This window comes from Eurosta solidaginis, chromosome 1, assembly GCF_040869045.1.
Source record: "Eurosta solidaginis isolate ZX-2024a chromosome 1, ASM4086904v1, whole genome shotgun sequence".
In the NCBI taxonomy this organism is placed as follows: Eukaryota; Metazoa; Arthropoda; class Insecta; order Diptera; family Tephritidae; genus Eurosta; species Eurosta solidaginis.
In genome coordinates, this window is record NC_090319.1 from 169829387 (window position 1) to 169973565 (window position 144179).

Consider the following 144179-nt stretch of genomic DNA (forward strand, 5'->3'; position numbering starts at 1 on the left):
TTCTGCCCACCTGTTCGGAACTGAAATTTCTATGAAGCGCGCACACACTTCTGGCTTATGGGAATCCTGGCAAATAGGACATCTCGACGATCGCTGCGGCTCGGTGGCATGTAAAACGGTACCGCTCTTTGACTCCTTCGGTTTATTTTCAGCGCAAGCAGTGCAGATAACATTAGCCAGCTTAGACAACCAATCGCAAAAATGCTTTACATGCGAAGCTAGCCCACCCGATACGCTTGCTAACGGGCAACTTCGATACCAGGTCATCAAGTAGTGTAGGGTTAGCCAAGTGCAACTCACCTACATGGGCAGATTGCAAAAATACACAAATATTACTAACCTTAGTTGCGAACGGGATGATTTTTGACATGGCGTGCTCCGAAATGGGTGCTATTTCCCTCACCTTTGACAACTGGCTACGAATCAGTTGTTCAGGACGACCAAACCTAAATTTCAAAAGCTCCAAAATGTTGCCTACGTTGTTGGGGTGTATTAGGAGTTATCTGACAGCTTCGTGTGCGTCTCCCTTTAGGCTTTTCTGCAAACGTTGATTATTCTCGAAGTTGCTATACCCATACATTGCAGTGGATTCTGTGAAAGCCGTGTAAAATATTGGTCAATCTTCGGGCTTCCCACAGAAATCCGGCAGAGGCTGCATCTTCCTTGGGAAGGTGAACAATGGCATGGTTGTAGAACCCATATTTGTCATATTTGGAACCGAATTTTTAATGGAGCTAATAGAGCGTGTGTCAGTCGGCTGTATAATTGGCTGATACATATTATTCATCATCACAACGGTCGGTGTATTAGCAGCGGCGGTACTTGTGACATAGAGTGGCGGAGAGTAACGGGCTTCGTCTAATTGTGGCAATTGTGAGTTGGGCGAACGTGTTATCGGCGCCTGTGTTGTTTGTGGCCCCGCTGGCTGCGAGACTGATACCCTGGCTACGGTATTGTGAGCATTTGATGTGCTTGGCATATTCGAATTTTGCCCTTCACTACGCGCTTGATTCTCCCTTATTACCGTCTGTGCTGCTGTCAAACTGTTCTCCAACATGGCAATTCGCTTTTGTAGAGCTGCGACCACATTATCTTGACGTGCGGCGGCATTGGCTGATGAAGATCGTGCGGTGACTCCGGCGGCACTACGAGCGACTGACGAATCGTAGGTGGCAACTGGTGTTTCGGTGACCTGGCTGGCCCTTGATACGGCCGTTGGTTGTGAATTTGTTTCAATAGCTGGCAAATTGGCTGATGTGGGACGGCGAGGTAAGTTGCCCATGAAATATAAAAACAAAGAAACAAAACAACAAATAACAAAGTTATGTCAAAAATTTAAATAAATTAAATTAAAATGGTGCAAATCCAATCTGCAGCTGAAATTGTATGGCATCGGCAATGGTTGTGCAAATCCAGTCTGCTGCTAAAAATTGTATGGACTGGCAATAGAATATAAAAGTATGTCGCATATGCAAAGGCTGTGAAATAAAAATATAGGCTGCAAAAGTTGCGTGCGAAATAAGATATGTGATGCGAAATAAAGATGTCACCGATTAAGCGGTACGAATTTAACTTGCTTTGGCAGTCTTAGCAGTTTATTTCTATAAAGAATGTTACAATAAATACATATGACAAATCCAACATAACTGTTCGGCCGGGGTGCGTGTGCTCCTGGAGGTAGGTGGGCGCACCGGGGTAGATCTCAGTGGGAATAGGTGTATGGAATAGAAAATAAGCAAATAGACGAGATTTCTCGTTATAATATATGTGGTTTATTGTATAACTATATGAATTAGTTGGTTACAATATTACCTGAATTTATTGTGATCAGAACGGCAGAGATCGTTGGCGGCAGATGCGTGCTGTACGGCTGTTGAAATCCAAGAGGCCGGTTGTATAGCAAGCTACAACCGTTGACCCGCAAAATCCTCCGTTTTGGAGGGGAAAGGCACCCACACATCAACCCCGGCATGCATATTCATGAGTGCTGACAAAAAACACACATACACGTACATGTACATGCATGCACATGCATGTGGCGGTGATGGTGTGGGTGGTTAAAAATTAATTCGAGTATCGATTCGCAGGGTTGCATTGGGGGGATCGCAGACAAATGCGGAAAGGCATCCTGCCTAAACATGCCGGCCCCCCTTGCGATACGCAACATCGTTTTTCGCCAATGACCTCCGCTGAAACGAGAAAAATGAATATAAGACTTACACACTAAACTTAATCTAAATGAGGAGTTCGTCTGACGACGCAAAATGGCCGGGAATCCTTTCCGACTTGCTTCGCATGCCACCTGAGCTAAGATGGAAAAATTAGCGGTTATGAACAGTTATATGTGAATATTTCTTGCCATGGAATTCTACATAAATATAGAAATTCAGAATGTAATATGTGTATAGTCGATGGCCAGTAAGGCTGGACGAAGAGGCCGAGGTCTCCGTTCCAGAGTGGCACCATTTTGTTATTCTTTAGTTTTTGTCGTTCCGGATGGAGAGGCCGAGGTCTCCATTCCAGATTTGCGGTTTTTTGTTGGTTGGACGAAGAGGCAAAGGTCTCCGTTCCAGACTCGAGGGTTTTGAGGTTTTTCTAGGCTGGACGAAGAGGCCGAGGTCTCCGTTCCAGCGTATAACGTGTCGTGTCGCTCTCAGGTCGACTGTGGCATTTTATGGATGTGCCAGGGCGAGTGGCCGTGAGGTTGGTTGGGTGAAGCGGAGGTGTTCTATTACAGGCGTATGTTAGGATAGATAAACAAAGCGCATATGCGAAGCATATTATTAAATACAATTTTTACCAAGCAGATATGCGTTATTTACGTTCACTTGACATAAGTTTGCAGATTGGCGATGCGTTCTCCGCGACGCGTTCTATCTGCACGTACCATTATGCTAGATGCACCATGCAACCCTGTCGTGTATTTTTAGGTCAGCTGATAGCTGGTATGGTGAGTTTGTGGCGTGCGAATATATATATATATATACATATATGTATTTGCTTGCCCTTGAAAAAAAACTAAGTCACTGGGGCAGTAGCATACTAAGCCAGTAGAAAAAGTTGACTTTTTTCCAATTTCGGGACTTTGTCGTGTCGGGATTCTTTACTTTCGGGACTCGGATTGTTTTTGTACCGAGCCCTTATAATGACTGTTTGTGATGTTTGTTGTTGAAAAAACAACAAGTCCTGCCCCCCAGCCAGAAAACAGTGCCCAAAAAACGGAAAGGGTAAAAAAACAACAAAAAAAATTTCTTTGCAAAAAAATGTTAAATTTTTTGTGCAAGGAGAGGTTTGTTTTTGTTTTGTTTTCCTTTTTTTTGAATTCCTTTGTTGTGTATGACTGGTTGGTACTGCATTAGATGCCGCTATTCGACAAAAACACGTCAGTACCGATTCTGATGCTTTGCGGTTTTAGGTACTGCTTTGGTGTAGTTATCGGTATCCGCTTTTTTTTCTTTCTTAATATGACAGCACTAATGAAACTCTCGGTGTTGTGCCATGGGTTGCCATCTCGTGGAAAATTATGGTGTTTATGGATTATACACGCAAAAGGTATGGTGATGTGTACTTATAAGGGTTTATGGCAGCCCTGATTCTTTTTGCTATAGCCACGGAACCGGGATTTTAAGGACCCGTTACTGGAAGGTTGTGGTGAGTACATGCCTTCTGCTCCATTGTCACTATCTAAGCAAAAGCCAACGTAGAACGACGTAAGTACGAGATAATTATAAGGTATTTTAGTATTTGTCCTAATGCTTCTTTTCCTTTTTTTTCTTTTTATTTTTCGTTTCAGATGGAATCGATGCAATTACTCATAGTAAGTTTGGAGACTGGGGATGAGGAGCCCGTGTGTGCGCCCGCACCATCTCTACCGTTTCGTGTTTGGTAGCCCACTTAAATGGGCATATGAGATTACTTCCGTTTCGGTGCTGGGATTGCCCGAAGCGGTATGCCTCGTCCGCGTCACTGTCACGGCACCGGACTCGGATGCATTAGGCGATTTAGATGTGCGAGGAGATTTTGACATTTTTGTTTGCATTTGATCTGGTTTTTTTTTTTTCATGAAGTGGATTTACGTTATTAGGTTAAAAAAAAATAAAGTTTAAAAAATAATGTCGATCTTGTTTTTTTTTTGTAGAAGAACCATTGGGGGTCGAGTTAGCGAGCGTGGCAACTCTTTTCGTTTCTCGTTCCAATGTCAACAGGTATATATATGTGATGATGGTGGTGAATTTGGAAAAACGGTATGTGAAGTGTGAAAATTTGTGACATATCCATTGAAAAACGCACGCGGTAAGTATGTCGTAGGTTATGTTTTATTTTAATTTTCGTTGTTGAATTTTATTTCATTCCATTAAGAAATTGTATTTCTTTTCTTTTCAGGTCACGATGATGTGAAGAATTTCGATTCTATCATGATAACTTTTCATTTACATAGTGCTATATTGGATTTTGAAGGGTTTGAGTATTTAGAGGCTGGCTAGTGGCGCTAGATTTTGATCATTCACGTATTTTTTGATCACGCATTGCTTCGTGATGTATTTTTCTGAAAACCCAATTTAAAATACTGAAAATGGCTTATATGAGCTACCAAGTGCCTAATGCAATTAAAACGAAAATTAAAAAAACTCTGCGCGAAGAACGTGGTTGATGTAGAGTTGAATTTTCCAAAATTCTACCATTGCTCGAGGACGTTTGCTTCTTTAGCGGTCGGGGATGGGTGCTAACTCCCATTCTAATATATAACTTTGTTGAGTGTCTGTGTCATTACTAGGAAACTTGTGCTATAGGTAGGGTACCATCGAATCCGTCTACGCCCCGATGAACTGTATCAAAAGTCCACGCGCCTATTATCTGCGTTTGCAGTGTATTGCAAAATAAGCGCTCGTTTCATTGCATTTTTTTAAACTAATGTTTCGCGCCAAATGGACAGCGTATTCGAAACATATTTAGGCGCAGACGGTGTTATATTCCCGTGCTGTTGCTGGAGCAGTTATTGAACCAGGTGATATTCCTAAATCAAATGCACAGTTTATGTTACTGGCAAACGTTACAACGCTATCCAGGAGCTCGTTGCACACAAATATTTCCTGCTCAAATGTACGAAAGAAGTATATAAGCTAAAATTCTCCCATTTGGGTTCAAACTTTTCGGTAAAATAACCAACTCATCGCCCTTTAGTTTGTAGCGCTTCGGAGAGTCCGGTGATTGTTTAATGAAAGACTCCAAACTATCATAAATGGGTTTCAAAGCATCTGAGTTGTTTTGGATTTGCAGCGATGTGATCTTTTGTAGCATAAATCATGTATCGTGCATATTGTAGTCCACTTGCAAATTTGTATATTCAATAACTTGCACCAGCAGCACACCTTTCCCAAGTAGCGACAATTGCATGGTACACATCCCGGTTGAGACTCATGCGAGGCGCCTTGTAGAACTATAGCAACAGAACGATTTGAAGGTCTTAGTTCATGTCCTGTGGAGCGTGTAAGCCATGTAAGAAAAACTTAATCAGTAAACGCGGTATTGCTTCAATCATAATTGCCTTCTCTTCATCCCACAAATGAGTCTAATCGCTTTCCAAGCAATTCGATATCATCTCTTCTGGAACGGAATTTATTTGCTTATGTTGCGAACAAACTGGCACAATAAAGATTTCGTTGAGTACCTATGTCTACAGAGCGATGTCCAATTTTTTTTTTTTTACAAACGTATAACCGATCCAATCTCCAAAGTTGAAGTTAAGCCCATTATCACATTGGAAACTCGAATACGTATTATCACATTGACAATGCATGCGTGGAGCCATTGTGGTTGGACGGAATATCCGCCATTTATGACACCTGCATCTACAGATGCAGCTGTTGCATTTTCCGGGAACAGATCAGAAGTCTTCGCAAAGAAATGTTCAACCAACGCATTGGTGCGGTGCTGAACTACCATATAGTTGTCGCTATAGAACTTATGAAATTAATTTCGATGCTACATTTCATTAGCGTAATGATCATAATCATATGTCGCGTAAGTTTTCATCAAATGGATCCATCACTGGCGATGTCTCCTTTTTTGATCACGCCTCAGCTTCGAAGTTCTAGCGAGAACCTCACACCTCTAGCGTTTCATGTTTACAAATTCAAAGAAAAACAATCACGCTATTTATGAAAGTACAATCGGTATAAATGCTATAAGACAGTCTGGTGCTTACCTAACAGGTAAATATAAGCATAAAAAGTGATTAATCACTCGACATTCTGTGTCGAACGTGTAGGCAAGAACTAAATGGAGACTACGTCGGATGCTGTCAGCAGAAACCCAAAGCAAAGTTGGCAATCCAACTTTGACCCCATTAAGGCATGTGGATCTTTACATATTGACGACTTGTTATCCAGCTCAATGCCGTATATCGAAGTGAGCTACCCCCAACGAAGATGTCAGAAATGTTTCAGCAGTTACAATGTATTCGTAGGTTTCAAGAGATGTGTTTACGTGAGGCTTCAAGTATTAATGATTCTTTAATGACATTGTGTACTTGGTTCGAATATTTGCGAGAAAGTCAACAGGCACCTTTTCATAGTGCTCCTAAGAAAAATACCCTATCGTGACTCGACCCATGTTTAAAAAATCATTTCGATGGTGAAGGGCAGGTACCGATGATTACGTGTATTAATCCGCGAGCAGAAAATTATCATGAAAACATGCAAGTGTTGAAGCCCGCTGAAATGAAACAAGAGGTACAGATTGCACGTTCCACACCCATTCAACCTGATCTTGGCCTAAAACCGAGTCGAAGAAAGGCAAATAAGTTATAAGAAAATTGCTGTGAACAATCTACAACGAAGTATTATAATAAATTGTGCCTGGAGATCACTAAAATCGTTAAAAAATTAGATCGATCACGGCATACCCGAACCTGTTCCCAATGTGTTTTTTGTTGAGGGGACACATCTGATTGATTTGGAAACGTTCGACTTATCCACACGAATCACCGATGACTATCTGTGCGCCAAATCGTGGACGCTGCATTATACGGTCTGATTGAGAAATCTCTATAGCTTTTTGGTGTTAAACTTGAATGTGGTTCCCTTTTTTTTGTTTTACAGGGATACCACCGATATCGTACCACTACGCGGCATACCTTGTGGACTTACTTGATCGTAGTACATTACCGTATTCTCCACCCCCGAGAAGAAGCAAATTATTAAATGGCACGCTCATCACGAAGGGGGGGGGGGGGGGGGAGGAATCAGATTTTACCTGTCTCGGTGAGTACTTGACTTTGATTTAATAAATTTACTTTACTCTATTTTCCTTAAGTTCGAAATTTTGAATTTGTCAATACGTTTGTAATTATGAGTAGCCCCTATCTAGCAGATTTCTTAATCCGATTCATCATTTAAGAGCTGTGGCCCACTCAGCGTTTAGGTAATTAACTTTGAATTTGGATTAACGGAACTTATATTTGAAAGTTGACTAATTAATGAGTTATACAATTTAACAACAGGGATAGCCAGATATGAACGCTTGTAATGTTCAAAAAATTTAACATATGTAGTTTTCCAATCACATGGTGGAATCATATTTGCATCTAAGGTGGTTAATTTAGGTGATGGAAGTTTTGAATCATTTTCACTTCAGCTTTCTGAATCTTTTCTGGCTATCTTTGTTGATTGAATAATGAGTTTTATGCCAAAGTTCACACAGAGGCTTAATAAAATAATTACCCAAGTGTTCTACACTACATTAAAGCCCTAATCGAACTCAATCTTCCATACAAAGTACAAATTCGTAATTATATCATTATTGCTGTATTGAATGCCTAATCGAGTGAGAATTCCAGTCGGTTTTGCTTGGTGCTTTCGCATTCAACTTAGCAAATGACAATAAGGATATTATAGGAAAATAGAAGACCACGAAAAAACTCAAAATTTAATTTCCCTGCATTTCCTGTAAAGGAAAATACCTTCTTTTCGAAATAGGCACGTAAGGTGCAACCTCTATGGGTAGTTGCGCATGAATGTTATTTTGATTGTATTTATGGTTAAGAAGGAAACTGTTGCTTTCCATTTTTAACTACCTTTTTTCTCCTTTTAATAGTTATTGCAAGATTTTGGGTGATGGGATGAATTTTGAAAAATTCTGTCGGTCTCATGCCTTTGGCGGAGGGCGTAGGTGTTCTGTGATCCTCGCTGGGGGTGAGCGAGTGATTTTGGGTTGATTTGATGGCCTCGCTCTGGGAGAGCGAGTGAATTGTGGGATTTTCTGGGGTCCTCGCTCTGGGGAGTGAGTGAATTTGGGTGTTTTCTGGTGTCCTTGCTCTGGGTGAGCTAGTGAATTGTGGGGATTTTCTGGTGTCCTCGCTCTGGGTGTGCGAGTGACTTTGTGGGGTTTTCTGTTCAGGGAGCCCCGGTTAGTAATGTTGAATCACATAGAAAAAAAAATGTTTTTTTTGTTTGCGAGCTTTTGGTAAGCTCTCCCGCGTCCTCGTGTGTCTCGCTCCCTTTCCCCATTGCCCACCAGTAGTCAGGTGTAGGATTCCCTCCGGTAGACTCGACACGAGACCGGGAGTAGAGAACAAAAAAAAGAAGATGTAGGATCGCCCTCCGGTAGACTCGCACCATCACGAGACCGGGGGTTGATTATAATTCGGGCCTCGGGAGAGACACAAGCCTAGGGATAGCAGGGCATCACGGCGCGTGGTTGAACGCGTCTTTATGTCCCGCGCTCCCTTTCCCCATTGCCATCGCGTAGTACGTTTTGAATTCCCCACCGGTAGATTCGCACCATCATGAGACCGGGGGGTTGATCATAATATATGGCTCGGGAGAAACGCAGGCTTAGGGATAGAGAGACACGAAGACGCTGGTTCCTTAATTTGCTTTCTATGCTATCACCAACCGTGGGCCTCTGATTTTAGGTAGCTGGGGGAAAGAGTTTTGGTTTTTAGGGTTTTGTAAGGCGGACTTTGGCCCCTTATATTTAATCCTCCTTGTCGTAGGACGGAAGGAGTACCAATTTCGTAATTGGTCTAGTGGTTTGCCCCTTGTTTGTATGAACGTCAACAACACGCACACGGTTATCAGAGCCTGGGTGTGTGTTGACGATTCTCCCCATTCTCCACTCGTTGGTTTGGAGGTTGTCCTCTTTGATAACAACTAGGTCTCCGGGTTTTAGATTAGGTTGTGGATGTTTCCACTTGTATCGTTTCTGGATCTCGGTGAGATATTCGGTTTTCCATCGCTTGCAGAAAGTATGATGGAGGGCTTTGAGTTTCCGCCACCGATTGATCATCGAGGCAGAGCTCTCACTCGCATCCGGCTCTGGCGGAGCCAGTAGATGGCTGCCAGTGAGGAAATGTCCTGGGGTGAGCGGCTCTAGGTCCGTCGGGTCATTGGACGCCGGGCTGAGCGGCCGCGAGTTCAGGCATGCCTCGATGCGGCACAAGAGGGTATGGAATTCCTCGAAGGTGAATTTGTGTGGTGAGGCTATCTTTTTGAAATGGCTTTTGAAGCTTTTCACTCCAGCCTTCCACAGCCCTCCCATATGGGGAGCGCCCGCAGGGATGAAATGCCAAGTGAGTGATTGGTGGCTGTACTTCGAGACAGCATTGTCTCGGGCTTGTAAAATGAAAGTTTTGAATTGCGATCGTAGGGATCGTGAAGCTCCGACAAAGTTTGTACCGTTGTCGGAGTAGACGTTTTTGGGACATCCGCGTCTAGATATAAAACGGGCAAAAGCCGCAAGAAATGATGGGGTGCTGAGGTCAGTAGTGGCCTCCAGATGAATCGCTCGTGTGGAAAAACACACGAAAAGGCAGACATAGCCTTTGGATAGTTGACACCCTCTGCCGCGGTAACTTTTAATGTCGAAGGGTCCGGCGAAGTCGACTCCAGTATTCGTGAATGCACGGCTGAATGTCGTGCGTTCACGAGGGAGAATACCCATAAGTTGGGTCTGAGCACGCTTTCGGTGTATCGTGCAAACTTTGCAATTATGAATGGTTGCCCTAATCATGGTTTTGATGTTAGGTATCCAGTATTGGGTGCGTATCAGACGCAACATGAGTTGATTTTCCCCATGCAGACTTTGTTGATGAAACATTAGGACTGTAAGACGGGATAACCTGCAGTTGTATGGGAGGAGGATTGGGTGGCGTTCATTAAAATCTAAGTCCTTTGACGCCCCGAGTCGCCCTCCTACCCGAATGATGCCATCTTGGTCTAAGTAGGGATTAAGTGAGAGTATTGCACTTTTCCCTCCAATTGGTTTTCCGGCCTTTAGATCATTATATTCGGAACTATAATGTTGTTTCTGATAGATTTTAATTAAGAGTTGGGTTACTGAGAAGCCCTAGGTAGGTCTGAAAAGCGTTGGAGAACATCGGTAGTATTTACTGTTGTTGTTGCGCAGGTCTTCGCCCTCTTTTCCTCTACGGAGGTGATGTAGTCACGTTCTTGTGCTGGCCATTGGGAAGTGTCATCTTGCAGCCAAGAAGGTCCCTACCACCACAACGGATTGTTGACCAATTCAGACGCAGGTAATCCTCTGCTACCTAAATCTGCTGGGTTAGATTCTGAGTTTACATGCAGCCAGTTCTTATTTCCGACCATGTCGATGATCTTGGTGATCCGATGTGCGACGAAAGTGGACCAGGAACACGGCGGTTTCCTTATCCATGCGAGGACGATAGTTGAATCCGTCCAAAGGTGCACTTTCACTGGTCCCAACTTGAGGTTCCTGAAAATTGATTCGGTGATTTCCGCTAACAGCACGGCTCCGCAAAGCTCCAATCGTGGAAGAGAAAGAGTTTTCACTGGGGCTACTCGGGTTTTGGCTAGAAGTAGGTTTGTGCAGACATTATCATCCGTTTTGACACGCATGTAAATGACTGCTGCATAAGCCTTCTCGGATGCGTCACAAAATCCATGGATCTCGATGTCGGTTCCTGGAGAAAAGTTGACCCATCTAAGTATCCTGATTTTATCGATTTCATGGTATTGGTCGGTGAAGGTTTTCCATCGTTCCAGCGTACTGGTAGATACTGGTTCGTCCCAAGCGGTGCCTTCCAACCAAATACTCTGCATGAGTATTTTTGCCACAATGACCATTGGTGCCAGCCATCCCAAGGGATCGAAAAGTTTGGCGATTGCTGATAGTATCGCTCTCTTCGTAATGTTTTCCGGGTTGTCCAGCGTCCCTGCTTTAAAATAAAATAAATCGGAGAGGGCATTCCATCGAATGCCTAACGCTTTAACTGAACTGGTATCTTCGAATGCCAGGAAGTTTTCATTGAGCAGGTCTGCTTTGGGGATGTCCCTTAGAATGTCCTCTGAATTGGATGTCCATTTGCGAAGTGGAAAGCCCGCTGAGTGTAGGACTTGACGAATTTCATCTCTGGCTTTAATAGTCGATGTGATCGTATGTCCACCCGCTAACACGTCATCTACATACATGTATTCTCGTAGTATGTTAGCCGCTGTAGGGTGTGAGTTTGACACGTCGTCTGCCAGTTGTAGGAGCGTTCTTATCGCGAGATATGGAGCGCAATTCACTCCGAAGGTAACCGTCTTTAATTCATAACGGCTAATAGGGTCATTCGGGGACGTGCGATGCACAATACGTTGAAATTTGGTGTGATTATCGTTCACCCAAATTTGACGATTCATCTTTTCGATGTCGCTATTGAAGACAAAACGGTATAGTCTCCATCGTAATATAAGGATGGGTAGATCGGCTTGTAGAACTGGGCCCGGGAGGAGAATATCGTTTAAGCTATTACCGTTGGCCATAGGGCTCGAGGCGTTAAATACTACCTTGGTGGTTGTACTTTCTGCTTTTACAACGGCGTGGTGGGGCAGGAAGTAATGATCCGAATCGTCGGATGGGATATTCTTTTTCAATTTTCTCATATGTCCGAGCGTTTCATATTCTGACAACACTCGAACATATTCCTTACCTAAGTCTGGGTTTTTTATTAGCCGCCCTTCATTCCGGAAAAATTGAGAGCATGCTCGCTTCAGGGATGGTCCTAAATTAATATTATTAGGGTAATCCTGCCTGAATAGTAGTGACACGGTGTATCTTCCATCTTCATCACGTTTCGTTATTTCTTTAAATAGTTTTTTCGCAATACCTCTCCTCTTCGTTTAATATTTTATGTTTGGGTACATTTTCTACCTCCCAGAAATCTTTGAGTTGGTTGTCTAACGCAACCTCGTTGTAGAAAGACATAATGCTCTTCGTTGGATTCGGTGATTCGACACGACCGGTTAGTATCCAACCGAACACTGTCTCTTGGGCTAAAAGTGTGTTTAGCACATTCTTTTTTATACCGCTCATTATAATTTGGGGATATATGTCTCCGCCAAGTATGAGGTCTACGTCTTCATTGACGTAGAACCTCTTGTCTGCCAAAACCAAGTCTGGGAATGCCTGCATAGTCATTGCGTTGATATGGCAGGATGGAAGATTCCCAGTGAGTTTCGCTAGAACTAGTACGGGTGTAGTCAGGCTGAAGCAGGGATCCACTGGTGAACGTAATTCGATGTTGGATGCTTCTTTCACCTGAGCTGATACCGCATTTGTGATGCCTGAAACATGGGCATGCATTTTCCTCGCTGGCAAATTGATTCTGCGTTTCAGTCTTTCAGTTATAAAGGAACATTCAGACCCAGAATCAATTAATGCCCGCGCGGAGAAGTCGGTACCATTATGGTGAATGTGTACGCGAGCAGTTCCTAATAACACGCCTGTGCTGGAATTGGCATGGCAGGATTTGACATTCTGATTCACAGAGGAAGGTTGTTGTCCCAATTCCTGTCTTTTCCTTGCCTGTGCCGAAGTTGATGGGGCATTATCCGCATCTTTGAAGGGATTTCGCACCGCCGGTTGCTGAAGTGTGTCCGCATGCAGGAGCGTGTGGTGACGAGAGTGGCATTTGGAACAGTTGTACGAACTGGTGCACCTCGTCACTGTGTGTCCTGGGGATAAACAATTCAGGCAGCCATTTGTGGATTTGACGAATTTAATCCTTTCTACCGGGTTTAAGTCGCAAAAACGTGAACAGTTGCGTAATCTGTGATCCGTAGATTTGCACATTTTACATATTGATTTTGTTGTTTGCTTGGTTACTTTGGTTTGAAAGGCCCCAAGTCTTTTTGTAGGGTTTTCCGTCGACTGGCGCGACGTGTTTGACTTTTGCACTTTAGAAGTGGCATTCCCTGTAAAACCAGACACGGTTTCAAGTGTCTGGAAACGATTTGACAAGAATTTGTCCATATACTCCCACTTGGATATATCCGTCTAGTGGTCAATGCTCTGCTCCCATAGAGCCAACGTATTTTCAGGTAATTTTGTCGAACATAAATAGGTAATAATCGCATCCCAATTTGAAACATCGATCTGATGTGTTTTTAAAGATGCCAAGCAATTATTTAAGTCGCGCTGTAAGGTTTTGATAGAGCTGCCGCACTCGCTATCTATCTTTTTTAGATTAAACAAAATTTGTAGTTGTGAGTTTACGAGAAGCCGCTTATTCTCGTATCTCTCACATAGGTTTTTCCAGGCTGTTTCGAAGCCTTCATTTGTCAGGGGACATTTCTTGACGATGTCCTTTGCCTCACCTTGAGTTTTCTGATTGAGGTGGAACAACTTTTCTACCGGGTTTAGGCGACTGTTGTTTTTGTATATGGCCGTGAACAGGTCACGAAACGTTGGCCAAGATAGGTAGTCGCCCTTGAACACCTCAGTATCACAAGTTGGCAGGCGGATACTGTGTTCGCGCGCGCGTTCTCCCTCAGGTTTGACTGCCCTATCTTTTTCCTCCTTAAATTTGGCTTGAAGTTCAGCCATGTTCGACATGCATCTCAGGAATACGGCATATGCCGCTTTATGCTTGATCTTGACCGCTGCAATTTTCTTTGCGTCGAGCGTGTCAGAGCCAAGTAACTCCTCTAGGGCGTTCTCTGCTTTGTCCCACTTAGCTTGCAACTCTCTTTGCTGTATTGCAAGAGTGTGTACAGTGTGCAGAGCCGCATTGATATCATTAAAATCGGCCTCGAATTCGATTATTCGATCGGCCAATCTAATGTAGGAGTCCATGTTCATGGTTGAAAAGTGGAAAGCGAATTAATCAAGGGATATAAAACTTGAAAACCTGAGCGAATCACCCAACGAACAACTATTAAAATTACGCAGAATTGATTATTACTTTTAATTTGTTTATTTTTGTCTGACTTTGCAGATTATTTGTGCCGTAAAACAGGGAGCAGGGGGAAGCAACACCAATGTGTTTTGTGTAAATAAAGGGGGCCACTCGCCACTTCCAAGTTAAATTGTATTGTATAATAAGTGCGCGCGCTGGTATGAACTCGACGAAAAGTGTAAAAACGTGTAATAAATCTTGTGCGAAAATTTATTAAGAAACTAGTGAAATTAAAGTGATGCAAAAAGAAAATTTAAATAGAATGGCGTGAAATTTTATGTGAAAGTGAGGTTATGTGTACCTCTTCCTTGCGCTGTGTCCGGAGAGCCTTACCGCTGGTGGGGGGACAGGCCAGATAGTCACAAGGAATTAAAAGCGTTAATGTTACGCGTTTGGACTTCTCCTTCTTTTCGTCACTAATTTTTTACACTTTTCGCACTTAATACCAAATCACTACGCGTGTGGCACTGAGAATATTTATTTTTTACTCGGTTTTACTTATTTTTTATAACCAAAAAAATTGTGGCAAGAAATATTGCACTTACTTTGAACTTTTTTGGTGATTCTTATACTGTCGCTGATGTGGCAAGATGGCTTGATCTCTCAGTGTTTTGCACGCTGGTATGAAATAATAGACTTTTTGTGGTTGTGGCAAAAATTCTCCGGCTAAATTTTATGTTAGGAATTCTGAAGTGTGTGCGGTCAGCTATGGTATCTTGTGATGTGGACTGTATATAGGTACTGTATTCCAAATTCCTGGTGAAGATGGACCAAATATTCGGCCGGGGTGCGTGTGCTCCTGGAGGTAGGTGGGCGCACCGGGGTCGATCTCAGTGGGAATAGGTGTATGGAATAGAAAATAACAAATAGACGAGATTTCTCGTTATAATATATGTGGTTTATTGTATAACTATATGAATTAGTTGGTTACAATATTACCTGAATTTATTGTGATCAGAACGGCAGAGATCGTTGGCGGCAGATGCGTGCTGTACGGCTGTTGAAATCCAAGAGGCCGGTTGTATAGCAAGCTACAACCGTTGACCCGCAAATCCTCCGTTTTGGAGGGGAAAGGCACCCACACATCAACCCCGGCATGCATATTCATAAGTGCTGACAAAAAACACACATACACGTACATGTACATGCATGCACATGCATGTGGCGGTGATGGTGTGGGTGGTTAAAAATTAATTCGAGTATCGAGTATCGATTCGCAGGGTTGCATTGGGGGGATCGCAGACAAATGCGGAAAAAGTTAGGCATCCTGCCTAAACAATAACTCTTTATCAATTCACGAAATATTAAGTAGAAAATGAGTTATTTCCCCCAAAACCTGTTGGCATTACAAATTTATTATCACTACTAATATACTGCTACTTATATAATAGGTACTTTTCTACTACAATTTTCGTTGAATGGGATTGAATTATACCCCGTTTTTCTCACTTCGTAAAAGCAACCCCTCCAGGTTTTTATACTCAGCTGAGCAGAGCTCAGAGAGTATATTAATTTTGTTCGCATAACGGTAATCCTTAACGGCATAAACTAATATAGATAGATATTCCATATATCAAAATGATCTGAGCGAAAAAAGAAATTCATTTAGCCATGTCCGTCCGTCCGTCCTTTCATAAACACGAAAACTTGAGTAAATTTAGGAGTATCTTGATAACATTTGGTTTGTAGGTTCCTGGGCAGTATTTAAAATGAACGAAATCGGACCATAACCACGCCCATTTTTTCGATATCGAAAATTTCTAAAAACCGAAAAAGTGCTATAATTCATTACCAAATACGGCTAAAGCGATGAAACTTGCTAGGTAGGTTGGACTAATGACGCAGAATAGAAAATTAGTACAATTTTGGACAATGGGCCCACGCCTACGTTTTGCATGCTGTAATTTGGCAGTCGTTGAAGATATCATGATGAAATCTGGCAGGACCGTTACTCATATTACTATATGTGTGCTAAATAACAATTAGCAAAATCGGATTACGAACACGCCCACTTTAAAAAAAAATATTTTTAAGTCAAATTTTAACAAATCTTTACAGTATATAAGTAAATTATGTCAACAACCAACTCCAGTAATGATATGGTGCAACAAAATACAAAAATAAAAGAAAATTTCAAAATGGGCGTGGCTCCGCCCTTTTTCATTTAATTTGTCTAGAATACTTTTAATGCCATATGTCGAAGAAAAATTTACCAATCCTTGTGAAATTTGGTAGGGGCATAGATTCTATGACGATAACTGTTTTCTGTGAAAAAGGGCGAAATCGGTTGAAGCCACGCCCAGTTTTTATACACAGTCGACAGCCTGTCCTTCCGCTCTGCCGTTAACACGATAACGTGAGCAAAAATCGATATACCTTTACTAAACTTAGTTCACGTACTTATCTGAGCTCACCTTATCTTGGTATAAAAAATGGCCGAAATCCGACTATGACCACGCCCACTTTTTCGATATCGAAAATTACGAAATATTAAAAAAATGCAGAATTATGGATTCGAAATATGAAAAAAAGGATGAAACATGGTAATTGGATTGGTTTATTGACGCAAAACATAACTTTGGATAAAAACTTTGTAAAATGGGTGTCACAATTACCATATTAAGTAGAAGAAAATTAAAAAGTTCTGCAGGGCGAAATCAAAAGCCCTTGGAATCTTGGCAGGAATACTGTTCGTGGTATTGCATATATAAATAAATTAGCGGTGCCCAACAGATGATATTCTGGGTCACCCTGGTCCACATTATGGTCGATATCTCGAAAACGTCTTCACATATACAACTAAGCGGACCACTCCCTTTTAAAACCCTTATTAGTACCTTTAATTTGATACCCATATCGTACAAACACGTTATAGAGTCACCCTGGTCCACCTTTATGACGGTATCTCGAAAAGGCGTCCACCTATAGAACTAAGGCCCACTCCCTTTTAAATAATCATTAACACCTTTCATTTGATACCCATATAGTACAAACGTATTCTAGAGTCACCCATGGTCTACTTTTATGTCGATATCTCAAAAAGGCGACCACCTATAGAACTAAGAATCACTCCATTTTAAAATAATCATTACCACCTTTCATTTGATACCCATATCGTACAAACACATTCTAGAGTCACCCCTGGTTCACCTTTATGGCGATATCTCGAAAAGGCGTCCACCTATAGGGCTAAGACCAATCCCTTTTAAAATACTCATTAACACCTTTCATTTGATACCCATATCGTACAAACGCATTCTAGAGTCACCCCTGGTCCACCTTTATGGCGATATCTCGAAAAGGCGTCCACCTTTAGAACTAACGCCCACTCCCTTTTAAAATACCCATTAACACCTTTCATTTGATACCCATATAGTACAAACGTATTCTAGAGTCACCCATGGTCTACTTTTATGTCGATATCTCAAAAAGGCTTCCACCTATAGAACTAAGGATCACTCCATTTTAAAATACTCATTACCACCTCTCATTTGATACCCATATCGTACAAACAAATTCTAGAGACACCCCTGGTCCACCTTTATGGCGATATATCGAAAAGGCGTCCACCTTTAGAACTAACGCCCACTCCCTTTTAAAATACCCATTAACATCTTTCATTTGATTCACACCTGGATTGTGACGGGTTGAGCTGGGATTTAAAGCGGCACCCTATCCTGTCCCACCAGTCTGGGGAGCGGCTTCTGGAACCGCTCCATCCATTGCGGCGGAGGCAGGAGGGGTGTCCAGGTTGAATGGACAAAAGGCCCCAACACCCCCAACCAAACTGTGTATGTTTGCACCTGACCCTAGTGGCCCCAACAAGTCTCAGAGGTGGGCCCCTAAGACCCCCTTGCATTGCGGTTGGGAGCACTAGGGACAGGTATGAGAGTGTGTTAAATTTTCTTTTGTACCAAAAAAAATATTTTTTTTTGCCTATATGCCAGTGTCTTCTAATGATGGGATGTCAGCATTCCCTTTAACACCTAAATACACAAGTAGTTTTGCGAAACCTATACTGTTTTTTATTGATTATATAACACGTATATTTCAATAACCACTTCTTTCCAACTTTTTGAATTTTTTTTTATTCGATACTATTATCGACTTAATACTAAATTGAACTTCCGCGAAAAGTTTTATATATATATATATATATATATATATATATATATATATATATATATATATATATATATATGTCTGTAAGGTGCGTTGTTTGATGACATCCCTCTTTTTCCTCAATACAAATGTTTGTTTGGACCCAGAGACCCTGGAACTGAGTTCCTTTTCGATATATGTTTTATATTTTAGAAGATATATGAGAATAAATGAGAGATGGTCACTTTGGTGACTTCAAAAAGTATATATATAAAAATAAAATATGTAACATGGTCATTTTGATGACTCTATATATAAATATATATAGTCATGATAATGACCATGTTACATATTTTATTTTTATATATATATTTCCTATGTGAAATGGTCATTTTAATAACAATATTTACCATATATAGCGCCACGAAAATGACCATCTAACATATACTTTTTTTATATATACATTTATCATACAACATGGTCATTTTGATCGCTATCGTCAGTGTCACGATAATGACCATTTCCAATATGTTTTCATATATATATACTAATATGGGGCCCCTAGTATTAACATTTTTCGATCTTCGCTAGCTAACGAACATTGAAAATCGAATTAAAAATTGGTTTATTAAGTCTAATCTCTGTCGAAATTTTCGTTGTGTATCTAATTTTGAATCGAATGGAAATTTGTTGTCGCCGCTGTATCGTATTAGAAGAAAATTGTTTGAAATGTAAGTTTTTTGTGTTTATCTACTTTTTTGCTACCTAATAGTAATTTCAAACTATTTGTATTAATCGTATGTAGTGTAGGATGCTTTATTTTTATTAAAATTAATATTCACACAAAAATTATTTAAAAGAAAGTGTTATATTTTCATGATGCAAAATTGAATAATAACGAAAATTTTTGAAAATAGTAAAATCAATATTGAAAATTAAAATATTGTAAAACATATTAAAATTACAAAGTTCAAAGTAACATAATAACAAAGTTAAATAAAAATAATTTAGTCAATATAATTTAAGAACCCTGCATATAAGCGCAAGGTCGTGAATACAAAACAACTGCTTGGAAGCTGATTTCGTAAATTGGACAAAATCCGTTTATAACAAAACGAACATGCAGAAAGGATCAGGTGGAAAAAATTCCGAATGCATTCTCGTAGCCGATGCTCAGTTCAGACAATCCCTAGCGCAAAATCTGAGAATTGTTGCCAATTTCAAAATGAATAGACAGCGGTTTATACTTCTGGCTAGTTCCAGTACTTAAGCTATTTTCTTCATAATAAATAATTTTGCTTTTATTTTATGTGACAAATGATGGGAATGTGCTTTTTGAACGGTTGAATTTATCGAATAATTGAACAATGACACTAGTCTGGAGCCACAAATCACAAGCACAAGATTGCGCATTGCGCATGTAAACAAAAGATCAGCTGTTTTTTATGAGCAATTTTTACGTCATTTTTCTTTAGTTCTTGATTTTTTCTCTCTTTCTTTCATTCGCTCAAGCAGTCACTTGTGACGTAGATGCGCAGTATGAAGCAATTTTGAACTCGTGAATGCGCAATCTTGTGTGTGTTATTTGTGGTCTTGATCGAATGAGTGTCATAATACCCAATGAAAATTCGTTCGATCAGCTCTTTCGACCACAGTCGAAGATCGAATTTGTCTCATGATAGGGGCCTGGGTCTTTTCAAAGTGTCCAATCATTGTGGTTAAATGCGTGGATCGAGATGAAACCTTTTTGCAAAAAACTTTTTCTTAAGGTTCGGCCAAATGCTGACAACCCTGCAAAAATCGCGAGTACTCCATGCATGCATGTATGGAGTACTCGCTATGGACCAAGCGAGTGCTCCAAAATTAACCACAATTCATACAAAAAATATGGTCCAATTAACATTGTGATGTCCTAGGACCGGACCATATACTCCAGCTCCGCATTACATCAGAGTAATCCATGGAGTACCCACAGTCCAATAAACATGTGTAGTGATTACAATCGTTAAAAACGAGCAATGATCGGCTTACAACATGTTCGTGTAGAAACATGTGTTGGTCCATCGCTGCAGGGATTTTTGCAGGGAATGTTTCTTTTTAATATAGCAAACTCAAATTTAGTTCAATTTGTATGACTAAAACTATTTATATTTGGTTGAAGAATGCATGCATTTTTTTTTCGTCTAAGATTGTATGAGCCGTTATCAGTCGCGGTTTAAATGGCCAGCTGATTGGTAAAAAAATAATCCCGGGAAAGATATTAAATTCCGAAGAATCGGAAGGAGCGTTCAAACAATGCAAGTATAAATACTTTTCCAAAGGAACGAAGCTGTCGCAGTTGCAACATTTTCGAGTTAAAAACAAAACAAAATTTTACTCCAGCTTCTAAAATAAGTTTCTGGGATTTGAAAGTTTGACTTAATGCTTCCAAGTCCATGGTCTGAATGGACTCGTTTCAACTGCAAAGAGAGCTTTACACGATATATGCTTTCATCTGTGGATGTCAGTTTATCGCTGCATATTTCTGTCAAAGTAACTGGGGAGGGAGCATTCATATTCAGTTGTCAAATTCTACATAAAATTTAGGTGACTCAATCGCGCTTCATGCTTCCACCTTGTACAATTGGGCTTCATGCTTCCACCTAATATAATTTCACCATGAGTATCGAACAAAAGTATCGAAAACATTTAACGCTTCTATATGTTCACAAATAAAATTTCCAGATTGCGCATTGACGTGTTCAAAATTGTTTCGTCCTGCGCATATACGTCACAGTTGCCTACCTAAGCGAATGAAAAGGACATAGAAAAAAACAAGAGCTAAAGGAAAATGACGTAATAATTGTCCATAAAAAACAACTGAACTAATGTTTACGTGCGCATTGCGCCACCTTCTATAATTCCATCATGCTATATTTTTGCCATATACCTAAAGGCCCAACCACAATCGACTTTTGCGTTGTTTTGGCGGTGGCGTTACTTTAATGTACCGCACGTTGCAAGTTTGTCTGCCACAATGAACGCGAAACGAAAACTCAAATTTTGATTTTTTGACATTGAAAACAATAAAATACTTCGATTTTGGAAGTCTTCCGGGGTCGTTCCAAAATTTGAACGAATCCGCTCCATTAATCTCCCGTCTAGGTCGATGTAAAATTTCGGCGACTGCTCACGCTGTTTAGTTTAACCACGAAATATTTAAAACTTTACAATTTATTTAATAATTTGGCAAAACTTTAAACAACGTGACATCAGGACGGACAAGGCGACAGCTGTTTAGATTATACCTTGTAAATCTCTTCAAATCCTTTTCTCCCGGGAGTGGGATTCGAACCCGCACTCCTACGATAGTTGAAATGGCTACAAACACATTCCGCTACGTCATGCCTTAGTTGTTGTAAAGTTTTTCCCAATTGCCTTCTTTTGCACTTTAAATTTAATACCATACAATTATTTAGTGCCTCTCACAATTTTTACTGTTTACAATATTCTTTTCCATACTTCCAAAATGCACTCTCGGTCTAGGGAGCATTCATAATCAGTTGTCAAATTCTCCATAAACTTTGGGTGACTCAATCGCGCTTCATGCTTCCACCTTGTATAATTGGGTTTCATGCTTCCACCTTGTATAATTTCACCATTAGTGTCGAACAAAAGTATCGAAAACATTTAACGCTTCTATATCTTCACTAATATCTTCCCAGATCGCGCATTCAAAAGTTCAAAATTGCTTCTCCTGCGCATCGACGTCGCAGTTGCCTTCTTAAACGAATGAGAGATAGAAAAACTAGAGCTATAGGAAAATGACGTAATAATTGCCCATAGAAAACAACTCAACTAATGTTTACATGCGCAATGCGCTACCTTCTAATATTCCATCATGCTATATTTTTGCCATATACCTAAAGGCCCAACCACAATCGACTATTGCGTTGTTTTGGCGGTGGCGTTACTTTGATGTAACAAATGTTGCAAGTTTGTCTGCCACAATAAACGCAAAACGAAAACTCAAATTTTAATTTTTTGTCATTGAAAACAATAAAATACTTTGATTTTGGAAGTCTTTCGGGGTCCTTCCAGGGTCTTCATAGGATGAATTTGGGGAGACTTCCGGGTCTGTCGCTGGTCTTTTCGGGATGAGTTTGGGGATTCTCTAAGGGTTCTTCCGGGATCTTTTCGGCATAGTTTTGGGGAGTCTTCCGGGCTCCTTCTGGGATCTCTTGGGGATAATTTTGGGAATTGTTCCGCGATTTTCCGAGGTCTTTTCGATAAGATTTTATAGAATCTTCCGGGGTCCTCGTCAGGCATGCTTAACCAACGAAACGATATCATTTCGTTACGATAATCAACGTTAATAAACGAAACGAAGTCATTTCGTTTCGTTTATTAACGTTAAGATCGTCAAATTAACGAAATGATTTCGTTTCGTTTTCTGCCATATCAAAACGAAATCAAATCGTTTATGTTGATTATTAATTTCAAACTATGCTGGCAAAGCTGATTGATGGCGGAGTGATTAAAGGTGAAAGCATTAGCCAAGCTGATTGCAACTTTTCTCATGAATTTTGACAGTACGAACATTTCTCAGAGTATTTTTGACATTACCACCAACGAATTACACAAACAAATTACATAGAGTTTGTGTGTGTATGTGCGCTCGTTGTTGCCACCTTACGGCTTCACCATGGCTATAGCATTGCCAGCACAATTCAAACATAAAGTATCACGTTTTCGTTAACTTTTTTAACGTTAACGAAAGCTTTTCGTTTCGGTTAAAAACGAGATACAATTTATCTTGATAATTTCTTTATCGATAATATTTCGAAGTGTTTCAACGGAAACGGTGGAAATTTTTTGATAAACGATTAGCTTAACGTTAAGGTGCATCCCTGGTCCTCGTCATGATTTTGGGGATACTTGCTGGTCTTTTCGGGATGAATTTGGGGAGTCTTCAGGGGTCCTTCCAGGATATCTTCGGGATAATTTTGGGGTCTTCCGGGCTTTTCCGAGGTTTTTTCGGAATGGTTTTGGGGAGTCTTCTGGGGCATTTTGGGGAGTCTACCATGTTTCTTACGGGGTCTATTGGGGAGCCTTCCACGGTCTTTTCAGGATGATTTTAATGTGACTTCCGGATCCTTCCCAGGTCCTTTCGGGATGAGTTTGGGTAGCCATCAGGGTTATTTCCGGGATCTCTTGGGGAGGCTTCCGGGTCTTTCCGGAATCCGGCATGATTTTGGGGAGTCATCAGGGGTCTTTTGGGGAGTCTTCTGCCGTTCTCCCGGTGTCTTTACGTGGTCTTACGGAGTTGAATTTGGGTACTCTTCCTGGTCCTTACGAGGTTTTTGATGAGTGTTGGGGACCCTTCTGGAGTCTTTTACGGATGATTTTGGGGAGTCATTCGGGGTCCTTTCGGGATGATTTTGGGGAGTCTTCAGAAGTCCTTTCGGGATCCTTCCTGGACAATTTTGGGGAGTCATTCGGGGTCTTTTCGGCATGACTTTGGGGAGTCTTCCGGGGCGTTTTGGAAAGTTTTTCGTGGTCTTTTTGCGATGATTTTGGAACCTGTGTCTAATTCGGAGCTTCAGATACCATCAACCAAAAATGACTTGTTTTTATAAAATTCTGTCTTTATTTGCCAGTATATTAGTATACAAATTAAGTGAATTAATGAGCACTTGGCGTGATGAAACAAACATTTTTGCAGCAGTTTTTTTGCTTTAACAAAATAATTCAATACTACGAAAAAACGTGCAACACAGATATACAGATTTTTTATCTGATATCTGTCTTAAAGATGTTCTTCAATTTGGAAGCAAAATTGGTAAAAGCGTGCTCTTACCACAAATTAAAAATTATAGAGCAAACAAGATAATAATGCGAAAAGTTTTTATCAGTATAAAAATTCATAAAAATACAAATGTATTATACATACACTGTTGTGCAAAACAAAAGCAAGAAATTTCTTGCAAATATATAATTGGTTGTATTTCTCATGCTAATCTATTTAAGGAAGCGGTTTTGCTAAAATATGATGTAGTCATTTACAGGTCAACTATTTATAAAACATTCACTGACTTAAATAATTTACATGTAGTGATCTTAGCGGCCAAAACCCATTGGTCGATTTCGCGCTAAATAGGCTTTAACTGGGAACATTACTTTTTTATAGCCCGATAGGGGTTTTAAGGGGATTCAAGGCTTTTAAATAGGTCAACGAATAATACAATATAAGCCCGTTGATTCCTAGATGATAATTTATTAGCTTTGAGTGTTACTTCAGGTCGTTTCCGTATTGAACAATTTTGCTTTGCCGCATACTCAACTGCGTCTGCACGATTAGTTTTCGTTTAGAACTTAATTTTATTTTTTCTTTTCTTGTTAAAGCTTATTTTTTCCTTCCAGGGTCTTCATAGGATGATTTTGGGGAGACTTCCGGGTCTTTCCCTAGTCTTTTCGGGATGAGTTTGGGGATTCTCTAAGGGTTCTACCGGGATCTTTTCGGCATGGTTTTGGGGAGTCTTCCGGGCTCCCTCTGGGATCTCTTGGGGATAGTTTTGGGAACTGTTCCGCGCTTTTCCGAGGTTTTTTCGATATGATTTTATAGAATCTTCCGGAGTCCTCGGCATGATTTTGGGGATACTTGCTGTTCCTTCGCAGGTCTTTTCGGGATGAATTTGGGGTCTTCAGGGCCCTTCCAGGATATCTTCGGGATAATTTTGGGGTCTTCCGGGCTTTTCCGAGGTTTTTTCGGAATGGTTTTGGGGAGTCTTCTGGGTTTATTCCGCGGCATTTTTGGAAGTCTACCATGTTTCTTACGGGGCCTTTTGGGAAGTCTTGCACGGTCTTTTCAGGATGATTTTCATGTGACTTCTGGGTCCTTCCCAGGTCCTTTCGGGATGAGTTTGGGGAGTCATCAGGGTTATTTCCGGGATCTCTTGGGGAGGCTTCCGGGTCTTTCCGGAACCTTTCGGCATGATTTTGGGGAGTCAACAGGGGTCCTTCCGGGGTCTTTTGTGGAGTCTTCTGCCCTTCTCCCGGTGTCTTTACGTGGTCTTACGGGATTGAATTTGACGACTCTTCCTGGTCCTTCCGATGTTTTTGGAGATGAGTGTTGGGGACTCTTCCGGAGTCTTTTGCGGATGATTTTGGGGTCATTCGGGGTCCTTTCGGGATGATTTTGGGTAGTCTTCAGAAGTCCTTTCGGGATCCTTACTGGATAATTTTGGGGAGTCATTCGGGGTCTTTCCGACATGATTTTGGGGAGTCTTCCGGGGCATTTTGGAAAGTTTTTCGGGGCCTTTTTGCGATGATTTTGAACCTGTGTCTAATTGGGAGCTTCAGATCCACCAAAAAAGACTTGTTTTTATAAAATTCTGTTTTTATTTGCCAGTATATTAGTATACAAATTAAGTTAATTAATGAGCACTTGGCGTGATGAAACAAACATTTTTGCAGTAGTTTCTTTGCTTTAACAAAATAAACTAAAATAATTCAATACTACGAAAAAAGGTGCAACACAGATATACAGATTTTTTATATGATATCTGTCTTAAAGATGTTCTTCAATTTGGAAGCAAATTGGTAAAAGCGTGCTCTTACCACAAATTAAAAATTATAGAGCAAACAAGATAATAATGCGAAAATTTTTATCAGTATAAAAATTCAAAAAAAAAAAAAAAAACAAATGTATTATACATACACTGTTGTGCAAAACAAAAGCAACAAATTTCTTGCAAATATATAATTGGTTGTCTTTCTCATGCTAATCTATTTAAGGAAACGGTTTTGCTAAAATATGATATAGTCATTTACAGGTGAACTATTTATAAAACATTAACTGACCTAAAGAATTTACATGTAGTGATCTTAGCGGCCAAACCCCATTGGTCCTTAATAGCAGAGAGTAACGATTTCGCGCTAAATAAGATTTATCTGGGAACATTACCTTTTTTATAGCCCGATAGGGGTTTTATGGGGATTCAAGGCTTTTAAATAGGTCAACGAATAATAGAATATAAGCCCGTTGATTCCTTGATAATAATTTATTAGCTTTGAGTGTTACTTCAGGTCGTTTCCGTATTGAACAATTTTCCTTTGCCGCATACTCAACTGCGTCTGCACGATTAGTTTTCGTTTAGAACTTAATTTTATAATAAGGTAGAAGAACAAGTTCCTTTCATAATTTGATTACATTCGTTCGAACGGACCACAATGAACCAACGCGACTTTCTTAACAGCGTTGATCTAAGAACCATTCGAAATTCTCTTTACTTATTACTTTTTGGACTTAAATTTTGTAGGCCCTTCATGAAAGTGAGAGTTGAGAAACTAACCATTTCGAACCAATATAATCAAATTAGGAACTTGTGAGAGACCCATCTTCAAAAATAGTTTATTTCACTCCCCAATTTTATTATAAAATTAAGTTTTAAACGAAAACTAATCGTGCAGACGTAGTTGAATATGCGGCAGAGAGAAATTGTTCAATACGGAAACGACCTGAAGTAATACTCAAAGCTAATAAATTATCATTTAGGAATCAACGGGCCTATATTCGTTGACCTAGTTAAAAGCCTTGAATCCGCTAGAAACCCCTATTGGTCCATAAAAAATAAATATTCCCAGTTAAAGCTTATTTAGCGCGAAATCGTTACTCTCTGCTATTAAGGACCAATGGGGAGTGGCCGCCCAGTTGCACCTTTAGGTCGGAGGTGTAATAATGTAGTCAAAAAGAAAGATCCTGTTTCAAAAAGGAGTTCGTTGCTTTTGTTTTGCACAGTTCCATACTAGGCAAACTTCACATTTTTGTTGTTCTGCTTACATGTAACTGCTCTAAGTCAGTAAATATTTTATAAATAGTTGACCTGTCGATAACTACATCATATCTAAAAAACAAACCGTTTTCTTAAATAGATTAGCATGAGAAACACAACCAATTATATATTTGAAGGAAATTTGTTGCTTTTGTTTTGCACAACAGTGTATGTACATATTCTTATTCATCTCATTTTAATGAACTTATACACAAGGCATACATTTATAGCTTTTAATATCCAAAAAATAAAATTAAAATTGTCAGTATCTTTTTGTAAAAGTGGCAAACAGTTAATATATTTGTACACCCGCCACTGTTATACTAAATAAATATACATGTCTAATATACGCTTTTAAACAAACTATACAAAGCATATACATTTAAGTAAATCAAATTGTGGAATACAAAACGGTTCAATAGGTATAAACATACCATTACTATAACATATAAAAAAATTTCCTGAATAGTATGCAAAGTAGATGCATACATTTAATGAACACTTCAAACTGTGAAATGAAAAAAAAAGAAGCTTACATTTCTTCTCTTAGATGAAATCAACTAAATATTTAATACATTTTGTTTGTGCATACAAAGAAAGGCCGCGATTCAAAATTTGACGACAAGAAGTCGCCAAATAAATTGTTTCACGAAAAAAGAAATTCTCGTTTTTCTTCCTAGTAAATATAGATTCTACACCTTTTTCAGGTGTAGTTCAGAAAGTTGCAATTGAAGTTTAGAAAATTTCAGTTGAAGTTCAAAAACTTTCAACCCATACGCTTAAAAAAATAAAACTAAAAAAGAGAAGAAAAGACAAGACAAGACAAGAAAAGAAAAGAAAAGAAGAGAAAAGAAAAGAAAAGAAAAGAAAAGGAGAGAAAAGAAAATAAAAGAAAAGAAAAGAAAAGAAGAGAAAAGGAAAGAAAAGAAAAGAAAAGAAAAGAAAAAAAAAGAAAAGAGAAGAAGAGAAAATAAAAGAGAAGAAAAGAAGAGAAAATAAAAGAAAAGAAAAGAAAAGAAAAGGAGAAAAGAAAAGAAAAGGAAAGAAAAGGAAAGGAGAGAAAAGAAAAGAAAAGAGAAAAGAAAATAAAAGAGAAGGAAAGGAGAGAAAAGAAAAGAAAAGAAAAGAGAAGAGAAAAGAAAAGAGAAGAAAAGAAAAGAAGAGAAAATAAAAGAAAAGAAAAGAAAAGGAGAAAAGAAAAGAAAAGGAAAGGAGAGAAAAGAAAAAAGAAGAGAAAAGAAAAGAAGAGAAAATAAAAGAAAAGAAAAGAAAAAAAGAAAAGAAAAGAAAAGAAAAGAAAATAAAAGAAAAGAAAAGAAGAGAAAAGAAAAGGAAAGAAAAGGAAAGGACAGAAAAGAAAAGAAAAGAGAAAAGAAAATAAAAGAAAAGAAAAGAGAAGGAAAGGAGAGAAAAGAAGAGAAAAGAAAAGAAAAGAGAAGAGAAAAGAAAAGAGAAGAAAAGAAAAGAAGAGAAAATAAAAGAAAAGAAAAGAAAAGAGAAGAAAAGAAAAGAAAAGAAGAGAAAAGAAAAGAAAAGAGAAGAAGAGAAAAGAAAAGAGAAGAAAAGAAAATAAAAGAGAAGAAAAGAAAAGAAAAGAAAAGAAAAGAAAAGAAAAGGAAAGAAAAGAAAAGAAAAGGAGAAAAGAAAAGAAAAGGAAAGAAAAGGAAAGGAGAGAAAAGAAAAGAAAAGAAGAGAAAAGAAAAGAAAAGAAAAGAAAAGAAGAGAAAAGAAAAGAAAAGAAAAGAAAAGAAAAGAAAAGAAAAGAAGAGAAAAGAAAAGAAGAGAAAAGAAAAGAAAAGAAAAGAAAAGAAAAGAAAAGAAAAGAAAAGAAAAGAAAAGAAAAGAAAAAAAAGAAAAGAAAAGAAAAGAAAAGAAGAGAAAAGAAAAGAAAAGAAAAGAAGAGAAAAGAGAAAAGAAAAGAAGAGAAAAGAAAAGGAAAGGAAAGAAGTCATTTGCTGGTATTTTCGAGATGAATTTTGGAGTCTTCCGTTTGCAGGTCTTTTGGGGAGTCTTCCAAAGTCATGTGCGTATTCTTCCGGGATGATTTTGGGAACCCCAAAACTTCACGATCTCCCGAAAATACCCCGGAATGCAAAATCTCTAAAAATGTCGGCAGTGGAGTTAGGCACCTTTGATATGTATATAAGCATGTAAATATTTTCCGTAGAATAACTCCGCTCTCCGCGCGTTTTAGGATAACTTATCGATAAAAGACATAAGAGAATTAAATAATAATTTCATGAACCCAACAGGTTTTTTGTAGCTTTAGTACAAGGCAGTATAAAACATGTTTCGGATTAAATGAACTTAATTAGTTTATTCTATGTATTAAAAAGAGCTAAGTGCATTTAAATTAAATTTTTTATTTCTCACAGAATTTTCCTACAAGCAACCCGTATTGAAAGTTTCTGAACTACAATTGAATTTTCTGAACTTCAAATGAAAATTTCTGAACTTCAATTTTAAATTCTGAACTTCAATTGTAATTTTCTGAACTACAAATGGAAATTCCGAACTTCAATTGTAATTTTCTGAACTTCAAATTGAAAATACTGAACTTTAATTGTAATTTTCTGAACTTCAATTGAAAATTCTGAACTTCAATTGCAATTTTGTGAACTTCAATTGAAAAATCTGAACTTCAATTGTAATTTTCTGAACATCAATTGCAACTTTCTGAAGTACACTTGAAAAAGGTGGAGTCTTGTTTCGTCGTCAAAATCGTTTGCCGTCTTTTTTCGTCGACAAAATTTTTTACTGTCTTTTTTCATATGCACGCGCGATTTGTACATGTATACAATCGGTTATATACCAAACTGTGATATAACATTTCAAATATTTGAAATTTTTTTTCCAGGAATGGTTTGTGGATAGTATGCAAATGCAAACTGTATATACATTTAATGAACAATTCAAACCGTGGATTATAAAAAAAACCATATTTGCATTTATTTGCTTAGAGCAAATCAACTAAATTAATAAATTTGTACATGAAGTCTGTTGCACATCAAATTGTGATATAACGGTATTTTAAAAACTTGAAGTGTTCCCCCCAGTGCTTGCTGGATAGTATGCAAATTAAATGCACACTACATACTTTTAATAAATATTTCAAACGGTGGAATACAAAACAAACTAACAGTTGCATTTCTTTGCTTAAAGCAAATCAACTACTGTTATTCCAAATAAAATATACATGCCGAATATACGCTTTTAAACAAACTACAAGGCATGTAAGGAATTCAAATGGTGGCATACAAAACGGTTTAGTAGGTACCAAGCTACCCTTATTATAACAATTAAGAACTATATCGCTCATTTACTTCAATAGTGTCACAACTCAAAAAAAATTATTTTCGAGTTAATAACGTAAAATCGTACTTAATATCAAGGTCGATGGTATATAAAAAATTCTTTGCGATCCGTGCAAAATTGAGCACGTCAGATCAAATCAAAACCGGCCTTTACATACACAACATATGGCAGTTGAAATCTTTGGATGGCTCTCCTGAACAATTGTGTTTTTTGAGTTATGGCACTATTGAAGTAAATGAGTGATATGTTGAATGAACACTTTGATGCAAAAGATTATAAAGATAATATGATGCAGTATCATTACTTTCTTGGTATGTTCCTCAAAAGTGAATTAATTAAATTGATATAAAATACTTTTCTTAACTTATGCTTAATTCTACTTTAGAAAAATTAACTTCTGTTAAAAAATATTGCCAGAATTATTCACGCTTAAGGACATATTTTTTCTTTTCGTTGGATGCCCATGTTCGAAGTTGGTTCACGGTACGTATACAGGTTGGGTTATCAATTAAAAATTTCTTCAAATCTGTAGTATTCGGCAGTCGGTTTTTTTTGATAGTCTCGCCAAATGCATCGAAGGCCGCTTTTCTTTCTTCGGCTGTCCACCTGAGTTTCCTTTTTATATCCTCATTTTCATCGTTTTTCTTCACAGGCTTTCGCTTGACAAAGCGCGTTGTAATGGTACTAGTTTTTCTTGGACTGCTTTCATCGGAAGAGCTCTCCTCTGAAGATGAATATATAACTCGGTTTTTCTTGATTCGGGAAGCAGCATTCGAAGCAGATATACAAGAAATTCGAGAAGTTGATGGAGTCTCATCATCGATTACTTCATTCTCCACAGATACCTCTTCTTGAGGCTTTGAAGTACTGTCGTTTTCATTAACATTGTTTCTAAAATCCTCGTCACCCTGTGCTTTAATAAGTACGTTGGCTACCCCAAGGACGTCTCTCGACACTACAGATCTTCTATAGTGTGACCGATGAATTGCCTCCCCGTGGCCCATAAAATTTGCAATATCAGTAATTTTGTTTTCATCCATGTTTTCTTCAGCACAGCTTGTGGCAACGTGCTTCCTCAAATAGGTTCCACGTAACCTTTCGGGGTGTTCTGCGCCACATTCATCAGCGAACTGGCGCATCAGCTGACAAGCCCGCAGATATTTGAACCTTCCGTCGGTAAATCCGGGAATACCAAAAATGTAAGGGTTTTTTGCTGGAATTTTTGTAGAGGTTCTATGCAACAAAATCAAATTGATTGATTTTTCCATGTCGGGATCAAGCAGAACCGGGATATCACGTCCCAATTTTCCTGTTATTATAAATCTTGAAAAATGTTGTGCTAAATTTTTATCTGCTGCGGACAATTTCTCATACATCTCAGTATTTTCGGTTTCTGATATTCTTTCCCTGGACTTTAAGTCTGCAATCAACGCTCTTTCAATTTCACCCGCCCGACGACGATTAAAGGTCTGAATTGAAATCAAGGTATATTGAAGAAGACTGAGCCAGCTCTGATAAGTGTACTGTTCTTGTAATAATTCGTAAGAACTAATCATTTTATTTTTAACATAAATAGTTAGTTTTTTAATGTCGCTGGTTGTGGGCAATGGTTTTATGTGTTGACGATGTTTTTCGGATTGATCCTCACGTGCGACCCTATTTATGACTTGGCTGTATTGAATTTTGTGGAGAAATAGATATTTGTCCACAATTTTTTCTTTTTCTTCGTCTGTGTTTTCCACATAATATAGTTTAAGTAAGTCACCGACTGCTTTAATGTAGGTGCCAATAGAAGTGGCCAGTGAGGGAGCCTGATGTACACCAGTGAGTGGATCGAAGCCCGATATTTTTCTTACAGCCTCTACCATAGTTCTATAGAGTCGCGGATGATAGATTGATTTAAAATCTGTGATATCTTTGTCAATGTCTCGCATTGTTGCAAGAAGGCGACCGAACCCTTTCGGATCATTTCTTCTTGCTGCTGTTTATAGTATTTTTCACAAAGACAATTTCCAAATTCAATCAATAGGTCATCATACCTAACCAATCTTACAATATCATCTTCTCTCAAAACTGCCATTACTTTGACAAGTCTTTGATTGGCCTTACTATGCAACCGTCCTTCAATACGCCTGGAAAGAACAGTGTTGGAACGTACTCCTTTCGCCGAAGCGCCCATACAACTTTGGCAATGCCTTCTAATACTACTAAGCGAAAAAACTCCTTTGCAGTGGTGACAGGTTTTATAAAGAGCTGCGGATCTATTTTTTTTAGGTCGTCGAGATACAAGCAGCTCCCCTGTTTTATTGTAAATTCTGTTTGTGTTATATAAATAATTTCCTTTCAAGCGTATAGTTTCAATAATTTTCTTTCTTTCCTCGTTACCTAAAGAAATAAAGAAATAAAGAAAACAATTAATGAAAAAGCTATATCTTATTTCTCGCCGCGCCAGGAACAGATTTCCATGACCAATCTCCTCGCGTTGGTAGTTGGCCATATAGGTATATTATGAAAGCACGTACTAATTTCTATAAGAATACTGAGTGTACAGTTTTCTAGCCTGCCAAACAATATTAAAGCGCAAAACTCGATTCTCCGAAAAACTGCATTGATATTTGACAATTTTTCAAGTTCCTGGACATGTAAAAAATTAATGCAATTTTATGGAAAATGAGAAATGTAAGGCGTTAAAACTATGTATTCAGAAATTTCCTAGATATTAGAATCGCTGAACCCACTTATGACTCCGCAGGCTACCCAATAAAATTTTCATACTGCAATTCTATCAACCATATGGGGAACTATCAGCCGTGAGGAAATGGTTAACGAAATTTGCATCTGGTTTGAGAACTATGTGTATCTCTAAAGCTGCGAAACTATCGGTGGCACTTTAATATATTTGATTTTCTTCACTATCAGTGTAAGGTTTTGAGTGCCTGTTTCAAGCTAAAAGTACACACGACCATTTGAGTACATATTGTTAAACGAGCGAGTGCAAGAGTAGGTTAATCAAGTTTAAGGCGAGCTCATACAAATTTACCGACTTTTTATTTATATTTTATATTATTTATATTTATCTTAAATTTTAAGGGAAAACAAGTAAGGAAGCCTAAGTTCAGGTCGAACCGAACCCACTAGTGAGTTTCGGTAAGCAGTTATTTTATATTGTTTAGGCCAGAGGCCTAAATATATCTCCCCCCCCCTCGTAACATAACTTTCTTTGTTTTATTTTCTTCGTTACTACCACCCGCATATTCTTGTGATATACACACAGGCATGTGTGAGTGGTAGTACGTATGTGTCTTAGACGTTTACCGCTGTGAGCCCGTGGTACAGCAACTTTGTTGCCGGGAAACCCAACGAAGTGGCTGTATCGTGGGTTCATCGGCTCATGTGGAAAAGAGTCTCGTCCTCTTTTAATCCAGCAGCCAGCAAAGGAACACGTAATCGCCCGTTCACGTAAGTTCAACTTTTCAAAATTATTTTCACATATATATCATTTTCCACAACATTTGTTAAACCTTTTCTTAACACTTGTTGTATTTATATAAATAAAAGCACTTTGTGAATTCTTTTATTAATACGAAATCCTTTTGGTGTTTTTATTTTCTTCCTTTTTTTTTCGCCTTAACCTAATCTTTAACAAATACGTGGGTGCGCGCCGTTGCCACCACGCATTTGTTCATGGTCCTTACCGCGCCGGTAAAGAGAACCAGTCACACAATTACAGTCCACTCAACTCTCTAGGCATTAAAGCAAGGAAGTGATAATACACAGGAAAAACCAAAAATTTCAACAGCAAATAATACAACTTTCTTGGTGATACCAGCGATTTATATCCAATATACAACAACTGATAAATTTTGGTGGTACATTTTGGTGGTACATTTTGGAAACATCCAACAACAAAATTTAATTCACATTCGAGTACTCCGGATCAACGAATTAATAAAGGTACGTGGTTGAAAGTATTCCGTGCTAGGTAGGGTTTTCCTTTTCACTTTTAATAAAATTTCACAAAATAAAATTACAAATTACAAAGTGACTTTTTTATATGTAATAGTGCAAGTGATTTTGTTTTTTTTCCGTGAAGTGAGAAGTCTCATCTTGTGCAAAAATTTGAAAAAAGGCGCTTAACGCAGTTATTCAAAGTTTGTGCAACACGCCTTGTGACTATCCGGAACTATCCCCCACCAGCGGTAAGATTTTCCGGACACAGCTCAAGGTAGCACAACACTGCTCTAAAAGGTTAACATAACCTCAAACACCGATTTGCGTCACTTTTCGATTTTCACCTTTGCAGGATTTATCTGAAAAAATTAATTTAATCCACTGCACAAAAATTCGATTTGTTAAGGTTGCTTATTCAGAAACCTGTAAATTTATTTTAGGCGCACATTTAATTAAATAAAATTTTCTCCCACATAAAAATCACTTGCACTTATTTACACGGGCAATACGTTTGCAATTTAGTTTGGTGCTATAGTACAAAGTGCACTTGGTTACATACACATATATTGTTGTTGTTGTTTGGGTGGCCAAAAGGCTTATTTCCTGTTCAATTTTTTAAAAAATTGAATTATTTTTATTTTTCACTTGCGGCAATACACAAATCAGTTTTTGACTGATCTAATTTTTGTCATACAAAAGATCACAGCCCTTGGTTAAATTACCAAAAAGTCCATAACGAACGTTCATACATTTCTTTATTTTTTCACTAACACCACTTTCTTCACTAGCCATTACTTATTGGCTTACACAAGTCATTGACACATCTGCATTAGAGCATTCTTTGAATAATTACGTGGGTGCGCGCCGTTGCCACCACGAAAATTGCACATTCTTTAAATTAATTCCTAGCTTTCTCGCAAGCTTCGAGGCCACTTCCTCGAGAGATCTCTCTCAAACACAGTCCTTCGTTTCAGTTCATTTTCACTCAATACTCTCTGCAAAGGCAATTAATCAATTAATACTTCAATAAATTTTCATATAATGGATACCTATACACGCCAAGCAGATGTAGTGACGGAGTATGAAAATGACTTCAACGACATGTCACCTTCACAACACAGTAAACACTCCCTAATATACCAAAGGGATGAGTTAAAAACTCTGTGGGAAGCTACGAAGGTGACATACGAAAAGCTCTTAGGTTCATCAGAGCTTGATTCAAAGGACTTATCGGCTATCAAGAAGAAGCATAAAATGTGCTATTTCAGCTTCCTAAAGTGTCAGGCGGCAATAGCTGAGCTTTTGGAAAATTTTGAAAAGAAAGATAAGAAAGTAGATGTCTCAGATAATATGGAATATCACATGCGCCTGCCAGCATGTGATACGGATATTTTCAAAGGTGACTATATTTCATGGCCGTCTTTTAGGGACATGTTCACTGCCATATATATTAATAATAGTAAACTCCATGCAGTGCAAAAACTATACTATTTAAGGCAAAAAACTCAAGGGGAGGCCAAAGAGATAGTGGAACGGTGTTCCTTAACAACAGACGGTTTCGATACAGCGTGGAAAAATTTATGTGACCGATACGAAAACAAACGTATCTTGGTCAATGCCCAATTAAAAATTCTTTTTAGTTTAAAAGCAGTTGAGAGCGAATGCGGTAGCTCCATTAAAAAACTGCAACGTGAAATAAACAATTGTATCTCAGCGCTTCAATGTCACAAGATTGACATATCAAACTGGGATGCAATTCTAACATATTTGTGCTCCACAAAACTGCCAGAAACCACACTGGCTCTATGGGAACAAACCATAGAAAATAAAACAGAAATTTCAAATGGGCAGATATGGATAAATTCTTATCCAGCAGATTCCAAACGTTGGAAACTGTGGTAGATATAAGAGGGGATACGGTTTCAAAACCCTCTAAGCCACATGCTTCTCGTTCCTCGGCAGATACATCGTCGAAACGATTAGGGTCCTACCAGGCAAGTGCAACAACAGCCAAACCTACGTGTAAGATGTGCAAAAGTCCTGCACATCGAATTTCAAAGTGTGAAAAGTTCTTACGTTTAACACCCAATAAACGGTTTGAACAAATTAAGAGCAGCCGTGGGTGTATAAACTGCCTTTCTGCTGGCCATTCGGTGACAAGGTGCACCAGCCAAATGAACTGTGCCACATGTCATTTAAGACATCATACGCTGCTTCATATTTCGAATCAGCCAAAACCAACAAATACTTCCGACACTATCGGAGCATCTACCTCACGGGAAGTTCAAATACGACGCAATGCTGAAAGAGAAAACGCTCCGATTAATAATGTGAACTCATGTTTCGCAAACACAAATAAAGGGGTATTACTAGGGACAGCTCAGGTCAAGATTCATTTTAATGGTGTTGACTATTCGGCGAGAGCCCTAATAGACTCGGGATCTGAATGTTCATTCATTACCGAGAAACTAAAGCGCAGAATTAATCTGCCATCCAAACACCTGCATGCCCAAGTTTCGGGCATCAATAATACAATGTCTGCACAAGTAAAAGAAGCGTGCAACATACAACTGCGGTCACCAACCGACCCATTAATCGAGATCAATACGATCATGCTGGTTTTACCACAACTGACAGGGAATCTTCCAACTTGCCGAATAAATGCAATGACTAGGCAAGCATTCCCTGACTTAGTACTGGCTGACAAAAGATTCTTTGTCAATGAGCCAGTCGACTTAATTCTGGGCGGAGACATATACCCCCAAATTATGCTAGGCGGTATCAGGAAGGACGTGCTAAACACATTAATAGCACAGGAAACGGTGTTCGGCTGGATTTTGACAGGCCGGACAGATGCGGTTGATACAAATAAGACCCTAGTTTCATATTTCAATGAGGTCACTTTAGATAAACAATTGGCGGCTTTTTGGGAGATAGAGGAAATTCCAAAGAAAAGGAGCATCAATAACGATGACACTTACTGCGAGGAGCTATACAAATCCACAACAGTTCGGAACAACGATGGCAAATACGTAGTCTCCTTACCCTTTAGGAAAGAGTTTAACTTAGGCCCCTCATTAAGAAGTGCGTGCTCTCAATTCTATCGCAACGAGACACGACTTGCGAAAAACCCAGTCCTTCAAACGGAATACAATAGAGTTGTATCCGAATATGAAACTTTAGGGCACATGAAACAAATAGGCAATATTTCGCCAGACTCAAATGACTGTTACTTCCTACCTCACCATGCTGTTATAAAGGAGGGAAGTACAACGACAAAAGTCAGAGTCGTATTTAATGCATCTTGTCCTACCTTACTTACTTACTTAATTGGCGCTTAACCGTCTAAACGGTTATGGCCGTCCAACAAGGCGCGCCAGTCGCTCCTTCGCTCCGCCAACCGGCGCCAATTGGTCACACCAAGGGAGTTTAAATCGTTTTCCACCTGGTCCTTCCAACGGAGTGGGGGCCGCCCTCTACCTCTGCTTCCATAGGCGGGTTCCGATAGAAACACTTTCTTGGCCGGAGCATCATCTTTCATTCGCATAACATGGCCTAGCCAGCGCAGCCGCTGCGTTTTAATTCGCTGGACTATGTTGATGTCTGCGTATAGCTCGTACAGCTCATCATTAAATCTTCTTCGGTACTCGCCATCGCCAACGCGTAGAGGTCCATAAATCTTTCGAAGAACTTTTCTCTCGAACACTCCCAAAGCCGCTTCATCTGCTGTTGTCATGGTCCATGCTTCTGCCCCATATAGCAGGACGGGTACGATAAGTGACTTGTAGAGTATGATTTTCGTTCGCCGAGAGAGGACTTTACTTTTCAATTGCCTACCTAGTCCAAAGTAGCATTTATTGGCAAGATTGATTCTTCGCTGGATTTCAGTGCTGATGTTGTTGCTAATGTTGATGCTGGTTCCCAAATAAACGAAGTCTTTTACTATTTCGAAATTATGGCTGCCAACAGTAGCGTGGTTGCCAAAGCGCATATGCGCTGACTCTTTGCTCGATGACAGCAGGTACTTCGTTTTGTCCTCATTCACCATCAAACCCATCTTTACCGCTTCTTTTTCCAGCTTGGAGTAAGCAGAACTTACAGCGCGGGTGTTTAGGCCGATGATATCAATGTCATCAGCATATGCCAGTAATTGCACGCTTTTATAGTATATTGTTCCAGTGCGGTTAAGTTCTGCAGCTAGTATAATTTTCTCCAGCATCAAATTAAAGAAATCGCACGATAGGGGGTCACCCTGTCTGAAACCTCGTTTAGTTTCGAACGGCTCGGAGAGGTCCTTCCCAATTCTGACTGAGCTGATGGTGTTGCTCAACGTCATTTTGCACAGCCGTATAAGTTTTGCGGGGAAACCAAATTCAGACATAGCGGCATATAGGCAGCTCCTTTTCGTGCTGTCGAAGGCGGCTTTAAAGTCGACAAAGAGGTGATGTGTGTCGATTCTCTTTTCACGGGTTTTTTCCAAGATTTGGCGCATTGTGAAAATCTGGTCGATGGTAGATTTACCAGGTCTGAAGCCGCACTGATAAGGTCCAATCAGCCGGTTCACGGTGGGCTTCAATCTTTCGCACAATACACTTGAAAGGACCTTATATGCGATATTAAGAAGATCTTGTCCTACCACTAATGGCAAAAGTCTAAATGATGCCTTATATCCAGGTCCGATTCTTCAATCCGACCTGACTGTTCTTATACTACGTTGGTGGCTGTTCAAATACGTATTTAACAGCGACATAGAGAAAATGTATCGCCAAATATGGGTCAATGAAGACCAAACAAAATATCAGCGAATCATATTTCGCAAATGCCCCAAAAACCCAATTAACATTTATGAATTGAAAACGGTAACCTTTGGGGTTAATTGTGCTCCGTATCTTGCGATTCGAACGCTGCACCAACTAGCTGATGACGTGGAGGCATCGCATCCAATGGCAGCAGATATACTGCGAAATTGCATGTACGTTGATGACGTACTCGCCGGTGGACACAGCATCGAAATTGCAATCAAGGCAAGGGACGAAATATCATTGGCATTGCAATCGGCAGGTTTCCCATTGCGAAAATGGACGTCCAACTGCAAGAAAATCCTACAGGGTATACCGAAGCAACACCTATTAAGTGAGGATTTTCTTGAGTTTGAAGACACCAGCATGGTAAAAGCACTCGGTATCAGGTGGAACGCCCATTTCGACTACTTTTACTTCACAGCGAAACCCTTTGACAATAACCACGCCGTAACAAAAAGGTCAATACTTTCTGCGATCGCAAAACTTTTCGACCCTCTTGGCTGGCTGGCACCAGTCGTAATTGTAGCCAAAATAATAATGCAAAATATTTGGTTGGAAGGGACAGGCTGGGATGAAGATGTGTCTGAAACTACTCTACATCGGTGGCAATCGTTCATGACGGACTACGAAAAGATCAACGATATACGCATACCGCGATGGGTTCACTACACATTGAAGGACAATGTCGAAATACATGGATTCAGCGATGCCTCGGAAAAAGCATATGCCGCCACTGTTTTCCTGAGGGTACAAACAAAGGATCAAGTCTTCACCAACCTGTTGATGGCCAAAACGAGAGTAGCCCCGGTCAAAACCATATCATTGCCACGACTGGAACTCTGCGGCGCAGTCCTACTTGCAGAAATTATAGAGTCGGCCATAGAAAATATGCAACTTTCAAACATTAAAGTAACCCTTTGGACAGATTCGACTATAGTACTGGCGTGGATCCGAAAACCACCATGTTCGTGGTCAACGTTTGTGGCACATAGAATAACGAAAATCATCGATAAAGTAGGAGACAAAGTATGGCGGCACGTAGACTCCGCGTCAAATCCTGCAGATTTGGCGAGCAGAGGCCTCTACGCTTCGGACCTAATCAACAATTCTTTGTGGTGGCAGGGACCTTCTTGGTTACAAGAAGACAACGAAAATTGGCCAACACAAGAAGAAGATTACAATACGAATATGGAGGAAAAGAGGGTGAAAGTTCATACAACTTTGGTGAAAAATAACTTTGACATTCTGGATAGGTTTTCCGATTTACCAAGGGCTTTGCGGGTTATATCCTATATTCTTCGGTTTTTCCAGAATACGCACCCAAAAACTAAAGCCTCCGTGAAAAGGGATTCTCATGCGATCGCTCCTGACGAAATAGAAAAAACAACGCGAAGATTGATAACAATATGCCAGAGGCAACATTATCAAGAAGAGTACGCAAACTTGAAGTCAGGAAATCTAATAAATGGGAAGAGTGAGATTCTACCCCTGAACCCATATATAGATGAAGAAGGCATCATTCGAACTGGGGGGCGGACTGGGGCATCGAAAGACATGTCCCATAATGAAAGTCATCCCATTATTCTTCCTTATACTTGCAGGTTATCCAGACTTATCGTCCAATCCTCTCATGAGACCACCCTGCATGGAGGGAACCAGCTGATGCTACGTCATATCCGCACTCAGTACTGGATCCCACGCGTTAAAGTCATGGTAAGGTCGGTTATCCACAACTGTAAAGTCTGCACTATTTACAGGAAGCGGACACAAACGCAACTTATGGGGATCCTTCCGAAAGAGCGCACCACCTTTACTAGGGCCTTCACTAACACTGGGGTAGATTTCGCGGGACCATTCGATATAAAATCCTACAGAGGGAGGGGATGTCGAATTTCGAAAGGATACGTCTGCCTGTTTGTCTGCTTTTCGACGAAAGCCATCCATCTAGAAGCGACAAACGACCTTAGTTCCGGGTCCTTCCTAGCTGCCTTCGCCAGATTCGTATCCAGACGGGGCTGTCCAAAAAACGTTTACTCCGACAATGGTACTAACTTTGTCGGAGCTTCTCGATCTTTACGATCCGAGTTTAAAGCATTTCTGCGTGAAGCAAGGGACGGAACGTTGACTAAATATAGCCATCACATTATAGAATGGCATTTTATACCGCCAAGCGCTCCTCACATGGGAGGTTTGTGGGAAGCGGGGGTAAAAAGTTTTAAGACCCACTTTAAAAAGCTCGCGTCCGATCATAAATATACTCTCGAAGAGTTTACAACCCTCTTATGTCGAATTGAGGCCTGCCTCAACTCGAGACCTCTAAGTCCCTCATCCAACGACCCTTCCGACCTGGAGCCGCTTACTCCAGGCCATTTCCTCGTAGGCGGGCATCTTTTAGCTCCACCTGAACTCGACTGTAGTGAAAACCCTGCCTCCATTGTAAACCGATGGCAAAAGATGAAAGCCCTTCATCAAACCTTTTGCAAAAGATGGAAATCGGAATATCTCACCGAGATCCAGAAAAGGTATAAATGGAAACATCCACAATCCAACGTAAAACCCGGGGACCTAGTCGTCATAAAAGAGGACAGCCTACAACCAAACGAGTGGAGAATGGGGAGAGTCGTCAACACACATCCAGGTTCCGATAACCGTGTACGTGTTGTTGACGTCAATACAATTAAGGGACAAATTACAAGACCAATAGCGAAACTGGTACTACTTCCGCCCAACGACAACGAAAATGAACTTTAATAGTCCATATTCCTTTATCCCAAAAAACCCAGCTCTCGTTCACCCCGAACGAGGCCAACACACAAATCACCCAGCTCTCGTTCCCCCGAACGAGGCCAACACAACCTAACGCAGACTCACTATCTGCCCCAGAATACAATTGAATTAAAAGTATTTTCGAATATAAAATTAAGATGCACGTCGTAAAGGTGTAAAAGTGCAAATAAATGTTGAACGAGCCGACCCAATAAAACCGCACGGCGTTCTTTGCCCTAACCCAAAGAAGCATGCGTTGCGACAATGTAAAGCATGTGTGCAAACGTCGAATCTAAATGTTACGCAGAACAAAAATTGGAAATCGAGTTAGTTTTTCACGCAGCAAATTCAGCTTGGGTTGCTCTCATGTAACTTGTATGTACATGAGACATTTTTTGACAGAAAATTACTTGCGTGCGTTTATATTGGGTTGGCTGTAAGAAACACAAGGTGGTGTTCTGAATAGCAATCCGGCCTGTTCTGGATTCCGACTCGCTTTGAAAGGTCAGGCGGGGTTGATTCCGAGTCGATTTCTTTTTGGTGTTCTCAGTTCCGATTTAAACAAATCGATTCGAAGCTGATTTCGTATCGTTTTTCATATCGAGTCGATAATAAAGCGAAACAGCTGTTTTTATTTATTTTGGTTTTGGTTAAATTAAAATTGTGCAAAAATTTGAACAAAATGCCAGCACCAATGGTTTTCGGAAATGCAGAGGCAACAAGACAATTGCAATTTTGCATAAAAAAAAAAAAAAAAAAAAAAAAAAAAAAAACGCTAAAGAATCGATCGATCGAAATTGAGAACACGTCACCTTGCTTTCGACCGGAATCGCTTTGCTTGGGTGGGACAATTTTTTGATAGGAGTTTTCAAGTTGAGATTTATTATACTAAATAAAGAAATATTCCGGCAAAACGTTGTAATAAATTTTCCAAATAAAATGAATAACTTAATAAAACTTATTTGTGGGGAAAATAATGTAAGGATCTGTGCTTAATGGGCTAAATACTTTCGATTCCGGAGAACAGGTCCGAATCTCAGTTTGAATATCCTAATATTTTCCACATAAGACAATTAAAAGCGGAACATTAAACTAAAATAAAGTGACTAACACAAAAGGGTATTAACTCAGATTTCTGCACACTATCCTTTGCGCATTGCATTCCAACCAAAGAAATTTGGCAAACTATTTGGAACATACTAGAACCGGGAGACTTGGGTGTTGAAGTATTAAGCATCAAAATCAACATTTCAGACGCTATTTTACAGTTTTTTTTAAATAAAATGCATTTTCAAACCCTACTCATACGTACATCTATCTTCAACTTAAGTATGCTTTGTGAATTTATTTCAAGAGAGTAGCTAAACCTGGAGCCTACTAAAGAATTTGGCATCGCGGACTTCGTTTACTCTTTCAGCAAATCGGGATAAAGAATTTTTGAAAAGAAGAAAAGCTGCACCCATCTCGGGTAACTTAACAACTTGAGGTCAATTTGAAGCATGCCCGACTTGGGCCATTTTATTTAAATTCATGGTTATTTTCTATTTTTTGGAAAAAAGTTATGCGTAGAGAGCATGTAAAAGGCAAAAAATCAACAAATTAATCTGGCTCAGGATCCTTGCAACGAGATGATGGCGTATCTGAGCAACATTATGGCTCATTGCCGCGAGAGATTTCGAATCTTAATTTACTATTACTCACCTGATCGATATCCATATAATAGCGTCCCTCTTCGACCGCTCCTTGTATATCATAATGCAGCGCTGCAGCTTCTGACGTTGGTACGTTGCCATCGTCGGGCAATAGCGAAAGAGTTGTATGAGTTAGCCATGTTGATTACACAATCTTCCCTCAGAAAAAAAAGAATATAATTATATTAATAAGCCTTCAGTACCTCCAAGATGTAATTTTATACACACCTACGCTTCCTTTGTGTGATATCCACCGGCAAATGTAGGACAGACCGGGCTGGGATTGACTCAACCTTCATTATTTGAATTGAATGAGCTCGCGCACGATGACGAGCACCCATATCACGATAACATTGTGTAACTGCACCACCAACGTTCAAATCACGATACTCGCGGTACATGATGTGCGCACCAGAACGCGAATCATAACGCAACCAAATGCCGAAGCTCTTTATCTTGGTTGGAGAAGTCTCATACACCTGTTTCGGCGATACAATTTCACCGATGGTCTTTTTTTTATCTAATTCAGCAGTAGTAAAAAGTCGTCACCTTAATTTTTATCAAAATCGCTGGGATTGCAAAATTCGCAGTGATCAGTATCCAAGGCGCCAGGTGCACAATTATGATGATATGCATGTCCGCATAGGAAAATAATAATATCTTTAAGCGGTGCCATATTTTCGTTCGTACTAATAATCGATCGATGACATTTCAAACAATACTCGGAGGCCGAAGCATAACGGCCACGATTTTGTGTATTTACTACTTTTTCATGTTGCTTATAATAGAATTCAAATTGTACTTTTTGCATGCTTTTACGAATTTTCACCTGCAAACGATAATCCCACAAAAGCTTTACTACAGCATTTCGTAAGCCTGGTATACTTTGACCAAGCTTGATTTTTTCAACAACTGCGACTGGATCCACATAGTCAACTATGCCATCCAGCAGTTTCAATACAATTCCCGGATCTTTAACAGACTCATCAATCAATATATTCCATAAGTCCGAGTCGTTATGCTCTTTACAAAACTCAATAGCCATTTCAATATTTTTTATCTTCTCTATAATAATATTTAATGCTCCTATCGGATTACCCATTTGACCCAACAAATACACCATTTCAGGATAGAATAATTCCCGCTTACATACGTCTAATGCTTCTTGCATTGGATAGTGATTTGATTCTTTTAAAAATGGTAATAGTTTTTCACGTTCGTATTTTGCATATAAATTCACTAATTTCCAATGGTATTTGCCACTTTTATCAAATTTATCCAATTCATCCAAATACCAATATAAATACTCTTGATTTTGTTCCAATTGTTGTACAACAATTTCTGGTGAAATTTTATTTTTTTCAAATAAAATCTTAAAGGCACGCTCCCGATCTAACTGTATGAGTGGTATAATCATTTTATGTATTGCATCATAACGATCATAACGTCGTATCATTTAAAATACGTCGGCATTTTGTAACTTTAAGTACATTCTTAATGCACTTTCATAGTCGCGCTTACGAAAATTGTCATGAATTGCATTAATGACCGCAGTGCAATTGTATAAATGTGATGGCCATTCCTTGATAAGATTCAAAAATCCTTTGGCATCGTATTTTAAATACTCATATAGTACCACCTCGTACACATGTGGATCAAGCTTACAATCATCGGCGGTAGGTGGATAAGCGCTAACTGAACGTAATTGTTGGCACCTAACAAATTTGAAAACTTCCTCCTCCCAAAGTGATTTTTATTGCCCAATACGCGCAGACATAATTCCGCAGCTTCGTCGTACTGCTTCTGTGCGAGTGGATGATTTATGTACAATTTGGCCACAGACAGCAATGATGTGCTACCGCCATGTGTTGATATAACTTCCATTGCCTCTTCAAATTTACGATGGTCGATCAACCATTTAACTCTGTCCTCTGTTTCATATAGGCTAGCAACAACTATATCCTTTGGTGCAACAATGAAGTACCGATTTTCATCAATGATACAACCCAAACTATAATCATTAACCGTATATTCCTGATAACCACGCAATGAAAGATTGTCAGTACAAATCTCCTCACAAGAATTCAGTTTATGTTCCATAACGCAAAGAACTGGTCTCAATGACGTACGCTCTGCATCCTTTTCTTTCGGGCAACCCAATACCACCAATTGGTTGGATGTAAGTGGCGCCAATTCAGAAATATAGAAGTTTGTTTGAAAAGTTGATATTGGGTCTACTATATAACCGGGCAATTCTCTGGAAGCAACTTCAACTGAATTTCGTCTACGTATAACACAGATGCGTATTGTATCGACCCAACCTATAAGCAACGTAGTTGCATTTGACCAGCGAAAATTACAACGAAAATTCTCCAAGCGTGCGTTAGTTGGTTCTTCCCATTTCATGAGGCCAAGTGAACATTTTTCATTTAAATCATAAACACGTACGCCTAGATAACTGGCCCATGCTATAAAGGATCCATTCCAACATACTGATAGAACGTAGCCTTCGGCGCTATATAAAACAGTTGATTTAAGTTTTTTAAGGAAATTTTTCTCATAAAGCGTTAGTTTATCGTCACCTACAACAAATCGTTATCCAGCCGTTATTTTAGGATCCGGATCCAAAGCGACGGCTTTTATTGATTTACCAAAACTTAAATTTTGATTATTTTCATCGCTGAATATGCCAGTTATATTTACCTTGCCATCATCAGAACAAGTAGCTATGTACTCGGCCTTTGCGTCAACATCTATATTATTGACAGCGACAGTGTGTGAAAATTCGTTTGGTTTATCCCCCGAGAGATGTGAAGTCACTGTATTACCTTGATGGTCAAATAAATAAATACGACCCAGAAAAGTGCCAAACATCAAAAACTTTGGGTGCGCCGCACTACATGTAACCACATCTGTATTAAGCATTTTACGCAAATCATTGGCAATACGATGATATTTAAACTTGGGCTCGATTTCATCTTCAGTACTTTCGGTTTCTGTATCGCTGTTATTAATTGGCTCTTGATCGGCAGCCATACCTGAAATGTGCAAATGAACTTTTTTTGAACTTTTTCAATTAACGCAAGAAGTACCAAAAAACGCGATTTGGCCACAATGTTATCCGGGGCAAAGATACGCATTTCGTACAGTGGAGTTTGTGGCTCCTTCTCGGTTGGCAATTTGCGGCTAAGCACGTCGTATTCCGTCAAATCTCCCTTGGACTTCATTTTGGCAGCGTTTAGAGAAAACGATACGTCACCTTAAACGTTTTTTTGTGCCTCAACGCTTTGTTCACGATATAATGGCTCAGCCGCTTGTTTTAATTGCATGTTGTACCATGACACCTTCAACAGCACTGGATACCTGGAAAGAAAAAGAGAAATAAATTAATAAAAAACCATATTACGCATTATAGAAATTTACTCACCACCGCGTGTTTTATCTCAATGATTTTTTTTTCATTCAGGAAATGAAAAAATTGTAGCAAATGTCAAATGTCTACACTTTACTTCTGACAGTCAATGCATGGCAACACCGACATTAGGCCTCATGCGCAGCAATCATCTCGCGCACTACACGTCACGTATTACATGCCGCACGACATATCGAGCACAATACGCCACACATGTCGCGTATTACATATCTCGACCAATCATTCATTTGGTCGAGATTTAAAATACTTAATCCAACATTATCGACAATACACGTCAAAAATAATGTTGAATGGTGGAAGTGCAACTTTTTAATACCTTTTCAGCCAGGTTTGAAACCGTTCCGTGTGGTGGCAGGCCACTTGTTGTGAAAACAAAGTTCACCACAAATCAAAATAAATCTTTAGGACTACTTCGGCGACAGCTACCGACATAAAATAAATTATAAAATCCCTACAAAATTTGGTCACAAAACCCAATCACGCCCATGCAAGTGTGACTAGGAATATAACCTATGACCTGGTAAAATGACTAGTCAAATGACGTGGAGTGACGAGAGCGTTTTTGCAGGGATGTACTAGAGGCGCTAAAGCACCAGCCACATCGTATGGATGCGTGCTAAATCCGTTTTTTCTTCGTTTTTACTTATGGCCCTTAATTTTTATTTCAATAAAATGTTTTTTTTTCTTGCGAAAATATATGAGAGATAATATTTTTTTTGGCTTACGCCACCCAAACAACATTCCGCCAACCTCAATTTGGGTATGATCAATGATATCAATATTCTTTCAGATCATGACCCGCTACCAAACTTTACTGGCCAAGTCAGAGGGAGGCGCAACGCGTTTCGACGTCGCTTGCCAGCTCTGCGGCAGGGACCATAGTCTACGAATCTGTCCCGAATATCGGAAAAAATCTCCAGAAGAGAGGTTGCGGGCAGTGCTTTTATATAAGTACTGTCCGAACTGTCTGTCACCCTTCCACCGGGTAAACAAGTGTAGCAGCAAGTATCGCTGCAAGAGGTGCCAAGAGAAGCACCACACCACGCTTCATTTAGATGAGCGTCAGCCGGTATGCGACGAGACAGCCACAAATGGCGACGACAACACGTCCGACGACGCGTTGTCAATCAACCTATCGGGAACGGCTAAATCCTGGGCTCAGCAGGTGGAGGAGGAAGAAATGGAGGAGGAGAGAGCAAAGGCGGAGGAAGAAATAAGTAAAACGGTGACAACAAGACCGTCAACGGTCAACCATGGGATGCGCAGTTTCCGGCCGCTGTTACAGCATGAAAGAAGCGCGGCGATAGTAAACAAACGTCGAAACGAACGAAACAACTGGCGGCACCACGACATTGGACTCCAAGGAGGCCCGACCAAGTCATCCAAACGCGGCAGACAGCAGCGGCGAGATAAATCGACGCCATATCATTCTGACGCCCAAAATATGCAAGCACTATCGCGTGGTACACCGGAAGGCTTCCGAACCGGCCGGCTGCTCCCAGCCACTCCAGCGCCCATCATGCGGTCTTTCGTGCCCATTGCGCCGACGGCCATCGTACGCGTCGAATCGCGTGGGCACCTACACTTGGTACGTGCGATCATTGATCCCTGCGCCGCCAGCACCATCGTCGATGCAGAGCTGGTACGCGATTTGCAGTTAGAGCGCCAAGGACCAGGGCAATGTACCCTTATTCTGCGCGGCAAGTTCGGGTCAACGACTCGTGTCACTACCCAAGCCGCCGTGGTCAACGGCCACTATCGGTTGAGTCCGCCATCCAATGTGGATGCAAAGGTTGCCGTTCCATTTGAATTTATGCGGCTTGCAGATCCGCAGTTCTACCGCTCATCGCCAGTTCGTCTTACACTCGGCGCTGATCTATACGCCGAACTGATGGTGAGCGGAACGCCAGCAACAACAGTTGGCGGTCTCCTGACCCAACCGACCGTATTCGGGCTGGTGGTCTCAGGAGCCTGCCAAAAATAGGAGCGTTTCATTAGAACTAAGTAATTACAGCACGGAATTTAAAACCACGTACGTGTATTTAATAACATCTTTTCTTTTTCTTCTCAGGACAACGAGACACGAAGTCCATCGTGCGACGTGCAGTGCGTGCAGTCCGCATCTGCACATCGACATAACGGCTTACTGGACGTGCGATCGCGTGTCATTCCTTTTTTTCCTTTTCATTCTTTTTTTCTTTGTTGCTTACGGCAAGGGGGCCGGATGTTTAGGCCACAGGCCTAAATATATCTCCCCCCCCTCGTAACATAACTTTCTTTGTTTTATTTTCTTCGTTACTACCACCCGCATATTCTTGTGATATACACACAGGCATGTGTGAGTGGTAGTACGTATGTGTCTTGACGTTTACCGCTGTGAGCCCGTGGTACAGCAACTTTGTTGCCGGGAAACCCAACGAAGTGGCTGTATCGTGGGTTCATCGGCTCATGTGGAAAAGAGTCTCGTCCTCTTTTAATCCAGCAGCCAGCAAAGGAACACGTAATCGCCCGTTCACGTAAGTTCAACTTTTCAAAATTATTTTCACATATATATCATTTTCCACAACATTTGTTAAACCTTTTCTTAACACTTGTTGTATTTATATAAATAAAAGCACTTTGTGAATTCTTTTATTAATACGAAATCCTTTTGGTGTTTTTATTTTCTTCCTTTTTTTCGCCTTAACCTAATCTTTAACAAATACGTGGGTGCGCGCCGTTGCCACCACGCATTTGTTCATATATATTTATATTTATTCCTCCATCAATGACAAACAATTTTATTATATCTTCTAAAGTTTATGATATGTAATCTGAAGCAGGGGTGGGCGGTGCCACGCCTACTTTGTAGATATGTATGTTTCGAATATTTTTTTTTTTGATGAAGAAGTGGGCGTGGTTATGAACCGATTTCGTTAATTTTTACTATTCCCATCGACATATCCAATTCACCCATAAAGTTTGGTTGTCTTAATTAGTTTTCGAGTTTCACCTCATTACCAGCCTCGATAGCCGAGTTCGAAAAAGAGGCAGTGCCACGCCCAGTTTTGAAAATTATCAAAATAATATTATATTGGCTATATTTTCATTGCAAAGTTTTAAATGGAGCTTATTTCAATGAAAAATAACAGAAATATTACAGTTCGAACAATGATTTAACACCGTTTAAACAGTTTTATGTAAAAGTGGAGATGGTCATCACCACAAATGTATTATACATACACTGTTGTGCAAAACAAAAGCAAGAAATTTCTTGCAAATATATAATTGGTTGTATTTCTCATGCTAATCTATTTAAGGAAGCGGTTTTGCTAAAATATGATGTAGTCATTTACAGGTCAACTATTTATAAAACATTCACTGACTTAAATAATTTACATGTAGTGATCTTAGCGGCCAAAACCCATTGGTCGATTTCGCGCTAAATAGGCTTTAACTGGGAACATTACTTTTTTATAGCCCGATAGGGGTTTTAAGGGGATTCAAGGCTTTTAAATAGGTCAACGAATAATACAATATAAGCCCGTTGATTCCTAGATGATAATTTATTAGCTTTGAGTGTTACTTCAGGTCGTTTCCGTATTGAACAATTTTGCTTTGCCGCATACTCAACTGCGTCTGCACGATTAGTTTTCGTTTAGAACTTAATTTTATTTTTTCTTTTCTTGTTAAAGCTTATTTTTTCCTTCCAGGGTCTTCATAGGATGATTTTGGGGAGACTTCCGGGTCTTTCCCTAGTCTTTTCGGGATGAGTTTGGGGATTCTCTAAGGGTTCTACCGGGATCTTTTCGGCATGGTTTTGGGGAGTCTTCCGGGCTCCCTCTGGGATCTCTTGGGGATAGTTTTGGGAACTGTTCCGCGCTTTTCCGAGGTTTTTTCGATATGATTTTATAGAATCTTCCGGAGTCCTCGGCATGATTTTGGGGATACTTGCTGTTCCTTCGCAGGTCTTTTCGGGATGAATTTGGGGTCTTCAGGGCCCTTCCAGGATATCTTCGGGATAATTTTGGGGTCTTCCGGGCTTTTCCGAGGTTTTTTCGGAATGGTTTTGGGGAGTCTTCTGGGTTTATTCCGCGGCATTTTTGGAAGTCTACCATGTTTCTTACGGGGCCTTTTGGGAAGTCTTGCACGGTCTTTTCAGGATGATTTTCATGTGACTTCTGGGTCCTTCCCAGGTCCTTTCGGGATGAGTTTGGGGAGTCATCAGGGTTATTTCCGGGATCTCTTGGGGAGGCTTCCGGGTCTTTCCGGAACCTTTCGGCATGATTTTGGGGAGTCAACAGGGGTCCTTCCGGGGTCTTTTGTGGAGTCTTCTGCCCTTCTCCCGGTGTCTTTACGTGGTCTTACGGGATTGAATTTGACGACTCTTCCTGGTCCTTCCGATGTTTTTGGAGATGAGTGTTGGGGACTCTTCCGGAGTCTTTTGCGGATGATTTTGGGGTCATTCGGGGTCCTTTCGGGATGATTTTGGGTAGTCTTCAGAAGTCCTTTCGGGATCCTTACTGGATAATTTTGGGGAGTCATTCGGGGTCTTTCCGACATGATTTTGGGGAGTCTTCCGGGGCATTTTGGAAAGTTTTTCGGGGCCTTTTTGCGATGATTTTGAACCTGTGTCTAATTGGGAGCTTCAGATCCACCAAAAAAGACTTGTTTTTATAAAATTCTGTTTTTATTTGCCAGTATATTAGTATACAAATTAAGTTAATTAATGAGCACTTGGCGTGATGAAACAAACATTTTTGCAGTAGTTTCTTTGCTTTAACAAAATAAACTAAAATAATTCAATACTACGAAAAAAGGTGCAACACAGATATACAGATTTTTTATATGATATCTGTCTTAAAGATGTTCTTCAATTTGGAAGCAAATTGGTAAAAGCGTGCTCTTACCACAAATTAAAAATTATAGAGCAAACAAGATAATAATGCGAAAATTTTTATCAGTATAAAAATTCAAAAAAAAAAAAAAAAACAAATGTATTATACATACACTGTTGTGCAAAACAAAAGCAACAAATTTCTTGCAAATATATAATTGGTTGTCTTTCTCATGCTAATCTATTTAAGGAAACGGTTTTGCTAAAATATGATATAGTCATTTACAGGTGAACTATTTATAAAACATTAACTGACCTAAAGAATTTACATGTAGTGATCTTAGCGGCCAAACCCCATTGGTCCTTAATAGCAGAGAGTAACGATTTCGCGCTAAATAAGATTTATCTGGGAACATTACCTTTTTTATAGCCCGATAGGGGTTTTATGGGGATTCAAGGCTTTTAAATAGGTCAACGAATAATAGAATATAAGCCCGTTGATTCCTTGATAATAATTTATTAGCTTTGAGTGTTACTTCAGGTCGTTTCCGTATTGAACAATTTTCCTTTGCCGCATACTCAACTGCGTCTGCACGATTAGTTTTCGTTTAGAACTTAATTTTATAATAAGGTAGAAGAACAAGTTCCTTTCATAATTTGATTACATTCGTTCGAACGGACCACAATGAACCAACGCGACTTTCTTAACAGCGTTGATCTAAGAACCATTCGAAATTCTCTTTACTTATTACTTTTTGGACTTAAATTTTGTAGGCCCTTCATGAAAGTGAGAGTTGAGAAACTAACCATTTCGAACCAATATAATCAAATTAGGAACTTGTGAGAGACCCATCTTCAAAAATAGTTTATTTCACTCCCCAATTTTATTATAAAATTAAGTTTTAAACGAAAACTAATCGTGCAGACGTAGTTGAATATGCGGCAGAGAGAAATTGTTCAATACGGAAACGACCTGAAGTAATACTCAAAGCTAATAAATTATCATTTAGGAATCAACGGGCCTATATTCGTTGACCTAGTTAAAAGCCTTGAATCCGCTAGAAACCCCTATTGGTCCATAAAAAATAAATATTCCCAGTTAAAGCTTATTTAGCGCGAAATCGTTACTCTCTGCTATTAAGGACCAATGGGGAGTGGCCGCCCAGTTGCACCTTTAGGTCGGAGGTGTAATAATGTAGTCAAAAAGAAAGATCCTGTTTCAAAAAGGAGTTCGTTGCTTTTGTTTTGCACAGTTCCATACTAGGCAAACTTCACATTTTTGTTGTTCTGCTTACATGTAACTGCTCTAAGTCAGTAAATATTTTATAAATAGTTGACCTGTCGATAACTACATCATATCTAAAAAACAAACCGTTTTCTTAAATAGATTAGCATGAGAAACACAACCAATTATATATTTGAAGGAAATTTGTTGCTTTTGTTTTGCACAACAGTGTATGTACATATTCTTATTCATCTCATTTTAATGAACTTATACACAAGGCATACATTTATAGCTTTTAATATCCAAAAAATAAAATTAAAATTGTCAGTATCTTTTTGTAAAAGTGGCAAACAGTTAATATATTTGTACACCCGCCACTGTTATACTAAATAAATATACATGTCTAATATACGCTTTTAAACAAACTATACAAAGCATATACATTTAAGTAAATCAAATTGTGGAATACAAAACGGTTCAATAGGTATAAACATACCATTACTATAACATATAAAAAAATTTCCTGAATAGTATGCAAAGTAGATGCATACATTTAATGAACACTTCAAACTGTGAAATGAAAAAAAAAGAAGCTTACATTTCTTCTCTTAGATGAAATCAACTAAATATTTAATACATTTTGTTTGTGCATACAAAGAAAGGCCGCGATTCAAAATTTGACGACAAGAAGTCGCCAAATAAATTGTTTCACGAAAAAAGAAATTCTCGTTTTTCTTCCTAGTAAATATAGATTCTACACCTTTTTCAGGTGTAGTTCAGAAAGTTGCAATTGAAGTTTAGAAAATTTCAGTTGAAGTTCAAAAACTTTCAACCCATACGCTTAAAAAAATAAAACTAAAAAAGAGAAGAAAAGACAAGACAAGACAAGAAAAGAAAAGAAAAGAAGAGAAAAGAAAAGAAAAGAAAAGAAAAGGAGAGAAAAGAAAATAAAAGAAAAGAAAAGAAAAGAAGAGAAAAGGAAAGAAAAGAAAAGAAAAGAAAAGAAAAAAAAAGAAAAGAGAAGAAGAGAAAATAAAAGAGAAGAAAAGAAGAGAAAATAAAAGAAAAGAAAAGAAAAGAAAAGGAGAAAAGAAAAGAAAAGGAAAGAAAAGGAAAGGAGAGAAAAGAAAAGAAAAGAGAAAAGAAAATAAAAGAGAAGGAAAGGAGAGAAAAGAAAAGAAAAGAAAAGAGAAGAGAAAAGAAAAGAGAAGAAAAGAAAAGAAGAGAAAATAAAAGAAAAGAAAAGAAAAGGAGAAAAGAAAAGAAAAGGAAAGGAGAGAAAAGAAAAAAGAAGAGAAAAGAAAAGAAGAGAAAATAAAAGAAAAGAAAAGAAAAAAAGAAAAGAAAAGAAAAGAAAATAAAAGAAAAGAAAAGAAGAGAAAAGAAAAGGAAAGAAAAGGAAAGGACAGAAAAGAAAAGAAAAGAGAAAAGAAAATAAAAGAAAAGAAAAGAGAAGGAAAGGAGAGAAAAGAAGAGAAAAGAAAAGAAAAGAGAAGAGAAAAGAAAAGAGAAGAAAAGAAAAGAAGAGAAAATAAAAGAAAAGAAAAGAAAAGAGAAGAAAAGAAAAGAAAAGAAGAGAAAAGAAAAGAAAAGAGAAGAAGAGAAAAGAAAAGAGAAGAAAAGAAAATAAAAGAGAAGAAAAGAAAAGAAAAGAAAAGAAAAGAAAAGAAAAGGAAAGAAAAGAAAAGAAAAGGAGAAAAGAAAAGAAAAGGAAAGAAAAGGAAAGGAGAGAAAAGAAAAGAAAAGAAGAGAAAAGAAAAGAAAAGAAAAGAAAAGAAGAGAAAAGAAAAGAAAAGAAAAGAAAAGAAAAGAAAAGAAGAGAAAAGAAAAGAAGAGAAAAGAAAAGAAAAGAAAAGAAAAGAAAAGAAAAGAAAAGAAAAGAAAAGAAAAGAAAAGAAAAGAAAAAAAAGAAAAGAAAAGAAAAGAAAAGAAGAGAAAAGAAAAGAAAAGAAAAGAAGAGAAAAGAGAAAAGAAAAGAAGAGAAAAGAAAAGGAAAGGAAAGAAGTCATTTGCTGGTATTTTCGAGATGAATTTTGGAGTCTTCCGTTTGCAGGTCTTTTGGGGAGTCTTCCAAAGTCATGTGCGTATTCTTCCGGGATGATTTTGGGAACCCCAAAACTTCACGATCTCCCGAAAATACCCCGGAATGCAAAATCTCTAAAAATGTCGGCAGTGGAGTTAGGCACCTTTGATATGTATATAAGCATGTAAATATTTTCCGTAGAATAACTCCGCTCTCCGCGCGTTTTAGGATAACTTATCGATAAAAGACATAAGAGAATTAAATAATAATTTCATGAACCCAACAGGTTTTTTGTAGCTTTAGTACAAGGCAGTATAAAACATGTTTCGGATTAAATGAACTTAATTAGTTTATTCTATGTATTAAAAAGAGCTAAGTGCATTTAAATTAAATTTTTTATTTCTCACAGAATTTTCCTACAAGCAACCCGTATTGAAAGTTTCTGAACTACAATTGAATTTTCTGAACTTCAAATGAAAATTTCTGAACTTCAATTTTAAATTCTGAACTTCAATTGTAATTTTCTGAACTACAAATGGAAATTCCGAACTTCAATTGTAATTTTCTGAACTTCAAATTGAAAATACTGAACTTTAATTGTAATTTTCTGAACTTCAATTGAAAATTCTGAACTTCAATTGCAATTTTGTGAACTTCAATTGAAAAATCTGAACTTCAATTGTAATTTTCTGAACATCAATTGCAACTTTCTGAAGTACACTTGAAAAAGGTGGAGTCTTGTTTCGTCGTCAAAATCGTTTGCCGTCTTTTTTCGTCGACAAAATTTTTTACTGTCTTTTTTCATATGCACGCGCGATTTGTACATGTATACAATCGGTTATATACCAAACTGTGATATAACATTTCAAATATTTGAAATTTTTTTTCCAGGAATGGTTTGTGGATAGTATGCAAATGCAAACTGTATATACATTTAATGAACAATTCAAACCGTGGATTATAAAAAAAACCATATTTGCATTTATTTGCTTAGAGCAAATCAACTAAATTAATAAATTTGTACATGAAGTCTGTTGCACATCAAATTGTGATATAACGGTATTTTAAAAACTTGAAGTGTTCCCCCCAGTGCTTGCTGGATAGTATGCAAATTAAATGCACACTACATACTTTTAATAAATATTTCAAACGGTGGAATACAAAACAAACTAACAGTTGCATTTCTTTGCTTAAAGCAAATCAACTACTGTTATTCCAAATAAAATATACATGCCGAATATACGCTTTTAAACAAACTACAAGGCATGTAAGGAATTCAAATGGTGGCATACAAAACGGTTTAGTAGGTACCAAGCTACCCTTATTATAACAATTAAGAACTATATCGCTCATTTACTTCAATAGTGTCACAACTCAAAAAAAATTATTTTCGAGTTAATAACGTAAAATCGTACTTAATATCAAGGTCGATGGTATATAAAAAATTCTTTGCGATCCGTGCAAAATTGAGCACGTCAGATCAAATCAAAACCGGCCTTTACATACACAACATATGGCAGTTGAAATCTTTGGATGGCTCTCCTGAACAATTGTGTTTTTTGAGTTATGGCACTATTGAAGTAAATGAGTGATATGTTGAATGAACACTTTGATGCAAAAGATTATAAAGATAATATGATGCAGTATCATTACTTTCTTGGTATGTTCCTCAAAAGTGAATTAATTAAATTGATATAAAATACTTTTCTTAACTTATGCTTAATTCTACTTTAGAAAAATTAACTTCTGTTAAAAAATATTGCCAGAATTATTCACGCTTAAGGACATATTTTTTCTTTTCGTTGGATGCCCATGTTCGAAGTTGGTTCACGGTACGTATACAGGTTGGGTTATCAATTAAAAATTTCTTCAAATCTGTAGTATTCGGCAGTCGGTTTTTTTTGATAGTCTCGCCAAATGCATCGAAGGCCGCTTTTCTTTCTTCGGCTGTCCACCTGAGTTTCCTTTTTATATCCTCATTTTCATCGTTTTTCTTCACAGGCTTTCGCTTGACAAAGCGCGTTGTAATGGTACTAGTTTTTCTTGGACTGCTTTCATCGGAAGAGCTCTCCTCTGAAGATGAATATATAACTCGGTTTTTCTTGATTCGGGAAGCAGCATTCGAAGCAGATATACAAGAAATTCGAGAAGTTGATGGAGTCTCATCATCGATTACTTCATTCTCCACAGATACCTCTTCTTGAGGCTTTGAAGTACTGTCGTTTTCATTAACATTGTTTCTAAAATCCTCGTCACCCTGTGCTTTAATAAGTACGTTGGCTACCCCAAGGACGTCTCTCGACACTACAGATCTTCTATAGTGTGACCGATGAATTGCCTCCCCGTGGCCCATAAAATTTGCAATATCAGTAATTTTGTTTTCATCCATGTTTTCTTCAGCACAGCTTGTGGCAACGTGCTTCCTCAAATAGGTTCCACGTAACCTTTCGGGGTGTTCTGCGCCACATTCATCAGCGAACTGGCGCATCAGCTGACAAGCCCGCAGATATTTGAACCTTCCGTCGGTAAATCCGGGAATACCAAAAATGTAAGGGTTTTTTGCTGGAATTTTTGTAGAGGTTCTATGCAACAAAATCAAATTGATTGATTTTTCCATGTCGGGATCAAGCAGAACCGGGATATCACGTCCCAATTTTCCTGTTATTATAAATCTTGAAAAATGTTGTGCTAAATTTTTATCTGCTGCGGACAATTTCTCATACATCTCAGTATTTTCGGTTTCTGATATTCTTTCCCTGGACTTTAAGTCTGCAATCAACGCTCTTTCAATTTCACCCGCCCGACGACGATTAAAGGTCTGAATTGAAATCAAGGTATATTGAAGAAGACTGAGCCAGCTCTGATAAGTGTACTGTTCTTGTAATAATTCGTAAGAACTAATCATTTTATTTTTAACATAAATAGTTAGTTTTTTAATGTCGCTGGTTGTGGGCAATGGTTTTATGTGTTGACGATGTTTTTCGGATTGATCCTCACGTGCGACCCTATTTATGACTTGGCTGTATTGAATTTTGTGGAGAAATAGATATTTGTCCACAATTTTTTCTTTTTCTTCGTCTGTGTTTTCCACATAATATAGTTTAAGTAAGTCACCGACTGCTTTAATGTAGGTGCCAATAGAAGTGGCCAGTGAGGGAGCCTGATGTACACCAGTGAGTGGATCGAAGCCCGATATTTTTCTTACAGCCTCTACCATAGTTCTATAGAGTCGCGGATGATAGATTGATTTAAAATCTGTGATATCTTTGTCAATGTCTCGCATTGTTGCAAGAAGGCGACCGAACCCTTTCGGATCATTTCTTCTTGCTGCTGTTTATAGTATTTTTCACAAAGACAATTTCCAAATTCAATCAATAGGTCATCATACCTAACCAATCTTACAATATCATCTTCTCTCAAAACTGCCATTACTTTGACAAGTCTTTGATTGGCCTTACTATGCAACCGTCCTTCAATACGCCTGGAAAGAACAGTGTTGGAACGTACTCCTTTCGCCGAAGCGCCCATACAACTTTGGCAATGCCTTCTAATACTACTAAGCGAAAAAACTCCTTTGCAGTGGTGACAGGTTTTATAAAGAGCTGCGGATCTATTTTTTTTAGGTCGTCGAGATACAAGCAGCTCCCCTGTTTTATTGTAAATTCTGTTTGTGTTATATAAATAATTTCCTTTCAAGCGTATAGTTTCAATAATTTTCTTTCTTTCCTCGTTACCTAAAGAAATAAAGAAATAAAGAAAACAATTAATGAAAAAGCTATATCTTATTTCTCGCCGCGCCAGGAACAGATTTCCATGACCAATCTCCTCGCGTTGGTAGTTGGCCATATAGGTATATTATGAAAGCACGTACTAATTTCTATAAGAATACTGAGTGTACAGTTTTCTAGCCTGCCAAACAATATTAAAGCGCAAAACTCGATTCTCCGAAAAACTGCATTGATATTTGACAATTTTTCAAGTTCCTGGACATGTAAAAAATTAATGCAATTTTATGGAAAATGAGAAATGTAAGGCGTTAAAACTATGTATTCAGAAATTTCCTAGATATTAGAATCGCTGAACCCACTTATGACTCCGCAGGCTACCCAATAAAATTTTCATACTGCAATTCTATCAACCATATGGGGAACTATCAGCCGTGAGGAAATGGTTAACGAAATTTGCATCTGGTTTGAGAACTATGTGTATCTCTAAAGCTGCGAAACTATCGGTGGCACTTTAATATATTTGATTTTCTTCACTATCAGTGTAAGGTTTTGAGTGCCTGTTTCAAGCTAAAAGTACACACGACCATTTGAGTACATATTGTTAAACGAGCGAGTGCAAGAGTAGGTTAATCAAGTTTAAGGCGAGCTCATACAAATTTACCGACTTTTTATTTATATTTTATATTATTTATATTTATCTTAAATTTTAAGGGAAAACAAGTAAGGAAGCCTAAGTTCAGGTCGAACCGAACCCACTAGTGAGTTTCGGTAAGCAGTTATTTTATATTGTTTAGGCCAGAGGCCTAAATATATCTCCCCCCCCCCTCGTAACATAACTTTCTTTGTTTTATTTTCTTCGTTACTACCACCCGCATATTCTTGTGATATACACACAGGCATGTGTGAGTGGTAGTACGTATGTGTCTTAGACGTTTACCGCTGTGAGCCCGTGGTACAGCAACTTTGTTGCCGGGAAACCCAACGAAGTGGCTGTATCGTGGGTTCATCGGCTCATGTGGAAAAGAGTCTCGTCCTCTTTTAATCCAGCAGCCAGCAAAGGAACACGTAATCGCCCGTTCACGTAAGTTCAACTTTTCAAAATTATTTTCACATATATATCATTTTCCACAACATTTGTTAAACCTTTTCTTAACACTTGTTGTATTTATATAAATAAAAGCACTTTGTGAATTCTTTTATTAATACGAAATCCTTTTGGTGTTTTTATTTTCTTCCTTTTTTTTTCGCCTTAACCTAATCTTTAACAAATACGTGGGTGCGCGCCGTTGCCACCACGCATTTGTTCATGGTCCTTACCGCGCCGGTAAAGAGAACCAGTCACACAATTACAGTCCACTCAACTCTCTAGGCATTAAAGCAAGGAAGTGATAATACACAGGAAAAACCAAAAATTTCAACAGCAAATAATACAACTTTCTTGGTGATACCAGCGATTTATATCCAATATACAACAACTGATAAATTTTGGTGGTACATTTTGGTGGTACATTTTGGAAACATCCAACAACAAAATTTAATTCACATTCGAGTACTCCGGATCAACGAATTAATAAAGGTACGTGGTTGAAAGTATTCCGTGCTAGGTAGGGTTTTCCTTTTCACTTTTAATAAAATTTCACAAAATAAAATTACAAATTACAAAGTGACTTTTTTATATGTAATAGTGCAAGTGATTTTGTTTTTTTTCCGTGAAGTGAGAAGTCTCATCTTGTGCAAAAATTTGAAAAAAGGCGCTTAACGCAGTTATTTAAAGTTTGTGCAACACGCCTTGTGACTATCCGGAACTATCCCCCACCAGCGGTAAGATTTTCCGGACACAGCTCAAGGTAGCACAACACTGCTCTAAAAGGTTAACATAACCTCAAACACCGATTTGCGTCACTTTTCGATTTTCACCTTTGCAGGATTTATCTGAAAAAATTAATTTAATCCACTGCACAAAAATTCGATTTGTTAAGGTTGCTTATTCAGAAACCTGTAAATTTATTTTAGGCGCACATTTAATTAAATAAAATTTTCTCCCACATAAAAATCACTTGCACTTATTTACACGGGCAATACGTTTGCAATTTAGTTTGGTGCTATAGTACAAAGTGCACTTGGTTACATACACATATATTGTTGTTGTTGTTTGGGTGGCCAAAAGGCTTATTTCCTGTTCAATTTTTTAAAAAATTGAATTATTTTTATTTTTCACTTGCGGCAATACACAAATCAGTTTTTGACTGATCTAATTTTTGTCATACAAAAGATCACAGCCCTTGGTTAAATTACCAAAAAGTCCATAACGAACGTTCATACATTTCTTTATTTTTTCACTAACACCACTTTCTTCACTAGCCATTACTTATTGGCTTACACAAGTCATTGACACATCTGCATTAGAGCATTCTTTGAATAATTACGTGGGTGCGCGCCGTTGCCACCACGAAAATTGCACATTCTTTAAATTAATTCCTAGCTTTCTCGCAAGCTTCGAGGCCACTTCCTCGAGAGATCTCTCTCAAACACAGTCCTTCGTTTCAGTTCATTTTCACTCAATACTCTCTGCAAAGGCAATTAATCAATTAATACTTCAATAAATTTTCATATAATGGATACCTATACACGCCAAGCAGATGTAGTGACGGAGTATGAAAATGACTTCAACGACATGTCACCTTCACAACACAGTAAACACTCCCTAATATACCAAAGGGATGAGTTAAAAACTCTGTGGGAAGCTACGAAGGTGACATACGAAAAGCTCTTAGGTTCATCAGAGCTTGATTCAAAGGACTTATCGGCTATCAAGAAGAAGCATAAAATGTGCTATTTCAGCTTCCTAAAGTGTCAGGCGGCAATAGCTGAGCTTTTGGAAAATTTTGAAAAGAAAGATAAGAAAGTAGATGTCTCAGATAATATGGAATATCACATGCGCCTGCCAGCATGTGATACGGATATTTTCAAAGGTGACTATATTTCATGGCCGTCTTTTAGGGACATGTTCACTGCCATATATATTAATAATAGTAAACTCCATGCAGTGCAAAAACTATACTATTTAAGGCAAAAAACTCAAGGGGAGGCCAAAGAGATAGTGGAACGGTGTTCCTTAACAACAGACGGTTTCGATACAGCGTGGAAAAATTTATGTGACCGATACGAAAACAAACGTATCTTGGTCAATGCCCAATTAAAAATTCTTTTTAGTTTAAAAGCAGTTGAGAGCGAATGCGGTAGCTCCATTAAAAAACTGCAACGTGAAATAAACAATTGTATCTCAGCGCTTCAATGTCACAAGATTGACATATCAAACTGGGATGCAATTCTAACATATTTGTGCTCCACAAAACTGCCAGAAACCACACTGGCTCTATGGGAACAAACCATAGAAAATAAAACAGAAATTTCAAATGGGCAGATATGGATAAATTCTTATCCAGCAGATTCCAAACGTTGGAAACTGTGGTAGATATAAGAGGGGATACGGTTTCAAAACCCTCTAAGCCACATGCTTCTCGTTCCTCGGCAGATACATCGTCGAAACGATTAGGGTCCTACCAGGCAAGTGCAACAACAGCCAAACCTACGTGTAAGATGTGCAAAAGTCCTGCACATCGAATTTCAAAGTGTGAAAAGTTCTTACGTTTAACACCCAATAAACGGTTTGAACAAATTAAGAGCAGCCGTGGGTGTATAAACTGCCTTTCTGCTGGCCATTCGGTGACAAGGTGCACCAGCCAAATGAACTGTGCCACATGTCATTTAAGACATCATACGCTGCTTCATATTTCGAATCAGCCAAAACCAACAAATACTTCCGACACTATCGGAGCATCTACCTCACGGGAAGTTCAAATACGACGCAATGCTGAAAGAGAAAACGCTCCGATTAATAATGTGAACTCATGTTTCGCAAACACAAATAAAGGGGTATTACTAGGGACAGCTCAGGTCAAGATTCATTTTAATGGTGTTGACTATTCGGCGAGAGCCCTAATAGACTCGGGATCTGAATGTTCATTCATTACCGAGAAACTAAAGCGCAGAATTAATCTGCCATCCAAACACCTGCATGCCCAAGTTTCGGGCATCAATAATACAATGTCTGCACAAGTAAAAGAAGCGTGCAACATACAACTGCGGTCACCAACCGACCCATTAATCGAGATCAATACGATCATGCTGGTTTTACCACAACTGACAGGGAATCTTCCAACTTGCCGAATAAATGCAATGACTAGGCAAGCATTCCCTGACTTAGTACTGGCTGACAAAAGATTCTTTGTCAATGAGCCAGTCGACTTAATTCTGGGCGGAGACATATACCCCCAAATTATGCTAGGCGGTATCAGGAAGGACGTGCTAAACACATTAATAGCACAGGAAACGGTGTTCGGCTGGATTTTGACAGGCCGGACAGATGCGGTTGATACAAATAAGACCCTAGTTTCATATTTCAATGAGGTCACTTTAGATAAACAATTGGCGGCTTTTTGGGAGATAGAGGAAATTCCAAAGAAAAGGAGCATCAATAACGATGACACTTACTGCGAGGAGCTATACAAATCCACAACAGTTCGGAACAACGATGGCAAATACGTAGTCTCCTTACCCTTTAGGAAAGAGTTTAACTTAGGCCCCTCATTAAGAAGTGCGTGCTCTCAATTCTATCGCAACGAGACACGACTTGCGAAAAACCCAGTCCTTCAAACGGAATACAATAGAGTTGTATCCGAATATGAAACTTTAGGGCACATGAAACAAATAGGCAATATTTCGCCAGACTCAAATGACTGTTACTTCCTACCTCACCATGCTGTTATAAAGGAGGGAAGTACAACGACAAAAGTCAGAGTCGTATTTAATGCATCTTGTCCTACCTTACTTACTTACTTAATTGGCGCTTAACCGTCTAAACGGTTATGGCCGTCCAACAAGGCGCGCCAGTCGCTCCTTCGCTCCGCCAACCGGCGCCAATTGGTCACACCAAGGGAGTTTAAATCGTTTTCCACCTGGTCCTTCCAACGGAGTGGGGGCCGCCCTCTACCTCTGCTTCCATAGGCGGGTTCCGATAGAAACACTTTCTTGGCCGGAGCATCATCTTTCATTCGCATAACATGGCCTAGCCAGCGCAGCCGCTGCGTTTTAATTCGCTGGACTATGTTGATGTCTGCGTATAGCTCGTACAGCTCATCATTAAATCTTCTTCGGTACTCGCCATCGCCAACGCGTAGAGGTCCATAAATCTTTCGAAGAACTTTTCTCTCGAACACTCCCAAAGCCGCTTCATCTGCTGTTGTCATGGTCCATGCTTCTGCCCCATATAGCAGGACGGGTACGATAAGTGACTTGTAGAGTATGATTTTCGTTCGCCGAGAGAGGACTTTACTTTTCAATTGCCTACCTAGTCCAAAGTAGCATTTATTGGCAAGATTGATTCTTCGCTGGATTTCAGTGCTGATGTTGTTGCTAATGTTGATGCTGGTTCCCAAATAAACGAAGTCTTTTACTATTTCGAAATTATGGCTGCCAACAGTAGCGTGGTTGCCAAAGCGCATATGCGCTGACTCTTTGCTCGATGACAGCAGGTACTTCGTTTTGTCCTCATTCACCATCAAACCCATCTTTACCGCTTCTTTTTCCAGCTTGGAGTAAGCAGAACTTACAGCGCGGGTGTTTAGGCCGATGATATCAATGTCATCAGCATATGCCAGTAATTGCACGCTTTTATAGTATATTGTTCCAGTGCGGTTAAGTTCTGCAGCTAGTATAATTTTCTCCAGCATCAAATTAAAGAAATCGCACGATAGGGGGTCACCCTGTCTGAAACCTCGTTTAGTTTCGAACGGCTCGGAGAGGTCCTTCCCAATTCTGACTGAGCTGATGGTGTTGCTCAACGTCATTTTGCACAGCCGTATAAGTTTTGCGGGGAAACCAAATTCAGACATAGCGGCATATAGGCAGCTCCTTTTCGTGCTGTCGAAGGCGGCTTTAAAGTCGACAAAGAGGTGATGTGTGTCGATTCTCTTTTCACGGGTTTTTTCCAAGATTTGGCGCATTGTGAAAATCTGGTCGATGGTAGATTTACCAGGTCTGAAGCCGCACTGATAAGGTCCAATCAGCCGGTTCACGGTGGGCTTCAATCTTTCGCACAATACACTTGAAAGGACCTTATATGCGATATTAAGAAGATCTTGTCCTACCACTAATGGCAAAAGTCTAAATGATGCCTTATATCCAGGTCCGATTCTTCAATCCGACCTGACTGTTCTTATACTACGTTGGTGGCTGTTCAAATACGTATTTAACAGCGACATAGAGAAAATGTATCGCCAAATATGGGTCAATGAAGACCAAACAAAATATCAGCGAATCATATTTCGCAAATGCCCCAAAAACCCAATTAACATTTATGAATTGAAAACGGTAACCTTTGGGGTTAATTGTGCTCCGTATCTTGCGATTCGAACGCTGCACCAACTAGCTGATGACGTGGAGGCATCGCATCCAATGGCAGCAGATATACTGCGAAATTGCATGTACGTTGATGACGTACTCGCCGGTGGACACAGCATCGAAATTGCAATCAAGGCAAGGGACGAAATATCATTGGCATTGCAATCGGCAGGTTTCCCATTGCGAAAATGGACGTCCAACTGCAAGAAAATCCTACAGGGTATACCGAAGCAACACCTATTAAGTGAGGATTTTCTTGAGTTTGAAGACACCAGCATGGTAAAAGCACTCGGTATCAGGTGGAACGCCCATTTCGACTACTTTTACTTCACAGCGAAACCCTTTGACAATAACCACGCCGTAACAAAAAGGTCAATACTTTCTGCGATCGCAAAACTTTTCGACCCTCTTGGCTGGCTGGCACCAGTCGTAATTGTAGCCAAAATAATAATGCAAAATATTTGGTTGGAAGGGACAGGCTGGGATGAAGATGTGTCTGAAACTACTCTACATCGGTGGCAATCGTTCATGACGGACTACGAAAAGATCAACGATATACGCATACCGCGATGGGTTCACTACACATTGAAGGACAATGTCGAAATACATGGATTCAGCGATGCCTCGGAAAAAGCATATGCCGCCACTGTTTTCCTGAGGGTACAAACAAAGGATCAAGTCTTCACCAACCTGTTGATGGCCAAAACGAGAGTAGCCCCGGTCAAAACCATATCATTGCCACGACTGGAACTCTGCGGCGCAGTCCTACTTGCAGAAATTATAGAGTCGGCCATAGAAAATATGCAACTTTCAAACATTAAAGTAACCCTTTGGACAGATTCGACTATAGTACTGGCGTGGATCCGAAAACCACCATGTTCGTGGTCAACGTTTGTGGCACATAGAATAACGAAAATCATCGATAAAGTAGGAGACAAAGTATGGCGGCACGTAGACTCCGCGTCAAATCCTGCAGATTTGGCGAGCAGAGGCCTCTACGCTTCGGACCTAATCAACAATTCTTTGTGGTGGCAGGGACCTTCTTGGTTACAAGAAGACAACGAAAATTGGCCAACACAAGAAGAAGATTACAATACGAATATGGAGGAAAAGAGGGTGAAAGTTCATACAACTTTGGTGAAAAATAACTTTGACATTCTGGATAGGTTTTCCGATTTACCAAGGGCTTTGCGGGTTATATCCTATATTCTTCGGTTTTTCCAGAATACGCACCCAAAAACTAAAGCCTCCGTGAAAAGGGATTCTCATGCGATCGCTCCTGACGAAATAGAAAAAACAACGCGAAGATTGATAACAATATGCCAGAGGCAACATTATCAAGAAGAGTACGCAAACTTGAAGTCAGGAAATCTAATAAATGGGAAGAGTGAGATTCTACCCCTGAACCCATATATAGATGAAGAAGGCATCATTCGAACTGGGGGGCGGACTGGGGCATCGAAAGACATGTCCCATAATGAAAGTCATCCCATTATTCTTCCTTATACTTGCAGGTTATCCAGACTTATCGTCCAATCCTCTCATGAGACCACCCTGCATGGAGGGAACCAGCTGATGCTACGTCATATCCGCACTCAGTACTGGATCCCACGCGTTAAAGTCATGGTAAGGTCGGTTATCCACAACTGTAAAGTCTGCACTATTTACAGGAAGCGGACACAAACGCAACTTATGGGGATCCTTCCGAAAGAGCGCACCACCTTTACTAGGGCCTTCACTAACACTGGGGTAGATTTCGCGGGACCATTCGATATAAAATCCTACAGAGGGAGGGGATGTCGAATTTCGAAAGGATACGTCTGCCTGTTTGTCTGCTTTTCGACGAAAGCCATCCATCTAGAAGCGACAAACGACCTTAGTTCCGGGTCCTTCCTAGCTGCCTTCGCCAGATTCGTATCCAGACGGGGCTGTCCAAAAAACGTTTACTCCGACAATGGTACTAACTTTGTCGGAGCTTCTCGATCTTTACGATCCGAGTTTAAAGCATTTCTGCGTGAAGCAAGGGACGGAACGTTGACTAAATATAGCCATCACATTATAGAATGGCATTTTATACCGCCAAGCGCTCCTCACATGGGAGGTTTGTGGGAAGCGGGGGTAAAAAGTTTTAAGACCCACTTTAAAAAGCTCGCGTCCGATCATAAATATACTCTCGAAGAGTTTACAACCCTCTTATGTCGAATTGAGGCCTGCCTCAACTCGAGACCTCTAAGTCCCTCATCCAACGACCCTTCCGACCTGGAGCCGCTTACTCCAGGCCATTTCCTCGTAGGCGGGCATCTTTTAGCTCCACCTGAACTCGACTGTAGTGAAAACCCTGCCTCCATTGTAAACCGATGGCAAAAGATGAAAGCCCTTCATCAAACCTTTTGCAAAAGATGGAAATCGGAATATCTCACCGAGATCCAGAAAAGGTATAAATGGAAACATCCACAATCCAACGTAAAACCCGGGGACCTAGTCGTCATAAAAGAGGACAGCCTACAACCAAACGAGTGGAGAATGGGGAGAGTCGTCAACACACATCCAGGTTCCGATAACCGTGTACGTGTTGTTGACGTCAATACAATTAAGGGACAAATTACAAGACCAATAGCGAAACTGGTACTACTTCCGCCCAACGACAACGAAAATGAACTTTAATAGTCCATATTCCTTTATCCCAAAAAACCCAGCTCTCGTTCACCCCGAACGAGGCCAACACACAAATCACCCAGCTCTCGTTCCCCCGAACGAGGCCAACACAACCTAACGCAGACTCACTATCTGCCCCAGAATACAATTGAATTAAAAGTATTTTCGAATATAAAATTAAGATGCACGTCGTAAAGGTGTAAAAGTGCAAATAAATGTTGAACGAGCCGACCCAATAAAACCGCACGGCGTTCTTTGCCCTAACCCAAAGAAGCATGCGTTGCGACAATGTAAAGCATGTGTGCAAACGTCGAATCTAAATGTTACGCAGAACAAAAATTGGAAATCGAGTTAGTTTTTCACGCAGCAAATTCAGCTTGGGTTGCTCTCATGTAACTTGTATGTACATGAGACATTTTTTGACAGAAAATTACTTGCGTGCGTTTATATTGGGTTGGCTGTAAGAAACACAAGGTGGTGTTCTGAATAGCAATCCGGCCTGTTCTGGATTCCGACTCGCTTTGAAAGGTCAGGCGGGGTTGATTCCGAGTCGATTTCTTTTTGGTGTTCTCAGTTCCGATTTAAACAAATCGATTCGAAGCTGATTTCGTATCGTTTTTCATATCGAGTCGATAATAAAGCGAAACAGCTGTTTTTATTTATTTTGGTTTTGGTTAAATTAAAATTGTGCAAAAATTTGAACAAAATGCCAGCACCAATGGTTTTCGGAAATGCAGAGGCAACAAGACAATTGCAATTTTGCATAAAAAAAAAAAAAAAAAAAAAAAAAAAAAAAACGCTAAAGAATCGATCGATCGAAATTGAGAACACGTCACCTTGCTTTCGACCGGAATCGCTTTGCTTGGGTGGGACAATTTTTTGATAGGAGTTTTCAAGTTGAGATTTATTATACTAAATAAAGAAATATTCCGGCAAAACGTTGTAATAAATTTTCCAAATAAAATGAATAACTTAATAAAACTTATTTGTGGGGAAAATAATGTAAGGATCTGTGCTTAATGGGCTAAATACTTTCGATTCCGGAGAACAGGTCCGAATCTCAGTTTGAATATCCTAATATTTTCCACATAAGACAATTAAAAGCGGAACATTAAACTAAAATAAAGTGACTAACACAAAAGGGTATTAACTCAGATTTCTGCACACTATCCTTTGCGCATTGCATTCCAACCAAAGAAATTTGGCAAACTATTTGGAACATACTAGAACCGGGAGACTTGGGTGTTGAAGTATTAAGCATCAAAATCAACATTTCAGACGCTATTTTACAGTTTTTTTTAAATAAAATGCATTTTCAAACCCTACTCATACGTACATCTATCTTCAACTTAAGTATGCTTTGTGAATTTATTTCAAGAGAGTAGCTAAACCTGGAGCCTACTAAAGAATTTGGCATCGCGGACTTCGTTTACTCTTTCAGCAAATCGGGATAAAGAATTTTTGAAAAGAAGAAAAGCTGCACCCATCTCGGGTAACTTAACAACTTGAGGTCAATTTGAAGCATGCCCGACTTGGGCCATTTTATTTAAATTCATGGTTATTTTCTATTTTTTGGAAAAAAGTTATGCGTAGAGAGCATGTAAAAGGCAAAAAATCAACAAATTAATCTGGCTCAGGATCCTTGCAACGAGATGATGGCGTATCTGAGCAACATTATGGCTCATTGCCGCGAGAGATTTCGAATCTTAATTTACTATTACTCACCTGATCGATATCCATATAATAGCGTCCCTCTTCGACCGCTCCTTGTATATCATAATGCAGCGCTGCAGCTTCTGACGTTGGTACGTTGCCATCGTCGGGCAATAGCGAAAGAGTTGTATGAGTTAGCCATGTTGATTACACAATCTTCCCTCAGAAAAAAAAGAATATAATTATATTAATAAGCCTTCAGTACCTCCAAGATGTAATTTTATACACACCTACGCTTCCTTTGTGTGATATCCACCGGCAAATGTAGGACAGACCGGGCTGGGATTGACTCAACCTTCATTATTTGAATTGAATGAGCTCGCGCACGATGACGAGCACCCATATCACGATAACATTGTGTAACTGCACCACCAACGTTCAAATCACGATACTCGCGGTACATGATGTGCGCACCAGAACGCGAATCATAACGCAACCAAATGCCGAAGCTCTTTATCTTGGTTGGAGAAGTCTCATACACCTGTTTCGGCGATACAATTTCACCGATGGTCTTTTTTTTATCTAATTCAGCAGTAGTAAAAAGTCGTCACCTTAATTTTTATCAAAATCGCTGGGATTGCAAAATTCGCAGTGATCAGTATCCAAGGCGCCAGGTGCACAATTATGATGATATGCATGTCCGCATAGGAAAATAATAATATCTTTAAGCGGTGCCATATTTTCGTTCGTACTAATAATCGATCGATGACATTTCAAACAATACTCGGAGGCCGAAGCATAACGGCCACGATTTTGTGTATTTACTACTTTTTCATGTTGCTTATAATAGAATTCAAATTGTACTTTTTGCATGCTTTTACGAATTTTCACCTGCAAACGATAATCCCACAAAAGCTTTACTACAGCATTTCGTAAGCCTGGTATACTTTGACCAAGCTTGATTTTTTCAACAACTGCGACTGGATCCACATAGTCAACTATGCCATCCAGCAGTTTCAATACAATTCCCGGATCTTTAACAGACTCATCAATCAATATATTCCATAAGTCCGAGTCGTTATGCTCTTTACAAAACTCAATAGCCATTTCAATATTTTTTATCTTCTCTATAATAATATTTAATGCTCCTATCGGATTACCCATTTGACCCAACAAATACACCATTTCAGGATAGAATAATTCCCGCTTACATACGTCTAATGCTTCTTGCATTGGATAGTGATTTGATTCTTTTAAAAATGGTAATAGTTTTTCACGTTCGTATTTTGCATATAAATTCACTAATTTCCAATGGTATTTGCCACTTTTATCAAATTTATCCAATTCATCCAAATACCAATATAAATACTCTTGATTTTGTTCCAATTGTTGTACAACAATTTCTGGTGAAATTTTATTTTTTTCAAATAAAATCTTAAAGGCACGCTCCCGATCTAACTGTATGAGTGGTATAATCATTTTATGTATTGCATCATAACGATCATAACGTCGTATCATTTAAAATACGTCGGCATTTTGTAACTTTAAGTACATTCTTAATGCACTTTCATAGTCGCGCTTACGAAAATTGTCATGAATTGCATTAATGACCGCAGTGCAATTGTATAAATGTGATGGCCATTCCTTGATAAGATTCAAAAATCCTTTGGCATCGTATTTTAAATACTCATATAGTACCACCTCGTACACATGTGGATCAAGCTTACAATCATCGGCGGTAGGTGGATAAGCGCTAACTGAACGTAATTGTTGGCACCTAACAAATTTGAAAACTTCCTCCTCCCAAAGTGATTTTTATTGCCCAATACGCGCAGACATAATTCCGCAGCTTCGTCGTACTGCTTCTGTGCGAGTGGATGATTTATGTACAATTTGGCCACAGACAGCAATGATGTGCTACCGCCATGTGTTGATATAACTTCCATTGCCTCTTCAAATTTACGATGGTCGATCAACCATTTAACTCTGTCCTCTGTTTCATATAGGCTAGCAACAACTATATCCTTTGGTGCAACAATGAAGTACCGATTTTCATCAATGATACAACCCAAACTATAATCATTAACCGTATATTCCTGATAACCACGCAATGAAAGATTGTCAGTACAAATCTCCTCACAAGAATTCAGTTTATGTTCCATAACGCAAAGAACTGGTCTCAATGACGTACGCTCTGCATCCTTTTCTTTCGGGCAACCCAATACCACCAATTGGTTGGATGTAAGTGGCGCCAATTCAGAAATATAGAAGTTTGTTTGAAAAGTTGATATTGGGTCTACTATATAACCGGGCAATTCTCTGGAAGCAACTTCAACTGAATTTCGTCTACGTATAACACAGATGCGTATTGTATCGACCCAACCTATAAGCAACGTAGTTGCATTTGACCAGCGAAAATTACAACGAAAATTCTCCAAGCGTGCGTTAGTTGGTTCTTCCCATTTCATGAGGCCAAGTGAACATTTTTCATTTAAATCATAAACACGTACGCCTAGATAACTGGCCCATGCTATAAAGGATCCATTCCAACATACTGATAGAACGTAGCCTTCGGCGCTATATAAAACAGTTGATTTAAGTTTTTTAAGGAAATTTTTCTCATAAAGCGTTAGTTTATCGTCACCTACAACAAATCGTTATCCAGCCGTTATTTTAGGATCCGGATCCAAAGCGACGGCTTTTATTGATTTACCAAAACTTAAATTTTGATTATTTTCATCGCTGAATATGCCAGTTATATTTACCTTGCCATCATCAGAACAAGTAGCTATGTACTCGGCCTTTGCGTCAACATCTATATTATTGACAGCGACAGTGTGTGAAAATTCGTTTGGTTTATCCCCCGAGAGATGTGAAGTCACTGTATTACCTTGATGGTCAAATAAATAAATACGACCCAGAAAAGTGCCAAACATCAAAAACTTTGGGTGCGCCGCACTACATGTAACCACATCTGTATTAAGCATTTTACGCAAATCATTGGCAATACGATGATATTTAAACTTGGGCTCGATTTCATCTTCAGTACTTTCGGTTTCTGTATCGCTGTTATTAATTGGCTCTTGATCGGCAGCCATACCTGAAATGTGCAAATGAACTTTTTTTGAACTTTTTCAATTAACGCAAGAAGTACCAAAAAACGCGATTTGGCCACAATGTTATCCGGGGCAAAGATACGCATTTCGTACAGTGGAGTTTGTGGCTCCTTCTCGGTTGGCAATTTGCGGCTAAGCACGTCGTATTCCGTCAAATCTCCCTTGGACTTCATTTTGGCAGCGTTTAGAGAAAACGATACGTCACCTTAAACGTTTTTTTGTGCCTCAACGCTTTGTTCACGATATAATGGCTCAGCCGCTTGTTTTAATTGCATGTTGTACCATGACACCTTCAACAGCACTGGATACCTGGAAAGAAAAAGAGAAATAAATTAATAAAAAACCATATTACGCATTATAGAAATTTACTCACCACCGCGTGTTTTATCTCAATGATTTTTTTTTCATTCAGGAAATGAAAAAATTGTAGCAAATGTCAAATGTCTACACTTTACTTCTGACAGTCAATGCATGGCAACACCGACATTAGGCCTCATGCGCAGCAATCATCTCGCGCACTACACGTCACGTATTACATGCCGCACGACATATCGAGCACAATACGCCACACATGTCGCGTATTACATATCTCGACCAATCATTCATTTGGTCGAGATTTAAAATACTTAATCCAACATTATCGACAATACACGTCAAAAATAATGTTGAATGGTGGAAGTGCAACTTTTTAATACCTTTTCAGCCAGGTTTGAAACCGTTCCGTGTGGTGGCAGGCCACTTGTTGTGAAAACAAAGTTCACCACAAATCAAAATAAATCTTTAGGACTACTTCGGCGACAGCTACCGACATAAAATAAATTATAAAATCCCTACAAAATTTGGTCACAAAACCCAATCACGCCCATGCAAGTGTGACTAGGAATATAACCTATGACCTGGTAAAATGACTAGTCAAATGACGTGGAGTGACGAGAGCGTTTTTGCAGGGATGTACTAGAGGCGCTAAAGCACCAGCCACATCGTATGGATGCGTGCTAAATCCGTTTTTTCTTCGTTTTTACTTATGGCCCTTAATTTTTATTTCAATAAAATGTTTTTTTTTCTTGCGAAAATATATGAGAGATAATATTTTTTTTGGCTTACGCCACCCAAACAACATTCCGCCAACCTCAATTTGGGTATGATCAATGATATCAATATTCTTTCAGATCATGACCCGCTACCAAACTTTACTGGCCAAGTCAGAGGGAGGCGCAACGCGTTTCGACGTCGCTTGCCAGCTCTGCGGCAGGGACCATAGTCTACGAATCTGTCCCGAATATCGGAAAAAATCTCCAGAAGAGAGGTTGCGGGCAGTGCTTTTATATAAGTACTGTCCGAACTGTCTGTCACCCTTCCACCGGGTAAACAAGTGTAGCAGCAAGTATCGCTGCAAGAGGTGCCAAGAGAAGCACCACACCACGCTTCATTTAGATGAGCGTCAGCCGGTATGCGACGAGACAGCCACAAATGGCGACGACAACACGTCCGACGACGCGTTGTCAATCAACCTATCGGGAACGGCTAAATCCTGGGCTCAGCAGGTGGAGGAGGAAGAAATGGAGGAGGAGAGAGCAAAGGCGGAGGAAGAAATAAGTAAAACGGTGACAACAAGACCGTCAACGGTCAACCATGGGATGCGCAGTTTCCGGCCGCTGTTACAGCATGAAAGAAGCGCGGCGATAGTAAACAAACGTCGAAACGAACGAAACAACTGGCGGCACCACGACATTGGACTCCAAGGAGGCCCGACCAAGTCATCCAAACGCGGCAGACAGCAGCGGCGAGATAAATCGACGCCATATCATTCTGACGCCCAAAATATGCAAGCACTATCGCGTGGTACACCGGAAGGCTTCCGAACCGGCCGGCTGCTCCCAGCCACTCCAGCGCCCATCATGCGGTCTTTCGTGCCCATTGCGCCGACGGCCATCGTACGCGTCGAATCGCGTGGGCACCTACACTTGGTACGTGCGATCATTGATCCCTGCGCCGCCAGCACCATCGTCGATGCAGAGCTGGTACGCGATTTGCAGTTAGAGCGCCAAGGACCAGGGCAATGTACCCTTATTCTGCGCGGCAAGTTCGGGTCAACGACTCGTGTCACTACCCAAGCCGCCGTGGTCAACGGCCACTATCGGTTGAGTCCGCCATCCAATGTGGATGCAAAGGTTGCCGTTCCATTTGAATTTATGCGGCTTGCAGATCCGCAGTTCTACCGCTCATCGCCAGTTCGTCTTACACTCGGCGCTGATCTATACGCCGAACTGATGGTGAGCGGAACGCCAGCAACAACAGTTGGCGGTCTCCTGACCCAACCGACCGTATTCGGGCTGGTGGTCTCAGGAGCCTGCCAAAAATAGGAGCGTTTCATTAGAACTAAGTAATTACAGCACGGAATTTAAAACCACGTACGTGTATTTAATAACATCTTTTCTTTTTCTTCTCAGGACAACGAGACACGAAGTCCATCGTGCGACGTGCAGTGCGTGCAGTCCGCATCTGCACATCGACATAACGGCTTACTGGACGTGCGATCGCGTGTCATTCCTTTTTTTCCTTTTCATTCTTTTTTTCTTTGTTGCTTACGGCAAGGGGGCCGGATGTTTAGGCCACAGGCCTAAATATATCTCCCCCCCCTCGTAACATAACTTTCTTTGTTTTATTTTCTTCGTTACTACCACCCGCATATTCTTGTGATATACACACAGGCATGTGTGAGTGGTAGTACGTATGTGTCTTGACGTTTACCGCTGTGAGCCCGTGGTACAGCAACTTTGTTGCCGGGAAACCCAACGAAGTGGCTGTATCGTGGGTTCATCGGCTCATGTGGAAAAGAGTCTCGTCCTCTTTTAATCCAGCAGCCAGCAAAGGAACACGTAATCGCCCGTTCACGTAAGTTCAACTTTTCAAAATTATTTTCACATATATATCATTTTCCACAACATTTGTTAAACCTTTTCTTAACACTTGTTGTATTTATATAAATAAAAGCACTTTGTGAATTCTTTTATTAATACGAAATCCTTTTGGTGTTTTTATTTTCTTCCTTTTTTTCGCCTTAACCTAATCTTTAACAAATACGTGGGTGCGCGCCGTTGCCACCACGCATTTGTTCATATATATTTATATTTATTCCTCCATCAATGACAAACAATTTTATTATATCTTCTAAAGTTTATGATATGTAATCTGAAGCAGGGGTGGGCGGTGCCACGCCTACTTTGTAGATATGTATGTTTCGAATATTTTTTTTTTTGATGAAGAAGTGGGCGTGGTTATGAACCGATTTCGTTAATTTTTACTATTCCCATCGACATATCCAATTCACCCATAAAGTTTGGTTGTCTTAATTAGTTTTCGAGTTTCACCTCATTACCAGCCTCGATAGCCGAGTTCGAAAAAGAGGCAGTGCCACGCCCAGTTTTGAAAATTATCAAAATAATATTATATTGGCTATATTTTCATTGCAAAGTTTTAAATGGAGCTTATTTCAATGAAAAATAACAGAAATATTACAGTTCGAACAATGATTTAACACCGTTTAAACAGTTTTATGTAAAAGTGGAGATGGTCATCACCCGATTTACGACATTTGGCGGAATTAAGAACTTTGGCAATACCAGGCAACTTTAGTATCCATATCTTAATATCTCTATAAGTTATAGCTCTCCAAAATTTGCAATTTCATTTATCTATATGGGGGCGGTGCCACGGCCATTTTCCAAAAATTTCAAAAAAAATATTCTTTTGTTTCACTGGACACCCTATGTACAAAATTTGAGCCGTGTGTGTTGAACAGAATCTGATTTAAAGCATTTTTGACGTTTTTTGATATTGAAAAAATGGGGTAGTTATTGTCCGATTTTACTCATTTTAAATACGAAACCAGTTGGTGTAAAAACCAATATACATTCCAACTTTCGTTAAGATATCTAAATTTTTACTCAAGTTATCGTGCCTACATACAGACGGACGGACGGACGGACATGGCTCAAACGATTTCTTTTTCGATGCTTATAATTTTGATATATGGAAGCCTAAATCTATCTCGTTTCCTTTAGGGAGTTACAAAGTTATAATACCCGTATGCGAAGCATAGCTGGCTATAAAAATAGTAAAACTACGAAAAGAATGAGAAGGCGAGATCGGCAAATTGAGAAATATGATTTTTTTTGTGTTTGCAGTGTTTTTAACATAGATTTTGATAATTTCGCAGTGATATTAGACCTTGTTGACTATATGCAAAATCTGTAAACAACCTTTAGGAAGAACAGCGAATTTCTTGACTGGAGACTCGTTTTTGTGGACTTTTTCTAGGTGACGGCTTATGACCGTTTGCATTTTTTTGCAAAAAAAACAAAAGTTAAGTTTAGCTTTTCGTGTGCTTGCTTGGGCGCATAAGTCCTTGTCATCAATATTTCCCGTGAACGCTGGAATGTTTATTTGATCTGAACTGTCTAAGTCAGTTTCAATAGAAAATTCTCCTGAATGGTTCCAAGATATGTCGTTCCCATTTTTGTTAGGATCTCCAAGTGATAGGGATTGGGGGCATACTTCAAAAGACGAAGAGAGGCCACCATTTTCAAAATCTTTGCCCTCCAAGCTTGCATCCAATTCCGGATCATCCAAGCTGTTTATTATCTCAGCCGCTGTTTTAGGACCTTCAGTCCTAATGTAGTGCTTATCTAGCTCAGTAATACTTTTCTCAAGTTCGTCTTCAAGCGGTCGTGGTGGAACATCATTAAATGCGTTACTCTCGAGACCTAGTAAAGTTAGAAGTATTAATATATTTTTTAACATGAAATTACAGTAGCCCTTATTTTTTTAATTTTCTTCAGTATCTAATCTACAATACAATACGATTTAATCACTTACTTAAAACTTCGTATAATATAAGACCACTGCCGAGATCTTCTTCCTGCATGATCTTTACTCGTAGATTAAATAAATTTTGTAGTTATCAAGCCGTACATTCAATTAATTTTTTCAGTTACTTATAATTTATTGATGTTTTTAAAACTCCAACTCGAAGGCCCAGTACTTTAAATAAAAAAAAAACAAAAACAGATAAAATTATATATATTTTTTTAAAGCTCTCGCGGAAGTTAGCATTACCATACCAAATCAAAAAAAAGAAAAAAAACAGTTTATCTCTGCACAACTAATTTACAACAAATTCGTACAACACACTTCACGTAAAATAATTTTGGATTTTTTCTGCTTAAACTAATGGTAGTGACACTTCCGCGTGTATGGTAATGCTAACACCATACCAAATATAATAAAAAAGAAAAAAAGTCAGTTTAACTCTGAACAACTAATTTACATCAAATTCGTAAAACACATTTCAGGTAAAATAATTTTGAATTTTTTCTGTTTTTACTACACCTTTTTCAGTTTATATTCAGAAAGTTTCAATTCATATTCAGAAAATTACAAATAATATTCAGAAAATTACAATTCATATTCAGAATTTTCATTTCGTATTCAGAAAATCACATTTCATATATAGAATTTACATTTCATATTCAGAAAGTAACAATTCATATTCAGAATTCCATTTAATATTCAGAAAATTTCAATTCAATCCGCAGCTCTACGAAACTCTTGTGAAATGGAAATTATGAATATGAATTGTAATATTCTGAATATGAATTGTGACTTTCTGAAAATGAAATGGAAATTCTGGATATGAAATGTGATTTTCTGAATATGAAACTGAAATTCTGAATATGAATTGTAACTATCTGAATATTAAATGGAAATTCTGAAAATGAATTGTAACTTTCTGAATATGAATTGAAATTTTCTGATTATTAAGTGGAAATTCGGAAAATGAATTGTAACTTTCTGAATATGAAGGGGAAAAATTCTATATATGAAATGTGATTTTCTGAATACGAAATGAAAATTCTGAATATGAATTGTAATTTTCTGAATATTATTTGTAATTTTCTGAATATGAATTGAAACTTTCTGAATATAAACTGAAAAAGGTGTAGTAAAAACAGAAAAAATCCAAAATTATTTTACCTGAAATGTGTTGTACGAATTTGATGTAAATTAGTTGTTCAGAGTTAAACTGACTTTTTTTCTTTTTTTACATGTACCGCCGACTTCATCGTCATCGAAAAACGCACTTTCATAAACTTCAAAAAAGGAAAGTGGGAAGAATATAAATCTTTTACAGACAGCCGCTTTGCTGCCCTCCCTATCCCGACTGATGCCCGCCAAGGGGAGGGTGCCTTCCGCAAGGTCATGAATCCACCTAGGCACGTTTCATTCCCGCCGGGAGAATTCCCGAAATCCGGCCCCACTTCCCGGCGGAGGCCGCAAACTTAGCGAGAGAACGTGACCTAATAAGACAGCTTGATCCAGGCGACCCCCAAATAAGGGATATAAACCAACGCATCAGATTGCTTGTGGACGAACACAAGCGGGCGAAATGGGAGGAGCACCTAAGAGGTTGTAACCTCTCTACCGGTGTGGGTAAACTTTGGTCCACCGTAAAGTCCCTATCGACTCCGACTAAGCACAAAGACAAAGTTTCCATCGCCTTTGGCGACAAAGTGCTGTCGGATGCGAAAAAATGCGCGAGCGCTTTCTGCCGACAATATATAATGCATCCTTCGGTCGACAAAGATAGACGGAGAGCCAATAGACACGCACATAAACACGAATTCAGCGCGTCACCAATCACCATCACCGCTAAAGAGGTTGAGGACGCCATTGGTCGGGCTAAACCATCCAAAGCAGTGGGCCCAGCCATGTCGATGCTTAAAAACCTAGGGAAAGAGGGTTTCAAGTATTTAGCGCATGTCTTCAACCTGTCTATTTCCACCTTTGTCATACCCGAGAAATGGAAAATGGCCAAGGTGGTCCCGCTACTAAAGCCTGGGAAACCAGCTAACATAGGTGAGTCGTATCGTCCGATATCTCTCCTATCGCCAGTGGCAAAGACGCTTGAAGCCATTTTGCTCCCTTATTTCCAAGCAAATTTGCAGCTAGCCCCTCATCAGCATGGCTTCAGAAAACTCCATAGCACTACCACCGCGCTAAATGCCATTAGCACCCAGATAAATTGCGGTTAGAATCAATACCCCCACCATAGAACAGTACTCGTAGCGCTAGACCTATCAAAAGCTTTTGATACGGTCAACCATGGTTCGTTACTGCAAGACCTGGAAGGGTCTACCCTTCCCCCGTGTCTTAAAAGGTGGACCGCAAATTATCTGGGTGGTCGGCAGGCATCGGTGCAATTTAGAAACGCAACATCAAAACCAAGGAGAATTAAACAAGGGGTGCCACAGGGTGGTGTCCTATCCCCACTTTTGCTTAATTTATACATATCTAAGCTACCTGCACCACCGGAAGAGTGACAATCGCTTCCTACGCCGATGACTGCACAATAATGGCCACAGGCCCAGGCCCAAAGATCGATGCGCTATGCAATAAAATAAACGGCTACCTCCCTGATCTCTCCAGTTTTTTCGCCACGCGAAACCTGGCATTATCACCGACTAAATCTTCCGCGACCTTATTTACAACATGGACGTCCCAAATGTCGGACATTTTGAACATCCACGTCGATGGCACTACACTACCGACTGTCCTACACCCTAAAATCTTGGGTGTGACGTTTGATCAGGATCTACATTTTGGTGAGCACGCAGCCGCAATTGTTCCGAGAATTCAGAGCCGTAATAAAATCCTCAAGTCCCTCGCTGGCAGTACCTGGGGAAAAGATAAAGAAACGTTCATGACTACATACAAAGCAACTAGCCAGCCGATTACGTGCTACGCGTCACCCATATGGTCGCCAAGCCTAAAAATTACCCACTGGAAGAAACTGCAGGCCTGCCAAAATACTGCTCTCAGAATCGCCACGGGCTGTCTTCTTATGTCCCCAGAACACCATCTGCATAATGAGGCGAGAATACCCCCCCTCAGGGAGAGAAAATAGATGCTGACCAAACAGTTCCTGGGCATCCCAACAGACATCTGATTGACGAACCAGCACCGCCTAGGGGCTTAAGGAGTCATCTCCGTAAACTCTTACCTATCCAGAATCAACCCCGACATACAAAATGTATGCCCCGCTTGCAATGTGTTCCCACATGACACCAACCATCTCTTTAATTGTAATGTGGAACCAACGCCTCTAACACCCCTTTCCATATGGTCCACCCCTGTTAAAACGGCAAGTTTCCTTGGACTCCCGTTAGAGGATATTGATGACAATTTGTGATCGGTCGTGGCTATTAGGTGGGGCGGGCATTGCTACAACAACAACAACAACTGCTAATACGTTAACAAAAATATCGAGGTATCAAACGGCGCGTCTTGACATCAGTATTACTAATACGAAGGCGGAAAATAAAAATTTTAACTCGTTCAAAAGATATTAACGAAAAACCGAAATAGACCCGCGGGTACCTCCGAAACCGGGGGTGGTATCTATAGTATTTTTGCGCAGAACACCTTTCTGCGTTTGCGGCCTTCGGCCGCGCTTATAAAAAATAACCCTGAGCTACGCCATGCCACGTCCGGGTGTGTGGTTTAACCGTGGCTACCGCCACGGTGATGCACAATTTTTTTTGTGGGTACGAACACAACAACCACATGCAAATCGCCAACTTCAACTGCAAATATCTCCGGACAGAGATAAAATTTTTCTTTTCCGCCTTCGGATTATTGTTCTCGAGATTAATACGCGTCTTTTGACTTCTCTCGATATTTTTGGTAGCGTATTAACAGTCGACCCCTCAACTAGACTATTACCCAAAACACTTATACACACAGTTTTTCTTGTGGTACTACAAAATCATCAAAACAACAACAACCACATGAAAATTTTCAATTTTGTTTGCAAATAACTCCGAAACTAGATAAAATTTTGAATTTCCGCCCTTGGATTCGTGATCCTGGGTGCAAAGCGCCTCTTTTGACACCTCCTGATATTTTTGGACGAGTTTTAGCAGTTGTAAGTTAGATTAACAATTACCTAGTATTTTTGCGCAGAAGACCTTTCTGCGTTGGCGGCCTTCGGCCGCGCTCTTAAAAAATTACCCTGGGTGGGTCCAACACCGGTTCGGAGACCAAACTATATCCGCACAAAACACTTATGTTCACAATTTTTTTTGTGGTTACAACATTACAACAACCACATGAAAATCGCCAACTTCAACTGCAAATATCTCCGGACAGAGATACAATTTTTCTTTTCCGCCTTCGGATTGTTGTTCTCGAGATTAATACGCGTCTTTTGACACCTCTCCAAATATTTTTGACGTGTATTAGCAGTGTCATGCTGTCGTAAATTACCAAAAATTACCCTGAGTGGGTCCAACACCGGTTTGGAGACCAAAACTATATCCGCACAAAACACTTATGTTCACAATTTGGGTAATTGTGCAGTTTAGGGGCCCACCCTAAAACTGGGCCTTTTCTTTTGAGTGAGGTATCAAAAGACGCGTATTCAAGTCTAGATCAAGAATCCGGAAGCGGAAGTTAACTTTTTTTTACCCGTTCAAAAGATATTAACGAAAACCCGAAAAAAGACCCGCGGGTACTTCCGAAACCGGGGGTGGGATCCATAGTATTTTTGCGCAGAACACCTTTCTGCGTTGGCGGCCTTCGGCTGCGCTTATAAGAAATAACCCTGGGCTACGCCATGCCAAGTCCGGGTGTGTGGTATAACCGTGGCTACCGCCACGGTGATGCACAATTTTTTTTGTGGGTATCAACACAACAACAACCACATGAAAATCGCCAACTTCAACTGCAAATATCTTTGGACAGAGATAAAATTGTTTTCCGCCTTCGGATTATTGTTCTCGAGATTAATATGCGTCTTTTGATACCTCACTCGAAGATCTTGGCCCAACTTTAGGGTGGGGCCCCTAAACTGCACTACTAACACAATTTTTTTTGTGGGTACTATACAACCAGATGAAAACCCCAACTTCAACTGCAAATATCTTCGGACAGAGATACAATTTTTCTTTTCTGCCTTCGGATTATTGTTCGATATGTTTTGACGCGTATTAGCAGTTAACCCCTCAACTAGACTTACCAATTATGTTTTACCTTTCAATAACACACACATTTTAGCTTTGAGTTAAAGTATTTTAAGCCATTCAGGAATGGAGATTAATAATATGCAACCAAAAAATCAAAAATTTTTCAAAAATGCTGAGAGAATGCACACAATTGTTTCAATCTTTTACAGCTCTGGTATGTATATTGCAAAAATATCGAAGCGTTAAATGTTTTTGATACTTTTGTTAGATAGTCATCACAAACAAACCACCCAGATTGCGTATTCACGAGTTCAAAATTGCTACCTTCCGCGCACTACGTCACAGTTGTTTACTTAAGCAAATGAAAGAAAGGGGGGAAAAAACAAGAGTTAAGGAAAATGACGTAATAATTGCCCATAAAAAAACAGCTAAATAATGTTTACATGCGCAATGCCCTATTTATAATTCCATCATGGATACTCATCACAAATCACACAGAAGATTGCGCATTCACGAGCTCAAAATTTCTTCATTCTGCGCAACTACGTCACAGCTGACTGCTTGACCGAATGAAAGAAAGAGAGCGATACTTTCTGAATATGACTTAAAATTTTCTGAATATTAAATTGAAATTCTCAATATGAATTGTAAATTTCTCAATATAAAGGGGAATTCTGAATAAGAATTGTAACTTTCTGAATATGAAATGGAAATTCTGAATACGAATTGTAATAATCTGAATATGAAATGTAACTTTCTGAAAATGAAATGGAAATTCTTAATTAGATATGTGATTTTCTGAATATGAAATGGAATTCTGAATATGAATTGGAACTTTCTGAATATGAAATGGAAATTCTGAATATGAATTGTAACTTTTTGAACATGAAATGGAAACTATGAATACGATGTGTGATTTTCTGAATATGAAATGGAAATTCTGAATATGAATTGTAACTTTCTGAAAATGAAATGGAAATTCTGAGTGTGAAATGTGATTTTCTAAATATGAAATTGAAATTGAGAATATGAATTGTAATTATCTCAATATTAAATGGAAATTCTAAATATGAATTGTAACTTTCTAAATATCAATTGTAACTTTCTGAATATCAATTGTAACTTTCTGAATATCACTTGAAACTTTCTGAATATGAATTGAAATTTGCTGAATATTAAATGGAAATTCTGAATATAAATTGTATCTTTCTGAATATGAATTGTAATATTCTGAATATGAATTGTAACTTTCTGAAAATGAAATGGAAATTCTGAATATGGAATGTGATTTTCTGAATATGAAATGGAAATTCTGAATATGAATTGTAATTTTCTGAATATTAAATTGAAATTCTGAATATTAGTTGTAACTTTCTGAATACGGATTGTAATTATCTGAATATTAAATGGAAATTCCGAATATGAATTGTAACTTTCTAAATATGAATTGTAACTTCCTGAATATCAGTTGAAACTTTCTGAATATGAATTGAAATTTTCTGGATATTAAATGGAAATTCTGAATATGAATTGTAATTTTCTGAATATGAAGGGGAATTCTGAATAAGAACTGTAACTTACTGAATATGAAATGGAAATTATGAATATGAATTGTAATATTCTGAATATGAATTATAACTTTCTGAAAATGAAATGGAAATTATGGATATGAAATGTGATGTTCTGAATATGAAACTGAAATTCTGAATATGAATTTTAACTATCTGAATATTAAATGGAAATTCTGAATATGAATTGAAATTTTCTGAATATTAAGTGGAAATTCGGAATATGAATTGTAACTTTCTGAATATGAAGGGGAATTCTGAATATCAATTGTAACTTTCTGAAGATGAAATGGAAATTCTGAATATGAAATGTGATTTTCTGAATACTGAATGGAAATTCTGAATATGAAATGTGATTTTCTGAATATGAAATGGAATTCTGAATATGAATTGTAACTATCTGAATATTAAATGAAATTCTGTTACGAAGTATACAAAATCTGCTATGAAGTACTATTTCTTGTATGTCTTATGTTCGGACACCATGAAGATGATTTAAGTCTTTCCTGGTTTATAATTAACTACTTGTTTGTTTTCGAAATGGTACCATCGCAATATACCAGTAAAGGCTTGTTTCTTTTCAGTTGCTCTTAAACAAACATAATAATTGATTTTTAATAATTATAAGCCGATGTTAAGCTCATGAATTTTTAAATATTAAACTACTTGAATTATTTGAAGGAGCTATTTTTCCTATTGACCAATTTTACGCCTTTTTACAAAACAATAACCTTGGAGAAAAAGTATTTAGTACTGAATGAAAAAAGTGTGCATTCATTTCAAGTTTACAATCATTGAAGATTGGGAATGGTTTCTACATTCACACTCTATATTGAATTACATGGTAAAAGTCTAGTTGAGGGGTCGACTGCTAATACGTTAACAAAAATATCGAGAGGTATCAAACGACGCGTCTTGACATCAGTATTAATAATACGAAGGCGGAAAATAAAAATTTTAACTCGCTCAAAAGATATTAAAGAAAAACCGAAATAGACCCACGGGTACCTCCGAAACCGGGGGTGGGATCCATAGTATTTTTGCGCAGAACAGCTTTCTGCAATGGCGTCCTTCGGCCGCGCTTATAAAAAATTACCCTGGGTTGGTCCAACACCGGTTTGGAGACCAAAACTATATCCGCACAAAACACTTATGTTCACAATTTTTTTGTGGTTACAACATAACAACAACCACATTAGGGGGACTCATGTAACCGTATAAATGCCTTATAAAGTGTGTAAACGTATAAATTTATCTAGTGCGTAAACGAGCTGTCAAATTTTGTATGAAAAATCATTTACACAATTTGTATAAATTTACGCGCGCATTTTATTGTGTAAACGCGGTAAACTCAAAGCAATGCAACCTTGCAGACATTACAGCAGGCATTTTCATCAGAAATCTCCAACATCAGCAAGTAAATGCGTTTTAGTTTTGATTTTTCACTTAATATTGGCATTTTTTAATTTGTATAACAATCAAAAAAATTTTGTTCGGCAATAATACAGCTGATAAACAATCAAGTTTATCAAGAGTATTACTAGGTGCGTTCATATAACAGCGTGTGTAAATGGATATAATTTTACACCTTATAAGTTTATATGCTTTCATGAGTCCCCCCATTAAAAGGTAATAGTCTAGTTGAGGGGTCGACTGCTAATACGCTATCAAAAATATCGAGAGGGAAGTCAAACGACGCGTCTTGACATCAGTATTAATAATCCGAAGGCGGAAAATAAAAATATTAACGCGTTCAAAAAATATTAACGAAAAACCAAAAAAAGACCCGCGGGTACCTCCGAAACCGGGGGTCGGATCCATAGTATTTTTGCGCAGAACACCTTTCTGCATTGGCGGCCTTCGGCCGCGCTTATAAAAAATAATCCTGGACTACGCCATGCCACGTCCGGGTGTGTGATTTAACCGTGGCTGCCGCCACGGTGATGCACAATTTTTTTTGTGGGTACAACACAACAACAACCACATGGAAATAGCCAAATTCAACTGCAAATATCTCCGCACAGAGATACAATTTTTCTTTTCCGCCACCGGATTATTGTTCTCGAGATTAATATACGTCTGTTGACACCTCTCTCGATATTTTTGGTAGCGTATTAGCAGTCGACCCCTCAACTAGACTATTACCCATTAAAATTGCCAACTTCAACTGCAAACATGTCCGGACAGAGATACAATTTTCTTTTCCGCTTCCGGATTATTGTTCTCGAGATCAATACGCGTCTTTTGACACCTTTCTATATATTTTTGACGCGTATTAGCAGTGTCATGCTGTCGTAAAGAATTACCAAAAATTATCCTGGGTGGGTACAACACCGGTATGGAGACCAAAACTATATCCGCGCAAAACACTTATGTTCACAACTTTTTTTGTGGGTACATCAACCACATGAAAATCTCAAACTTCAACTACAAATATCTTCGGACAGAGATACAATTTTTCTTTTCTGCATTCGGATTATTATTCTCGAGATTAATGCACGTCTTTTAACACCGCTCTCGATATTTTTTGACGCGTATTAGCAGTCAACCCCTCAACTAGACTTTTACCAATTATATTTTACCTTTCAATAACACACACACTTTAGCTTTGAGTTAAAGTATTTTAAGCCATTCAGGAATGGAGATTTATAATATCCAACCAAAAAATTAAAAATTTTTGAAAAATGCTGAGAAAATGCACACAATTGGTTCAATCTTTTTACAGCTCTGGTATGTGGGTATGTATATTGCAAAAATATCGAAGCGTTAAATGTTTTCGATACTTTTGTTCGATAGTCATCACAAATAAATCACCCAATTTGCGCATTCACGACTTCAAAATTGCTACGTTCTGCGCAACTACGTCACAGTTGCCTACTTAAGTGAATGAAAGAAAGAGGGGAAAAACAAGAGCTAAAGGAAAATGACGTAATAATTGCCCATAAAAAAACAGCAGAATAATCTTTACATGCGCAATGCGCTACCTATATTTCTATCATGGATACTCATCACAAATCACTTAGAAGATTGCGCATTCACGAGCTCAAAATTTCTTCATTCTGTGCAACTACGTCGCAGAACTTAAATTTAGCTACAGTTTTTTTGACAGATTTCCCATTGAAGTCAACGTCAAAATGCTGCATCTAAATTTAAGAACCTACTTAATTATGACTATGAAGGTGCCCGAATGTTTTTAAGTAAGAAAGCATATTATACCACTTCAATTTTGACGGTTAGCAAAAACGAAATTGTTGTTCACTATAAACCGTTTGACATAAGCCTTTTCTATATCTTAATCTTTATTGTACTCTGCACCAAAGGGTGTTTATTCGACATATTTTTTGTCTGGCATAACTAAGGCAGCTGTACAGATGTATTGAATCTTTAGTTGATTTTTTCGAAGCTAACAAAAGCAAATACTGAAGTGTTTTATTTTTTATTCTTTGGAGTGTTCATAAAGTGCATGCATTAAATTTGCATACTAATATACTGAAAAATTAAAAGAGTTACATCGGAAGGATATTCACTTTTGTTTGTTCTTCTCCCTCATCCTCCTTCATTTCCCCTTGGCTTTTATTACATAGAGAAGGTAAGGTCCCATTTATTGCATACTTTTTGTACGAGTATCCTATCTACTAAAACAACTGCCAACGGAAGAAATAAACTGTGGAAAATATTTCTTATTTATTATCATTATGAGTAGGCTTTTTCCAATGGTTACAGCTTATTTGTCAAACCCTCTCCCATTTCAGGCAATTTAAGAAAAACGAGGGGTAAAAACCTAAACATTCCTCTTTGATTCCGAAGCGTCCACCATTTTCAAGGCAGATATCGCTTTTGTTACCTGATTATGAAATTAGCAAAGGTGCTCAGAACGATCGATTTTTGCTTTTTTTAACTTTCTAATTATTTTGTTTTTATAATTATACGAACTAGAAACTTTGTAGGACGAAAAACAAAAAACACTTGTCGCACTTTTGCTTTTCAGCCGTTTCCCATTCAAATGACTTAAGCGGCGAACACAATTGAATTTTGCGTTGCCTTGGAGCTTACGTTAAGTCACCAGCTGATTTTGAACCCACACATCCAATTCCTAATTTCATAATCCACAAAAAACTCAACGCCATCGCCAAAGAAACAAAACAAGATTCCAAAACTTACATTTTCACTTGCACTGTCAGTTCATTTGTGCAATTTCTTGCAGCTTTCACAAAACTTGAACTTTTATTTTTGTTTTATTTCATTCTAATAATATTTCAATTTCCAAGACAAAAAAAATATATTTTATTGTTTATAATGTCAAAAAATCTAAATTTGAGTTTTCGTTTTGCGTTCATTGTGGCAGGCAAAAGCTGGAGACATTGGTGCTTTATCGGTAACCGTATCGGTAACCTTTTAACAGCTGATTCGACCAACCTTATGAGGATCAATGCAATCGATTATTGGTGCCGCTAAAGTCGTAACCGTATCGTAGCCAACCAATTTGGTTTTGGTTACCGTCGTAACGATAAACAGCTGATTACGTTAGGGATACGGATACAGCGATACGACAAACGGCAGCAATGACTCCAGCTAAACTTGCAACGTACGTTACATCAAAGTAACGCCACCGCTAAATCGACGCAAAAGTCGATTGTGGTTGGGCCTTTAGGCATATGGCAAAAATATAGAAGCGTTAAATGTTTTCGATAATTTTGTTCGATACTCATGGTCAAATTATACAAGGTGGAAGCATGAAGCCCAATTATACAAGGTGGAATCATGAAGCACGATTGTGTCACCTAAAGTTTATGTAGAATTTGACAACTGATTATGAATGCTTCTTAGACCGAGAGTGCATTTTGGAAGTATGGAAAGGAATATTGAAAAGAGTAAAAACTGTGAGAGGTATTAAATAATTGTATGGTATTAAATGTAAAGATTTAAATATTTCGTGGTTAAACTAAACAGCGCGAGCAATCGCCGAAAATTTACATCGACCTAGACCGGAGATTAATGGAGAGAATTCGTTCAAATTTTGTATTTGGACTAAAACTGGGGTATCCAGCAACAGGGAATACAAATTTTGAAAAATGGGCGTGGCTCCGCCCCTTGGCGACTTAGTATTTCGCCAAAATTTGGGAGCTGTAACTTCGTTAATAATTGAGGTATCGTCGAAAAGTTTTATGGAAATAATCCGCATGCAATGGCAGTAGCGTGTGACAAAAAAGATCAAATAGATTCATAATCCCTATCATCTTTTTAAAAAATTTGATATGCACAAATATTTTTTTACTTGCTATGAGCCATAGTAAATGGTAGAGCGCACAATAAAGAGTTGAATTTACTTTCACAGCAATTTTTATGTAAAAGTGAATGTTTTGTTTCAAAATTTGTATTCCCCGTTGCTGGCTACAGCAGTTTTAGTCCAAATACAAAATTTGAACTAATTCGCTCCATTAATCTCTGGTCTAGGTCGATGTAAAATATCGGCGACTGCTCGCGCTCTAACTCAGAATTGGTTGAGCCCACAGAAAAATACTTAAGGTTGGACTTGTGGAGAACTTCATGATGTCCAACTTCGTCATGAGCATGAAACGCGAGTAAGCCATAGGAAGCGAGATATTTGCGAAAGACGAAATTTCGCGACTTTTGACCTCGAATATCTCAAGAAGCGGACATGCGATTTTTTGTGACTTTTAATGACAGCTTTACACGTCTATTGCAGCTCAGAAGAGACCCAAACATTAATAGGGTTTGTCCTGACATTGTCAATTTTTAAAAGGAACACTGATACACTTTGATGACAGTCATGAAACTGCCCCAATTGAAATGTTACCAAACTGCGCACTTTAAGCTAAGATGCTTAGTTTGATGACCGTCACCGAAAACGTCATTTTACCTAAGGTGAGTAGTTTGATTACTGTCACCAAACTCATCACTTTGTCCTCCGATTTTCACTTTGATAACTGTCATCAAACAACGCACTTTACATCAAAGGCGATTGGTGACGGTCATCAAAGTAACCAGAAGTAGTTGAAGTGCGCACTCATGTTGAAATGTCATCAAACAACGCACCTTACAGACATATATATATATATATATATATATATATATATTTAAACCAATCGTCGTCTATAATAGAGTTGAAGGGGTGGTGGTGGGGGGGGGGGGTGAATTCTGACCTTTTTCCTTAACCCCTAACTGACTTACGTTTTGCTTTAAATGGAAGTTTTTTTTTGAAATACCAATACTCAAGTTTAACAATTTACAAATTTTTTTTCCTGATTATAATGTCGCATGACCAGTCGTTTGGGCGAATGGGCCGGAATACTACGTCCGGGAGTGCTGGAAATTTTAGAGGAAACCAGTACCGGGGTAGCAATAATAGGGGGGGTTTTCGAAGGCTAAGCGTCCCCTGGTGGTGCATACCTAGTAGGTGGCCGAGATGGAGGTCCTCCGGGGACGAATGCGAGCTCGGACCGAAATGACCAGCACGAAAAAATGGATAGACCAGGAAGCACCAGCAATTTGAACGCACCCCTGATAAACCCGCATAATACCTCGGGGCTAATGACCAATGTGTCGACATATGCACTGGACGGAGCTGATGCTTTGCCATTGAACCATGGGACTTTTGGGAGAAGCTGCAAGCGATAGGGCGCATACCCCAGGGATCCCTACCGAAGATCTTCGTGGAGATTCGTGGGTGGAAGTGTTACACTAGCTTTTCCGGGCCTCGCAGGAAGAAATGAGGAGGGAGATGGGGACGATTCGAAACAACATGGACGAGCTCAACGCAGCTCTCGAGTCTGCTCAACAATCCATGAATTTCAACAGGAACTCAATTAGAATGGAACGTAACCCACTTCCAGCGGTTGTAACCCCAATGAACCCTGCTCCGAGCAACATAGTTGTAAAACCCCAGGAGTGGAAAATATCGTTCGACGGTACTGGAAGCGAGGCGGATTTTCTGTTTAAGCTAAACACCCTGTGTGAGCGTACACAATGTCTTGACGACCAAATCATGGCTAGTTTCTACCTATTTCTTTCTGGGCGAGCCGAAGGGTGGTACTGGTTGTTTACGAAACAAAACCTAAACGCGACATATGCATTTGTGTGCTATTCATTAAAGAAAGAGTTCGGTACTCTGAAAGGTGACTACGAGATCATGATGGAGATCTCCGTGCGTAAGCAGAAGCTAAGTGAGTGCTATGACGTGTTCCACACGGACTTAGTCTCTTTGAATGCGCGCTTAAGAGAACCAATGTCAGAGGTCTTACTGATTGACATCATAAAAAGGAACGTCAAAAGTAGTCTTAAGCTGATGCTCTTCAACGCGGAAGTGAAAACCCTTCATGATCTACGCGACGTAGCACGCAGACGAGAACAAGTGCTGAAGGAAAGCAAGTTATTGGGAACCACTTACTCGGGACGTCACTTGAAGGAGGCCCGCACGATGAGGATGGAAGGCGAGGACTGCGAAGCTGACCCACAGATAGAGCCGTTGGAGTATCGACGCACCAGGAAACCGGACTATTCAGAAATCTAGTGCTGGAATTGTCAGGCTATGGGGCACTCTTATATTTACTGCGAGGAACCCATTGGGATTCCGTTTTGTTTTAAATGTGGGTATAAGGGAGTACTTACTCCAAAATACCCTAGAGACCATCGCAGGCAGGGAAACCAGTACCCGAGAGAGAAGACGGGGGAACCTCGTTCGGTGTCCTAGCCCCCATACGAACCAGTGCTCGAGGCGTCGTCCCGTGCGCTGAACCAGAGGGTGGGTGTCTCGCAGGTACAGGGCTGCTTCCGAGGAGTAGTAGTACCCTGAGTAAAGAATACCCAAAGTTAATAGTAACTTTCCCTGACAGTACGGATAATTCCAATAGTTCTGAATCCGACAGTCAAACGTCCTCATCCGCGATGGGCGAAACGACAAGAATTCTGCAACGCCAGCATAGGGATGCCGCTTGCCAGACGCATTTTTCACTTAATCTAGAAGAAAGGGAACATAGGTATGAGCAAATAAGACATGCGATCTTTGAAAATCAACCGGTATCAGAAAATATTTGAGGTGCAGGAAAAGATATCACCGGAGAGTACAGGAGCGTAGATTGCTGCAAACCACCACATTAATGCTTACGGAGGATGAAAGGCCTCTCGTTAATGCAAAAATCAAAGACAGTTTTATTGTGGGGTTATTGGACTCGGGAGCCAACGTCTACATCCTGGGAAAAATTGTGAAGAATTTCTAAAAGATAACGGCTTCGATTATCAACCCCTACATGCGTTCATATATACCGCGGGTGGCAACAAGCAAAAAATCTTAGGTTCGATATCTTTACCGGTCACCTTCAAGAATACCACAAAGGTTATTCCTTTTTACCTTGTTCCTTCACTTATCCAAGAAGCTTACTTCGGGGTTGATTTTTGGAGAGTGTAGAGTGTAGAGTGCCTAGAGGTTAGCAATGAAAAGGACGAAGAACTTAATCTCCATGATCTGTCACCAACCCGGATAGGAGATTTACAGAAAGCCATAGAGGCGTTTCCTTTCTTTGAAAAGTTAGGTCTTGGGCAAACAAAGTTAGTGGAGCATCACATTGACACTGGTGATGCTGTTCCTATAAAAAGGAAACATTTCCCTCTTTCGCCACCGAGGCAAGCCGAAGTTTTTGGCGAGATAGAAAGGCTACTCGAATTGGGAGTTATAGAGGAATCGAGTCTCCGTGGTGTAGTCCTGTGGTACTGGTCCGGAAACCAGGTAAAATTAGGTTGTGCATAGATTCCAGAAAGGTCAACGCGGTAACTAAGAAAGACTAATACCCGCTGCCTCATATTAACGGCTTATTGAGCAGACTGAAGGATACGCAGTTTATTAGTGGCATTGATCTGAAGGACGCGTTCTTTCCCATCAAATTGACGGAGTCCTCCAAGGAAAAAACAACATTCGCGGTTCCGGAGAGGCCCCTGTACCACTTAAAGGTCTGTGCAATGGACCGCAGACTATGAGTAGGCTGATGGACAAGGCAATCCCTTCGCTCTACGGGAGAATATCTTCGTCCACCTGGACGACCTGAAGACCACCTTAAATTGCTGGCGGAAGTGGCAGAGTGTTTGACCGACGCAGGTCTGACAATAAACGTGAAGAAGAACAAATTTTGTCAAAAAGAAATTCGATACTTAGGGTACTTGATAGGCAGCGGGTGCTTGAAAGTGGATGCAGGGAAAATAGAAGCGATGCAAAACTTTTCGATCCCTAAATCCCCTCGGCTGGTGCGTAGGTTTGTGGGCATGGCAAATTGGTACAGGGCATTTATTACCAATTTTGCTGACTTGGCAGGCTCCTTGACCGACTGCCTTCGTAAGTCATCAGGCCCCTTCAAACTTACCGCTGAAGCTATAAAGGCCTTCGGAAAACTTAAAGTAGCCTTGAGTTCCGCTCCTGTCTTGGCCCAACCCGATTTTTCCAAAATAGGTGTTGGCGGAGTGTTGTTCCAGGTCGATGATGAGGGCGCTGAGCATCCAATCGCGTTCGTTTCGAAAAAGCTGAATAATGCTCAACGCAATTATACAGTAACCGAGCTGGAATGTCTCGCCGCCATAGTCAGCGTGAAGCGCTTCCGACCCTATGTTGAAGGATTACCGTTTCGGATTATCACGGACCACTCCAGTCTCAAGTGGTTGATGACGCAAAAGGAATTGAGCGGGAGGCTGGCGAGGTTGTCGCTTCTACTGCAAAGATACGACTTTAGAACAGAGCATCGCAAAGGCACCCTGGATGTAGTACCCGATGCGCTTTCGCGGTTTGATGCCGACGAGTTGACTTTCATTGCGACACCCGGGGAAATAGATTTAGTCTCTCCCGAATTTAACATAACGAATATCTAGATTTGATTAGGACCGTCACGGAAAACGAGGAGTCGCTTCCGGACTTAAGAGTAATGGATGGTGTCATTTTCAAGAGGGTTAAATTTCGCAAGGGTGTGGAAGGTGAAGAAGACTCGCTATGGCGGTTGTGGTTGCCGAAGGGGCTAACGGAGGAAGCCGTGAGATTGGCACATGAGGCCAACCAGGGTTACCGTGGGGGGTGGCAGAAAACCTTGGAACGCATTAGGCAAAAATACTTCTGGCCACAGCAGGCTAAGGACGTCAGGGACTACGTCCAGCGGTTTGAAACCTGCAAAGCGGTAAAATCCACGAACCAACAGTCAAGAGCACCTATAGGGAATACCTTTGCATCCAAAAGGCCATTTCAGTGGTTATATTGCGATTTTCTAGGGCCTTATCCGCGATGCAAACGGCGAAATGAATTTCTTTTCATAGTTCTGGACCATTTTGCAAAGTATGTTTGGCTAAAGCCCATGCAAAGAGCCACAACTGTTAACGTTATAAATTACTTCGCTTCAGAAATTTTTCCAGCTGTAGGGGTACCTGAATTTATTCATAGTGACAATGTTAAACAGTTTATCTCGAAAGAAATGAAACAATTTTTAGAAAATTATGGGGTGACACACGTGAGGACGGGGTTATATTCTCCTCAAGCGAACGCCTCAGAACGAGTTAATAGAGAAATTGTTTCTAAAATAAGAATTTTCCTGAAGGATAAACCAGACCATACCGATTGGGATAAGCATATACCCGAAATTTTATCAGTCTTGAGAAGTGATTTCCATACAGCGATACAGTGCTCTCCATACTTCGCATTATATGGTCAAAACATGGTTCAACATGCCTCCGAGTACAGTATTTTAGAGAAACTCGACAGCCTTAGAGAAGACCAGGTTACAATAGCAAATAGAGCCGACAAGTTGATAAATATTCGTGAGCAAATCCGTAGTTTAGACCAGGCAAGGGATAGGGGAATAAGCACCTATAACAAGCGCTCTAGGCAAGTCAACTACAAGGAAGGTCAGGAAGTTTTCCGAAAAAACTTTGCTTTGAGTAACTTCAAACAGGGCATTAACGCCAAATTCCTGCCAAAATACCTTAAGTGTCGAGTGCGCCGAAGAATAGGCAATGCGTTGTATGATCTCCAGGACCTAAACGGGAAATTTATAGGTCGCTTCCATGCTTCGGATATTCGTCCACAATAAACCAACAAGAACGTTTTTTTTTACTAAATTTACAAAATTGGTGGTGTTCACACGCGTTCTCACGGTCAAATGAAAATAATTTATTACATCTAGTCGAATCTTTTATAAATTTTGGAATAAGCTTTGACTTTCTGCATTTTAAAAGAAACTTAATACTAGATCTAATTTTCACTAATTTCTTTGATGTAATTTGATATTTATTTATCACTGCTCTTGCTTTTACATAGTTGTTCCTTATTTCTGCATATCCCATTTTGAAGTATTTGTAGTCGGTGTATGCTCACGGCGTGCCTTCCATTTTTGTAAATATTAGTTTGGCGACCTTTCTATTTCATAAATTTTATTTTTTTTTTATTTGCCGGCTTGAGGTCTCATGTTTTAAATTTAAATGTTTTAAATTTTTAACAATATATTTCGGTTATGCACGACAACCGTCCTCAGGGTGAACTATAAACAAACAGAACACAAAATAACATATAATTTACATCAAACAACAATTAACAATTGTTAAAAAAAACTTCTTAAACATTGAAAACATACATTTTTGACACGTCTTTCCCTTTGTACGTAGAGTTGTTAACTATTTTTGTTTTTTATTAGATGCCTATAGGAGAGCGCGGTGTTTGCTACATCTGTTTTGTAGTTAATTCTTGTTTTAATTGGTGTGTTTAGTATATGCAGCATTTCCAGTGTGAATCTCTTTCCATATTTTTGTTCTTGTTGAAGTACTATTGTTTTTTCGAAATTCGGGCAGTGCTTTCTCGTTGCACAATGGGTCGTAAGTGCGGTTTTTTGGTTATTTATATTTAAATCATTACAATATTTAAAATCTGATTTATGTTGTGCTAATCGAGTCTTTAATTTAGATTTAGTTGTTCCACCATATACTTTGTTGCATAATTCTTTGTCGTTTCCGTTACACGGAATTTGATAAATAATGTTGCTTTTTTCCATTTGCGGTATTTTCGATTTCGTTTGGTTAAACATACTTTTTAAAGTGCTCATAGGTTTGTGTGCTATTTTAATATCTTCTTTATTATAGATGTCAGATGTTGATAGGCGCTCAGATAATTTAGGTACATAAGTTAACGACTTGAACATTTTCGGGTTTACCTCTCTACGTTGACTATTTGGTGATTTATATCTTTTTAAAAGAGTTTTTATAATTTTATTAGGAAAATCATTGGCTTTTAACAATATCTTTATTTCATTTTCTATGTCATTATTGTAAGTGTCATCTGTAATATTCATCATTCGTCTTATACAGCCCATTGCCGTATTTATGATCATGTTTTTCGGATGTTTAGAATAATAATTTATAATTCTACCCGATGTTATGTACTTATTATACCACATTAACTTCAGTTGATTTCCTCGTCGTATTACTATTGAATCTAGATAGGGTAATTTTCCGTCGTCCTCGAGTTCCGTAGTGAATTTAATATTTTTTTGTCAAAAGAATTTAGTGCGTCAAGTATGTTTTGTACCTCGTTTTCATTGATTTTTGCAAAAAGATCGTCCACGTATTTAGTTAGTAATCTTGGTTTTCGTGCTAATTTGTTCATCGCATTCTCCAACAGTTCTTCCATTACAATATCTGCAATTATTGGGGAGGTTGATGATCCCATCGGTAATCCTTTTAGTTGTGTATATATTGTTTCATTATATTTAAAATACCGATTATCTTTAATGCAGAACTTTAATATTTCTATGAACATATTCTTAGGCATTTTCGAATATTTTTCTATTGTTGGCCACTTATTTCTTATTATGTCAAGTGCTAGATGTCGGTATATTAGGGAGCAATGAAACTGCGTCAAAGGATATAATCTTTTCATCGTCATAAATATAAGAGTTATTGATCTTTTCTTTAAAGTCTTCTGTGTTCTATATATTATATAATGAACTGGTGGTGACGTTTTTTAAAATATCTGCAACGTATTTGCAGAGTGCGTGTGCTGGTGATCCCTTGGCCGAGCTTCTGGTCTTAATGGTGTTCCTTCTTTGTGGATTTTCTGCAATCCATATATCCGTGGTGGTAGTGCCGTTGTAGTCGTAAGTTTATTTCTATCTGCCTTCGAAACTAGTTCCGTTTTAAAAAGTTTATCTACAAGACTATTATTTTTATTTTATAATTTTAAAGTGGGATCTGAATTCTATACATCTATACATTCTATACATCGTCAGGTCATTTAATATTTCATCAATTTTATTGTTATAGTCATTGAGTTCCATTGCTACAGTTTTGTTTACCTTGTCAGAAGTTAAAATACGAATCTTGCCATTTTTATTTAGAAATTTACGTATACGTCCCACTGTATCTAGTACTGCCCGATCTATTGCACTTTGCCGTGTTGTTGTTGTATGATCTTTTATCAATATTGCTAATTTTGTTCGCGCTTCCTCTTGTTGTTCTTTGGTTTTGTGTGTTTGTTTAAATTCTCACCGTCAGCTATGTATTTGAATAATGGAAAGCTCTTATTTTCTATTGGGATCGCGAACTTTGGACCCTTCGATAATAGAGCTTTTATATCAGCTGGAAATTCTACTTTGGTTTTGTTTACAAACCACTCATCGCTTTTGCTGTTGTTGTTAACCAAGATGTCATTTCGTTTATTTCGGAGTTTATCGTGTTTTGTTTCTTGTTTATTTTTCAGTTTCCTTGTCAGTTTGTTGGCAACATTATATATGTGTCCGCTAATTGGGGTTTTATTTTTTTTAATGTTTAGAATTTTTTAAATATTTTTTTCCTTTTATTTGCCGAATCGAATTTGTGTTGTTAACATGAATGGTGTGTGTGTCTTGTAAGGACTCCAGCTCATCCCACGTCTCAGGAAGTAGCACAGAATACCACTTGGATTGTGACGGGTTGAGCTGGGATTAAAAGCGGCACTCATTCCTGTCCGACGAGTCTGGGGAACGGCCTCTGGAACGCCCCATCCATTGCCGCGGAGGCAGGAGGGGTGTCCAGGTTGAATTGACAGAAGGCCCCAACACCCCCAATCAGCCCCAGGGGTGGACCTTTTTCCTTAACTTCTAACTGACTTACGTTTTGCTTTAAATGGAAGTTTTTTGTTGAAATACCAATACTCAAGTTTAACAATTTACAAATTTGTTTTCCTGATTATAATGTCGCATGACCAGTCGTTTGGGCGGAATACTACGTCTGGGAGTGCTGGAAATTTTAGAGGAAACCAGTACCGGGGTAGCAATAATAGGGGGCTTTTTCGAAGGCTAAGCGTCCCCTGGTGGTGCATACCCCAGAAGGTGGCCGAGATGGAGGTCCCGCGGGGACGAATGCAAGTTCGGACCTAAATGACCAGCACGAAAAAATGGATAGACAAGGAAGCACCAGCAATCTGAACTCGCCCCTGATAAACGTGCATAATACCTCGGGGCTAATGACCAATGTGTCGACATATGCACTGGACGGAGCTGATGCTTTGCCATTGAACCATGGGACTTTTGGAGAAGCTGCAAGCGATAGGGCGCATAACCCAGGGATCCTTACCGAAGCTCCCCGTGGAGACTCGTGGGTGGATGTGTTACACCAGCTTTTCCGGGCCTCGCAGGAAGAAATGCGGAGGGAGATGGGGACGATTTGAAACAACATGGACCAGCTCAACGCAGCTCTCGAGTCTGCTCAACAATCCATGAATTTCAACACGAACGCGATTAGAACGCAACGTAACCCACTTCCAGCGGTTGTAACCCCAATGAACCCTGCTCCGAGCAACATAGTAGTAAAACCCAGGATTGGAAAATATCGTTCGACAGTACTGGAAGCGTGGCGGATTTTCTGTTTAAGCTAAACAGCCTGTGTGAGCGTACACAATGTTCTGACGACCAAATCATGGCTAGTTTCTACCTATTCCTTTCTGGGCGGGCCGAAGAGTGGTACTGGTTGTTTACGAAACAAAACCTAAACGCGACATATGCATTTTTGTGCTATTCATTAAAGAAAGGGGTCGGTACTCTGAAAGGTGACCACGAGATGATGATGGAGATCTCCCTGCGTAAGCAGAAGCTAAGTGAGTGCTATGACGTATTCCACACGGACTTAGTCTCCTTGAATGCGCGCTTAAGAGAACCAATGTCAGAGGTCCTACTGATTGACATCATAAAAAGGAACGTCAACAGTAACCTTAAGCTGATGCTCTTCAACGCGGAAGTGAGAACACTTCATGATCTACGCGATGTAGCACGCAGAGGAGAACAAGTGCTAAAGGAAAGCAAGTTATTGGGAACCACTTACCAGGGACGTCACGCGAACGAGGCCCGCACGATAGCCCCGGACATGAGGATGGAAGGCGGGGACTGTGAAGCTGACACACAGATAGAGCCGTTGGAGTATCGACGCAACAGGAAACCGGACTATTCAGGAATCCAGTGCTGGAATTGTCAGGCTATGGGGAACTCTTATATTTACAGCGAGGAACCCATTGGGAATCCGTTTTGTTTTAAATGTGAGTATAAGGGAGTACTTACTCCAAAATGCCCTAGAGACCATCGCAGGCAGGGAAACCAGTACCCGAGCGAGAAGACGGGGGAACCTCGTTCGGTGTCCTAGCCCCCATACGAACAAGTGCTCGAGGCGTCGTCCCGTGCGCTGAACAAGAGGGTGGGTCTCTCGCAGGTACAGGGCTGCAGGGAGGTGATGGGATTCCGAGGAGTAGTATTACCCTGGCGAAAGAATACCCAATAATAGTAACTTTCCCTGACAGTACGGATAATTCCAATAGTTCTGAATCCGATAGTCAAACGTCCTCATCCGCGATGGACGAACCGACCAGAATTCTGCAATGTCAGCATAGGGATGCCGCTTGCCAGGCGCATTTTTCGCTTAATCTAGAAGAAAGGAAACATAGGCATGAGCAAATAAGACATGCGATCTTTGAAAATCAACCGGTATCAGATAATATTTTGAGGTGCAGGAAAAGATATCACCGGAGAGTATAGGAGCGTAGATTGCTGCAAACCACCACATTAATGCTTACGGAGGATGAAAGGCCCCTCGTTAAGGCAAAAATCAAAGACAGTTTTATTGTGGGAAGAATTGTGAAGAATTTCTAAAAGATAACGGCTTCGATTATCAACCCCTACATGCGTTCATATATACCGCGGGTGTCAACAAACAAAAAATCTTAGGCTCGATATCTTTGCCGGTCACCTTCAAGAATACCCCAAAGGTTATTCTTTTTTACCTTGTTCCTTCACTTCTCCAAGAAGCTTACTTCGGGGTTGATTTTCGGAGAGCATTTGCGTTAGCTCCCGAAATATTCCCAAGTGTAGAGTGCCTAGAGGTTAGCAATGAAAAGGACGAAGAACTTAATCTCCATGATCTGTCACCAACCCGGAGAAGAGATTTACAGAAGGCCATAGAGGCGTTTCCTTCCTTTGAAAAGTTAGGTCTGGAGCAAACAAAGTTAGTGGAGCATCACATTGACACTGGTGATGCTGTTCCTATAAAAATCAAACATTTCCCTCATTCGCCACCGAGGCAAGCCGAAGCTTTTAGCGAGATAAACAGGCTACTCGAATTGGGAGTTATAGATGAATCGAACTCTCCGTGGTGTAGTCCTGTGGTACTGGTCCGGAAACCAGGTAAAGTTAGATTGTGCATAGATTCCAGAAAGGTCAACGCGGTAACTAAGAAAGACTCTTACCCGCTGCCTCATATTAACGGCTTATTGAGCAGACTGAAGGATACGCAGTTTATTAGTGGCATTGATATGAAGGACGCGTTTTTTCAGATCAAATTGACGGAGTCCTCCAAGGAAAAAATAGCATTCGCGGTTCCGGAGAGGCCCCTGTACCACTTAAAGGTAATGCCCTTTGGTCTGTGCAATGGACCGCAGACTATGAGTAGGCTGATGGGCAAAGCAATCCCTTCGCGTCTACGGGAGAATGTCTTCGTCCACCTGGACGACCTGATGGCATGCAGTACGTACTTTGAAGACCACCTGAAATTCCGACACCTAGGTTACTTCATAGGCAGCGGGTATTTTAAAGTGGATCCAGGGAAAATAGAAGCGATGCAAAACTGTTCTATCCCTAAATCCCCTCGGCAGGTGCGTAGGTTTGTGGGCATGGCAAATTGGTACAGGGCATTTATTACCAACTTTTCTGACTTGGCAGGTCCCTTGACCGACTGCCTTCGTAAGTCATCAGGCCCCTTCAGACTTACCGCTGAAGCTATAGAGGCCTTCGAAAAACTTAAAGTAGCCTTAAGTTCCGCTCCTCTCTTGGCCCAGCCCGATTTTTCCAAAGAGTTTGTAATCCAATGCGATGCTTCCAAAATAGGTGTTGGCGGAGTGTTGTTCCAGGTCGATGATGAGGGCGTTGATCATCCAATCTCGTTCGTTTCAAAAAAGCTGAATAATGCTCAACGAAATTATACAGTAACCGAGCTGGAATGTCTCGCCGCCATAATCAGTGTGAAGCACTTCCGACCCTATGTTGAAGGATTACCGTTTCGGATTATCACGGACCACTCCAGTCTCAAGTGGTTGATGACGCAAAAGGACTTGAGCGGGAGGCTGGCGAGATGGTCGCTTCTGCTGCAAAGATACGACTTTAGAATGGAACATCGTAAAGGCACCCTGAATGTAGTACCCGATGCGCTTTCGCGGTTTGATGTCGAAGAGTTGACTTTCACTGCCACACCCGGGGAAATAGATTTAGTCTCTCCCGAATTTAACAGTAACGAATATCTAGATTTGATTAGGACCGTCACGGAAAACGAGGAGTCGCTTCCGGACTTACGAGTAATGGATGGTGTCATTTTCAAGAGGGTTAAATTTCGCAAGGGGTTGGAAGGTGAAGAAGACTCGCTATGGCGGTTGTGGTTGCCGAAGGGGCTGACGGAGGAAGGCGTGAGATTGGCACATGACGCCAACCAGAGTTACCATGGTGGATGGCAGAAAACCCTGGAACGCGTTAGGCAAAAATACTTCTGGCCACAGCAGGCTAAGGACGTCAGGGACTACGTACAGCGGTGTGACACCTGCAAAGCGGTAAAATCCACGAACCAACAGTCAAGACCACCTATAGGGAATACCTTTGCATCTGAAAGGCCATTTCAGCGGTTATATTGCCATTTTCTAGGGCCTTATCCGCGATCCAAACGGCGAAATTAATTTCTTTTCATAGTTCCGGACCATTTCCAGCTGTAGGGGTCCCTGAGGTTAATGTATATATGTTATTCATAAACACTGATTCATTCTTATATTTTCATTATCATTATACTGTAGACTGTAGACTTATGACGGGTATTCTGACTGGACACTGCCTTCTGGCGTCACATGCCTTTAAATTAGGCTTGGTCAGTGATAGCAGATGTAGATAGTGCGGGTTGGACTAGGAAACGATCGATCACGTTTTGTGATCGTGCCCTGCGCTTCCCAGGCTAAGACTCCAGCTATTAAGAGTGATACAGCTGTGAGATCTAGAAGCAGCAAGTGGCTTAAGTCCTAGGAAGCCTCTAGTATTTGTCAAGAGGACGGAGTTATTTTATAACATAGGACCTGGTTGTTGATAGGGTTTTCAGAGTGGGCGTCAAAACAAACTTCTGGTGACACGACGGACTCGTTCAGTCTATGTGAGGTCTTCGTGAACCGGCCAGTTCAACCTAACCTATATTTTGGTTTGGTTTTTACTTAGAATCAACAGGTTAAGTAAGAGATGTCAGCTAACTAAGCGCCTTCAAATGTAGATGCATAAGGAACATGGGGTCGCCAGAACCTGGGCTGTTAAAGATACAGGATTCGCCACGGGTAGGTGAGGTTGACAATTGGGTTGGAGAAGCTATATATTGCGCTGGCAACCCATTGAAAGGGTTCCGATACACAACCCCTTGAACCAATGTGGTATTTTAGTCGCCTATTACGTGTGTATACTCTAAGCCCCCTAACCCGCTGGTGCCATGACAAGCGTGAGTGCACTTTGGGTGTCCCAAGACAAGTTCCGTCGTGCCTGGTGTTGTTAGGTGAGCGGCCAGACAGCAGGGTGCAACAAATGCACCTTTCAGTAGGATACCCTTGCTGAGCCAAGAAAATCGGGTAAAATTAGATGTAGCAAACGAGTATATTCTGTATCATATGATCAACTTGGAGACAACCAAACGTTTATTTTCCTGTCCAACACAGAACTGGTGGACGGCACTGCTGCTAAAGAAGGATAGGCGTAGTCATATCAATTCGTTCCCGGTTTACTCGGGGAAAGCAATTTTAGCAGTACTTTGCCCTTTTCAATTTGCACATCTATTCAAGAACTTCGCATAATGGATTAAACAGTCATCTGTATTTATTTGTTTTTGTAGCGAACATTATTAACTTCGTAACATCAAGTAACGCTTTTTATAATTTTATGCTTTCTATAAATGCAACAGCGAAGTATCTTCGGGTACCCCTGCCATCGGAAGATACCTTGGCATGGTGGAGGTTCACTTGAAGTTACTTTACAAGGGCTTGATTCTGGTTATCTGAAATCTCATTCAGTCCCTTGAGCCTTTGGCCTCTCAGAAAAAAGCTAATCGTGGAGTCCTATTTATAGAGCACTTTTCCGGTTATATTAAAAGCTTTTAATCTAACCTTACTGATATTAGTTTCTTTTTCATTCTAGGTAATTTAATTTTGACGATGTGCGCATAGCAATATTCCAAATATTTCAGCTGTGGCTGTAAGAACACACATTTGCTCAAATAACAGGAAAACTGCGACAACTATCCCTCCGCCTTTTTAATACCACATATATGACACTACCAAGCATATTATCGGAAAGGATCAAGGCCAAATGCTCAACATCACCTATGAATCGACTTTGAAAGCACGTATTGGGGCTGCCTATCTTCCGGCATTTTACCCGCAAAACTTATATGGCTCTGCAACTGATGTTGAACAAAACCAGCACAGGAAAAATTGGGCAGCATCACTCTGAGGTTCGAAACACGGTTGCAGAATGGGCACGACTATGAATGGACGTTAAAGTATTTATTTAGCTTGTACATATCAATATTTTATTTATTTATATATGCTAAGTTTATTAGGGTCATAAGGAAATAACTTAAATTGTAAAAACATTATAAATATGAATTATTTGTTAATTAAATATTATTTAAACAAAAAGGACGCATTTCATTCATGGATAAAGCGAATTGACAGAAGGTAACCGATACGGGTAAACGGCAAGCCAGTTACCCGTGTTGTTGTTGTTGCATATGTTTTTTTAGCGATAACGAAAACATACCTAATGTAGTAACTTTAAAATGTAAATAACATCGAGCGAGAAGGAACTTTGAAAACACAATAGGTAAGAGCAAGAAAGCGAGTCACACGTACACATATATGTAATACTTCTATATCACTACTACTGAACTGTGCAGCCTGTCAAACATTACAGTACAGATATACAATGAGAGAAGGAGACAAAATCTCAAGGCTGCCGTTAAATTTTTGTAAAAAGGGTGTTAAGGGTTAAGCATTGATGTCCATGGAAAGGTTAAATATGCCTGTGCATCGACCTTTTTTCGTAGTCATATTCTCCCATCATTCACCGCATTCAACGTTATATTTCTATTGTTTCATTATATGCATTGCTGTATGCACATATGTATGTATCATACACTTTGTTGGGCATACTTATAGCAGCTGAAGGTATTAATAAATAAATTTAGTTTGTCGCATTAGGCGAACCGATAACGGTAACGGTTCTTAGTTTGTAAAACAATAAATTTACCAGTTATGTACTAAGCATACATATACATATATTCTCATATGCAAAAGGTATGAACTTGAATTCTGAAAGTCAAAAATAAAGTTATCAGTCTTCTTTAGCACATCATAATTGTCGCATCGTTTTTACTTCGCATTAGCTGACAAAAAACCTTGTCAGCTCGTTACATTGGTGACCCCGACGTGATCGTATTCACGTACAAGATTCATCGCTTTATTGGTACTTTTCTTCACCGTGCACACAGCACCGTATAAGTTACCGGCTAAATCAACGACAATTTAACATGTCTCCCGGACCTGAAGGTGCCACTGGTGTTGGCGTAATAGAATCCCTCAACAAAAAGAGGACTATTTCGTTAAAAAAGCAGCTAGATAAAGTCAACCAACAATTGTCTACGGATTCTTTGGCGACCTTAGATGAGGTCGACATTTCTATGCGTTTGGAGTTAGTCGAGCTTCTGCGAGCAAGTTTTGATGACGCTTAATCCTGCCTTGAAACCGAAGATCACAACGAGTTAGATAGCGAAGTCAGTTGGTCGTTCGCTACGCTACATATGGAGGTTAAAGACAAACTAACTCGTGAAATCAATCAACGCAGGGCCGGTATTGCACATTCATCAACAACTCGCCCATTCGCAATCGATGATTCATCACCCTCGTTTATAATATCTCAACGAAACCGGCTTCCCGAATTGAAAATTCCACACTTCAGGGTGCATACACAGATTGGCCGGACTTCATCGCAATGTTTAACTCTGTTATTAGCAACTGCAGTGAACTAAGCAAAATTTAAAAGTTTCAACCTTTACGGGCAAATTTAAGAGGTGCCGCCTTGGACACAATTCGTTCCTTGGAGCCAAGTGACGCTAACTACGACAAAGCTTTAGATCTTTTGAAGAAACGTTTTGGAAACCAGCTGCTCAATTTTCAGGCTCATATAAAGGAAATATTTTCGCTCAAAAATGTCGAAGGTGGCTGCGACAAGTTAAATGCACACCTACGCTCATTACAAACCATGGCAACGGAGGCACAGATTGCTGATGGTTTCCTCATTTACCTTATAACCAAAAAACTCGACACAAAAACGCAAATAAAATGGGAAGAAGATCTGCCTACAAATTCTTTGCCAACTTGGAAATCTATGGCAACATTTCTGGAGAAAAGATGTCGCATGCTCGAAAATGTCGAAGCTACAGTACCAGCAGCGAACAACATACCCTCTGCAGTAAAACGTGTACCTCATAGCAACAATAGTTCACGGAAGGCGCTTGTAGCGTCTTCAAATACATGCTCCTTTTGTGGTTCCACTGGTCACTGGATTTACGGATATGCTCAATTCGGAGCCCTATCACCTGCTTCGCGTTATAAAGAAGCCAAGCGGCTAGAGTTGTGCATCAACTGCCTTCGTCAAGGACACAAAGTTAAGAAATGCAAATCAGGGCATTGTCGGCAATGTCCATCCAAGCATCATTCACTCTTGCACATACCTAAAGCCGAGCAACAATCGCCACCTGATGCTAACAATTTCAGCGAGGTTGGGACTGCTGCAACATCTTTGTTAAACGTGCAGCAGGTAGCTACCGCTGCATCCTCAGAAAACTTTGTTTTACTGGCAACGGCAATTATACTCATTAAGAATCGTACAGGCTGTTACGTGCTTTGTCGGGTGCTGCTTGACTCCGCTTCTCAAGTGAACCTTATTACATCACGCCTTGCAAAACATCTTGAAATAGAAGCGAAAAAGATTAACACTTCGATATCCGGCATTGGTGAATCGAATTTCATCGCTGAAAAGGCAGTTGATATTTTTGCAAAGTCACATCATGATGAATATACATTCTCCTTTGAAGCCATTGTCACAAACACCATCACCGATCATCAGCCAAACTTTGACCTAAATATCGATTCATGGAATATTCCTCCGAACACCAAACTTGCAGATCCACTCTTCTATAAATCGCAACGTATTGATGCATTGTTGGGAGCATCACTTTTTTTTTTTTTTTTTTTTTTTTTTTTTTTTTTTGAATTGAATTGATGAGCGTCGGTCAAATCAAATTAGCCAAAAATTTACCAATCTTGCAGAAGACGAGGCTTGGGTGGGTCGCTTCTGGAGGAGGATTGCACTTTCACAAATCATCGGCTTTAGTTGCTGTTCATGCTCAGCAAGAAGAAGATACAGATAGCCTCGAGGATCTTATCAAACAATTCTGGGAGGTCCAAAGTTGCTCATCTTCACATACTCAAACTCAGGAAGAAATATCGTGCGAGCTTCACTTTCAACAAAACCACATTCGTCTTGATTCTGATGAGTATGCTGTACGACTACCATTAAATCAATATGCTAATAGTCTTGGCGAGTCATACACACAAGCCAAGCAACGATTCTTTACTTTAGAGAGGAAGCTGCAGCAGAAGCCTGACGTTAATGCCCAGTACTCTGCATTCATGATGGAATATGCTAAACTAAAGCACATGTCGCCGGCAAATTTGAATCCACAAACTAAAACTTTCTTTCTGCCGCATCACTGCGTTCACAAAGCAGAAAGCTCAACTACGAAATTGCGAGTTGTTTTCGATGGCTCCGCAAAATCAACTAACGGATACTCGTTAAATGATATTCTTATGGTTGGTCAAACAATTCAACCTAAACTCTTCAATACGCTTGTGCGTTTTCGTACGTTCAAGGTAGCCTTAACAGGAGATATCTGTAAAATGTACCGCTGTGTACGTGTTTTGCATCCGGATAATAACCTACAATGCATCCTGTGGCGCGACGATCCCAAGGATGATTTGAAGATTTACACACTCGACACTGTGACATATGGTACCAGGTCCGCTGCATTCTTGGCGATTCGCGCCATGCATCAACTTGCAACAGATGAAGAACCCAGTTTTCCACTTGGTGCACAAATCGTTCGTCAAGACTTTTACGTCGATGATCTTAACACGGGTGCAGACACGCTAGAGCAAATAATCGAAATTCGACGCCAAACAACGAAGTTACTTCACAGGGGTAACTTTGTGCATCGAAAGTGGTGTTCAAGTGATTCTGAATCGCTTATTGGTGTGACTGACGATGACCGCGATCCATTGCTACAGTTTCGGGATGGTACGAACATTACAAAGGCACTTGGACTAGTCTGGGATCCAACATCGGATGATTTTATTTTTTCACTTGCGCCAATGAGCAACTACAAAAAGGTAACTAAACGTATCGCATTATCAACAATAGCTAGATTCTACGACCCACTTGGTCTCATCGCTCTAGTTTTAACTCAAGCAAAAATATTCATACAAAACATGTGGAAATACCAACTTCACTGGGGCGAAAGTTTGCCACAACATTTGCACAAGAGTTGGACCGATTTCTGCGGTGAACTTGAATTAGTATCCAATTTTCATTTTCCTCGGTATGTACTAATGTCGAATTCTCATTTAGATCTTCACGCATTTTGTGATGCCAGTTTAGCCGCATATGGTGCATGTGTATATGTTCGAGTCCAACACATCGATGGCGTCAAAACTAGCCTTTTATGATCGAAATCAAGAGTAGCGCCACTAAAGGCATTAACTGTCCCAAAACTCGAGTTATGCGCTGCCCTGCTACTTGCTGAACTATTAGAATCGATCCAACAGTCACAAATATTTAATTGCCGCATACACTGTTGGTCGGATCCAACCATCGTTCTATCATGGCTACGGGAGGAGTCCTCGAACTTCAATGTTTTTGTCTCGAACAGGGTCAGCAGTATACAAATGCTAACCAAGGGGGCGTTGTGGCATCATATTTCATATCAACCCAGCCGACATATTATCACGGGGAGCAACGCCAAATCAACTTCTCAATTCAAAACTTTGGATGAATGGTCCCTCTTTTCTACTAGGAGATGAAAGGGAGTGGCCAGCAGCTCGTACGCTTCTCACTGACGTACCAGAGCGGCGACGTACAACCTTGACTGCTGCAATCCAACTCGAAGATATTTCCTTGCGCTGCAAGTATCTTAACTCATTTAGCACCATGCAGCGCGTTTTTGCTTACGTGTCAAGGTTTATTGCAAGAAATGATCGAAGAAATTCAAGAGTGAGTAGTGAGCTTACACCCGAAGATATCAAACATGGAACACAACAACTACTACGCCTGATCCAGCAGATTCACTTCGCTTCGGAGTACAAAACTTTAAAGGCTAAACGAAACATTGACTCATCCAGCTCATTGTACTCACTTAACCCATTTCTTGACGAAGTCAGACTTATTAGAGTTGGTGGTCGCCTTGACAACTCGTTGTGGGATTATGAAGCTCGCCACCCAATAATCCTACCAAAACGACATCCCATTACTATAGCAATTATTCATCATTTTCATCACAAATTAATGCACGCCGGACCCCAAAGCTTGACAGCTTCGATTCGTTTGCAGTTTTGGCCGATTGGTGGGCGAAAGACAGTTGCCGCCGTCGTTAATAAATGTTTAAGATGCTTTCGTCTAAAACCAAAGGTTATGGAACATATTATGGGTAGTTTGCCACAGCACAGAGTGCAGCCTTGTAGGCCATTTTTCACAACCGGCATTGATTTTTGTGGTCCTTTCTTTTACAAGTCGGCAGTGCGCAACAAGGGTCCGGTCAAGTGTTACATTTGCGTCTTTATTTGTTTTCCTACAAAGGCAACGCACTTGGAATTGGTATGTGACTTATCCACATCTTCGTTCTTGGCTCTCTAAAGCGATTCATCTCCATTCGAGGGAGACCAAAGGTAATCTGGTCAGATAATGCTACAAATTTTGTGGGGGCAAGAAACGAATTAGCTGATCTGAAAAATCACTTGCTATCCACATCTCACCTCCAAATTGTTCAAAGGCACTGTGTGGACGATGCAATTGAATGGCGCTTTATTCCACCACGATCACCGCACTTTGGGGGTCTTTGGGAAGCAGCGGTAAAGGCAGCTAAATTTCATTTTCAACGTGTTGTCGGTCTCTCTGTGCTTACTTTCGAAGAATTGCGTACGCTTGCATGCCAGGTATGTGCTATAATCAATTCTCGACCACTTTATGCAATTTCAGAGCATCCCGACGATTTGGAGGTTTTAACACAAGCACATTTCTTAATCGGAGCTCCATTTACCAGCTTTCCTGAGCCAAATGTCACTGATATTGAAACAAGCCGATTAGATCGCTGGCAGCGTTTGTCTTGCATGCAGCAGGTGTTTTGGAGGAAATGGAGCAAAAATTACTTAACCATTTTACAAGAAAGAAGCAAGTGGAAGGCAAAGACACCGAACATACGAGAATGAGCAATGGTCCTGTTGAAAGACGAAAACCTCCCACCATTAAAATGACAACTTGGTCGTGTGGCGGATGTTATTCTAGGCAAGGACAAAGTGGCTCGAATAGCGGTTATCCGGACAGAGAATGGAGGCATAAAGCGAGCCGTTAATAAAATTGCACTTTTACCTATAGAAACGTTTGAAGGCCTAAATCCTTCAACGGGGGAGGATGTTAAGGGTTAAGCATTGATGTCCATGGAAAGGTTAAATATGCCTGTGCATCGACCTTTTTTCGTAGTCATATTCTCCCATCATTCACTGCATTCAACGTTATATTTCTATTGTTTCATTATATGCATTGCTGTATGCACATATGTACATATGTATGTATCATACACTTTGTTGGACATACTTATAACAGCTGAAGGTATTAATAAATAAATTTAGTTTGTCGCATTAGGCGAACCGATAACGGTAACGGTTCTTAGTTTGTAAAACAATAAATTTACCAGTTATGTACTAAGCAAACATATACATATATTCTCATATGCAAAAGGTATGAACTTGAATTCTGAAAGTCAAAAATAAAGTTATCAGTCTAATTGAGCACATCATAATTGTCGCATCGTTTTTATTTCGCATCAGCTGACAAAAAACCTTGTCAGCTCGTTATAAGGGGATTAAATATACATATGTATATTTCAATAAGCCGCCTTGCTTCTATCAATATTATACATTAGGCTATTTCGTTCTCCAAATGAAAAAGTAAGCTTTTGTTTTCCATTAGTATTATAAAATTTTCAAATCATATTGCAATTTAAAGACGCACGCGCAGAGATTCGAGAAATATATCTCTCCATTGCGAGATGCTAATGGCACCCTTCTGGTTCAATCTGGCCGGAAAACAGGATTTGTTGATATGATCGTTGCTTTAAGAAATATTTTTCCACTATTTGAGAACCTTAAAAATTTTGGCATGACATACTTTTTAACTTATAAGCTTTCACAAGACTTCCTGGAAACCTTTTTTGGTGCAGTTAGAGCAAGAGGGGGTTTCAACAACAATCCCAACGCAGTTCAATTTAAAGTGCATATAGACGACTCTTAGTAGGGCACGAGTTAATTGCGACTGAAAGTGGGAATTGGTCCTTCGACGGCGAATCCATTATAGAGGCATCATCAGCGTCTACTAGTATCCTTAAAAAATAGCGAGGTAATAGATTTCTAGTTAGCAAATGTTTATGTTAATACGATGTGGGGATTGTGGACAATGTTGCTCGTTATATTGCTGGCTATGTTGCTTGGAAGGTACAAAATAAAATGAAATATTCCACATGTCAAGGGCAATTGATAGGTAAATAAATGCCTTTACTTTCAGCGCACAAAAATAAAGTTCCGTTTGCCGCATAATCTGTGGACGTATGTTATATTTGTATAGTGTCAGAGAAAGCTTTATGACAAGTTCTCAAGGCAAGCCCAATTGGAAATACAAAATTAAGTTTAATAAATAAAATTTTTCAAAATACAAGTGATGCATTCTCCAATAGTATCATGGACGATCACATAGCCATCAAAAATTTATTTATCAATGACATCTTTAATAATCACCGGACACAGCTGTGTAAGGAGGTAATAAGTTTTTATTTGGATAATCGTTTGTTTTTTGAAACGAAAAAAAGCACGGGCGAAAAAGAGTATGTTAGAAAAAAATTTAAAAAAATTGATATTTTTGTTTACTTTGCTTTTTGGGATGTATGCATAAGTATATTTTTATATATGTATATTTAAATTTTTTTCATTTCAAAAATATGAATTCTTCGCCTTGTTTTTTTACTATTTATGTAAATAATGTACTTTGCATGGCTGCAGCCCATGTTTAAATAATAAATATATCAAGCCTTGTATTGAATTTGTTGACCTTTTCGTTGTTTAATCGGTTAAACTGAGATTTTATAACAATTAGTATGCAGAAGTTGGGTAAAGGGGATAGTGACCCGTTGTAACCCCTTTAATACTCTTTTTACCCCTTTAATACTCTTTTTACACGCGCTACTACAATGCACTAACACTAACAAAGTCGGCGCATGCGCAGAATATACATTTGCACAGTTTCAGCAAATAATGATTGACAGAAAATTTGCACATTAGGCAGATAGGAAGGTATTCATAGAGAAGTATTATATATATGCACGTACACTATTTTGAGAGAGCACGTGCGTTACTTTTTTCACGACATCAATGCAAAAGTGATTAAGACGATAATTGGTGACCAAGTTATCGGTGACGATTAAGTAATCGATTAGGTAACGAGTTCCTGTCTTGTAGGGTATAAGCTCACCTGAATACATTAAATAATGCTTTCACCAAAGCCAAAATAGAGCATGTGACAATTTTAGCGAGTTGAAGCAAAACTTGGATAGTGAAAATGGCAATTTCAATGAACTGCATGAAACTCATGAGGAATTGATGTTGGAGAAAGCTGAGCATGTTAAGCAGCTACAACATAGCTTAGATGTCGTTAAAGTAGATTTGAAGGTATGTTTGCGATTTTTATATGTACATATTATGTTTCCAATACTTTATAAAGATCATTCGTTTATTACCATGTTATTTTACTATGTTTATTTATTAACTTCTGAAACTCAAATAAATTGTTCCATATCTTTTGTACGAAAATCAGAAAATGTTAACAAATCACGAAAACGAGCAACGTTCGAATATGGAAAAATTATAAAAATTACAAGAGGAAAAAATTTGTTTGGAAATAAAATTAAAACAAGCCAATAGAATACTAGAAAGAGAAATCGCAGATAAGCGGAAAAATTAGAAAAATTGTAAAGTTGGGATTTAGCGAAGAAGTAGTCAATTTTATACGTCAGCGATTAAGGGACGACACTAAAAAAGTGTCACAAATATGCGAGGAGGTAAGCCGTATGTATATAATTCAATAATTACTTTTGAGAAAATATTTTATGATATGTAAATTTTTTAGCTTTTTGATACATGCTTAGCTCCCAACAATATTGGCGATGGAAATGGCTGTGACAATATGACAGCTGTTATTGTACGTTTTGAATCTAAACTCTTTGACATACCTACGAAAATAAAACCAGAAGAAATCGTTCTTATCAGAGACATTGTTGCAAAAACTTCCCTCACCGGTAATGGTGTACATCAGAAAGAACAAATTAGTCTTAAACGTGCAACTTCTCTCACATTGAACGAAAACACCAACGAAGTCGAAAATGCCCTAACTCGCGCCGCCCAAACTTTAAAGTAATTCAATAATGTACTTAAGCATGCCCAATAAATCAAACCATGTTAGTCATATATTTATTTTTCCTCTTTTCTTCATCCAACAGTTACCAAATTCTATGAGCGGCCTGTCCATGAATCCATTGAAGGAACCGGCTCCGACTACTCCGCAACCCATTACACCATATACAAATTCTAACCTACCACGTGCTCCCCAAAATAATGCTAATCAGCAAGATGCTCTACCATTATCCAAATGTCACTACAACACCTTATGCAACTGCCATTTGGTGGCCATGAGCAACACGATCCTCCAGGTATGCCACCCGCATCTACTGGACCAGGGGCGCAATGACACCACATCCAGTCATGCCAAGGTATATACCACAACAGCAACAAAAACATCAACTGGGTTATGCAATGCCACAACAGCAGCAGCAACAACCTCCATAGTTGGCTATCCGTCAATGCTACAACAGCCGGGCTATCCACCACAACCTGGTGGTTATCCTCCACAACCTCAACAGCCAGGTTATCCTCTACAACAACCAGGTGCACCAGGTGGTTACATTGGTCAAATTATGACACCAACACAAACTGGACAGGCGCCAATGCCCAGTCGGCCACCCATGCCGGGTCAACCCCCAATACCCGGACGGCCTGGTTATAATGTATGCTAATACAACTAATATATTTCAAATATTGCTGATGATTCTTTTTATATTATTTTCTTTAGCAACCACCTGCACCTGGTACTGGTATGTATCAACAACCGCAAAAAAAAGACAAAGAAACGCTCATTACCACATTCAAAGCAATTGGCCAGCCGATTGCATGCTACGCGTCCCCTATATGGTCGCCAAGCCTAAAAACTACTCACTGGAAGAAGCTACAGGCCTGCCAAAATACTGCTCTCAGAACCGCCACTGGCTGTCTTCTTATGTCCCCAGAACACCATCTACATAACGAGGCGAGAAACCTGGGCATCCCAGCAGACATCTGCTTGATGAGCCAACACCGCCCAGGGGCTTAAGGAGTCGTCTCTGTAAGTATTATGAGGAATGGCACCTGAGAACTCAGCAGTATGAAGCCAAAAACACAAGCAGGTCCTCAGTGAACTCCACAAACAGGCGTCGGACCTTTATGCCAGGAATTGCCCGCTGAATCCAGTACTCAAAGAACAGTACCCAACACTAGCGGAAGAGGAACGCATACTCCCAGGGAAACACAAGTTCAACGATCTGGATGCTGTAACAGGCTAAACTCTTACGTATCCACAATCAACCCCGGCATACAAAATGCATGCCCCGCTTGCAATGTGTCCCCATATGACACCAACCATCTCTTTAATTGTAATGTGGAATCAACGCCTCTAACACCCCTTTCATTATGGTCCACCCCCGTTGAAACAGCAAGTTTCCTTGAACTCACGTTAGAGAATATTGATGACAATTTGTGATCGGTCGCAATTATTAGGTGGGGCGAAGCACTGCTACAACAACAACAACAACGACGAGCACCACCATTTCAAACAACTTATTGATATGCTTTTTATCTTATCTACCGATAGCGTTTCTCCACACACCTTGCATGCGTTTGGTTAAATAATGTGTCAATTTCGTTTTCATCAAATCATATCTATTTCATTTATGTTTTTAAAAAATAAATAAATAACTTAACAAGAACAGACGTACTGCACTTGTACGATAATATCTCAAAATACCGACATATATGCAAACATACAACGGGCTACACTCCAACCCTCGCGTAGTGCTTTGGAATAAAAAACTTTTGATAGATATGAAGCGAATATTATTTATCGTTTCTGCCCATTGATATTACAAAAAATTATCACCATAGTAAATTGCTACTTAGCTCAGAATAATTCCGGGATAATTGTAGCTGTCGTGAGAGGACACTAAAATTTACTGACCTCGAAGTCGCGACGTGGTCATGCCAAATCGTTCCCGGGATTGTCGGGCTGGTATCTTAATTTTTCATATTTTTGGAACTTACCGGATAAATATCCGGGAAAGGACCATCATCAAAACCTTTGGGAGGTGTCCTTATTGCTACTAAAAGAAGCTACTGAAATTAATTAATTAGAAGACAAATAAATTCTAAATTTTTTCTTGCAATTATACTTTGTTGTGTTTTCGTTAAATTTAGAACTTTGCTAAATATTTTTTTAAAATAAATTTTTAACATCGGCAGAACTTTTTTTGAGTGAATGATATACATTTTTTAATTAAAATTTTATCTCTTCAACAGCATGTCGATTCCACTAAAAGTTTAAATCGAGGGAAACAACAAAATACGGAGTTATATACTGAAAATGAATGCCTCAAATTGCAAATCAATGAAATGAAAGAGTGAAGTTACTGGCATTGAAAAATGAGCCTTACTTACTTACTTAATTGGCGCTTAACCGCCTAAACGGTTATTGCCGTCCAACAAGGCGCGCCAGTCGCTCCTTCGCTCCGCCAGCCGGCACAGATTGGTCACACCAAGGTAGTTTAAATCGTTTTCCACCTGGTCCTTCCAACGGAGTGGGGGCCGCCCTCTACCTCTGCTTCCATAAGCGGGTTCCGATAGAAACACTTTCTTGGCCGGAGCATCATCTTTCATTCGCATAATATGGCCTAGCCAGCGCAGCCGCTGCGTTTTAATTCGCTGGACTATGTGGATGTCTGCGTAGAGCTCGTACAGCTCATCATTAAATCTTCTTCGGTATTCGCCATCGCCAACCCGTAGAAGTCCATAAATCTTTCGAAGAACATTTCTCACGAACACTCCCAAAGCCGCTTCATCTACTGTTGCCATGGTCCATGCCTCTGCCCCATATAGCAGGGCGGGTACGATAAGTGACTTGTGGAGTATGATTTTCGTTCGCCGAGAGTGGACTTTACTTTTCAATTGCCTACCTAGTCCAAAGTAGCATTTATTGGCAAGATTGATTCTTCGCTGGATTTCAGTGCTGATGTTGTTGCTAGTGTTGATGCTGGTTTCGAAATAAACGAAGTTTTTTAGTATTTCGAAATCATGGCTGCCAACAGTAGTGTGGTTGCCAAGGCGCGTATGCGCTGACTCTTTGCTCGATGACAGCAGGTACTTCGTTTTGACCTCATTCACCATCAAACCCATATTTACCGCTTCTTTTTCCAGTTTGGAGTAAGCGGAACTAACAGCGCGGGTGTTTAGGCCAATGATATCAGTGTCATCAGCATATGCCAGTAATTGCACGCTTTTATAGAATATTGTTCCAGTGCGGTTAAGTTCTGCAGCTAGTATAATTTTCTCCAGCATCAAATTAAAGAAATCGCATGATAGAGGGTCACCCTGTCTGAAACCTCGTTTAGTTTCGAACGGCTTCAAGAGGTCCTTCCCAATTCTAACTTCGCCGATAGTGTTGCTCAACGTCATTTTGCACAGCCGTATAAGTTTTGCGGGGAAACGAAATTCAGACATAACTTTTCGTGCTGTCGAAGGCGGCTTTAAAATCGACGAAGAGGTGATGTGTGTCGATTCTCTTTTCACGGGTTTTTTTCCAAAATTTGGCGAATTGTGAAAATCTGGTCGATGGTAGATTTACCAGGTCTGAAGCCGCACTGATAAGGTCCAATCAGCCGGTTCACGGTCGACTTCAATCTTTCGCACAATACACTTGAAAGGTCCTTATATTAAGAAGGCTGATTCCACGATATACGCTCACAAAAATTACCAACAATCAGCGCTGGACGTGTCAATTACCTTGCGTGAATTCAAAAGCTTCGTGGCAGAAAGCACCTCGGGGCTAATTAGTTGGCAAGCATCGATTGCCTTAGCTGATTATCTTGCACATAGTACGGATATAGTAAAGGGAAAATGTGTATTAGAGTTAGGCGCTGGTACCGGTTTCTGTGGAATGATACTAGTGCAATGCAGCGATGTGCGTCACGTGCTTATAACTGACGGTAGCCTCGAATGCGTTGAGTTGATGAAAGAAAATGTGCGACGAAATTTCGCTGATGCCGAAGCTTGCAACGATTTATTTATTTATTTATATAGTATACAACATAGCTGCAAATAATGTATATAAAAAACAGGTACACATGTACACTCAGAAGTGATGATTAATCATAATATATACAACACTAACGCATTCATAAACTCAAACCCAAACTTAGAGAATGCATTTGGGGGACACATCGTACACAAGCTTCCCAGCGAATGTCAGCGCAGTTATATAAGACAAATAAAAAATTAGAACACAAAGGTTAATACACGGAGTTCCACAGCCATATCAGAGTCTTTGCGCTTAACATGGTCGGAAACATATATTGCTAGCAAATATCAACAAAACAGTCTAGTATGACTTGACGCCGAAATCGTGTTGTCCCCGCACCAAATATGGGACAGGATGTCGCGAAATCCCTAAAATATTCATCAACGGCAAGTGGCTAGTACGTAAGGAAGTATATATTACAAAAACTAAAATTTTGTAATAATGTAATACATACTATTTTAGCTTAAATAATTATATAGGAATACATTTATTACAGTTGAAACAGAATTGAATGAAAGTGAAACGAAAGCTATATAACTAGAAGCTCAACTGAATACATTAAACGATGCTTTCACTAAGGCCAAAATAGAGCATATGACAATTTTAGATGAAATGAAATGCATGAAACTCATGAGAAATTGATGTTGAAGAAAGCTGAGCATGTTAAGCAGCTGGAATAAAGTTTAGATCTTGTTAAGGTAGATTTTAAAGTATGTTTGCAATTTTTGTATGTACATATTGCTTATTTCCTGCAACGTCGTCATAACTCAAAAAACATGACTTTTGAGTTAATAACATATAAACGTACCCAATATCATGATCTATGTTGTATAAAAAAATCTTCGTGATCAGTTAAAAAGTTAGCACTTGTTATAAAAATGAAAATATGCCTTTATATGCGCAACATATGGAAGTAAAAATCTTTGAGTGGCTCTCCTGGAAAATTGTGTTTTTTGAGTTATGACGACGTTGCAGCAAATGAGCGATATTATGTTTCCAATATTTTATAAAGATCATTCGTTTGTTACCATGCTATTTTACTATAGGGGAGTTCAGGACTTTATGCAAATGGTATAGTATTTGCAAACTGGTGTAGTACTTTTACGCCAAAAAATTATATGGATATGCATTTGCTACGTCATGGCAAATACGCTACATCAAAAACCGTAGTTTATTTTTTCAACATTGAATAGCAAATCAGCACCGGTCAATACAAAACAAAATGTGAAAAAAAACTTTTGAAATGAAAAAGCTGCTCACAATCCATAGCTTATAATTGCTATTGCTACGTTTCCAATATCAAATGTACAAAACTTTTATACTGCCTTTATGTTTATTTATTAACTTCTGAAAAACTCAAATAAATTTGTTCCATCTCTTTTTTAGGAAAACCAGAAAATTCTAACAAATCTCGAAAACGAGCAACGTTCGAATATGGAATAATTACAAATATATTACATTCCTGCTAGGAACTCTAGGAAGTACATAGAACCGACTGCCTTGGGAAGCGCGGTTACATGGGTCAAATTATGCCACCAACACAACCTGGACAGGAGCTAATGCCCAGTCGGCCACCCATGCCGGGTCAACCTCCAATACCCGGACGTCCTGGTTATAATGTATGCTAATGCAACTAATATATTTCAAATATTGCTGCCGATTCCTTTTATATTATTTTCTTAAGCAACCATAGTAGCGCTGGTGGTGCCTTTGTTATTATTTTTTAATATGTATAGCTATTTTCATTATCATAAACAAATCTTAGTCTGGAATTCCGGCCAAGTATTGAATATTTTCTTTTTGGTGACCAAAGCGACGGAAGAAGATCGCAATAAAAATTATACTGAAGCTTTGCGCCTGCACAAGCATGGCGTTGAGTATTTTTTTCATGCTATTAAATGTGAGTATGTGCATACTAAAATAACATTTAAACTGATGTTTTTACAATTTTCCAATTTAGATGAAGCACAAGGGAAAAAAGCTAAGGATTCGATTCGTGCCAAGTGCTTACAGTATTTGGATCGTTCAGAGAAGCTTAAGGAATATTTGAAGAAGGGCAAAAAGAAGCCTTTGAAGTAAGGTGATTTAAGTTCAAAGTAAGTAAAACACTACTTCAATAATATAGCAGTGGTACCAAAAGTACTGAACAAATTTGAAATAATTGCGGGTTAGAGTAACACCCCGTACAGTTCAAGCTCGCAGACAAACGTCCCTTGTCGTTCTTTTAAAGTTTTAACGGCAAAGACAGTACCCGAAATTTTTATTATTTAATTATTTCAACTTCTAAATATATTACATTCCTGCTAGGAACCCCTTGTTATTTGCTGTTGCAAACTTCTTGAAACAGGACTCGTCAATTACAAACAATGTTACTGTGTCCAATCTCCGAACTTTCCACCGTTAGGCATGCAGATGTACGTCAGCGACAACTTGAATGTGTGCTGCAGATTTGGAATGGTGCAGGTGAAATATTGTCATTCTGTTGGCAGGCTATAATTGAAATTATTGGCGTAGTTAATGATCATCATGGGTAAATTTTGATATATTAAGAAAAAACTATAATAGTTAAAAAACAATTAAATTCTAAATTCAATTGTTTTACAGATATGTGGGATGATTTGGCCGATACATTCGATAAATTTCTATTTCCTGCACGGTAATTTTGCAGCGAATAAACATTTGCAACCATTTAGATGTAATTAACGCCATGTGATGGTGATATTGACTGGGATATATTATCCTTACAGTATACTGTGCGCCGACTGTTAGCAATTATGGCGTATGAAGCATATGGAGTTGGTGCTGTCCTCAAAAATTTTGAAGGATCAAAAGTGTAAAACAAAGGTAAGTAGGCAATACAAATTGAAACTGTATTTAAATCTCCTTTAAAATATTATTAATATTAAAATATATTTTGACAGTTAAATATCAAGTCAATATCAACTAGTTAAATTTAATCTCTTTGTTCATTTTTTGGTGGCCCTAATAAGGGTATTTTACGACCTCTCGAAAGGACCAATAATGTGTGCACCAATCGGTATATCTGAAAGAATAATAAATTTTACATCTTTTTTTACATATATACTTTTTACTCACCATGCTAAGGTTGCGTTGCTCAGCTTAGGGACCATGACCACGGCGGGAATTCTTAGCGCCTTAAGTGCCGCTTGGAGCATACACAACACCGATGTGTTTGAATAAATAGTGATTGCGATCCCCCATAGTGGTATTCTTTCTATTGAGTAGAAATTCCGCTATGTAACCGTCGATTATCTGTTCGTTTATCTGTTCGGCCATAATCGGGAATAGAGGACCGGAATTCCCGCCAGTTCCGTTCGATGTTTTGGGTGTGGGCACCAGTCACCGGGTAAACAAAATTTTGGGAGTGATTCACCGAAAAATGGGTGTACCCATGCTTCCCCAGGCTATCATATGCTTTCCAGCAATCACTTGCTATAGTAGTTCCAGGCGCTTTTTTTTCTTTAATAACCTGGAGAAGTGTTTCCCTGGTCCTGTCTGCGACAGTCGAGACAAGCATTTTGCGAGACCGTCTCTCTATGCCACCAAACACCAATGGCCCTCTATCATTCTGCCGCGATTGTACTTTCTACGGCCTATTTTGGCCTCGTCTATTTCGACGGGTTTTCCGGTACCGCCTATCGTACTATCCCCGTTGTGTATAATCCAGTCTACCAACACCTCTCTAAGCAAGCTTACCCAGTCGCTGCAGCTTTGCCTGGATATATCAAGGTCTTCCATGATTGCGTTTACCTTCGGGTAGGGCGATGTTATGAAAAGCACGACAAGCTTGCATATAGTTCTTCTGCAGAGCCTGGCTCCCGAAAAGAAGGTGTTGGCTTTTCGGCTCTGTTTAAAAGAGCAAACGACCTTCCGTTTTTTATTGGTGGTTCTGGTCATGGTCCTCTGGCGACTGCATACCCACATGTCGCCTACCAGCCTACATGGGTTGGAGCACTGGCCGCATGCCATGCCCCCAGCCATACGCCATGCGCCACCAAAAAATCGTCCAAGTCCTCGTCATTTAATTCCATAAACGATGACCGCGTAAATTGGTACAATTGGCAGTGCATTATTCTAAAAAAAGGTAAATTTACAAAAAATCTTTATTTTCGAATAACGTATTCGAATAGTAATGTAAGGCATTTTAATTTCATTTCATTTATTAAGAGAATTATATTATTCGAATAAAGGAATAAAAATTTCTAATAAATATCATTAGATTTACGTTTACTTGCATTGTTTTTAATGCGAAACATTTCGATGAAAAATTAAATTTAAAAAATAAACAAAAACATATCAAAACCGAATTATTGTTTTCAATATTTTATTTATGTGTCCTTGAACATACACATAATGTTGATGAACTTTGATTTTGAAATTTTTTGTAAACAGTTTATCAAAACCAAACAAACATTTTGTTTATTAAATAGAACAACTTAATATATTTGTAGGGAGGATCCTTAAATCTAGAAAGTAAAATTTCCAAGTTTTTTAATTGGAAAATTTTGAAAAAATAAAACATATTGGCTATTCACGTTAGCCTGCTTATCAAGTCATCTGTTAAAAATTTGTTTTGTCTAATACATTTTATTTTTGTAATATAGTAAAAAAAAAGTGCTAAATGAGCTGATAACTTGTAAGGCACGACGGCGGCCACCGTGGTGTGATGGTAGCGTGCTCCGCCTACCACACCGTATGCCCTGGGTTCGCACCCCGGGCAAAGCAACATCAAAATTTTAGAAAAAAGGTTTTTCAATTAGAGGAAAATTTTTCTAAGCGGCGTCGCCCCTCGGCAATGTTTGGCACGCGCTCCGGGTGTATTTCTGCCATGAAAAGCTCTCATTGAAAACTCATCTGCCTTGCAGACGCCGTTCGGAGTCGGAATAAAACATGTAGGTCCCGTCCGGCCAATTTGTAGGGAAAATTAAGAGGAGCACGACGCAAATTGGAAGAGAAGCTCAGCCTTAGATCTCTTCGGAGGTTATCGCACCTTACATTTATTTCTAATTTTTGTTTTAATTGATATGACAGGGGTAAAGGAATTACTATTCATAGAACAAAGAAGTGAAATTACAATTAGCTGAAAACAAAGATATGTTTTAGATGAAAATAGCGTTGCTTTTCCGAGTATTTAGTTGGTTATAATATTACAAAAAGAGTAATTATAGTTACAACAGTTCATTACAGGATTCATTTAAAAAAACTCAAAAAGAGAACGAAAAGGCTGGGTTAGATATTAAAGATAAAATATACCGAATTTTAATTACGAATAATTTGCAGCAAATACATGGCTATAAAAGCTGATAATTTAAAAAGGCATGTGTGCTGAACTACCGGTTTCGAAAGGTCCTTAATCCAGAAATGATGCCGGAAGATACCCCAAATGATCGCGAAATGGCCCCGACGGGATCCCGCACAAATCCCGAAAACCATCCAGAAATGATCCCGGAAGGGTCCCCAAATGATACGAAATATTCCCGAAATGATCCCGAAAAACCCCGACGGGATCCAGGGCGTATCGCGAAAATTGTACAGAAATGATCCCGGAAGAATACCGAAATGACCTCGGCGGGATCCCGGACGGATACCGACAACCATCCAGAAATGATCCCGGAAGGGTCTCGATATGACCCTGACGGGCCAACAAATAAGGTGAAGGTAATTAATAATAAAAGCATGTTAATAAGGCAGCAGGCGCGTTGAAGCGAATGAAGAGTTACAAACAATTGAAGGAGGGCGGATGGCGTGTATGAGCCAGGAGTTATTTATTTAGGAGAAAATTTATATTGAGTTATAACAATTTATAGATTTAGCACCAGAGGGGGAGAGGAGGGGGGGGGTGGATGGTGTCACTGCTCACTTTGTAAGCCCTAGACTTATTTGACCCATTGAGTTTGTAATAATGGTGAATGTCAGTATACGTAAAGTTATAATGTGTAAAAATTGTTAAAAAGTAATTATTCGAAGGGGTCGTGGGTCGCGCCCTTTCCATGTTCGAAACAAATTTCGCCAGTAGACTATTGTCTCTTTCCCAAATTTCATTAAAATCCGTGTGGCCGTTCTGGCATGATTCAGTCACAAAGACAAAAAAATATAATAATTAAATTATAACTGTTCCTAGGGGGCGGGGACCTCCCCCGTTTTCAAAAAACTATAGCTAGTATATCCTTCTAGACTAGTGGCTATATGTGTGCCAAATTTCATCGAAATCCGTCCAGCCGTTCTTGTGTGATTGAGTCACAAAACAAACGTCTGGACAAACGTCCAAACATACAAACATCCAAACTTTCAAATTTATAATATACTAGCCTTTACCCGCGGCCCCCTCCACAAGGAGAAAATGAAATATATGGGCCATTCACGTTAGCCTGCTTATCAAGTTATCTGTTTAAAATTTTTTTTCTGTCTAATGTATTTTATTTTTGTAATTGAGTAAAAAAAAGATCTAAATGAGCTGATAACCTGATAGGATCCCCAAATGATCCAGAAAAAGCCACGAAATGACCCCGACGATATCGCGGATGGATCCTGAAAACCATCCAGAAATGCCCCGGAAGGGTCTCCAAAAGTTCCCGGAATAGCCCCGAAAAACCAGAAATGACAACGACACGATTCTTGACTTATCCAGAGAACCACACAGAAATGATCCCTGAAGGGTACCAAAATGATTCCGAAATAGCCCCGGAAAAGTTCCGAAATGACCCTGACGGCCTCCCGGACGGATCTCAAAAACCATCCAGAAAATATCCAGCAAGGGTTCCTAAATTATCCCGACATAGTCCAGAAAAAGTTTTGAAATGACCCCGAGAGGATCCACGGCAGATCGCGAAAACCATACAGAAATGATTCCAGAAGGGTCCCAAAATGATCCCGAAATAGTCCGGAAATTACCCTATGGGATACCGCACGGATCCAGAAATGATCCCGGAAGGGTCCCAAAACTATCCCGGAAAAGTAACAAAAAAATCTCGAAATGACTCCTAAGGAATTACGGACGGATCCAGAAATGACCTCGGAAGGGTCCCCAAATGATCCCAAAATGGTACCGAAATGACCCTGATGGATCCGGCAAACCATCAAGAAATGATGCCGGAAGGGTCCCGAAATGATACCGAAATAATACAGAAAAAGTCATGAAAGGACCCCTAAAGGGTCCCCAAATGATCCCGAAATAGTCCCGAAGAAGTCCCGAAATTACCCCGATGGGTTCCCGTACAGACCCGGAAAACTATCCAGAAATGATCATGGAAAGTTCCTCAAATGATCCCCCTAATAGTCCCGAAATTACCCTGATCCCGTACAGATCCCTAAAACCATCCAGAAATGAGGCCGGAAGGGAACCCGAAGGATCCCAAAAAAGTCCCGAAATGACTCCGATGGGATCCCGGACGGATTCCGAAAACTATCCAGCAATGATGCCGGAAAGGTCCTCAAATTATCCCCTAATAGTCCCGAAATGACCCTGACGGGATCCCGGATGGAACCCGAAAACCATACGGAAATGATGCCGGAAGGGACCTCAAATGATCCCAAAAAAGTCCAGAAATGATCTCGATGGGATCCCGGACGGATACCGAAAACCATCCAGAAATGATGCCTGTAGGTACCCCAAATGATCCCGAAATAGGTCCGAAATTACCCCGTCGGGATCTCGGACGGATACCGAAATCAATCCAGAAATGATGCCGGAAAGGTCCTCAATTTATTCCTAATAGTCCCGAAATTACCCTGACGGGATCCCGGACGGATCCCGAAAACCATCCAGAAATTATGGCGAAAGGGTCCCAAATGATCCCGTATTAGTCGAGTAAGTCGTGAAATGACCCCGACGGGATCCTGGACGGATCTCGAAAACCATCCAGAAATGATGCCGGAAGATACCCCAAATGATCCCAAAATAGCCCCGAAATGGCCCCGACGGGATCCCGGACGGATGCCGAAAACCATCCAGAAATGATGCCGGAACGGACCCAAAATGACCCCGAAAAAGTCCCGTAATGATCCCGGAAACCATCAAGAATGTATCTCTCAAAAGTACGCAAATGATCCTGAAAATACCCCGACGGGATGCCGGACGGATCCCGAAACCCATCCAGAAATGATGCCGGAAGGGTTCGCAAATGATCGCGCAATAGTCCCGACATGATCCCGGAATAGTCACGAAAATGTCCCAAAATAACCCCGACGGGATCCCGGACGGATCTCGAAAACTATACAGAAATGATCCCGGAAGATTCTCAAAATGATCCCGAAATAGTCCCGAAATGACCTCGGCGGGATCACGGTCGGATCCCGGAATCCATCCAGAAATGATCCCGGAAGGGTCTCGATATGACCCTAACGGGATTACAAATAAGGTGAAGCTAACTATAAAGCCATGTTAATAAGGCAGCAGGCGCATTGGAGCGAATGAAACTTTACAAAGGAAGATACGGGTAAAGCTAATAAAAGCGTGCTAATAAAAACAATTGAAGGAGGGCGGATGGCGGGAGGAGACGGAGAGCACCACCGATCGTTTTTCCAAAATTGTTTAGATCTCGATCTGTATGAGCCAGATACCAAAAATTATTGATTTAAGAGAACATTTATATTGAGTTATAACAATTTATAGATTTTACACCAGAGCAGGAGAAGGGGGATAAGGGGGAAGGGGGGGCGGAGGGTGTCACTGCTCATTTGGCCTATTGAGTTGTAATATTGGCGAAGTTCAGTAAACGTAAAGTTATAATGTGTAAAAATTATTAAAAGGTAATTTTTCGAAGGGGTCGTGTGACTTCCACCCCCCTTTCCATGTTCGAAAAAAATTTCATTAGTAGACTATTGTCTGTGTCCCAAATTTCATCAAAATCCGTGTAGCCGTTCTGGCGTGATTCAGTCATAAAGACGAAAAAATATAATAATTAAATTATAACTGTTCCTAGGGGCCGTGGACCTCCCCCCCCTTTGAAAAATATATAGCTAGTAGATCCTTCTAGACTATTGGCTATATGTGTGCCAAATTTCATCCAAATCTGTCCAGCCGTTCTTGCGTGTTTGAGGCACAAAGACAAACGTCTGGACATCCAAACATCCAAACTTTCCCATTTATAATATACTAGCCTTTACCCGCGGCCACGTCCGCAAGGAGAAAATTAAATATATGGGCTATTCACGTTAGCCTGCTTATCAAGTTATCTGTTTAAAAATGTTTTCTTTTTTTTTTTGTGTCTTATGGAGCTTTTCGGCCGTTGGTTTTAAAGCAAAAAACAAGGTTTTTGTCTTTTTTCTTTTTTCTTCTACATGTTTCGGTACTATTTTGCACCTTCCTCAGGAAGTCTGTTTATTGGACAAAAACATAAAATAATTAATAAACATTCGTATATGACGTTGTGTTGTTGTTCCTTCTCTACTTTGTCTTTTGTTCTTGTGAATAATTTATTAAGTGTTGAGTGTGGCTTATAGGCAAAGCATGCATTGTTCATGTCCATTATTTTGTTCAATGTTTTGTTGTCCGTTAAGCCTGGTATGTATGTAACTCTCCTGTATATTGTCTTTTCTTGTTCGGTGTTTGTGGCTGCATTTCTATTATAATTTTTAATTTTGTTTTTTGTTGTTGTTATAAGCATCTCTGATACTGCATTAGGGTACCCATTTTTATAGAGTATGTTTTTTATTTTTCGCCTGTTTTCATTTCTGAACTCCTGATTACTGAGTTTGAAAATGTTTTCAATTAAGTTTATTGCAGTATTTTTCTTTTGGGCCCAGGGATGATTCGAGTGATAATTTATCATTCTCGACGATGCTATTGATTTTGCGTATCAGTTCGTTATAATTTTTCGATTTTTTCTTATAATTTCTATATCTAGGAAGGATATTTTAGCGTTATTTTCTCTTTCTGCAGTAAACTGGATTTTATTATGTTGAGCATTCAAAGTTTTTAATATTTCTTCCACGTCCTGTATTTTAACAATTGCTATATGTCATCTACATATTTATTTATGTATTTGACATATATGTCTTTGGTTTTCAATGCTGCTAGGCTGTCGTCAATAATTTTGTCAAGTACGATGTCTGCTACAGAGGGCGAAAGTGGGTTTCCCATGGGCATACCGTATATTTGTTGATAAAAGGTGCCATCATACACGAAGTAATTATTATCTCTTAAGCAGAAATCAAGCACTTTTAGAAATTGTGTTCTCGTGAGGGACGTGCATTTTTCAAAAGTTTGCCATTGTTGTATGATTGTACGTATCGCTAGTTGAGTGGGGATATTTGTGAAAAGGGAAACCACGTCAAACGATACAAGGATTTCATCTTCGTTGATCTCTATGTTACTTAACTTTTCTTTAACTTGAAAAGAGTTTTGTACATTGTATGTTTTTGAAACCACTTCTTTTAGTATTTTACTTATATATTTAGAGAGTTTGTAGCACGGAACGTTAACGGATGACGATATCGGACGGAGAGATGTACTCTCTTTATGTATTTTTGGCAGTCCGTATAGTCTGGGTGCTGTCGCCGCCGAGCACATCAATTGTGATTTCTGTCGGAAGTCAATGTTCTTATGTTTGTATATTTCGTTGACGAAGCTGTTGTTTTTCCTTAGTAGTTTTTGTGTTGGGTCTTCCCTAATGGTTTTATAAGTATTTCTGTCGTTAAGTAGTTTTTCCATTTTATGTGTGTAGTCCCCTTTGCACATTATCACGGTTTTGTTCCCTTTATCAGCGTTCGTAATAATTAAGGAGTCCTTGTGTTTCTTAATAAATTTTTTCGTGTTTTCAAACCACTTTAGTATAATTTTCTCCTTAGGACCATTTTTGATTTTGTTTTAAAGTTGTTAATTTTTGTAGTGATCTTGCATCTAGCTGTGTCTTTTCCCCGTTCATCGCCCATTGTTTGTATGGTTTGTTCTAGGTCTGCAACCAAACAGAAATGATCCCGAAATAGTCCCGAAAAATTCCCGAAATGACCCTGACGGGATCCCGTACGAATCCCGTAAACCATCCAGAATGGATGCCGAAAGGCTCCCCAAATGATCCCGAAATAATACAGAAAAAGTCATGAAATGACTCTAAAGGGTCCCCAAATGATCCCAAATAAGTCCCGAAATAACCCCGACGGGATTCCAAACGGATCCCGAAAACCATCCAGAAATAGTCCTGAAATGACCCTGACGGGCTCCCGGACGGATTTCAAAAACCATCCAGAAAGAATTCCTAAATTATCCCGACATAGTCCAGAAAAAGTTCAAGTTGAGCTAGAGTGACGCGCGTTTCCCTAGGGAGAGTGCGTTCATCCTCTGCTAGTTTTGAGTATTGTTCTTTAAGTACTGGACTCGCCGGGCATTTCCTGGCACAGAGGTCCGACGCCTATCAATCAGATGTCTGTTGGGATGCCCGGGTTCCTGGGTGTGTTCTGCGGGCATAAGAAGACGGCCCGTAGCGGTTCTGAGGGCGGTATTTTTGCAGGCCTGTATTTTCTTCCAGCGACTAGGCTTTAGGTTTGACGACCATATCGGGGACACGTAGCATGCAATCGCCTGGCCAATTGCTTTGTAAATTGTAATGAGCGTTTCTTTATCTTTACCCCAAGTACTGCCGGCAAGAGATTTGAGGATTTTGTTACGGCTCTGCATATTCCGTACAATTGCAGCTGCATGCTCACCAAAACAAAGATCCTGATCGAACGTCACACCTAAGATTTTGGGGAGTAAGACAGTCGGTAGCGTGGTACCATCGACGTGCATGTTCAATATTTCGACATTTGGCGCTTCCATGTTTTAAATAAGGTCGCCGATGATTTAGTCAATAACAGTGTCAGGTTTCGCGAGACGAAGAAAATGGAGAGATCTGGGAGATAGCTGCTTCTTATGTTACAAAGCTCATCGATCTGTGGGCCTGGGCCTGTGGCCATTATTGTACAGTTATCGGCGTAGGAAACGATAGAACTCCTTCCGGTGTCGAAGGTAGCTTAGATATGTAGAAATTAAACAAAAGTGGGGATAGGACAATACCCTCTGGCACCCCTTGTTTAATTCTTCTTGCTTTTGATGTTTCATTTCTAAATTGCGCCGATGCCTGCCGACCACCCAGATAATTTGAGGTCCACCTTTTAAGACGGGGGAAGGGTAGACCCTTCCAGGTCTTGCAGTAACGTGCCATGGTTGACCGTATCTAAAGCTTTTGATAGGTCTAGCGCAACGAGTACTGTTCTCTGGTGAGGGTTTTGATTTAAACCGCATGTTATCTGGGTGCTGATGGCATTTAGCGCGGTTGTGGTGCTATGGAATTTTCTGAAGCCATGCTGTTGACAGGCTAGCTGCAAATTTGCTTTGAAATAGGGGAGAAAAATGGCTTCAAGCGTCTTGGCTACTGGCGATAGGGGAGATATGGGACGATATGGCTCTCCTATGTTAGCTGGTTTCACAGGCTTTAGTAGCGGACCACCTTGGCCATTTTCCATTTTTCGGGTATGACAAAGGTGGAAAGAGACAGGTTGAAAACATGCGCTAAATATTTGAAACCCCTTTTTCCCTAGGCTTTTAAGCGTCGGCATGGCTATGCCGTGTGGGCCCACTGCTTTTGATGGTTTAGCATGACCGATGTCATCCTCAACCTCTGGCGGTGATGGTAATTGGTGACGCGCTGAATTTATATTTATGTGCGTGTCTGTTGGCCCTCCGTCGAACTTTGTCGACCGTAGAATGCATTATATATTGTCGACAGAAAGCGCTCGGCATATTTTCACATCCGACAGCACTTTATCGCCAAAGGCGATGGCAATTTTGTCATTGTGCCTAGACGGATTCGATAGGGACTTTACGCTGGACCAAAGTTTACCTATACCGGTAGAGAGGTTACAACGGCTTAGGTGCTCGTCGTCGTAGACTTTGTTGTACTACACTAGCACTAGCAGCATGTATTACAACTTCCTTGTAAGCTAATATCTTATAATTATTAAAATACATACTAGTAAACGATTTGATTTCCCTATTTACAGGATTATAGGGCATCGCTTAATTCTATCGGCAGCAAGCCCATATTTCAAGCAACTCTTTAAAAGCGAAGAAGGCATCTGTCCGTTGAAACCAGACATCGATAACGATGCATTCGAGCGTTTAATTACTCTTTGTTACACCGTCAAAACGCTAATAACCATCGAGAACTTAGATAGAATGCTGAAGGCTGCTTTGATTTTGCAGTTGGATGAAGCCGTTGCTAATTGTGTTGATTTCTTAATAGACCAAATAACCGATTATATATTGGAGCGAGCTTATACTCTTGAGGCTGAAGCTCAGTGTGAGTTATTAAGTGCGAAAACATTTGAATATGAAAGTGAAAATTTTGAATTTGAATTAATAAATAATTTGTTATAGAATTATTTTCAATGATTTTTAATACAACATTTGCCTTGCAGGTAATAGAAAGCCCCGAAGTTTTTAATTTTGACGCAAACAAACTGCAGAGAAATTTAGAACATGATGATTTGAATATAACATCTGAGAGACGCGCCTTCGATGCAATAAAATGTTGGTATGAACATGGCGCTTCTGCGCGTAAACAAAAACATTCTGATTTAATGTCATACCTACGATTGACGCAATTTAGTACGAATCTTATAATGGAAACTATTCATCCATTACAGCATTAAAAGCAGTATCGTGGGTCAATGCTCCTTCAACCCGTAAAACTATATCACTGGTATTCACGCATAGCTGGCGCATTTTTGGCGCTTAACAGGTAATTTCTACAAAAAATAAAAAATTTTATAAAATATATATATAGTTGATACAAGTATCTCAGAAGAAGCTATAATAGCTGTATTTCGTTGCTAACTATTACAATTAAAACACTAGCTAGCTTACCGAATTGCATGGAAAGCAACAATAAAAACCGCTTAGGTAATTGTCGACCTGGTTGATAGTGTTGCATAGTGTTGCATATTCAAAAATAGGGCACTATTGTGAACGAGCGAATGAAATGAACATACGAATTTGTTCGGCCGGGGTGCGTCTGATCCTTGCGAAAGGTGGGCGCACCGGGACGATCTCAATGAACGGGTGAGTTTTGGAATAAAGAGAGAAAATGAAGACTAGAATTTCTAGTTATAATAGATTTGATTTTATTGGTAGATATTAAATATAGAGGATAAACAATATTACCTTTTTGTAGTGCAAAGCAACGGCAGAGATCGCTGGCAACGCTGTGTATTGGCTGGCTGTTAGAATCCAAGAGCCCGGTTGTATCGAAAGCGACAACACGCAAAATCCTCCGTTTTGGAGGGGAAAGGCACCCACACATCAACCCCGATATGTATATGCATGATAGGTGACAACAAGCGCACATACACGTGCATGTACATGCATGTGGCGGTGATGGTGTGGGTGGCTATAAGTTAAAGTCCAGTATCGAATTGCAGAGTTGCATTAGGGGGATCACAATCAAAAAGTTAGGCATCCTGCCTAAACATGCCACCCCCTTGCGATACGCAACATCGCTTACCCCCACCGATCTCCGACCGCTGAAAAGGAACGAGAAAAAACATTTGCATTAAAACTCAACTTAACCTAGATCGCGTATTTCGCCAGCGCCGGGGGTGGCCGGGAGTCCTGCCCGACTTGCTCAGCATGCCATCTAAGCTAGGCTGAAAGGAACATTTATGATAAAGTATACGTGAATATTTCTTGCCATTGCATTATACACAGTTCTTAAAATATATAGAATCCCTAAAAGTAATATGAGATATAAGGTCAATAATGCTGGACGAAGAGGCCGAGGTCTCGGTTCCAGACTGGCAAAATTTTGTTTTCTCCTTTTGTTGGACAGAGAGGCCGAGATCTCCGTTCTAGATTCGCAGTTGTTTTGGTTGAGCGCAGAGGCCGAGGTTTCCGTTCCAGAATCGCATGTTTTTTTGTTTGGGTTTTCCTGGGCTGGACGAAGACGCCGAGGTCTCCGTTCCAGCGTCTAACGTATCGTGTCGCTCAAGGGGCGACTGCTTTTTTTTTTGGAGGAGGTGTGACATCTTATTGAGGTGCCAGAGCGTGTGGCCGCGAGGTTGGTTGGGTGATGATTATTAGTGCTGTCGGAATGGACTTGATTTCGAGCAGCTTATGCATATTTAACAAAACTAGTAAAATTGCGGTGTGTGGGAGGTTGGAACGGATGTGATTCCAAGCCACCCGCGCAAAATTACTTGTTTTGGTGATAAACGCGGGAGGTTGGAACGTACGTGATTCCAAGCCACCCACCCAAACTATGGCGTATTTAAGTTAGTCAGTAGATATTGAAAAAGAGTTAATTGTGTGCGACAGCTCATGAATAGAGAAAATCATAATTAAATTCGAAGCTCAACCATCTGCATGTGCTGCTATGATGTGGTTGAAAAAAATATCTGAAAATGTCTAGATGGTCTAACAGGCATATTAAAAGAAACAAAGAAAAAACAACCAAAAAAAATTGTTCTTTGTATTGTTTTTTTGGAAGAATATTATTTTGTATTGATGCCTTGCTTGTGTTGTTGTGTTTACGTATGTAATGGGACTGTCCGGGCGCCCCTATGGGTCAAAAAAGGGCCGATCCCGGTTTTGAGTTTGGCGGGTTTTCGTTACCCGGTTGCCTCCTTTGATGCAACACTAATATGATATGCCGAACCATAGTGGAATCACCAGGTGAAGTAAATAAAAAAAGACAGAAGATGTACGCTATCTGAAATGGTAGGGATATATTTTCAACGGCCAGAGGAGGGTAAAATTTTTACCCGCTTTGAAAAAATAAGAGTAGAAAAACAAATAAATACCTTTCTATCAATGCGATTACAGTAACTTTTTTTTTAGCATATCACCTAACGCCAATGCACCGAATAAAAATAAAAAGATTAAATTGTGGCAAGCAGTAAAATTCAATAATGCGTCCAAAGTAAATTGACCTCAACTTCAACTGCAGTTGAAGCTTTCATCGAAAAACCGGACATAAAATGGAGAGGTGTTATCCATTGTTTAGTTGAACTGTAGTAACTTTGCGCACCTAAATGTGTTTCGGGTGTAATGAAAAGTTTTACAGGCACATTTGGAAGTGATCGTAATACTTTTGAATGTGTTTACATCTCTAAAAATCCATTGTTCATTCCATCTGCTCTATTGATTTGTCGTTGAGAGTCGGAAGTAAAAAATATTTCCTTCTACTATATCATACAAACTTGGTCAGAAGAACCCCCAAAAGCTCTTGACAGTTGAATTCATGATGTATTACTAATGTTACGAAGTTACTATTAACTAAAATATGTCAGGGGATATAATAGCAGTCGGCCTAAAACCAGAAGATGCCGGATTCGTATATTCTAAATTACAATCCATAACTATAGCATTCCTCCTATCGTAGTGGTCTAATTTTTAGGGCAAAACAACAACAGTGAGTTAAAATTTTTTGTAACTAAGGTGTAATACGAAAGTTTTGATGTTCTTGATGCAGGAATGATAAAAACATTTCTCGAAAGTCTTCAGTAGCGCTGCTCAGGCGGATATCCTTGTATCCTCAAATATGGCGTGAATACAAATATTTTGCTTTAACAAAGACCTGTTTCAATTTTTTTGGAACAAATTAAACATATCAATATAATGGAAACATCAACAATATCAACGTAATAGTTTAGCACGGCCCTACTTAAGGAAGCCAACACCAAAGACACCCAAATGATGAACATCTGTAATTAAATTCAGTAAAGGCCCATCGATATTCACTTACTGCCCTGCAAAAATCATGTGACCAAAAACGCACACAGCCACACGAATTTTTGACAGGGGTGACGATTTGGAATGAAAAATTCTCCAAATGAAATAGCATGTTGACAAATTTAGCTTTGCCACAATGTATCGTGCTCTCTTGCCCCTACTATATTCATAGGTATTGTGAAATATGTCATTTTTGGAAATTTTTGTGTGGAAAAAAATTTTCAGCGAGTCCGCCATTTTCCGCGAATTGAGCTGCAGGCCTGTGCTAATTTTGTAGCATTAAATTAAAATAACTTAGCGATATTGGATGTAAGTGTTTGGAAAGTGAATTTAATATGTATTTATGTTTGTAGATGTACAATATTACAAATTCTAATATTTTTCCAGAAAACAATTGTAGCACTTCGTGCACGTCTCCAACAAATGGAATCAACAGCACAATACGCTTCGGTGCCTGGAAATCGAGCACAAATGGAAAACCTCAACAGCCAGGTTATCCTCTACAACAACCAGGTGCACCACGTGGTTACATGGGTCAAATGATGCCACCAACACAACCTGGACAGGCGCCGATGCCCAGTCAACCACCCAAGCCGGGTTAACCCCCAATACCCGGACACGTCCGGACGTCCTCGTTATAATGTATGCTTATACAACTAATATATTTAAAAATTTGCTGATGATTATTTTTGTGTTATTTTCTTTAGCAACCACCTGCACCTGTTACTGGTAAATATCAACAGCCGCAACAGTATGATCAAGCCCAAGGCCGTTTAGATCCCGATCAGATGCCAAATCCGATAATAAAATAGCACTGGTGGTGCATTTATTACTAATGAACAGGATTTATTTCCACCATTGGTGACCACAAAATATGTGGTAGAAGATCAGGGTAACTCCTCGCCACGTTACGTTAGGTATCGCTATTCGAAATTAATGTTTTTTTTGGCAATTACATTGATCTACCTTCTTTGCAGGTCCTCTTTGTATTGCATACCTGCAATAGCTGATTTATTAAAAACAACAGCTTTGTCCATTACATTTACCGTCTAACCAATGGCACGAACAGTTGAGGGTGAATATGAGCCACCCAATGTAAATTTTGGTGAATTGGGTCCAATTAGATGTAATCGTCGCAAGGCTCATATGCAATTTGTAAATGCTGGTCGTCGTTACCAATGTCTTATGTGTAAAGTAAAAACAGATGGTAAAAAAAATCTTTCACTTTTACTTGTTTTCATTGATCCATATTTTTTCTCAACAGTGCCAACTGTATATTTGCAACATTTGGGCCACACCGGACCGCGTGTCGATAAATATGAACGTCCTGAACTTGTATTGTGTAAAAAATGTGTGGGTACCGATAGCTCTCAAAGTAAACCTCAACTCATATCCAACATCAATGCCTCGCAATCAATTGTGGACGCTGTACGCACTACATTGGGTCCACGCAGTATGGACAAGCATATTGTTGATTCCAGTGGTAAGGCCACAATTTCAAATGATGATGCAACCATTATGAAACTATTGAATATTGTGCATCCAGCCGTAAAACTCTAATCGACATCGCCAAATCTCAAGATGCTGAGGCAAGTTTTTTGTTATATTAGAATGTGTAGAATACAAATTTTTCTCTTATCAGGTCGGCGATGGCACCACTTCAGTAGTACTTTAAGCAGGTGAAATCTTAAAACAAGTTAAACCATATGTTGAGGAAGGCGTGCATACACGTATCATCATTAAAGCTATAAGTAAAGCATTATAAGTATGCATGACCAAAATATGACATAGCTGTAAATGTCGAAGCGCCAATCAAAGGAACAACAACGTGCTTTATTGGAAAACACGCTGCCACATTAATGTCCTCCAAACTTATTCATCAACAAAAAGATTTATTTTCTAAAATTGTTGTGGACGCTGTTCTTTCCTTTGATGGTACATGTTGATAATGTTCAAGAGTATCAGAAAATTGTTGATTCTGAATGGCGTATTCTGTACAATGAACTAGCTAAGTAAGGCGTCAATGTTGTGTTATCTAAACTACCAATTGGTGATGTTGGTACACATTATTTTGCAGATCGTGATATGTTCTATGCTGTTCGTGTACCAGAAGAAGATTTGAAACTTACAATGAAAGCTTGTGGTGGTGCTGTTATGACTACAGCTAATGATATTAATTCAAGTGTTTTGGTCAATGTGATTACTTTGAAGAACTTCAAGTTGGTGGTGAACGTTTCAACGTTTTCCAAGGTTTGATAGTGGGTTTGACATTGATTTTATTTTCACAGTTTATAATTATTTAAAGGTTGTGTTAATGCTAGAATATGTACATTGATTTCACGTGGCGGTGCCGAACAATTTTTGGAAGAAACTTAGCTTCGTTACATGATGCTATAATGATTGTGCTGCGTACAATTAAACATGATTCTGTTGTTGCTGGTAAGTCACTCTTGAGTGTGGATTTCGTTGTGAACGGTTGTGCATTGAAGTCGCGGACAGTTGTTTTAATAAATTCGTTGAGTGCCTTAAGAGTGTTTTTAGTAGCATAAACAAAGGGGCGGAAAAAACCTTTGTTTGTGTAATTAGTGCTTGTGTTGGACATTTGGAGCCCCAATTTAGCGGTCAGTCGAAGGCCAATCTCCGGCGGATCCCTAATTTTGGGCGCGTGATTTAGGTTGCTACCAATTTTCGCCCTAACCTCAAAGTGCTTGCACGTTGAGGTAAACTTGTGTGTGCGCGCATTCAATCGGCTGTGAGTGAGTACCCAGGTGAAAATTTGTGTGTGACTACACACTGTTCTGCTTGGGAACAGTGTTGGACTACTTGCTCAGTGAGCAATTGTGGACTGCCTGCGTGAGGGGGCATAAACCCATACTTGAATTAGTGGCAGTATCAGCTGTAGTGTTTATAGTCTGCCCGTTCAGCTCGGCGTAGCTTTCGTGCCGGTCGACTCGTCCCCGATACGGGGAACAGTGTTCCGTCCGTCGGGGCGGTGGTAGTGACCACGTCAGCACTTTGCTGACAAACAGCGTACGAGGTACGTCACCGCGCTATTGCTATAGCTGACGGGTTGGGCTGCTGCTGCTGCTGACCACTGGTTCTGAGTGGTTATAGCCCTCTAAATTAGGGCAGCCTGCATTCGCCCAGTGGGCATCGGTTTTCTCCTGGTATATACTTCCACAGCCGTGTCGTATAAGTGTAACCGGGTTTGCTTTGAGGACAGGCGCTTTGAGGAAATGGTGGGCGGTGCAAAGAAGCGCCCGGGGCCACGTTCCGTCGGAGGTCGTTCTTCGACGGCCGCTGATGGGTCGACCTCGGGAGAGGATAAAGGGGTAAGTGCGCGGCAGTTCTTAAAGGTGAACACCGGGAAGGCTGCCGCTGTGCAAACCGGTCGCAAAGCTGATAAAAAAGCGGGTAAGTCGGGGATACCGGTGGCGTCGGGGAAGGCGACCACATCGAAAATTGCAGAGCAGGAGGGTAAGGGCGGGCCGAGTAAGTCCGCGAAGTCGGAGGATGAGGAGAGTATTCTCCCGAAATCCGACGACGACGCGGATATACGCAGTCTTCCGGAATCCGGGCTATCCGGGGTAGGTCCCTATAGTTGGGACAAATTTGTTGTTGCTGGGGGTAGCGGTTTCGCTGCTGAATCCGTGGTGCCCACTGTCGCCGCTGGCTCCTCAACCGACGGTAAAGCAGCTGATGGCGTGCCAGAGACTGCTGCTGACGGTGAGGATGTAATTGACGGCAGTATAACTGCGGGCAAGGACGCAAACGAGCCGGTGAAGTCTTTAAGGGGGGAGAAAACTGTGGAGAAATCGGGGGAGAAGGGCACTGGCGCTGTTGACAGCTGTGGTTCCCCCGCTGGCACCGAGCCTTCCGGCGGTCAGTCCGCTGGAGGTAAGGCTGCAAGTGGGGGATCCCCTGCAGCTGGCGGGAGCGCTAGTGCTTCTAGGGCTACTTCTGGAGTGGATGGCTCCTGGGTTGTCACCCTAAAGAGGATCACCGCTAGCTTTAGCAGGGTGGTCTTTGGAGACAGCGGTGCAGACCTCAAGTTTGCTGAGAGGCTGATGGAGGTTTCCTCAGAGTATGAGGCCCTCCTAATGACGGCTATACCCGAAAATGCCCGACTCCGCGGACAAATTGAGGCGATGTCATTACGGGGCGTCATGCTGGGGGTGCATCCCCACGCAGCGGTGGATCTGCCACCGCAGATCGTTTGGCGATGCCGCCTCCGAGCACGACGGTCCCGGCTGCCATCGTACCTGCTCCTGTTGTCCCAAAGCCGCTTCACACCTGGTCGGCGTTCGTCAAGGGCGGCAAACCCGGGGTATCTGCAAAAGAGGTATTTGAGAAGATAAATAAGGAGGTTGGGCCGACACTTGGTGTACGTGTGCACCAAGTGAAACCTGTGCGGTCGGGTGGGGTAGTTATCCGCCTATCCTCCAAGAAGGAGCAGGACAAGGTCCTCGCGAATAAGAAGTTTTCGGAGGTGGGGTTGGAAGTATGTGAGAACCGGAAGCAAGGCACCAGGGTGGTCATTCGGGGGGTTTACGCGCAAATCTCCCTTGACGAGCTCATGAAGGAGGTCTTTCGCCTAAACCTCACGAAGGTCGACCCTGAGTGTCAGAGGTTAGGCTGATCAGCCGACCTTGGAAGGCGGACGTCGATGGAGCAACGGTGAACGTCACCCTGGAGGGACCGGACAAGTTAATGTCCCCCCTCTTGGATGCGGGCCGTTGCTACGTTAAATGGTTCTCCTTCCCAAACCTGCAGCTGCTTCCGTTGCCTGAGTTTTGATCACCAGGTGAGGGACTGTGGGTTGAAGGCTGCCGTCTGTCGGAGGTGTGGGCAGGAAGGGCATATTGAGGCAAAGTGCGCCAATGGGGTGCATTGCCGAAATTGCGCATTTAGGGGCTGACCCGCCGCACATCTTATGATGTCGGCGGAATACCCGACATATGCTGCCGTTGTTGCACGGGCACTCGCCAGACATTAATGGGTTTAGTTCTTCAACTCAACTGTCAGGGAGCGTACTCCGTTGTGTGTGAATTGGGGGCGCATATGGCTGATGAGAGTTGCAGTATTGCCCTGCCCTAGGAACCCTACACTACCAATGGTGTGGTAAGAGGGCTTCCTGGAGGGTTTGGGTCCTTTTGTGACCTTCGGGGCAATGGCTGCAGTTGTGGTGAATGAGCCTAATTATGAGTGATTGTTGTTGAATGCGTCTGACTGGGGAGTATGTGTGCGCATTGAGGGCTCTTTTGGTAGAGCCATCTTTGCAAGCATATATTGTAAGTTTGGTAAACCCATGGAACCATATATCCAATACCTCGATACGGGGCTACTATTTGTGAGTAGCACACCAGTTATCATTGGTATGGATGCCAATGCCGTATCCACTATATGGCATAGCAAAATATCCAGGACTTCTCCTGGATATGCTAGTCATGGGCGGGGAGAGGCGTTGGGCGAGTGGGTACTCACTTCTCGCGTTCACGTTGAGAACGAACCGAGTGAGTGGTACACATTCGATGGGCCCATGGGTAAGAGTGACATAGATGTCACCCTTATGAATGAGCCAGCAGCGAGAGTATTCAGTTGCGGATGTAGAGTAAGGGGAGGGGGGGGGGGGGGGGGTGAGGGGATAAGCGACCATAATCTCATTGAGATTGTGGTTGTTCCCCGTACCACACCGGATATGCTTGGTACGCCTTCCGTAATGGGTTGGCGTACTGCCGGGGCAAATTTGACTCTGTACGGGTTATACGTCGAGCAGGAGGTGACTGCTACACCCCTCGATGTATTTGCAGAGCTTCCAGTAGATCAGCAGATTGCCCTCTTGAATGCTTGTATCTGGTGGGTCTATGACAGCATGTTTGAAAGGTGGAAGAAGCAGCGATTTCATCGTGTCAGGTGGTGGACGCGTGAGCTAACCTAGAAGAGGATATCTGTCAGTCGCCTGAGACGTCAGTTTCAACGCGCCCGGCATATTGATTCCGATGGTCTATCCCGGCTCAGAAGTCAACTAAGTGTGGAAACGCGTGAATATAAAAGAATTATTGTAGAGGTGAAAGAAGAAGAATGGCGCAACTTCGTGTCAGAAAATTCGAACGACCCCTGGGGACAGGTCTACAAGATCTGTAGGGGTCGCCGCCAGACCGAAGTTAATTCCCTCCGTGTAGGCGAAAGAACAATATCAACATGGAGGGAATGTTCAGAGCTGCTTATCGAAGGGTTCTTTCCTAGGGCGGACCAGGTACCTCCCCTTGCGCAGGATATACCTGTACCTCCACTAGCAGTTGAAGAGCTGGTTAGGTCTAAACGGTCTCCGGGTTTGGATTGGATAAACGGATAAATGTGCAAGTGTTTGTGGAAGTTTATTCCGGAATACTTGGAAGCCGTTTATGATAAATGCATATGGGAGGGTTACTTCCCACGTGAGTGGAAAGCTGCTAGGGTTGTTGTTCTCTTGAAGTCGCCCGACAAAATAAGGTCTGATCCTCGGTCTTACCGAGGTATCAGCCTTCTTCCAGTGCTTGGAAAAGTGCTGGAGAGGGTTATGGTTGAGCGGCTTCAGGAGCTAGTTGGGGGTAATCAGTCGGATAGACAGTTTGGGTTTAGGAAAGGACGCAGCATTGAAGACGCCTGGATGCATGTCCAAGACTGTGTAGAGAGAAGCTCCAATAAATATGTCCTCGGCATATTTATTGACTTCAGGGGGGCGTTTGACTACCTGCGCTGGGATAGGGTTATCGAGCGGTTAGTGGAGCTCGGCTGCCCAGAAATTGCTTTGTGGCAGAGCTATTTCTCGGACAGACGAGCTACTATCGTTGGTGCCTGTGGAAGTATGGAAAGGGAGGTGGCTCGAGGTTGTCCGCAGGGATCCATTTGTGGTCCATATATATGAAACATGATGATGGACTCCTTGTTAAGGCAACTCGAGCATCTTTGCAAACTCTGCGCCTATGCGGATGATCTCCTCTTATTAGTGGAGGGGGATTCTCGCTCCAGCATTGAGCGTACCGGTGAGTCCCTATGTCAAATAGTGGCTGGCTGGGGAGCCCATGTTGGCGTAGATATTTCGGTGGACAAAACTGTGATGATGCTGCTCAAAGGCAGATTGTCACAGAATCGCCCACCGGTTGTCCGCATCGGCGGGATCAGCATCAGATATGCGACGAAAGTCATATACCTGGGGCTGACAATGGGTGAGCGAATGAACTTCCTGCCACACTTGGATGCTGTCAGGGACAAGATGCAGAATGTTGCGGGACAGTTACGACGTATCATTCGGAGTGACTGGGGCCTGAGTCGCCGTGCCGTTCGTACAATGTATCGTGGCCTATTCGTAGCATGTGCTACTTTTGGTGCCGCCATATGGTACCGAACGGTCATGACTGCTCATGGTCAGAGACGCGTGCTGAGCATACAGAGGTGCATGATGCTCCCATGCTTGCCCTTGTGTCGTACCGTTTCCACGGATGCGATGCAGGTGCTTCTTGGTGCACCCCCTCTCGACCTGGTGGTTATACAGCTCGCTGTTTCCTTCAGGCTGAGAAGGAGGGAAAGTTTGCCGCTGTTGGAGGATGAATGGGCCGCCGACGATAATGTGGAGAGTGGATGGTTAGAAAATAGGCGTCGATTAGAAGGGTGGTTAGAGGGAAGTGGCAGGAGCGCTGGGACAATAGTCGCAACGGCAGGGTAACGTACGGGTACATCCGGGACGTTTCATTTGTGGCGGAAACCCCACCTCACCCCTAGGCGGCCGGTCCGGAGTAGGTGGATACTCAACCGGAAGTGGCTTCGGCTGCGAAAGTCAGACCAAGACTTTACAGTGGTACCACGGGGAACAGATAGCCCGCGGAGCTTGCTCCGTTTCTGTTCGATTGCGGTTGGCCCCTTTGGAAGCATCGTGGTGGCTGTGGTTGATATCCGAATGCGGTAAGAGTTGGTCAGCTCGAATGTGGAGTTGCATTGCAACCGGGTGCCATGGCCTATAGAATGGAAGAGGTGTTAGATAGGCCTCCAACCCCACCAAGGTGATGATGTGTCCACTCACATTATCGATTGGTACCAAGGTAAGCGAGCCTTGGGGGCTGGTCAGACCTGCTTTGACCTGTGTACTTGGTACATACGTGAGGTTAGGTCTTCGAAGAGAGGTACTCACGTAAAACCTACACTCGCTGTTGCTGGTAAGTCAAAATACAAACTGAAAAAAATGTCTAATCTTATTGCCTCATTCTCTATTACGAAACGAACTTTCGTTGCGGATCAGAGACGAATCGCTAGCGTATTTGCACTATGTTAAACGATGGCAACTTATCACTTGACAATTACTTTTGCCTTCCAGTTAGTTAGAAACGTAAAGACCGAACAAAAATGATAGAGAATACCATTGCTAGACGAAATCGTTTGGATGCGAATCGTTCGTCTGAGCTATCGTTCGCAATACAGAATGAAGCCTTTAAATTGCTAATTAATATAATGAAAAGATTGTGTCTAACTCCCGAAGTGTCAGTGAAATGATAATTATTTCTTTTGGTTTTTAGTTTTGAGGCATCGTCTTCGAGTGCCTTCTGATCGTATATGCCGGTTCTTTTGCATTCTTTTACATGCATAAAGTGCCGTTGAAGCCTTCCTCACCCTCTCCTCCACGTTGAGCTTCCATGACAACTTACTGTCTAGGATGATTCCTAGATATTTTTTGCACGGTTTCTCCCGTAGGGTCGCCCCTCCTAACTTAGGGACTTTGTACCTCTTTGTAAACAAGACCATATGCAACGTCATCTGCGTAAACCGTAAGTTTTGCTGGTCCCTCGTACAATACCCTCAGCAGTTGGTTAATGACCAGCGTCCACAGCTGAGGTGATAGCACCCCTCCCTTCGGAGTGCCCCTGTCCTCTAATTTCGTGGCCGCGTAAAATCCCCATTGCGATGTAATCTTACTGCAGATTAACATACAGTCGATCCATCTGGGTAAAGCTGGATGTACTTTAACGTAATTAAGACCATCCATAATCGCACATTTAGAAACATTGTTGAAAGCCCCGGCAATGTCTAAGAAGACTTCTAGAGCATATTCCTTATATTCCAGGGCTTTTTCTATGCTTATTACCACCCTATGCAATGCGGTGTCTACTGACTTGCCTTTGGTGTACGCCTGTTGTGTTGTGGAGAGCAGCTTTTAATTCACGTTGAACTTTATGTACACATCTATCAGCCTCTCAAAGGTTTTGAGCAGAAATTATGTTAAGCTATTGGGTCTATAATCTTTGGGATACACGTGACCGATCTTCCCCGCCTTTGGTAGGAAAGCTACACGAGCAGTTCTCCAAGAGTGCGGTACATGATTCAGTCTTATGCACCCATCGAATCACTTATCTTGTCGGGAAAAGCCGGCGTGCACCCCCGACAAGGCGGGCTCAGCGGTCCAGTATTATATACGGGGAAAGAACCGCCAGCCACAGCAGCGCCCCTTACTGTGGTAAGGCCATCAATACTTCCCGAGGTGGTCCGGTATCGGGAAGGCTCCGTTCGAATACAGCCGAATTTATCCCCTGGCTGCAGATTGTCCAATAGGCACGGTCCGCATAACACCCTGGATTAGGGGGTTGGCTATTCTTGGTCACCGACATCCCGCCGCCCTCCTATGAGGCGAAACGGCGTAGATGTCAGTCCTAAACAGCTCCGCCTCATAGTCCGGCGCTATGGAGATCGGCTAAGCCCTCACACCAAC

The 144179-nt window shown here is 40.1% G+C and overlaps 1 protein-coding gene, 2 long non-coding RNA genes and 2 pseudogenes across 4 annotated transcripts; 2 read left to right on the plus strand and 3 right to left on the minus strand.

Annotated features, from left to right (window-relative positions):
- The first annotated feature begins 5903 nt into the window (after nt 1-5903).
- LOC137239696 (uncharacterized) lies at nt 5904-104519 on the plus strand. The gene is made up of 3 exons (XR_010949454.1): nt 5904-6212; nt 7101-7262; nt 104041-104519. It is a non-coding gene; the product is annotated as an uncharacterized lncRNA (long non-coding RNA).
- Nucleotides 36278-47096, minus strand: LOC137236933 (vacuolar protein sorting-associated protein 41 homolog; annotated as a pseudogene).
- Nucleotides 62335-73153, minus strand: LOC137236934 (vacuolar protein sorting-associated protein 41 homolog; annotated as a pseudogene).
- LOC137236935 (uncharacterized) lies at nt 75518-87063 on the minus strand. The gene is made up of 3 exons (XR_010948713.1): nt 86926-87063; nt 77629-77793; nt 75518-77516 (listed from the first exon to the last, which is right to left on the minus strand). It is a non-coding gene; the product is annotated as an uncharacterized lncRNA (long non-coding RNA).
- Nucleotides 104520-112807: 8288 nt separating the features above from the next.
- LOC137239701 (histone-lysine N-methyltransferase SETD1B-like) lies at nt 112808-115623 on the plus strand. Of its 2 annotated transcripts, none has more exons than XM_067765305.1 (5): nt 112808-112952; nt 113098-113348; nt 113410-113693; nt 113780-114343; nt 114409-115623. In XM_067765305.1, the coding sequence occupies exons 4-5, from the start codon at nt 113792-113794 to the stop codon at nt 114703-114705; spliced, it is 849 nt and encodes a 282-aa protein (XP_067621406.1). In that variant the 5' UTR covers nt 112808-112952; nt 113098-113348; nt 113410-113693; nt 113780-113791; the 3' UTR covers nt 114706-115623. The 2 variants fall into 2 exon arrangements, with proteins under 2 accessions (XP_067621406.1, XP_067621395.1); XM_067765294.1 differs by having other exon boundaries at nt 113098-113341.
- Nucleotides 115624-144179: the final 28556 nt, after the last annotated feature.

Coding starts and splice junctions, on each gene's coding strand:
- LOC137239701 (XM_067765305.1), top strand. CDS start 113,792: ATGAGCGGCCTGTCCATGAATCCATTGAAGGAACCGGCTCCGACTACT. Junction 114,344..114,408: donor CCGGACGGCCTGGTTATAAT/GTATGCTAATAC, acceptor TATTTTCTTTAG/CAACCACCTGCACCTGGTAC.